Source organism: Tachysurus vachellii, chromosome 11 (assembly GCF_030014155.1).
Source record: "Tachysurus vachellii isolate PV-2020 chromosome 11, HZAU_Pvac_v1, whole genome shotgun sequence".
Lineage (NCBI taxonomy): Eukaryota > Metazoa > Chordata > Actinopteri > Siluriformes > Bagridae > Tachysurus > Tachysurus vachellii.
This window is the reverse complement of record NC_083470.1, coordinates 4,361,357-4,505,535: the sequence shown is the minus strand read 5'-3', so window position 1 is coordinate 4,505,535 and position 144,179 is coordinate 4,361,357. Positions and strand designations below refer to the sequence as shown.

The window sequence follows — 144,179 nt, the reverse complement described above, 5'->3', positions numbered from 1 at the left end:
ATATAGGGAGAATCGAGGGAGATTCCTGGAAGAATCTTGGGAGATTGATAATTGAATTCAGGGAAAATTCTGAGAGATTCCTGGGAGACTCCTGGGATAATAAAGGGAGATTCCTGGGAGATTTCTGGGAGAATTTAGGGACATTCATGGAAGAATGCTGAGAGATACCTGGGAAAATCCAGGAAGAATCCAGGGAGATTCCTGGGAGAATCCAGGGAGATTGATAATTGAATTCAGGGAAAATTCTGAGAGATTCCTGGGAGACTCCTGGGATAATAAAGGGAGATTAATGGGAGATTTTTGGGAGAATTTAGGGACATTCATGGAAGAATTCTGAGAGATTCCTGGGAAAATCCAGGAAGAATCCAGGGAGATTCCTGGGAGAATCCAGGGAGATTCTTGAAAGATTTCTGGGAGAATCCAGGATGTGTTAAAGTTATGTTCCCTTTTTTCTTTTTTAGATTCTGGTTGGTGGGTTGGAGTACTCCCCCGGCACTCTCCACATCTACTCAGACAGCACGTTGACGCTTCCGGCCATCATCGGGATCGGAGCGGGTGGTGGGGTCCTCCTCATCGCCATCATCGCCGTCCTCATCGCCTACAAGAGGAAGACGAGGGACGCGGATCGCACGCTTAAACGCCTTCAGCTCCAGATGGATAACCTGGAGTCCCGGGTAGCTCTGGAGTGCAAGGAAGGTAAGGAGGTTTACAAACCGGTGGTACATACATACTGTACACATATCAGAGAAATATTCACAGGCTACTGTTGGTTTTAAAATATAAATTTAAATCTAAATTATGTTAAGATGATCTGAACATGAAAATTTAAGATACTTTGATAAAATTTACACGTAATATTTTTCTTAAAGGTGCCGTCTGAAAAACTACACAATAAATAACTAAAAAGGTTTAAATAAAAAGTTTTTTTTCCCAATAATTTAAAAAATACTACAGAAAAGCTGAAAAAAAAAATTGATGAGTTTCTTAATTTTGGTGTGAGGGTTTTTTTCTGGACCAGAAATTAGCCCTTTTCCTTTTCCTACAGAGGTGGTATATTGAAAAAATTGAGGGAATGTACCTTGCCGGTCACAATTGATGATAAAAAAAAAAAAATTGATAAATAGAACATTTATAAACCACTTTGTGGATTTATTTTCCTTTAGTTAGCTTAAACTAGCTTGTTAGCACATTTGGTTTTTGTATCTTAATGTTCAATCTTTTGCCTCCTAATAAGGCTGACTTGTATGGATGGTAATAGAAATATAAGTGAAGCAAGATTTTAAATATACTGATGTTCCAGAAATAGGGTATCACTACAGCAGCTAAGTAACTAGCTTATCTTGCTAACAGATTTGGCTCTTAATGTTAGCTCGTTTGCTAACTATGATTGTAGTTAAATTATTCTATGCCGCCTAATGTTAGCTTGCTCGCTAGCTTGAATGTTAGCTAAATGGTTATTAAATAAGTAAATATGGGTAAAAGCTACTAATCCTTTAAATAAGGCTAATAATATATTCAGAGGTTATTCGTCTGTCTTTTAAAAATCTTTTTTTTACGCTCAAACGTTTAGGGTTTGTCGTTCATTTGCTCGTGATACAGTACGAGTTAAGAAAGAAGAAAGAACACCGTCTTGTCAAGGTTTCTGATGTTTATATCCACAGTCTTGACGCCAGGTTCAACAAATATGAATATTTTTCTTCCTTCATCCCTTTTATGCAAAGAATTTACCTCCAAATTCCTCCAGCTGCTTGCTCACAAAAGTGTTCACTAAGTGTAGATCTGAAGCGCGGATTAGCTGCTAGCTGCTCGCTGCTGGAGTGTTAGTGGTTCAGGTAGTTACAGTATCACAGTCACACTGCCAAACTCATGCATAATCGGGAGTTAAAAGCTTTATAATTGGTCATTAATGCTTTAATGTGGGAGAAGAAGCCTGAACCTGTACTTTAGAGTTGATTGCAAAAAAAGAAACTTGCTAATCTGCTTCATCCACTCAGATTCTGTCTGCAAAATTGTCTGAGGATTCACACTCCGCTCTTCACTCTGTGTGTGTGTGTGTGTGTGTGTGTGTGTGTGTGTGTGTGTGTGTGTGTGTGAGAGAGATGTGTGATTGAACTGGGTCATGCCATAATGTGCTCATCTTTTCTAAGCTGGCTTTATTTCTGGGATTTCTGCATTTAGACTTTTAGCAGTTGCAGAAGTTAGAGCTGTTTTGGATCTGGGAGATTTATTTAGTCTTTAAAGTACAGTTTACACATTTTGCACTGAGGGCAATTTCACTCCTCTCACATAAACACACAAGAGGCTTTTTCTCGTCATTTAGAGAAACGTCTCGCACAGAGTTTAGAGGTGGAGTTACGAAGCACTACTTTTTACCCAGGATTATGAAACACTGCTATCCTTGAATAAGAAAAAATCTTTTGCATTATTGGTCATATATTTTTTTTTTTTCCAAAATAACTGGTAATGTTTAACCATTTCTTTCAGGGTATGCAAACTTTTGAGCACAACTTTTAACTGCAGATTTGTCCTTTTTTTTCTTACTGATGCAAAAGCAAGCTGTTTTTTTTTGTTTGTTTGTTTTTTTTTTTTTATCCAATCGTGATTGGTGACGTGCAAATATGTAAATAAGAATCCGAGGTTTAAGAGTGTACACTGTGAAAAGACAGATTATGAAATGCTGGGATTAAATGTTAACCCGGGTTAAGTATGAGCAGTGTGAAACGTCACCAAGATAACCCAGAATTTTCTTTGCCTGGAGTTTTACGGTGCTGGTTTGCTAACTATACCCACTTGACCTTGTCGTCCTCCAGCATTCGCCGAACTGCAGACGGACATCCAAGAGCTGACCAATGACATGGACGGCGTGAAGATCCCGTTCCTGGAATACCGTACCTACACGATGAGGGTGATGTTCCCTGGCATCGAGGAGCATCCGGTTCTAAAGGAGCTCGATGTGAGTAAAAACAAGAATAATAATAATGCCTCTCCCTAGTGTCTGTCTGTCTGTCTGTCTGTCTGTCCATCCCTTGGTGTTGTCTGACACTTATTTATGCAGTGAGTCGGTTGCAAGAACTCATCCTCTTTCCACCACCCCCTCCCTCCTCCCTGTTTTTTCTTTTAATCCTTCACCAGAGGGGAGAAGAAGAGGATAAAAGCCCTAGGATGTGCTTTAAAAAGCTTCCCTAAGCTCCAGTGCTACCTCAGTAGTGTGTTTCAGAGCAAACATCCCGCTTTCTGCTTGCTTTTTAATTAAAACCTTTGACACGTGCCGAAACCAGCAGCCATGCAAAGACCCCACGGAATAGGCGTCTAGTGACGTGCGTTCTGAAAAATTGTTTTGAAAATAGTCAGCAGGAAAGAACGAGCCCTTTCAGGAATTCAGGAATGACATGCATTCAGGAAGCAGTCAAGCGAAAAATAGCGCATTCATTCGTTCCATTGTTCTCAACCGCTTCATTCGTTCCGTTGAATCGTTATTTGTTCTTTGCTTCTCCTATTATTTAATCCAGCTATCTACCTCCCTCCTCCTCCTTCTCTTTCTCTGCAGTCTCCGGCGAACGTCGAGAAGGCCTTGCGTCTCTTCAGCCAGCTGCTCCATAACAAGATGTTCCTCTTGATGTTCATCCACACTCTGGAGGGCCAAAGGTCTTTCTCCATGCGCGACCGAGGCAACGTGGCGTCTCTTCTCATGGCGGCGCTGCAGGGTAGGATGGAGTATGCCACCGTGGTGCTCAAGCAGCTTCTGGCTGACCTCATCGAGAAGAACCTGGAGAACCGGAACCATCCCAAGCTGCTTCTGCGACGGTAAGGAGTCCCATCTCAGAGTAGATGATTCTGCTCAAAGGTTATGTTATGTTAAAGATAAGCTAAATTACAGCGATGACAGTAAATCTGAAAGTTTATGTTTGACAACGCTGCCTCTTTCTTTTGCAGGACAGAATCCGTGGCCGAGAAAATGCTCACCAACTGGTTCACGTTCCTTCTGCATCGCTTCCTCAAGGTTTGCCACGTTTTCTTCTCTAGATTTCTTTCTCCCTTTATCTTTGGATCTATTTTCCATTTCCAAAGCTTGATAAAACACTGAGTACGGGCCTGAGATCTGGCATCTGCAGAGTTGGCTCAGGCTTAGCTTCAGGAATGCTACACTTTCTCCCCAGACTCAAAACAATCCCTCAGCGACCAACTAGGCATTCTTCCAAACCCACTTCCTGTCAGGTGCCCCCTGACCCCCTCAACATACCCCAAAAGCTGCAGCGGCACTGCCCAGACGGACCCCTGTTCGGATTTCTAACATCGGGCCCATTGTGTGCTCCAGGAGAAAAACGCTTCTCAGAATGCAGTGATGGCTGAAGGCCAGGCATGTTTAAGTCCCATTAGTGCAGAGGTTAAAGTCTTCTGGCCTTCTACCCTGGCTATAGGGATAATTACATAGAAATGATTAGGGATCTTCATTCAGTGTAGTTTTTTCTTCATGGTAACACGATGGCTTTGGTCTGCAGATGATGCCAAGAGTTTGTTGCGAAACAGCCAGAAGATGAATTGGTTTCTGTATGAAACAGTAGTTTTTTTACTCCTCTTCCATCAAGACTTTCACTTTCATATTAAACGTCTTGTTTTGAGTTAAAACACATCCATACTTAGATTATATAAGTGTTTATGTATAGTAACACAGACCATACAGATCCTTGGTTACCATAGAAACAGTAACATTGTAGAACAAGCAGCATTCATTTAAACCTTTGATTTGAATTACAGCCTGAACCAGTCAGTGCTGCCGTTCTGGAAAAACAATCGACACCATCTGATCCGGCCAATCAGAATCGAGAATTGCGCCGGAATATCTAATCATTCTTTTGTCAGCACCGTCGCCTTTGTCTGCCTGTCTCAGTTGTTCTCTCCCTCTCCGTCGCTCCCCCGCTCAGGGTCTGTGTGCATGCCTAGCCGAGTGAGCATCAAGATGTCAGGCTGTAATTAATAATGTCAAGCTGATCTAGCCTAAGGACTAAATAACAGCCTTCCTTCAGTATCACTGCTTAGTCATCAATAGCTTTTAAGTGGATAATTGGCGAGTTCCTCGCTCCTCGCAAATGCCATCGAAAAAGGAACGTGATTGGGCATCTACAGTCTCTCTGAGCTCTGGTCGCTCAGCGTGCTCCACTCTTCCCTCCCGTTCTCCCGACTTCTGTACCTTTTACTTACCGTGCCAATTTTTCTAGCTGTGAATTGCATTAGAATGTCTTGACACCATTTGTTTTTTTGTTCCTTCCTAAAAAAGAAGACGACGCATTTAAGTGCCGTTCAATCGAGGTCTCTTGACCCTTTAAGTGTTTTCCTCGGTTGTTGTCGTCACGCATCTTTTGCCTTTCGTTCTGCAGGAATGTGCAGGAGAGCCGCTGTTCATGCTGTACTGCGCTATTAAGCAGCAGATGGAGAAAGGGCCGATCGACGCCATCACCGGAGAGGCGCGCTACTCTCTCAGCGAAGACAAGCTCATCCGACAGCAGATCGACTACAAGCAGCTGGTCAGTGTGTGTGTGTGTGTGTGTGTGTGTGTGTGTGCGCACGCACTCTTACCTCCCATAATGCCTCTCCCGTTTCCCATCATACAATCCCCCCAATCCCCTACCCCCACCACTAACACCACCACCACCACCTTCTCCTCCTCTCTACTCCCCCATCACCCCGGCAGATCCGCTGGGGCCAGGTGTTTGACTTCGGTTCGATATTCGAATACACACCCGAGCAAAAAGGGAGCAAATGATGTATCTTACAACCTGCGCTATAACGGGTCGCCGGATCGATGGGAGTGTTTTCGAGCAGCGCAGTTTACTCCCATTAACATTCAGCCGGTGGAGTCTGAAGGTTAGCTTAAACCCGCTGCTATTCCGGGCTCGGCGCATGCTCCCTTCTACACCGTTATGATAGATGAGTTACTAAGGTTTCAGCTCCTCTACTGCCGCTGAAATATATATGCCTTCCCGAGTGCCGGCACCCATCAGACAGATGAGGACGGGTCGTGTGGTGAATGCAGAGAGGGCAGAAGAAAGAAGAGTGCATGTAGGGCAGAAGGGATGAAGATGCCCGCTTTCTGCAGTACTATCACTGAATTTTATATAAGAAGGAGATTAATCCTAGTAACAGGAAGCAGTCTAACCTGCTAAGGAATAGTAACAGGAGGTGGAGTTACTTTTGCGGTATTTGGCAGACGCGCTTATCCAGGGCGACTTTCATGTTGTCTCGTTTTATACAACTGAGTGATTGAGGGTTAAGGGCCTTGCTCAGGGGCCCAGCAGTGGGAGCTTGGTGTACCAAGCTGGTGATTAAAACCCACAACCTTCCGATCTGTAGACCAACACTTTAATCACTACAGTCTTAATCAGCACATTCCCACATGAATTGAGCATCTAACTGAAATTTTGTGAACACAATGACACAAAACATCAGCTAATATTTTTTTTGTCTTATAGTGATCTACTGACATCACACTGAACTGTTTCTTGTTGTTCATCAGTGTGACTATTGTAGGCCTATATATACATATACATACTCAGCGGCCACTTTATTAGGTACACCTTACTAGTACCGGTGTGGTCTTCTGCTGCTGTAGCCCATCCGCCTAAAGGTTCGACGTGTTGTGCGTTCAGAGATGCTCTTCTGCATACCTCGGTTGTAACGAGTGGTTATTTGAGTTACTGTTGCCTTTCTATCAGCTCGAACCAGTCTGGCCATTCTCCTCTGACCTCTGGCATCAACAAGGCATTTGCGCCCACAGAACTGTCGCTCACTGGATATTTTCTCTTTTTCGGACCATTCTCTGTAAACCCTAGAGATGGTTGTGTGTGAAAATCCCAGTAGATCAGCAGTTTCTGAAATACTCAGACCAGCCCGTCTGGCACCAACAACCATGCCACGTTCAAAGTCACTTAAATCACCTTTCGTCCCCATTCTGACGCTCGGTTAGAACTACAGCAGATCGTCTTGACCATGTCTACATGCCTAAATGCATTGAGTTGCTGCCATGTGATTGGCTGATTAGAAATTTGCGTTAACGTGCAGTTGGACAGGTGTACCTAATAAAGTGGCCGGTGAGTGTATATATACATTATGTGTAACAATTATTCATGACATTCAAGTATGAACATATAATGAACCAATAATAATAGCACCAAACATTAGTCATCGGGGTCCAAGCACTTTTTACAAATGGCCTTTGCTGCCAATTTAATCAATCCATTCCTTTAACATTGTTGTTTTCTTCTCTTCATGACATTTATTCATTCATAAGGAGATTTTAAGTCAAGGTGTCAATTGGTAACCATTGTTTTTTTTTTTGTTTGTTTGTTTTTTGGATTGGAGAAAATCGTAACGACAATTTTGTAACAAAAATTTTAATATTTTCTTGGAAAAACTGAACGCTATGTTGAAGTAGTAGACCCTTAAGGTTTAAAATTACATTTGGGGAAGAAAAGAAACCCACAACCTTCCTGATTAATCATGCTGCCTATTATAGTAGACCAGACTTTTTTCCTTTGGCTTGGGCTCCTAACAAACAGCTCTGCCAGGAAACCCTGCACTTTAAACCACTACTGATTTATTTAAACACACGTGACTCGCACCTTTCAAAAATACTCCAGGTAAAAAGTCTTCACACGAAACCAGCAAAATGGTTTCAAGGATTTTGTTTGATATAGAAAGATCGAGAGAGAAGGAGAAGTTTAGTCATCTCGGTTTAAAGCCGTGGGAGATCAGTAACCGCTCAATCCCGGTCTATTCAGCAAGGATCCGCTTGGTGGAATCGATAAGCAGTGAAGTCATGCAGATGTCTTAGCACTTAGTCCGAAACATGTTCTCCTCAGGGAGCTTCTGGAAAGGTCAAGGTCCACAGAATGGCCTGCAGAAGGAGTCATATTTTTCAGGATTAAGATATTACCAGGGGGGCACTGTGGCTTAGTGGTTAGCATGTTCGCCTCATACCTCCAGGGTCGGGGTTCGATTCCCGCCTCCGCCTTGTGTGTGTGGAGTTTGCATGTTCTCCCCGTGCCTCGGGGGTTTCCTCCGGGTACTCCGGTTTCCTCCCCTGGTTTAAAGACATGCATGGTAGGTTGATTGGCATCTCTGGAAAAATGTCCCTAGTGTGTGATTGCGTGAGTGAATGAGTGTGTGTGTGTGTGTGTGTGTGGCACTCCGTCCAGGGTGTATCCTGCCTTGATGCCCGATGACGCCTGAGATAGGCACAGGCTCCCCGTCACCCGAGGTAGTTCGGATAAGCGGTAGAAGATGAATGAATGAAGATATTACCATTAAAAGCTCGAATAGGTTTAAAGACAATTTATCGGAATTAAACAATATTTGCATAATTCATCGACACTTGTAACTGCGGTGCTGTCACTGAACCTATGAATAAACATCCAGATGAAACATTTGGTAGGTTGACCAAGTCTTCAGAGTGTTTTTTTTTAAATTTGAAACGGTTCTAGGCCTCATTCCAGGAAAGGGTGTGTAAGAAATAAAAAATGCGTAGTGCAAAAATAAGACGATGATGTTGAAGATCTTAATGAAGAACAAGAAGTTTATTCCAGCATAGCAGTGACAAAATACATGACGTACTTTGGGTTCATCGGAGTCAATAAGCATTATATACAGTTTTCCCTTTTGGTAATTTAAATGAAGTTCCGCTTTGAATGTGTATTGAGTGTAAGAACTGAATGTCACCCGAATGGCTGGGCTACACCTTGTTGTCTAGCTGATTGTCTTTAAATGTTGTCTTGGTATTGTTACAATTGTTATCAACCAAGTGGTCACTTTAAATGGTAATCGCAGTCACGTAGACCCTTTGTTCGTGGTGATGCTTAATGTCCTGCTGCCGCTCCCATATTTATAATTGAATCAAGATCAAGGTGATACATAAAACAAAGACAGGGGTAAAGACTTGTAAGTAGTCTTAGCCACATAAAGTCCATCTGTGCAACCTGGTGCAAACAGTGCAGGACAAAAGACAGTGCAGGACAAAAGACAGTGCAGGACAAAAGACAGTGCAGGACAAAAGACAGTGCAGGACAAAAGACAGTGCAGACACAAAGTTACAAGACAATACAAAAGGTACAAAAAATGCAATACACAAAAGACAATAAACAGTAACAGAAACAGCGCCGACCGATCAGTGTATATACTGTATGTGAATACTGAATGTTCAAACAATATTTCGTGCAGTAACATTAGAATGAACACAGTTTATTAGAGTCCTAAACGTATTACCTTATGATACTTAAACCTTTTTAGGAATGAGCTCTTTTAGATGTGCACCTTGGAGTGGAATTTGGGTGCAATTTCTGTAATTTCTTACAGGTTCTTTCCAGTCCCCCTGTCTGTGATCTCAGCCACCCTAAAACTAAAAGTAGAATTTTTACTTTCATAAATATACAATCAAAATTAGGTTAAAATGCAGGACGTGTCGATGGGAAAGAAAACTATTTATCAGTTTGATCCAAGAGCGATTTTTTTACTTTGCTTTTACGCGCGTGCGTTGTAGTCTTTCAAAAGTGCATCATCAGCTGTCTGCTTTATTCGAACGGAGAAGCACAGGGACGCACAGCGTGCACGCGCAGTCAGAGCTGCAGGCGTTTATCTATAACGTTAATCGGCGGAAAGCCGCAAAGACGGCAACCGAAAGCAGTGAAATTTCACTATTCTTATTACCACAAACAAAATATTAATGCAAACAATCCATTCAATACTAAATAAAAATAACATTTATTGATTTGGTCTTTGTCTTGTGAATATTTTTTATTAATGACTGCATTCATTGGACACACTGTTTGTAGAGAATGCACACATACATGAAATGATCTGATTCAAGACTGGCATCATTACATCATGCATAACAATTTGGTGTCCACTTTTGCCATTTTAAATAATCCCATAACTTTTGGCTTACTATGTAGTCATATAATATATAATATAAAACTCTTCTTGTTTTAAATTCTCACTGAGGGATAAAACCCCCTAAAGATAAAATCCTAGAACCGCCCCTGGTCCAAATACTATTCAAAGAGTTTTCCAGCATGGGACAGTCATCAGATTAGAGGGTTTCTTTGTAACATGACCAGAGTCTGGTGAAGGAACGATTGTTTATCGCTGCTAAAACATAAACGATAACTTAATTCATGAACGTTCCACAACATTAAAGGTAACTATATACGGATACGTCCTTTCATTAATAAATAAAAACAAAGTTAGCACGGACAAGTTGCTGTGGAAGAAGAGGAATACAATTACAGTCCATTTCTCACAATGTGATATTGCCTCTCTCTCTCTCTCTCTCTCTCTCTCTCTCTCTCTCTCTCTCTCTCTCTCTCTCTCTCTCTCTCTCTCTCTCTCTCTCTCTCTCTCTCTCTCTCGAGCTGCCATCTCTCCTTAAGCTCAGGCCAAATTCCATTAAGGATGTTGCTGGTGATTAGGATTGTCAAGCACCTTGATATATTTACACAGCGAGGGTGTTCACACAAGGCCGTCGGTGTATGTAAATTCCTGTAAAGGCCCTGGGTGCAGTGCTAATCGGGTCATTAGTACAATACAGTTGGCACTTGCGTCTTGCTTTTCAGTTTGCTTCTTGGTCATTAGTGAAAGGTTCGAACAGTCCTCTAGCTCCCCAGTGTGTCCCTTTCTAATCTAATCACTTATGTATAGTGTTTATTATTATTATTCATTCATTCATTCATTCACTCATCTTCTACCGCTTATCCGAACTACCTCGGGTCACGGGGAGCCTGTGCCAATCTCAGGCGTCATCGGGCATCAAGGCAGGATACACCCTGGACGGAGTGCCAACCCATCGCAGGGCACACACACACACACACACACTCTCATTCACTCACGCAATCACACACTACGGACAATTTTCCAGAGATGCCAATCAACCTACCATGCATGTCTTTGGACCGGGGGGGGGAAACCGGAGTACCCGGAGGAAACCCCTGAGGCACGGGGAGAACATGCAAACTCCACGCACACAAGGCGGAGGTGGGAATCGAACCCCCAACCCTGGAGGTGTGCTAACCCTGGCGAACGTGCTAACCCCTAAGCCACCGTGCCTCCCTATTCATAAGTTTGCTTTATTTTTTTACTACTAGGGGCAATATATTTAAAGAAAAGTTCTATAAATCAAAAGCACAAATGTTTCGATCTTCACAGTTGATAGAAATGTTGACTGAAAATGTCCCTTAAGTAGATTTCCATTCCGGCGACACAATGGTGCACCTGTGTACTACTGAAAAGAGTTGAAAGCACCTACTGGATACGTCATGATACAGAAATAACACTTTTATTCTGATCATATCTCCATTTCACCTCCATTTAAACCACATATTCTCATTTGTAACTCATTTACAGTGTTTTCTAAAAGCCTTCACGCCTCGAATGCCGCGTGCCGGCAAACCTTATTCAGCGGCGATTTTGAGGTTAACATTTATACCGACGTTTTGATCAATCGCACTGAAATAGTGTGTGGATTGATCGGTGTGGGCCAGGATAAATCAGCCTCCAAATCTGTAGAGACCTTCACCTTTGAGAAGTCTTTATTTAAACCGTGCGTCTTCGGTGTTGCCAAATGCGTTGAGGTCACTTCTTTATTTTTAGTTTGATTTCTATTCTAATTCTTGTTGCACTCTGACTAAAAACCTGTAGTCATCCTCTTCCATCGCTTTCTTTCTGTCCCCCAGACTCTGATGTGTATTCCTCCAGAGGGAGACGCAGGTACGGAGGTCCCCGTAAAGGTGCTGAACTGTGACACAGTGACTCAGGTGAAAGATAAGCTGCTGGATGCGGTGTATAAAGGGATCCCGTACTCACAGAGACCACAGGCTGATGACATGGACCTCGGTACGAGCACATCACGTCTTCTCTACGTTTATTCATGCATTGTTCGAAACCTTTAACAATCATAAAATGATTAACATTCCATACATGTTATGTTTTGGTAGGTTCGTTTTGTTTTTTTTAACGTAGAGCCGGTCAAATCGCAGCTTTAACACATAGTTCGTAACAGTATGTAGTAATCTTGAAATGTAGCCATGGCAACAAGAATAAATAACAATTGAAGCCTATGGTTACTCTTTGCTATCATCACAGCTATAGGTTTAACCGCATACTGTAGAAAGTCATTATTATTAAGCCAGAGTGTTCAGTAATGTTAACTGAAAGCGACAAGAGCAAAGTAAAATCCCTCCTGCTGAGATGTAACATAACAGCCATCATATGATGTGGTCTTGTTGATTTGTGGAGATATGGGAGCCGAAGATTAGCCCAACATTTCATCATTTCCGTTTGCTATTTTCGAATCACTCGCTTATGATTTATATTTCTTTAATCTTTTAAGCTTGAGAACACCCACTTTTGGGTCTTAGGCCACGTTCACACTGCAGGTAAAAGTGGCCCAAATCTGATATTTTTGGGGTCAAGTGACCAGGTCAGACTTCATCAGGAGTAGTGTGAACACTCAAATCTAGCCCAGATCTGATTTTTTTCAAATCAGATTCAGACCACTTCCATATCTTCGCTGTCGGGCGGAAACCTCGTATGTCCAAATTTTGTCAATTTCATATTTTTTCACATATCGATGCTATTGGTCAGTCCCCACTTGGGTCTGTTATTTTTACAAGTTATTAACCAATCTAAAGTTTTGAAAATAACTTGAGAGCAAATCTCATAACTCCATTGGACACTTCAACTGTCCACCTCTTCCTCACTCCGCGGGAGAGATTCGCAGCATATTTCTCCTTAATAAGAGTCGCAACGAATCAACACGTCTTCTGAGGTAAATGTCTTCAAAACACTGGGCTAGCCAACTTTAGTGCAACGGCGTGCTGAGTGTGACGTCATTGTTATTGTTCGTTTGCGCATGCGGGTCGGTTCGAAACAGCAAACAGTTCACACTGGTATCTGATATAGGCCACATTTTAAAAGGTAATGTGAACAGACAAACAAAAAAAATCAGATCTGAGCAAAATATTGAGCATTAAGACTTGCAGTGTGAACGTGGCTTTAATGTCACACAGATTCGGCACCTGTTACTTTCAGACATTACTTTAGGATTAGGTTTGGCTTATGGTTTATAGCTTACTTGTACAAGAACCCTAATAAGTCAACAGATCCATTCTTAGCATAAACGACCGTTTACTGATTAGCTTTCGATCAGAGTTCACCGACTCTCGTTCTCCTTTTGTTTCATCAGAATGGAGACAAGGACGACTCACCAGAATCATCCTTCAAGACGAAGATGTCACCACGAAGATCGAGAGTGACTGGAAGCGTCTGAACACGCTGGCGCATTACCAGGTTGGACAACTTTGAGTCTCTGACAAACATGTGACAGATACAGATGTCTCTTGTATTAGTTACTGACTCTTGTCTCTTTTTTTTTTTTTTTTTTTTTTTTTTTGTTCCGCCCTCCCTTTTTTTGTGCAGGTGACAGATGGCTCAGTGGTGGCTCTGGTTCAGAAGCAAGTGTCTGCGTATAACATCGCCAACTCGTTCACATTTACGCGCTCGCTCAGTAGATACGGTACGATATTGTCTCTCTCTCTCTCTCTCTCTCTCTCTCTCTCTCCTCTTCTTTTCTCTTCTCTTCTCTCATCAACTTCCAGCAAGACACACATTCTTGTCTTTTCCTTTTACCCATCATATGCTGTCTTGGCAAAGAAATTGCCTCTTTTCACTGATCCAGCTCCAGTTCTATTGATCTAAATTCTCAGAAAAACAGTGCAGTTCGTCTGCGAATCAGTGTGACAAGGTCAATTCATTCATCTCAAAGTCCTGATCACTGCCACGTTACTGAATTTATCGCTGTTCCGTTTCGTTCAGTTTTAGTCCCAAAGAGACGGTTAAAGGAGTCTCAAAGACCTGATATTATCACTTGCAAATGGCTGCTGACAGCTGAACTAAAGCATCGGTTGGAAAGAAGTCGTTAAAACTCTTTACAATAAGAAAGATTGTTGTACGTTGTTCTTTCTATCGACATTTTAATACTCAGTACGACAAATCTCTGTTCTCTCTCTGCTGAACCTTAAAAAAGGACAACGACTCCAGACAGTAATTTTCTTCACTGAAGGTACATTGTGTACCAGGATATGATCTGTCATTATCTGACATTGTGTGGGTTTTATGTGCCTTTCCGATACAGAGAGTTTGCTCAGGACTTCGAGCAGTCCGGACAGCCTGCGCTCTCGAGCGCCCATGATCACCCCTGACCAGGAGACTGGCACCAAGCTGTGGCACCTGGTGAAAAACCATGAGCACGCAGACCAGCGCGAAGGCGACCGCAGCAGCAAGATGGTGTCTGAGATTTACCTCACCCGTCTTTTGGCCACAAAGGTATTCACACATCCATTCATCTACCTGTCCATCTAACCAACCGTGTATTTTTCCATCTATCTATCCCTCCATCCATATGTCTCTCTATCTTTTCTAATCCATCTATCTATTCAGCATTTGCCTGTCTATCTATACAACCCTTTATTTGTCCATCCATCCATCCATAAACATATATTTTACAAACATATATCTAAACTCTCCATCCTATATTTATTCAGTGACAGATCCGTGCAGTTATCCGTCTATTTATTTGTCCACCTAACCAACCATTTAGCCGTCTATCCATCCGAACATTCAACAGTTTTTAGCAACTGTGCATACATGCATCAATCCATAGATACAGCCATCAATCTATCCATCCAGCTATTTATCCAGCATCTATCCTTGCATCCATCTATCTGTGCAGCCAAAAAAAAAACCTAATCGTGCAAATACTTGTCCAACCATCATACCATCTATCGAATTAATCATCCTTCCATCTGTTCAGTCATTCATTTATTCATTCATTCATCTATCCAACCATCAGCCTACTGTATATCTCTATTTAACCAGCCAACAAACCTGCCATTCTTATCTTCATCCATCCATCTATCCATCCATCCATCCATTTATCCATCTGCCCACCGAGTCATCCATTCATTCTCCTATCATTTCATTCCTCAATCCTGACCATCAATGACTCCTAGTGATATCTCAGCATTGCATGTTTTAGCAAGCTCATGCCCATAAAACTGAGTCACTTCTATATAAACCTGGTCTGATTTGTTCCAGAGCGTTATTGAAGCTAATCATAAATCAAAGTTAAAATTAAAAGGACAGTAAAGGCTTTAAATTGTGTTCACTGAGCAGAAGTATTTATGGTATATAGGCTGTATTCACTGCATGATGCTGAATTAAGCTGCATTATATGTGAACAATGTGTCTTCCTCAATGCACTCAGCGAGCGTAACTGAGAAGCAGCACTAAGAGGAACGACTCCTCATAAAGGCCCGATACGCTGGTCAAAGACGGGGTGCATGTTGAACGGAGCATAAAATTCTAACCGCCTGCTGTATTTGCCGCACGGTCAGGGCACACTGCAGAAGTTTGTGGATGATTTATTCGAGACGGTGTTCAGTACGGCTCACCGCGGCAGCGCCCTTCCGCTGGCCATCAAGTACATGTTCGACTTTCTGGATGAGCAGGCAGACAAGAGACAGATCAGTGACCCAGATGTGCGTCACACCTGGAAGAGCAACTGGTGAGCCAACACACAAACACACACACAAATACGGATAAATTTACAGTACGTTATTTCACATGATGCGGTATTTATTCATTGAATGTACATCTCTCTCTCTCTCTCTCTCTCTCTCTCTCTCTCTCTCTCTCTCTCGCTCGCTCGCTTTCTCTCTCTCTCAGCTTGCCTTTACGGTTCTGGGTGAACGTGATTAAGAATCCGCAGTTTGTGTTCGATATCCACAAGAGCAGCATCACGGACGCATGTTTGTCGGTGGTGGCTCAGACCTTCATGGACTCGTGCTCAACATCGGAGCACCGTCTAGGCAAAGACTCGCCATCCAATAAGCTGCTGTATGCTAAAGATATCCCCAATTACAAGAGCTGGGTGGAAAGGTATGAGATCATTAAAACCCTTTTGCTTTGTTAGGATTTGAGTAACTTTTCCTAGCCGTCTGTGTCAGAAAATTGTTTAACGTAAAGACGTATTTTGGCCAAATGTACTTGAGCTGGAACTAAAAGAAGAGTGTTGATAACAAGTAAAGAAAGCATTCAGCCAATTTAGTCTAAATCACACCACTAAATATGCGTTATCACGTATACAAACTTTAACTGTATTATCATCCAGATCTCTTTGGACCACATTTAGATGACCCTTTCCGGCATTTGGCAGACGCTCTTATCCAGAGCAACTTACATTATCTCATTTGTTTTATTCGCTTATTTATTTTTATACAACTGAGGGTTAAGGGCCTTGCTCAGGGGCCCAACAGTGGCAGCTCGGTGGACCTGGGATCAAACTCACAACCTTCCGATAGGTAGCCCAACACCTTAACCACTAGGCTACCACATGACCACGTTCTCTACTTGAGTTTGATGAGATAATATCAATATCCTGTTATTGATACTAATCTCAAAGTGGCCGCTGTTACCATCCTTTTGGCCATTCTAATAGATAACGTATCATACAACGTACATCGATTAAGTATGGGTAAGATCTCAACTGCCTTTCAAAGTAACTGTTGTATGGAAGTTTTATTTACTTGGTGAAAAAAATAACTTCAGACACCAAACATACTTTAAATGTTGGACTACATTTCATTCATTCATTCATTCATTCATCTTCTACCGCTTATCCGAACTACCTCGGGTCACGGGGAGCCTGTGCCTATCTCAGGCGTCATTGGGCATCAAGGCAGGATACACCCTGGACGCTGTGCCAACCCATCGCAGGGCACACACACACTCATTCACTCACGCACTCACACACTACGGACAATTTTTCCAGAGATGCCAATCAACCTACCATGCATGTCTTTGGACCGGGGAGGAAACCGGAGTACCCGGAGGAAACCCCCGAGGCACGGGGGGAACATGCAAACTCCACACACAGAAGGCGGAGGCGGGAATCGAACCCCCAACCCTGGAGGTGTGAGGCGAACGTGCTAACCACTAAGCCACCGTGCCCCCCTCAATTTAATTCAATTCAATTCAATTTAATTACCTTCCTACAAAGATCATGTTGGATAGCTGGCTGAATATGATTCATTAGACAGTGACTGATCGTGTTGTTGCTGTTAAAATGACCACGATGAGCCATACAGAGGGTCCTATGTTTGAGATGCATGAAAAAGGAAATGCAGTTCTGTAGGCACCAGGACATCTGTAGTAGAAAAATTTCTAAATGGTTTTGCAGGCCGCCACATGCCTTGTTTGATTACCAAACATACCGTTGCATATTGTTATGGAATGAAACTTGTTCCTTTGTAAACACCCTCACAGTCAGCAGTGGCAGTGAGGCTGTGTTTGATTTCGGCATGCTGGCAAATTCACATTGATTGCCGGGAATAAGGAGAGCATTGATCGTGTGTGTGTGTGTGTGTGTGTGTGTGTGTGTTTTCAGGTACTACAGAGACATTAGCAAGATGCCGAGTATCAGCGATCAAGACATGGACGCCTATCTGGTGGAGCAGTCCCGTCTCCATGGCAGCGAATTCAACACACTGAGCGCGCTCAATGAGCTCTATTTTTACATCAACAAGTACAAAGAGGAGGTGGGTTCAGCTCACAGCGTTCCCACAGGATCCATTCACACCCATTTCACACTGATCCCAGACCTGCTTTATTCCATTAACAGTTTTAATTCTCTCTGAAATGTCAAATGTTTTTTTTGTTCTTTATGCAGTTATAGTCAGTGATAAACTCCTGTTTATTCCTGTGTAACAGAAAGACTGAGTCATGTGATCGTTTGGTTAAATGTGTTCATTTACTTCATTTGCTGATGTCTGGATCATTAACTATGGATCCCTGCATTCATTCATCCATCTATTTAGCCTTTTATTAATCCAACTGTCTATTCATCCCTCAAGTACTCCATCCATCAGTTCTTTAAATAGTTCATTCGTCGTCTATCAGTCCATCCTTCAGATAGTTAGTCCATAAATATATCCATCCAGCTCTCAAAATATTAGTCCATTTATCCTTCAAATGCTCAAATAGTTAGACTTTCCATCCTTTCTTCAAATATTTAGTCCAACTATCCATCCAGCTATAAGTCCGTTTATCCACCCACCCATCTACTGTATAAGTCCCTCCATCCATCCATCCATCCCTCATATAAGTTAATCCATCCATTCATTCATCTCTCATATTGTAAGTTCATCCATCCATCCATCCATCCATCCATCCCTCATAAGTCCATCCATCTATCTCTTTATATCACAAGTCCACCCAACCATCCCTTAAAGTATTGGTCCCTATGTCGCTCATATTGTTAGTCCATCCATCGGTCTATCCCTCAAATATTTTACCCATCCTTCCAGCCCTCAAATAGTTAGTCCACTCATCCATCCCTTAGATATTCAGCCTATGCCTTTATCCCTCAAATGGTCCATCCATCAAATTGTAATTTCATCCATCATTTCCTTAAATACTCAGAATATTCATCCGTCACTCAAGTAGTCCACCCATCCATCTATCCATTCATCCATCAATCCCCCCATGCCACAAATAGTCAGAACAACCATCATATAATCAGTCCATCCCTCCCCCATGAAACAGTAAGTCCATCCATCCCTTTTGAAGTCCATAATATATATCTAATTTTCTAGTTTACAAATATTTGTATGTCTATTTATTTATTCATCCATCCAAATTGATGTACTGCAGTTTTGCAACCATATTTTCTGACCATAATTCTTCAGGTTAAATGTTAAAAGTAGTTTTTTCTGTAGAAGAAGACTTTTCTGTACACATTAGGGCAGCTGGGTAAAGGCTGGGGCATTCTGTGGAATTAATAGCCTGTTATTTTAGTTTATTCACGGAACACGCATTTATCTATCCATCCACTTATCTGCATATCCAACCAACTGTTGTTCCAGCCAGTCTATCTGTTTATCGATCTATCCGTCTATTAAAGATTGTGGTGATTAATAATTCATCGATCCTTGAGATAACAAATACCAGCGTTCCTATAAACAGTGTGCGTTTGCAGTCCTTTATATATAACGCGACTGCATCAAAACAACAAAAATCATCAATATGGCTAATTTTGAGGTCAATTATAAACCGCAGAGGAACAAAAAAAAAAAAAAAAGAACTCCATGTCGGCCAAGCAGCGATGAGTTTTATATATTTTTCCAGATTGCTTAAGAAAGTTGGTTAAGAGAAAAAAAATCCATGAATTGCAAATTCCATTTTCCGTAAGATCGGGTCGGTTTTGATGTGCGTGTCTTTTCAAACGGTCCGTGACAAGAAAGCTGACTACAGAATATTGAATTAGAACATGTGTGTGTGTGTGTGTCTCTGTGTGTGTGTGTATACATGTGTGCCTATCAGTTAATGGCTTCTCTTTCGCCCTCTCATCATGCAGATCTTGACAGCACTGGACAGAGACGGGTACTGCCGCAAACACAAACTGAGACACAAACTGGAACAAGCCATTAACCTGATGTCTGGCAGCAGCTGATGGAGCAGGAGGAGAGGAAGAGAAGGGGGAAGAAGAGGAGGGTGGGAAGGATGGAAAAAGGAAGGGAAGAAGGGAGGGGATGAAGAGGGAAAGGGGTTGGCTGGAAGGCTCTGAGGAACTGACCGGCACAGAAACATCCATAGCTTGTGATGGAAAGAAGAGAGACTAAACACACTGGACAATCACCACCCAAGCAACCACAGCACACGGATGCCCAATATTTCACTATTTCTCTGGACCAGAACCTGCACAGCCAAAACGCCGCAACTCCTCTCCATATTCTCTCTCTCTCTCTCTGTCTCTCTCCCTCTCTCTCTCTCTACTCTTTATATCTCACTGTGTGTTATTCTCAGTCTCAAGATAGAAGTTTCATCTTTGCCCTGTTCTCCGTTTGGGTTCTGTCTTTCTGATACTCTCTCTCTGTCTCTCTCTCTCTCTCACTCTCTCTCTCCCCCCTCTTTCTCTTTCTCTCTCCCCCTCTTCCTTTCACCGTCTCGTTGAGAAGGCAAACTGCCAAAAAAGAAAAAAAAAAAAAACTTTTGGAATCGGACAACTGTGGATCACTAAGATACATTCCAATAAGAAACGGTGACATGTGCCGTTGCCGTATAAGCTGTGCTGAATCGTAGAAGCCAGTGCCATGAAGGGGGAAACAAAGAAGCCGGAAGCAAAACGATGCAATTTAAAACAGTGACATTTGTAAGCTCTGAGAGAGGCCCGGTGGTCCGAGGAAATCTGAAAATTCAATTCAAGCGCTCACTTCTTAAAACATGAAAAAAGTGGGCATGGAATACAGGAACCACATCCTCTTTTCAAACAATCCTCGATTGCCATAGGCCAAAATAAAAAAAAAAATAAAAAAAAATAGCGCCTTTTCTCACATCCCTATAATCTGTCGTGATTCTGGGGCCAAATGGACCTGAGCGGTGCCAATCAGCGCCCTTCAGAGCTTGCCTTTCTGTTAACGTCTGGACATACCCCTGAACCCCGACTCGAACATGGCCTCAAGCTGGCCACTTCTGCCCTAATGGGGTTTTTTCCCTTGATATTGTAACCCCTACCCCATACCCCCCACCCCATTACCCCGACCTCCACCCAATCCTCGGTTCCTGAAATTTTTTTGTATTATACCACTGTGTTACTGTGAGGGTTGGAGTGTTTTAACTCAGATCTGTGGTCCTTCCCTGAAGGGAAAGGGTTTCAAGTGTCATACTTTGATAACAGGCATCCTGACCTAATAGATCCATCCATCCAAGAGCAATAAGTCGAGTTTAAAAACGGAAGCCATGAGTCAAAATTTCAGCGTCCCATTCCAAACCACGAAAAATTCCCATCGATTTACGTTTTTGTTTCCATTGTCGCTGTTTCTGAAAATTCTGAAAAGCGTATCTTGTGTAAGCGTTACACCAAGCACAAAAAGAAAACACTGTCACACTGTTTATCTTTCGATCATTCGATCAGTTGATTGATTTTAAAAGGCATTTTGGCGTTTGAGTTTCCGCCGCAGATAGTTGCAAGTCTCGGATATTCGTCTCAGATTTTCTATCAAAGCGCCTCGGTTCGTCCCTTGGAAACGCTGCGCTTCAAAATCCTGTCTTTATTCTACAAACGACACGGCCTTAAATCATCCGTCCTTTTTCATTTTCCTTGACCCTAGCGTCTCAAGGAAAACACGAGGTACTCTGGGGGGAAAAAGTCGCAGCAATTGGAAAATAATACCAGCTTTTTTTGTTTGTTTTTTCTTTTGCTACACGATTCTGAGTTTTGCCCTTTGCTTTTTAATGGAGTATTTATTGTGCGTTCTAATTTATTGTGTTATTTATTTTTTCTCCAACGCAAGAATGTACGATACATTATTTCGTTGTACAGTATCGCGATCGATCATATCGTCTCCTCTGTTTTTGCCAACGTGTAAGACTTTCCGTACGTAGACACTTTCTTAAAGTCGTCCGTGAGGATTTATGCAGCTGCGTGAAAGTTTCATGTTTTCATTATAATGTGTACATTTCGAAGGTTAAAAGAAGTCAAAGTAATCCGAGCAGACTAATGGGGGGGAAAAAAAACAGAAACGAAACAAAGCAGAATTCAGTTGGGATTTGGAGTGTAGGAAGTTGTCCTTGGAAATAGCCGCGCTTATTAATTATGCTTTCAGTTGGACTGCGAACGCACAAGGACGTCTGGGTAATAAACCCAAAATGTATGTGCTTCACTGGCCTTTAGCGGAATTGAAATCTTCAAACATTTGCATAAATTATTAAGATTTCCTGGTTCAATTCGGACAAATCCTCCTTCGCTTTAAAACTTTCTCAATTCGGCGTATCATCCAGCAGCTGCTCAGTAGTTGGTGTTAATTCCCTATAAACTTATGGTTTCGAATAATCTTGGTGCTTCTCTACAACAAACACACCAGTAACTGACCGAAAAAAGTACTTCATGTAATCCAGTCTTTTTTCCAGCTTGGAAAAATTTGTTCAGGACGTTTTCATTTTCGTCATGATTCCGAATCACTTTAAAACTTCACGTCATCGGGGTGAGGTGAAGTGAGGTGTTTCGTACCAGAATTTGGAGCTTGTTAACATTTAAAAAGCAGCCACAGAGATAATTAAGTCATATCCTTTTGAACATTTGTTTGTATTTTTCCGTGGGGTTGGAAGGAAGAGGAGGTAGAGGAGGATAAGGAGGAGAAACGGGGGACGGCTAATGTGGAATCTGGGTCTGATGCAACAGGAGAAGAAACAACTTGCGTGCTCGAGTGACGAAGGTGCCAGGTCAGCAGAGAAACCACTCAGTAAAATTAAATCCAATCATAAATCTACACCAAAAAAATTAAATATATAGAAATAAATATATCTATATATCAAGATCAGTTTGATTGACCACATCTCAAGGTTTACATCCGAATTCCTGAACTGTGAGTAAAAGCCAAACGTACTGTCGGGAAGGGCCTCCTTCTCCGCATACGCACTGCCTGTAAGACTAACAGCCATCAGGGCGATTAATTTTTTTTGTTTGTTTCTCTCTCACACTTTTTTTTTGCTTTTTTTTTTTTTTTTTTCTGCTTAATAGAGAGTTTCTTGTTAAACGCTCCTCTGGCCGTACGGTCCGAAGTCGTCTCTTTTCTCTTTTTCGTTTTTTGCAGCAAAGCCGTTCTAACATGCTTCAAGTGTGTAAAGTGAAAAAGAAGAAGAAGGAAAAAAAAACGCTAAAATACTATACAAAGCACCTGTACTCGTGAGGAGAAGAGGAGTGAGTGAGGGGGGAAAAATTGTGTTTTTCTGTAGAATCGCTAGAAGAAAAAAAAAAAATGTGTTTTTTGATCCATAACCTACATTTCAGTCAGTGTTCTAGTTATAAAAGACGTTAAAAAAAAAAAACACACACACACATTTTGTCTCAGTTGACTTGATTCTAATTTATTTGTCTTTTTTTTGTCTGTTTTTCCCAAATGTTATAATCAATTATATGGTTGAGACTTGTTTACAGTTTCTAAAGATAAAAGGAGTTTATTAACATTAACAATGTGTCTGGAGAGGAAGTAGCTTTGTGTCTGACTGGCTGATTGACTGAGGAATGAATGACTGCTTTGCCTAGTCCTTAATTCTATATAAATATATAAATATATTTTGTATAATTATTCGTTCCGAATGGTTTCTTTTTAAATTATTATTTTTTAGTCACGTCTCTGTTTTTGTCATTTTCATCCTTTTCATTTTTTTTTTTTTTTTTTTTTTTTTTAAGTTAGTTCACAGGAATTGTAGGAATGAGTCTGTTCAAACGCTGGCTGCAATGAAGTGTTTTGTATATATTTGCACTTTTTTTTACTCGACGCGCAACGGTTTTTGAAAGATCGGACTCTTGACGACATTCAAATGACGAGCATGGTGTTCATTTATTTTCTGTTTTGCTAATTAAAAGATATGTGGATGATGCTGTATATTTCTTGAATGTTTCTTTGTATATGTTGTCATCTGCAAGGACTATTTTCTCTCAAAAGATTGATGTTTTCATTCAAAATAAAGACAAGTGGCTCAGTGAAAACCACCGGGTGATCGGACGTGAGATCAGATTGAATAATCAGACTGTATGTGTGTGTGTGTGTTCACTTGCAGCATGTTTGATGTAAAGGTCTTAAATGTTTAAGGTTTTTTTTTTTATCATTAATTATAACAGGAAAACATAACGGGTAACAATTTACATTTATATTTGTATTACGTAAAATGTATTACTTTTTACATTTTATTACTTATTATTTATATTATTCAACACCAACATTAGACTGCAGTATGGAACTTTAAACTTATATGCTAAAAGGTGCAGCGTCAATTAGCTGCAGGTCATTTTAACGAAGATTAAAAATGCTTTGTACATTCTTGTATACATAGTAAAAAAAAAAAAGAAAAGAAAAAGAAATACTGTGCTGACGGAAAAAATATAACTAGGCTAGTAGTATTTAATGCTTAACCAAACAAAAAACATAAATAAAAAATATATATATATATATATAAATAAATACAAAAATAAATAAATGAATACATAATGTTTACTGCTTAGCCAAACAAACAAGCAAACAAATAAATAAATAAATAAATAAATGTACCTAGACTGGTCATGTTTACTGCTTAGCCACCAAACAAACAAAGAAACAAACAAATATAAAAATAAATAAATAAATAAATGTGCCTAGTCTGGTAGTGTTTACTGCTTAGCCAAATAAATAAATAGATAAATAAATGGAATTAGTTTGGTTGTGTTTACTGCTTAGCCAAAAAAAAAAACACCCAGGCTGGTAGTGTTTCATTATAAAAAAGAAAGAAAGAAAGAAAGAGATGTTTGGTGTAGTTCTTCTCAGTGATGCTTCAGTGATCGTGTAAGATCGTGTTTCGAACATCAAGTCTTTTATTATGGTTATTGTCATACAGCTGGTACACAGTAAAAGAAGGGATCACCGTGCTGCATAAAATACAGACCTACAAGAGACAAAACTAAATAAATTGCACATAACTGCACAAACTGAACAAACTGTAAAACAGTCCAGTGCAATAATACAGCACAGTGCAGCTTTGCCCAGTACAGTAGAATGTCAGCAGAGCTAGCATGTTTTTCTTCAGAAATTACCAATAATTACAGATAATATAGTTGAATGAGACTATAGAATAGCTAAAGAGGTTTCATGAAACATCAAGAGGCCCAAAAGTGTCTGCTCTAAATCATCTAGTGATGAAATGAGAGCAGCAGAGATTGACTCCTAACACTTTTCTCCAGGGAGCGTTTAGTCGCAGGATTGCAGCACGATGACTACACACTGCGGAGAAGTGCGTCTGCTCAAGTTTCCTCGCATTGACAACTTTCTTCATTACTACACTAATATAAATATAAAGAGAGGTCACTGGGGAACATTTTAATTGGCTGAATAAACTAACGCAAATGAAGCAAAGTGCTCAGGTACACAGACACGGAGGAAAGTTTTTGAACACCTGGAGATCACCTTATTATGGTGTTTGCTACAGACAAAACAAAAAGGTAGAAAATGTCAATCAAAGGAACGTTTTTGGTTTGTCTACGTAAACATTATGCAGCTGGTTGCGCTTTTACCCTAACACTCATAAGATTTAAACACAATATATTTAGCATAACCACATATCCCAAAGTGTCTTGTTGGCCTTATACAGTACATCAGTAGTTTATCTTAGGAATACACTGTGGATGGGAAGGTGCAGAATCATATGTATGTGAGGTGTGGCAATAAAAATGTAGTAAATAAGCATAGACCGTTTCATATGGTAATGCATATGAAATGGGAACGCTAGATGAAATTCATTATATAAATGTGCTAAGTTCACACATTTTCTAAGATGAATTTTTATTTATGGCTATAACAGGGTTGTTTCATCTATAAATTGATTTAATAGTTCAGCAAAAAGGGGGGCACGGTGGCTTAGTGGTTAGCACGTTTGCCTCACACCTTCAGGGTTGGGGGTTCGATTCCCGCCTCCGCCTTGTGTGTGTGGAGTTTACATGTTCTCCCCGTGCCTCGGGGGTTTCCTCCGGGTACTCCGGTTTCCTCCTCGGTCCAAAGACATGCATTGTTGGTTGATTGGCATCTCTGGAAAATTGTCCGTAGTGTGTGAGTGAATGAGAGTGTGTGTGTGCCCTGTGATGGGTTGGCACTACGTCCAGGGTGTATCCTGCCTTGATGCCCGATGACGCCTGAGATAGGCACAGGCTCCTTGTGACCCGAGGTAGTTCGGATAAGTGGTAGAAAATTAGTGAGTGAGAGAGTGAGTTAAGCAAAAAGGCAGAGCATCAGGCTTTAGGACCCTGAGGACTATATACAAGTCAGTTTTAGGAACTTGGCTTGTTTTAAAACTACCTGTTAAAAATACTTATAAGTAATTAAGAAATGTAATCATACAGGGTGTGTGTGTGTGTGTGTGTGTGTGTGTGTGTGTGTGTGGAGTTTGCATGTTTTCCCATGGTATTGTCAGTGGATTGGCATCTCTGAATTGTCTGTAGTGTGTGAATAAGTGTGTGTGTGTGTGTGTGTGTGTGTGTGTGTATGCTCTTTGATGGGTTGGTGTCCTCTGCAGCCATGTATAGAATTCCAAAGGTACATAAGACGGATGGATGGATGGATGCATGATGAGGCATTTGGGGGTGGCACAGAAGTAGCTTTTTTGCCTCATAGCTCCAGGGTCTGAGGTTCAATCCTGTTCTTAGGTTACTGTCTGCCCAGAGTTATTTACCTTAGGTAGTTCCAAGTGGTTTTCCTCCAGGTTCTTCAGGTTCCTCTTGCTATCCAAACACATTGCATGTGGATTTGAATAGGAGAATGAGTGTGTCTGCTGGTCTGCAATAGACTGGTGTCCCAAGCAGGGTTCATCTGGTGTTTCCAAGTTTCACCATGACCTTGTCAAACACTGAAGATGTTTTTTTTTTTTTTTTCCAAATCTGCTTTTGTTGAGCTTGGGTTTATTTTGAACATGTTGACTGGTTTTGTTCCTCATACCTTAAAACCCTAAGCAGCAAACATGTATAGTGTATTATTTAATACAGTTTTCTCTGTTATACATTAGATTTTAAAAGGACTCATGTTTCCAGCTGTGACCATTTTACATTTATCACTGATAATTACATTTTCAATGCTTGATGGCCAATTTTCTTCCTTTTTTTTTTTCTTATTTCTTTTTTTGGAGATAAATTAGTCATCACCAGATTGAGGAAGTTTGATGCACCAAACCTGGGCTCTGTACTGAACCCTTGCAGCACTTAGCATTTAACTTTGATGGCTCTTCTTGAGAAGCACTCGGCCGCTCCGTAAAAGCCTTTGATCACTATGATTTTGAATGAATGCAAGAGAAAGCCTACTAGTATTCAAAGTAACATCAAATTACTGTATTTTGCTCTTAACATTATGAACAAAATTGTCTGACAACCTTTTTTCCACATAATGGCTGATTCAGAGGGGGGAAAAGGGATGTGTGATGAGTTCTTTTTTTTTTTTACATGTATAAAACCTAGTTGAGCCTAAAACACTTTTTGACGGGACCAAAACGGCACCTGGGACCGTGCGCCATTATGTGGTCTGATTGCATAAATGCAGCATGAAACATCACCTCTCAATTAGGAAATATGGATCTCTGTTGTACATGAAGATGCTCCATGATTTGTACACTAACATATAGTGCAATTTATTTCGTTTCTCGCTGTCTGTTTTTTTACTGGCTGATATTTTAGGTTGTCACCATGAATATTTATTGAACAGAGAGGTGTAACATCTGAAGGGGATAAACAAAAGTGGCACACCACTGACAAAAAGGAAGGGTTGAAGAAAAAGATGGGGAGAAAAACAAGCAGGCAAGGAGGCAGCCTGCCTCTGGGGGTGAACAAAACCTATAAATAAGTAATGTGTTATAAGGAGGGAGGGATGATCATTAGCCTGACTCTCTCTATCCTGCAGCGATGACGTGTGTGTGTGTGTGTGTGTGTGTGTGTGTGTGTGTGTGTGTGGCAAAGTGGGGAATGACTACACACACTAAGTTTCACAAACGCGTCCGTCACAAGCCTGACTCAACCAGTGAGCCCTTGAACTCCAGCAACATGAAAGAAGAGCTAACATTTTCCATTACTCACTAACGTCAGCGGTACATGTTAGTGGTGTGTTGGGTTTTTGCTTGAAGACATCTTTTAACTGCGATGCCAAAGCCGCAGCAAGAGCATCTCACTTTGGAGTCTGAACCTTTGGAACAAATACAAAACCAAAAAATAACTTCATAAAATATTCAACAGCACAAACTAGAACTAGAAGGAAAAAAAATGATGAGCAGACAATGTTGATGTGTCAGATTTGTCATCGTTCGGTTTTGAGGCATCAGGTGTGAAGTTTGCATTTGACATCGCATTGCTTCTCGAGTCAAACATCAGGATACCTCAGAATCATTTGTAGGAAAAATGATTATGCACACATCAGGGAAAAATAAACAAAATATGGCCTCTGCTATACAGATGTAAACATCCATTACCATTAAATATTGATTTGGCTTCTTCCATCATTAAAGAAATGAGAAAATAATTTCTCGTGTTCTTATTATTTTGCCTATATTTTTAGTAGCACTTTATTTATTTCCATTATTTATGGCATGTTACTTTATTTTCCCATTGTGGATATTTTTTGTAATATTTAAATATTTATAATCCCTTATTATTTAGTTGTTTTTATTATTTCATTTATTTTTATTTTCTGATTATTCTAATGTATTTTGATTTAATGTTTATTTGCATTTATTTTCTGATCAATAATTGTTTTTTTTTCTATTTCATTTTGATTACTCATTAAGGATAAAGATGGCATGTCAGAGTATCCAAAAGGGTTCTTTCAGATAGTCTGGAATGATATATCTAGTAATCTACCATAACTACACTGACAAATGAATCTTTAAATTCAAAATTATAACATGGTTCTAATTTCTTTTATAAACTGTTTTATAGCTTAGCAAAAACCTTGTACAGTGAAGCAACTGGCCTTAGGGCCCTGAGGACTACTTTGAGATGCAATATATTATGTCACCACTGCTGTTTCTCATCTCATGCTCTGCATGCATGCTGCATGCTGAAGCACAATGCAAGTAATTTTTTTCCTAAGGGCCCATTTGACAAATGACCCCTGCTCTTCATGTCTGGTCCACTTATGTAGAGCCAGTTTCAAATAGTGCTGAGCGTTCATGATGAATGGGGTCTGCGAATCCGGACATGGCGCTCGATCATCAAAAGCCTAATCTAATCCCAATCCAGAGGCGTCAGACTTTGCTTTGAGAGCCACTTTGCAAAATTAAAAGCTGCCTCCTGTTCTGCCCATCATAAATGCCTTGCTCGATCCCTCAGACTGCATGTGTCAGCTTTCAGATTTTTTGCATGTCATCGATTTAGGTGGAGTTTTACAGGCCTCACCCACCCCTCTCCTTAGGATTCTTGCTCGATTGATTTTTTTGATTAGTCCCATCTGGCAGGGAAGGAGGACTCATGTCCTGAAGGGCTACAGTCTAAAGAGACGTGTGGGATTTTTCTATTCTAGCAGATTTCTAGCAAATTTCAGCTAATGAGTTAAACTCTGAGGTCTAACAATTCACCAGGACCCAATTGTTCCAGGTAAACCTAAACATAATATTTTACAACAACCTTAAATCTCGGGGGGGCACGGTGGCTTAGTGGTTAGCACGTTCGCCTCACACCTCCAGGGTTGGGGGTTCGATTCCTGCCTCCGCCTTGTGTGTGTGGAGTTTGCATGTTCTCCCCGTGCCTCTGGGGTTTCCTCCGGGTACTCCGGTTTCCTCCCCCGGTCCAAAAGGGACCCCCGGTCCAAAAGGCATGGTAGGTTGATTGGCATCTCTGGAAAATTGTCCATAGTGTGTGATTGTGTGAGTGAATGAGTGTGTGTGTGCCCTGCGATGGGTTGGCACTCCGTCCAGGGTGTATCCTGCCTTAATGCCCGATGACGCCTGAGATAGGCACAGGCTCCCCGTGACCCGAGGTAGTTTGGATAAGCGGTAGAAAATGAGTGAGTGAGTGAGTGAGTGAGTGAGAACCTTAAATCTCTATACCCAGACAATACAAATTATTTCAATGACAGTCAAAAGGCATGGTAGTGCAAAAGGTAAAGCTGCTGCCTTACAGCACCAGGACCCAGTTTGACCCTGAGCTCAGGTGACGCAGGGTCACATGTTTTTACTGTGTCCTCATTAGTTTCCATTGAGTCCTCCAGTTTTCCACCACCTCCCAAAAACACACTTCTATGTAGGTAGATTGTCTCCTCTAAATTGCCCCTAGTTTGTGAATGTACATGAATATTTGTTTATTCTATTCTATTTTATTTTTCATACATTTTTGGATCCCTAGATGTTCCCAAAACAGTTATGAGATATCATCTCTACACATCATCTCTAAAATGAATCTGCCCAGGGTCTGAAATCAGGGAATAGCAGGAGCTGATCAAGGGGAACCGTTACAAGGTGTCCATATCACCTCAAGAGGCCTCTCTTGATTTGGAGGCACAGCAGGTCTGTTCTGAGTGCCTATCATGGAGAGCATGTCCAGATACCCTGCAGAGAAACATCTCTGCCTCCCATAATCATGGTCACTACCCACAGCCTGTGCCTATAGTTGATGATAGGGGAATAGATTGAATAAATAACAGAGAACTTTTTCTAAAACCTAAATGTTGGATTTGATTCATTTTCAAAAAATGAACCATGGTTTTGGACTTGGTCTTGGAAATTCTCATTTTGTGCTATCATGGGAAAATAATCAACATCAGGTCACAATTATGACCCTAACAGTTACCTGGAGTTGTTTAATTTTTCTTAAATAACAGCTATTTGGCACCAATTACAGATTTAATTTATTAAAACTATCATACTTTTTTCTACAGAGAAACATACATTTCAAATAAAATCATCCCTGAAAGGGTTACTGAGGAATTTCACAGGAGGTCAGCGCTCAAATATCAGAAACATGATCTTCAGGGACAAGAACGGTGGCCTTTAGCAGCTCTCCATATTCTTATTACAATCAGGAAGAAGGTTTCATCGAATTCTGTAATTGTATTTTAAAAAGTCACCTGCCACAGGTCTTCTCAATCAGTCTCAATACATCCTGAGAAAGCCACAGAGGCCGGTCGCACTTAATTCATAAAATGGCCTTCAGAAATAATTACAGAGAATAGACGCAGGACAAATGAGTAGCTGGCGCCGGCATCTGTGACTTTCTTCTCGTCTGGAGCACCCCACTGCTTTTGCTCTCGCGCTGTACCTTAATTAACAATGACTATTTGTGCTTAGATGTGTAATATACTATTCAAACAGATGTCAGGATGAATGCTCCAAGAAACAGATACAACACTTAAAAGAAAAGTAAGCTAATCGTTCTGGGATGATACAGTATGCCTTCAGTTGGAATGTGAGCACAGTTTAGACTCTTGTGGCTTCAAGGAGAAAATTTTACTATTGTGCAATCTATTACTTATTGAGAATATAACTAATCAGTGCATTGGGCAGTTTGCCAATCATAAGCCCACATGTTTATAGCCTTACACAAACATATTGACAGGTTTTATTGATGCTTAAAAGATGCTATGTCAGTCTTAGATTCTACATCCTTCTGACTCAGTCGGTCTGTTGTCCAGATGAAAAACTGCAGAAATCTGAAATAGGAATTGTAAGTAAATTATTTTGGGATCCTCACCCATAATTTTCTATAATGGCAAATTATAGGCTTATAATAACACGTTCATTCTAATATACTAGCTGTTTTCATGTTATTTTTATGCTACATGTGACATTTTATGGAATTGCTATAATAGAATGATTTTATGAAGCAAAGGATCCTTAACTAACCAAAGAACCCATTAAGAACCATTGATAAATGCTAATGATTCCATCTATCCATACATACATACATACATCTAATCTGGTGGTTTGGCTTAATTTGTTCCTTTAGAATAAAACATCAATGCAAATCAATACCATGTTCTTCTGATTGATCATCTTCGTCCTGCGAGGAAATATTTCTTTCCTGGAGGGTGTGGTCTCTTTCAGAATGACTCCACCTCCAATCAAAGGACATGGGAACTTTCTAAATAATAATAATGAGATATGATTTAAATTATAGTGCAATACCATGCCCTTCATAGTGACCAGACTGCAACCAAATAGAACAACTATGGGAGATTTTGTGTGACATGTTCTACACTGTTACACACCAACGTCACCAAAACCCCAGCTGAGACTATATTTCCAGGACCAACTATGTTCTTTGCTCCTTTATTGTTCCTGAGATGTTTAGCATCCAGAGATTGTACCAACTCCAGTTGTGTTTTGTTTCTTGAAGATTTGGACCTAAATTGAGATGAGGCCAAACCTGTGAGGATACTAAAGGTATTTAAAAATGTACCAGCTCCAGTTGAATTCCACTTCATGAAGTATTCAGACATTCTAAGAAGAAATGCCAACCACATGTGGTCTATGAGGATAACAACCTCCATCTAAGGGAGTTTTTCCTTGCCACAGTCTCCTCAGTCACCTCAGGCTTGCTCATTGGGTATAAATACAAATACATTTAAATATAACTCTAATATTAATCTTGAATTTTTGTATTATATTAATCTTTGTATAATATTATTTTGTATTATGTTTATGTTCTGGGGGCACGGTGGCTTAGTGGTTAGCACGTTCGCCTCACACCTCCAGGGTTGGGGGTTCGATTCCGATTCGGAATCCGATTCGATTCGGTTCGGTGTGTGTGGAGTTTGCATCTAAATTTGCATGGAAATCTACTTAAGCGACATTTTCAGTCAACATTTCTATCAACTGTGAAGATTGAAACATTTGTGCTTTTGATTTATAGAACTTTTCTTTAAATATATTGCCCCTAGTAGTAAAAAAATAAAGCAAACTTATGAATAGGGAGGCACGGTGGCTTAGTGGTTAGCACGTTCGCCAGGGTTAGCACACCTCCAGGGTTGGGGGTTCTATTCCCACCTCCGCCTTGTGTGTGTGGAGTTTGCATGTTCTCCACGTGCCTCGGGGGTTTCCTCCGGGTACTCCGGTTTCCTCCCCCCGGTCCAAAGACATGCATGGTAGGTTGATTGGCATCTCTGGAAAATTGTCCGTAGTGTGTGATTGCGTGAGTGAATGAGAGTGTGTGTGTGCCCTGCGATGGGTTGGCACTCCGTCCAGGGTGTATCCTGCCTTGATGCCCGATGACGCCTGAGATAGGCACAGGCTCCCCGTGACCTGAGGTAGTTCGGATAAGCGCTAGAAAATGAATGAATGAATGAATGTTTATATTCTATAAAGCTGCTTGGACACAATGTCCATTAGAAACTTGAATTTGAATGTTTAGAACCTATGCTGAGGATTGTTGGGAGCTTGTAGAGGTGTACCACCTTACTAAAATGTTTAAGGTTATCTTTTCCTTATAATCTGTGCTCAGTCTGTATATATGTGATAATATTTTTTCCATTACATTTGCCGAAGGTTATTTGTGTGTTGGAGTCATAAGAAATATTCTCAAAATTAGCTCAGTTTGCTTATTCCCGACTGCATCAGAATCAATCCAATCACCTTGACCTGTAAACCCTGGCATCTGTGTTCATACAGGGAGCTCCTCCAGCTGGATTCGGCCAGTCCTCAGGGTTCGCACGTTGTTATCTCTTAGAGCGCTCTGCATGGAAGACTCAGTGAACTGTGGCGTGAGGTAACTCGGTGCCAGATCTGTTCCCAGCGTGAGCGTTAAGCTGAGTATCAGTGAGTCTACAGGTGCTGTTCAGAGGACTGCGATAACCGCAGCGGATCAGCTGGTCCTCATACAGACGAACGCACCGCCTCAGATGTTTGGTTTGTAAAGTTAGAAACGAATTAAACAAACTTTCCTCACCGAGCTTTGAAGGAAATTTCAAGCTTAACATCACCATCACTGAGGCTTCAGCAGATCTCTTTCTTGATTGTGCTACAGCTGTATTGTATCTTAATCATGGAGCTTAGAGCCATGATGTAAGAAAAAAAAACACTTGATTGTGTGCTGTTGTAGAAAAAAATCCACAACAGGAGAGTGTGATGAAGCAGCGTTGATTATTTTTCCTAGACAGCATTTCCTGAAGTGTTTTATTTCTTTTACTTCATACACATATTTTTTTAGATATTAAAAAAACTGGCCTATCATACTTTTTATCTAATGTTGTGTAATATCCAAAAGACAAAAAGCAGACAGTCATGTAGACAGACAGACATACAGACAGGCAGTTAAATAGAACTGTTATTCCTTCATACGCATCTCTTTTTTTCTACCTCAGTCAGAAAACAGACATTTGTTGTGGAGACTTTACTGTGCTAGTAAACTTACAGTGAAACAAAGTGCTGACACTGGAGACTCCTTCCATAAATGTTGAATAAACCTCTTTTTACAGAAAACCTAAACACCATATCATATATACTCTATATTTTACAGATTTCTTTATTATACAGCTTTCGCTTTTCTTTAAAAAGTTACTATTAGTCTTAATTTATGTGAGCAATTAGCATACATAGTTAATACATAGTTAATTACATAGTTAATGTAAATTGGCTGTTACCAAATTATAATAAATAATACTATATTTTATTGAGCACAGTAATAAAAACTTTTTTTTTATTATTTGTTTTATGCTACATTCACACAAACACACACACACAATTTTATTTCTGTATGTCACCAGTTGCTGTACTATTTAGTCACCAGTAGGCTACCTACTACTGGTTGCCATAGCAATAACGTTTACATGTTACTTATAACTCTGCAAAATTTATCAGGTGTATAATCCTAATTACCAACAGTACTTTTTAAAAATATATATTTTTTTATTTCTGGACCGCCCAACACACACACTCCTCCCTCTCTGTAAAAGCCACAGAAATCAATTATTTTGTCATTTATATTCTTAGTGATGGATATCACAGAATCTCTTTTTTGCTCCAATAAGCTCTGAGAGCATAAAATTGGTAAAGAGATAGTGCTCGTTCATCAATTAGCGTCTTTTTGTGGGGCAGTAGGGAGAAAAAAAATCATTAGCTCTGCACACTTACTTAATGTACCTTCCAGTAAGTGTTCAGTTTCCTCTGTTCCTCAGTGCAGTGACAAACAGGAGAGAGTGGAATTATTCCTACCGTATCACACATTAATATATTCTGACCTTAACAGCACAAAAATACAGCAATAGATCAAAAGCGTGAGTGTAATAAGCCTATGGCCATAAAGCGCTGCTTTCTTTATGATGAATTACATCAGCCCGCCTTTAATTAATAACAAACTTTCTGGCAGCTGCTAGCTAGCCGTGCAATTTACAAATGACTTTAATTACTGCTGTTATGTTGTTCTAAGAGCTCACAATGCTGTGCAGGTTTACATCGGTTACGGTGAGGAATCGGCCGAGGATGCGATACATGAATCTGAAACACAAAAGTGTTTCGTCTTTTGGATTTGATAAACTCTTTGTGGAGGAAATGGAGCTGACTCGTTTCTAACCTGTACACTGAGGAAAAAACACACATCACAGTTAGGAGACATTTCTATATTATCCTTTTCAATACATTGTGTTATTTTCTAGCTAGCATGCTAGGATAACGTTATGGTATGGTACTATGCTGAAAACTCAAAGAGACTTATAATATAATATCCCTTGATCATGGAACTTTGATCATGACAAAACTTTGACAAAACATAATGGGTTGTGCTGTTAAAAGGAAAAATCAACACTACAGAAACGGATGAAGCTGATTATCATGCTGATTAGCATTAGCATGTCCTGAGATCGATTATTCCTTTATGAGTTTATTTTAATATTATATTTTTAATTTTCTGTGTTTTAGGGTGCTAAATTTTGGGGTTCTGTATTTTAGAAGAGAGAGAGAAAGAGAGACAGAGAGAGAGAACGAGAGAGAAAGAGAGAGAGCAAAAGAGAGAGAGAGAGAGAGAGAGAGAGAGAGCAACATTTTCCAAACATCTTTTTTTCAGAGTGCACATTTTTTCAGAGTGCACGTTTTTTTTTAGAATTGCAGATTTTAACATTTTTTATTTGCTACGTTACTCTAAATTGTAGGGTTTTATATATATATATATATATATATATATATATATATATATATATATATATATATATATATATATATAGATAGATAGATAGATAGATAGATAGATAGATAGATAGATAGATTTATTTATTTATTTATTTATTTATTTATTTATTTATTTTACAGAATGCTCATTTTTCAGTGCAGTGTTTTTGTTTTATATTTCTACATTTTAACAGCTCACTGGTAGAAACTTGAGTGCAAAACTGTTCATATCAATTGCAGTCCAAAGCCACTGTCATGGTTCCTATTTTTAACTGCGTTGCCGACTTGCACAAGCTTTGAGACCTTTGTGACTGAGGCACTGGTGGCTTTGAGGAAAGATGAATTAGAATATGAAGAGCGCTCTTCAGTCTGTATCTCTTCCACTCCAGTGTCAACTCTACTGAAGGTGATTTGGCCAATTAGCTGTGCTGCTCTGTCATGCCGTGTCTGGATTTGGACTGGAGTGCTGGTAAGATGTTTGTTGTCACCTTAAAGATTAGCTTTCGGCCGCCTTGAAGTTAGCAGGGTGCTAATTGCTGCACACTTTGATGTCACCCTCATCTTCGTGTTCAAACTAGGGCTAATAATTGAAATCATCAAAGGCTCGCCCTTGCTAATCCTCATCAATAACTCTCTCTCTCTCTCTCTCTCTCTCTCTCTCTCTCTCTCTCTCTCTCTCTATCTCTCTCTCGCTCTCTCTCACACCATAGAAAAAAACAAGGGGGTCTTAAATTAATGTGCTTAGCGTTTCCATCGTGACATGACAGATCCTTGCAAATTATCCCCTTTGAATAGGTCACATTTTCACATTTCTTCCTGCCTGCAATTTTTCATTCCCCTCTCTCTCTCCCCCCTACCTATTTTTTTCTATCATTATTCCTCTTTTCATATTTTCCAGAGATTCATTTGTCACTTACACACTGATTTGCGAGCGCAATTCATTCGTTTCCCCGTAAAATCATTAATGCCTTCTCTCCGTTTTTCCTGAGACACAAGGATAACCGAGGATTCAGAAAAAAGTCCTTTGATATTGCAAAATTGCTCCTGAAGATTGAAATAGGCTTCAGCATATCGAGTTCTCTCTATAAGTTAATCTCCATCAGTTCCACTATAAGCATTATCGTGTAAAATCCATGTTCAAACGGTCAAATACATAGATTTTGTAGGCACTTTTGCAAAAATATTAAACAAACGACAATAAACCATAAACAAAACGATTTCTGCTTATTTTGTAGCTTATTCATGTATTATTCATGTATCAAATATTATAGACTCAAATTGTTTCTGATCATATAATTTGTAATGTAAAATATTTTATTACATTAGAAAAAAAATATATAGGAGATTCCATATTTCAAGGCTCTTGATTTGTTTTTTGTTTGTTTGTTTGTTTGTTTGTTTTTAGTGCACATATTTTTAGTTAAGCATAAAAAATATTTTAAGATAAAAAAACCATTGAGATTAAATCTGAGACATTAAATTACGTTATTTTTTTTGTATCTCTGAGTCGTTTTCATGATTGGTTTATTGTTTGTTGTGTCTTTACATTTTGTTGTTTCTTGTATAGTCTTTTCTTGACCAGATATTTATTATAAAATAGATTTAATCTATTATTGGGTTGTATCCTGTTTTTAAAAGATTCTTGTTCTTGTGAATCATTTTAGATGACTCTCTGACTGAGGTGACATTTAATCCTTCCTTTAGTGCTAGATGCTTAAATATAGCAATTTTTTCAAACTTCATAAACACTAATTTTACACGAATTTGACGTGACAGAATTTACTCGAGCAGCCCAAGCACCAAAAATCAGCATAAAACCTCAGGATTCAAATGAGAGCGAATCCATCAGCATGTCGCCTGAACACGTGCTTCAGTCTCAGAGAAAAAGGGATATTTTCCTTCACTGACAGGCTGCGTTTTGCTCTGAAATGATTAATAAGATTGTAACAACTGATTAATAAGTTGTATTTTATAGCATAGAATTAGCCAATACAGCAACCATGATAATGACACATTTAAAAAAATTAATCATTTTTAGTTCAAGTTGTTAAAGCAATTTTTTTACGATTACAAATCAAGTGTTATATATTGAAGACGTTTTTAAGGCATGTGCGCTTCATGATATATGAATTAAGCTGTATAATAAACGTATAAACGTCTCCGTTAGATTTGGCACCAGTGCAAATTGTGGGAAACACGTCGCTGAGTGAGTTTGCGAGACATGCCATGGTGGATGATTTGATGCTGTTGTTTTAAAGAGTTTGACATCTTTTTAAATTTTAGAAACTCTGCACGAGGCATTTCCCGGTCAGGACTTACAAGTTAATTAGCTAAAAACAGCTAGTCAGTGATTTCTCTTCATGTTCCTTTTCATTTATTGTAATAAACTATACAGAATTATTGATTCTGTAGCTTTAGTTTTAGTCAATTAGTCAATATAGCTATAGTTGCTGTTGTCTGATGTAATTTGGCATGAAGAGGCTCAATCAGTTAAGGCTCTGGGCTGTTGATCGGAGGATCAGGGTTCGAGCCCCAGCACTGCCAAGCTGCCACTGTTGGGCCCTTAAGCAAGGTCCTTAACCCTCCAGCACTGTATCATATCTGACCCTGTGCTCTGACACCAACCTCTAAAGTTTGGATATGTGAAGATTGATCTGTGCAGTAATGTATAGGCGACAATATAAAGGCTTCTACTAAGTTGTCTTTACATTAATTAGGTCTTTGACGATTTTCGGATATCTAGAGAAAGTTAATTCCTTCACCCAGTTACAAGAGAAGAAAAGAAAAGTCTTGATGCGTAACTTCTTTGAACTCTGAGAGATGGTGGGACCAGTCAAGCTGATGAAGGTAGAAGATTGGAGGAAGCTGTGATGATGCAGCGTTGAGTGTGATAAGTGCTTTGAGGTAAGTGGGTGCTGGTCAGTTTTTGGCTTTGTAGACAAGTGTGGGCAGCTACAGGAATCCACTGGAGGGGGTGAAGCAGTGGGGTGGTGTCGATCGAGAGGTCGAATGGTGCTCAGAGGTGTTGTAAATGGAAATAGTCATGAGTGTGTCAGATCTGATATATTCATTCATTCATTCATCTTCTACCGCTTATCCGAACTACCTCGGGTCACGGGGAGCCTGTGCCTATCTCAGGCGTCATCGGGCATCAAGGCAGGATACACCCTGGACGGAGTGCCAACCCATCGCAGGGCACACACACACACACACACACTCTCGCAATCACACACTAGGGACAATTTTCCAGAGATGCCAATCAACCTACCATGCATGTCTTTGGACCGGGAGATCTGATATCTGAAATACACATATAAATAGCTGTGTTTGAAATGTACCTTTGTTTGAAATGTCCTTTACAATTACTTATCAGTCAGACAGAAATAGTACCACAATCATATAAACATCCTTAGGGCATTAATCTAGCACTTACACTGATTTAGTTTGTGTTAGCTGAATATTATTATTATTATTATTAGTAGTAGTAGTAGTAGTAGTAGTAGTAGTAGTAGTAGTAGTATCAATGGTATTTTGAATCATGCAGAAAAGGCTTTATATTTTGCATGTAGTTTGGTTCTAATCATCTTGCATCTCAATTATATCCCTTCAAAAAACTTTCACCACATGCTTTCCTACTGGTAATGAAATGCATCTCCAGCTAAGCGGATTGAATCTGATTGCTGTGTCCTGCGTAAAATGAAAATCAGCTCATTATATTTGATCACCATCTTCCTGTAATGTTCTTCATTTCCAGCTTCTGCATCAATTGATTGCTTAAAAGCTTCAACGTTTGCAGTCGGGGAGCACGTGCGTTCTGACGTAAGGTACTGGAAGGAGGCCTAAGTAGATCAGTGTCGAAGTGATTTTTAAAAAATTCTTTAATCTCTGGTGAGTCAGAAGGAAATTAGATTTTTGTATTCATACATAATTTTTGGACTTGATTGGACTTGACAGTTACAGGACAGCAGGATGGTGTAGCGACGCTGCCACACAGCTCTACAGTCTGTGGGTTGATCCTGAGCTCGGGTTACTGTTTGTCAGTGTGTTCTCCTTTTTTTGGCTTCTCCAGTTTTCCACCACTGGAAACACGTAAATGGCCCTAGGTGTTGGAAAGTGTGCATGGTTCACAGAATGGACCATGGATCCATTACTACCTTGAAGATGCACGATCGAGTGGATTTTTTTTACATGCGATCCATGTCACTAAAATCACAGTCCAGTTAAACAGAAACATTGAGTCAAGTTGCTCATATGTTCATATGCTCTGAAGGCTGAGTCGTGTTGCAAGGTACAGTAATAAATTGAATAAGATTTGAGGCAGCAGCCTTAGACTGCATGAAATGTATAAAACACGTCTCAAATCCCCTACCGTGGTTTGAACAATGGGATTTAAAACTGTTTTCTAAGGCATTCGTTTAAGACCCGATTTTTAAGAGTGGCTTGAGCGAACGTCGGATGTAGAATCCGTTCTGGTCTGGATGTCGAGAACAGAAGCTGAGTGGTTCAGCAGAAAAGCCAACACCCAAACCAAAATCTCCTAAAGGCCCACTGGTCGCTTCTGCTGCATATGTGATTGGCTTTGTTCACCCCTCTCTCTCTCTCTCTCTCTCTCTCTCTCTCTCTGTCATTCTCTCTCTCGCAGTCACACACGCCTGCTCTTTAAAATTGCATTTTGCTAATCCTTCATTTGAAAAGGCATTCCTGCACAACCACAACCAATTAGGACAAAAATCAAAGAAATGTATCACCTTTTTCAGCCAGAATATTTTACAGGGAAATGAGACATAATGACTCAGATTTTGTGTAAAAAGTGGCAGAGATATTTTAAAACTCCATTTCCGTGTGCTTCATGAATGTCCCGTCACCCTGTTGTTAGCAGATGTACCCTGGGTTTTTTATTAGGCTGGCAGATATATGAAAGGAGGAGGAACCAAGAACAAATAAGACAGGAACACGACGCAGCTCGTGTTGCTGTGTCCAATGTTTATTTACTCATTTCAGCCTTTTAAATGGTTTGAGTAACCGCCAGAGCTGCTTGATTAACTCAGTCGATGTATTCCTTCTTACTACTGAAACTGCCATTTCTAAATGTCAATCACATGCTTGGCTGCACAGCCCCATTGATCGTGAACAGAAAGCACTACGACACTGTTGATGGACACAGGCTTTGGACTAAACCAGATCGATGAAGGACGAGAATAAAAAAAAAAGGTAAAAAAGAAAAAAGATCCGTTTTCTTTTCCCTCCCTTGTCTGCCTGAACAATAACCAATTACAATCAGCCTGTCTCTCTAAATGAGAACAGTGTGTACACAAATTGCTGGGGAACAATAAAGCACGGCCCTCTTTGCGTGCTAAGGAGTCCATGTCGGCTTCCGTCTCCTGCTCCCTAAAGGCTGCTTCCAGCGCCACCCCAGCATTTCCATAATCACTTTATCCATGCGATGTGATCGGGCTGGTGCACAGAAAAGGAAGACATTACCCCCAATTTGAACCACCCGAGCTCTGGCAGAGTGCAGAGGGCTGTTCTGGGTAGATAAGAGACCCACAGCTTGGCAGACTGAAGACAGTGGGGTGCAGTGAGGGATAGAGTCCTAACTCCTGCTTTTGTACCAGCCTAGTGATTATTGCTTCTGTGAGATTCACCCAGCTTGGGGAGAAAAAAAAAGACATTTCTTTTACATGACAAGGAGGCAGAATTTGATTTTCCTGTATTCAATTACAACCTTTGACTTCTTTCATCTGTCACCAAAATGCTGGGAGGCCATTTTCTATGATTATGCCGAGATGCGGTTTTGCACTACTGCTGTTTTTTTGATGAGTCACCGGATCTTCAGCCTGCATTTCCCCAGTTCACTTCTTTTTTGCTTTAACTCCGACTGTTTTCATAGCAGCAGCCTTCAAAAAAATAAAAATAAAAAAAAATTAAACACTGGCCACTTCCTGAGGTCTGACAGATTTATCCAAGTCTGATCCAACAGAGACTTTAAAAACAGGCCATCGTAGTCTATACCAAGATCCAGAGCAGTGTTAGTCATTCATATAGGCCACAGTCTATATATTATAATTTAAAATGTAATGTTTATTTGAATAGATTGAAGGGAACTCAAGATTCAGGAGGAGGAAAATTGAATGGGGCTTGTGGGCCAGTGCATTATTTGGACCAAATTACCTAACGGCATCCCTGCTTTAAAGCTTATTCACTCAAGGTTTTTTCAAAATTGTCACTTTAATGACTGCAAAATGCTCTTTCATGACTTGAAGATGCAGTATGTAATTTAATTTTTAGTTCTTCTAGATCTGTAATCATATCATTTAATTAATACTTAACGCTGTGATTTGCAATAATGCCATGCAAGAAGAGCAGTTCAGTTAGTTCTGTTTATATTTTTTCTGGCCCAGAAAATACCTGTATCCCCAGTCATAAAACTAAGGCAGTTTTAGTTTCAACAAAACAGACGGAGTTGGCTGAGCAAAGGGAAAAGCTTTTTTTTTCTTGTTCAGATCAACTCACAGGCATCAGACAGAGCTAAAATTACAAACAGCCCCTTTAATATCACACAAGTAGACTTGTAACTTCACCAAGTACTAAAATTAACACCACAACATAACCATTGTTCACAATTGGAAGAAAAAAGAAAAGATCTAGAATGTTTTGTTGGTTTGTGGTTATGGAGAAGCTCTTAAAAGCTCTACAGTATGTAGTGTAGTATATGTATCAGTGAGGCTTTTAGGAAGCTAATTATCTGTAAACATCCAATAAACCATTCAGGAAAAAGTTTTCCTTGTATTGTTAATGGTTTGTAGCCTCCTAAAAGAAGATCTGCATACAACTGTAAAGATTCCTCCAAGAGACACAACCATCAAACTCACACAGGGTCCTAGAATTGAACTAGCAGAAGCTGAGCAGGTCAACTTCGGTTTCTAAAGTTACTTCACGTATATATCTCTGACAAACTAATCTGTGAGCATTTGGTCCTGTCAAAGCATTTCATTTCTCTCCTCCTCCAGAGTAGTGAAGCACTCTACCTTGAAGTGAGCACTGAGTAGACATTCCCTCAAGGATACCTGAGCAGTGTTCCACAGAGGCTCCCTACCGCGTGATCTTGGATAAGTTCCAAAAGCCCATGGAGCACCATTCCAGCAATTTCATAACCGTAATGGATTGTTCCGTCATGTCTCGAACATCTGGCTCTGGAGCTGGGCAGTGAAGCATCGTGTAGGCCGGCTGTTGGGAGTGGAGCTCCACTGCGGCCCATGGGAGGAAAAAGACGGACGTTGGCAGGTGTTGTAGAACCACCTCAGCACAACTGCACGCACCGCTGTCATCGTACGCCAGGAAATGCCTCAAACGAGAACAATTGCGTGACTAAGGCTCTCCATTTCCTCCCTTGTTTTGTAATACTGCCGTCTTAATTAAAATGAGTTATGCCAGATGGGAAGCAGATTGTCGGTATGAAAATGAGACAAGTTAGCAACGTACACAGTTCTGTTAGCAGGGTTTAAGGTTCAGTAACTAACTTGTGTGAATGTGTGATTCTGCCAAATGCATGGCTCTCATGACTGTGCTTTTCTAAAAGCCTTGGCTCGGAGCATCATGACTGGAGCCATGTGGTCTGGATGTCATTTTGTGTTGGAATAGAAATATTTTTCTTTTTTTCATTTTTTTATTTTTAAACCAGACACAATACCTCATTATATCGAGTGATTTATGACACAAATGCAACACAGACATACAAATTTTGGGATTGTTTCACATAATAAGGAGGTCTACAATAGTTCTACTGTTGTTATTATTATGTAGTATAATGATATACTGTAGACAGGAACTTGTTAACCAACAGCCCACAGGAAGAGGGCAGGCTAGGCTTAAGGGGTCTTGACTACGATGGTCCAGGCACAAGGCCCAGAAATTTAAATAAAGCCATGGGGTATTGAAAACAATATCAAGAAATGTTTTTCCTACAGTAGATTTGGCTGTAATGTGAGACTTCTGTAACAGCTGTCTACATTTAAGGGCATCCTTTTTTACAGTTTTTCTTTTCAGGGGAATCTATTTGAGTAAACAGTAAGCACAGCATACTCTTGGGCGAAAAGGAGGTGGAAATGTCAAGGAAAACACAGAAATCTCATTGAACATGACAGGCAACAGTCATATTGTGTCAGTTCCAATATCGTGTTCCAATATCAAGCAATTTACTTTTCGATATGTAAAGAAAATGTAGTGATGGTGACCTCAAAGTTCCACATAGACAGTTAGTTCATTTGGGATGACATTGAAGGCTCAGATTCTCTACCATGCTTAGCTAACTAGCTAATAAACTGAAATAATATGTGGTATAAAATAAGCTTTGCTGTATATTCTGAAAGCTTTGTCTACTATATGTCAATGTAAAATGAGATTCCAATAATGAAATTTGCCTGTATAAAACACAAGCAAGTTTAGCTGGTGGTTAGCGAGAAGCCTAGCAGGCTAGCAGCCCAGTAGCTTACAGGCTAATGGATTTATAGTTACTGAAGTAAATAATCTTAATTGTTTTGGTTTATTTTGAGATGTTTGCCTACTGTTAAATAAATCAGTGTGGATATGATGGTGTAGTTGATCTTTAAGCGCTAAAAGTGAGCTAATCGGCTAGCTATGGTAGCTAAGTATAGCGAGTATAAGAAGAAGAAGAAGCCTTAATATGTTACAGGTACATTTTATAGTTAATATATATTTATAATGCAAGGTCAGGAAGAGTAATTTATTTACTTATTATATTGTTGTTGTTGCTGTTGTTTATTCTCTTTTTTCCTCATTCTATCCTCCTACAAAACATGAAAATTATAGATTTTTATAGGATGCACCAAAGATGCAAATGCCACAGACTCGGGTAAAGTTTTTGCCTTGGCTGTTTGAGCATTAATTTCTCCCATGAATAAAAATGAGAAGAAATACATTAAATAGAGAACTCCAAATATTATTATTATTATATTATCCAGAAATTGCTTCCTTGCAAGCTTGTGAGTGGAATAATGAAGCCACACACCGATTAGACAGGAATTGTTTTCCTCTTGCTTTTTGGTTGCACCAAATTTTACCAAAAAAAAAACAAAACAAATAAACTGCATTTTGTCTGTTAGGTTGATTTTACAAAGCCCGGATAATCAATACAGCCTGAAAGGAGACACAGCATAAGGAATAAGAGAAACAAGACTGCTATTGCTTCGTTCAACTAGTTAAAGGTTAAATAATATCATCTGAACATTATCAGCTGTTTAATATCACCTTCTTTGTAAATGCAGCCCTGAACACTGTACTGGTAGGCTATGTGTTTATATTCTACACAATTTGTCCTCACCTTTAGTATGACCTCAGGGCAACAGTGAAAACGACAGGAGGAATCCAGGGTCAGACGCTACATCACATCAACACTGTGTGATTAAAATCCTCTGCATTAGTTATTTATTTGCTGCATTTATTTGCCCGGGGTCCTGCTACAGACACCACGTGCACTTTTTCAAATCAGGTCACGGCCGTAAATCTGTCCCTATTGGTGGGCAAGCCTCCCGCTTCGGCCAATCCGAGACCTTTTCCACTTTGTAAACTGGAACCTTCTTGACAACACGGCTTAAGTGCTGAAAGTGCTCTTACAGAGCTGCTGTAGCACGGCTTCATCTATAATTGCTTATGGTCCTCTCCAAATTGCTTCCACATGGGTGCTCCAAAATCACAGGAGCTCTACAAGCTTGGCGCAGGAGCTGAGTTATTGCTCTCTATTTGTTCTTGAGTAGCAGTGGTCGATGGCACGTTCTTGGTCTTTTATCTTTCATCTTGGCATTTACAGGAAATGATTTACAGGAAAAGTGCCAAAAAAACAGCAAGCTCCTTTTTAAGGGTTTTAGGGTTAGTCCCATTGTTGGACCCAAATTATCATTGAGCCACTATGTGCTGTTCGCCGGGACGTTTCTGAAAAAAATCTGGAACGCTTTCAGGAATGTGTCTCGTTAGTTTAGCATAAGGTTGGATAGATTGCCACATAAATGGTCCTATTTTACACCCCATTTCACCCCTCACTGGACACCTCACCTGAAGTTTATCATTGTGTTTGACTATAAAGCAAAGATTTATTTTTTCATTTTTTCATTTTTTGTTTTTGAATTAAACAAAACATATTAAATATGAATGGTAATCAGACAGACTTGCCAGATTAGCGGGACACTTTTTTTTAATAAGAAATTCAAAACCAGATTTTTCAAGTACAGACTGTTTGCATTTGTGTGCGTGTGTGTGTGTGTGTTTTAGTCTCTAATTTGGGTAATTGCACTATAATTTAAAGTGATCTCATCAGTCAACATCAATATCCATCCACCCTACACTCTACCTCATGGGGAGCCTTGAGTTTGTCCCAGGACACTGATGGCAATAGGCAGGGAACATCCTGGACATGGTGCCAAGTCATCGCAGGGCACAATCACACACTTTCCTCACCCGCTAACACACTACTGACATTTTAGAGAAGCCTTTCAGCCTACAACGCATGTCCTTGGACTTTGGGAGGACACTGGTGTAGCTGAAAGGATCCTCTAAATCACAGGGTGAACATGCAAACAAACGTACCCATAATCTTCAGGAAATTCAGATGACAAACTTCCTGTTGAACAGTAGTGGAATATTCCATTTTTCATAATCATACGTGCAGGTGAAAAGGGCTGAATGAATGTTTTGGGACACAATTACAATGTGCATTTTAATAAGTTATACTGGATGGTTTGTAGAAAAGCATGTTTCAAACATGAGATGCTAAACTTTTTCATACATTAATGCAAGAATATGATGGATTTTAGAGCGTTTTAATGAACATTTCAAGATAAAGTGTAGTTATAGTCATAGTTATTATTATATAATTAATTGAAACGTTGTTAAAGTCATGTTACCTGTGTTTAAAAACAATTTCCTTTTAATTTACAGACATATATTTGTAAATCGGATACAAATAACAGCCCAGTCATGGAATCATCCACATGATAAAACAGCCCCTGATTTATTCTGAATATTGAGGTGACCTTGGCACACTTATTAAAGCAACTGAGTTAAGACAGATTGCAGTGTGTGCTATTAGGTTTTCCATTTGAACAGCCGTTCATTTGGCTGTCCATTAGAACAGGCTTTTATCAGGTGTGTCATTAGAAAAGCCTAATAAAGATCTTCCTGTAAGCCAATTTTTTTTAATCCTAATGCAGTGCCCACTAGAAGGGCAGGAACACTCCTGGTGTTGATGTGTGGGTTCATCTACTGTGATTATATTCGACTCACGAAGGGTGAGCCTTTTACCAAAAAAACCCCCCAAAAAACACTGCACTGCCATCTGCAGGGCGAATGTATATAGATAATAGATAATGTTTGATTAAAAGAGAAATTATTTTTAGGCAGTTTTATACACATAGGACATCATGCATACATCCACTAGATATCTGTGGAGCTTCAGGTCTGTTGAAGATATCCAGGTTAATGATAGGTACAAGAAATCCTCCCTAGATGGGATGCTAGATGCTCACTTGGAAACCTCTCGCTGCCTCACACAGACAGTTTATAGATACATGAGATTACTGTGGATGGATGCACTTAGATACCATGAAGATGGCTTTGGACTGCAATTGATACAATTAAAATCTCCATCAGTGAGCAGTTAATGATTTCAACAAAATAGACATTATGGTAAAAACTAAAATGAACAAGGGAAATGATTTCTAATCACACTTTCTGGTGTCACCCAGATGACAATGAGTCTGGTTCCTCTCAAGGAAGAGGACGTTTTACCTCACAACTCTGTCTTGCTAATGATGGATACATTTATACATTTAAAAATATCCAGAATTCATATTAGGTGTCTGATCTATTATATTAGATGTCCAATGTTAAAAGCGCTATACATCGATAATTAAATTCAAATGGTAATCACATGGGGGCACGGTGGCTTAGTGGTTAGCACGTTCGCCTCACACCTCCAGGGTTGGGGGTTTGATTCCCGCCTCCACCTTGTGTGTGTGGAGTTTGCATGTTCTCCCCATGCCACGGGGGTTTCCTCCGGGTACTCCGGTTTCCTCCCCCGGTCCAAAGACATGCATGGTAGGTTGATTGGCATCTCTGGAAAATTGTCTGTAGTGTGTGAGTGAATGAGTGTGTGTGTGCCCTGCGATGGGTTGGCACTCCGTCCAGGGTGTATCCTGCCTTGATGCCCGATGACGCCTGAGATAGGCACAGGCTCCCCGTGACCCGAGGTAGTTCGGATAAGCGGTAGAAGATGAGTGAGTGAGTGAGTGAGTGAGTGAGTAGTAATCACAGGCCACCAATCACACCTCCATACACACTCTCATTTACACACTCATTCACCTACCTGCATATTTTTGGACAGTGGGAGGCAATTGGAGAACTTGGAGGAAACCCATTTGGGGAAAGAGCATGCACAGAAACTTTACATTGACAGTAAACTGAGCTTAAGATGAAATCAGGGACCCTGGAGCTGTGAGGCAGCAACGCTGCTTACTGTGCTACTACATCAAGCACTTTCTACAATTATCAACTGTATCATATATCATAAAATATAATAGATCATATTAGTGTTGCATTAGTGCAGAAAATTTAGAACTGTAGAGTCGGGTTTTATTTTATATTTATAGTTTTTCCATTCCAAGAGCTAAGATGATAAACTATAGTCTATAGTCTGTATGATCTTCCTGCTTAGCATCAAGAGCTAAAAACTAGACCTTCTAAGTGAAAAAAAACTAAAAAAGGACAAAATGTTCATTTATAGATTATCTAAAATATCTCAACAACATTAGACCGTTTTTAAAGTTGACTTTGTACTGCAAAAATTAAACAAACTTAAAATATTAGGAATTTATTAGGAATTAAAGAAATTACCATCTGAAACCACCCTTTTCTCCTCTACGACTAAAAAGGCAAAATGACGTCAGAATCTTTTGTCTTATAATTGTTTACAAATCGTTCTACTTGTTATTGTGGTCATTATGGAGATGTCTTTGTGCAGCTTTTAGCTCAAGAAACAGCACAAGTGCTGACTGTATGAACACTTTTCTAACAAAGAGATTTCACAAAACATTATTAAATCAATCCTAGCAGGATTTAATTTAGTTCTTTTGTGATTGTTGCAGCCAGAAATCTCGAAATAATGTTAAATCTGTTAAATGCTTTAGTTAGCATTAAAAAGCGTCAACTTCAGTGTTAATAATCAGTACATAATATTAACAATAATATTAACACATTCTCCTCACACCTCCAGGGTTGGGGGTGTCTCCGCCTCCGCCTTGTGTGTGTGGAGTTTGCATGTTCTCCCCGTGCCTCGGGGGTTTCCTCCGGGTACTCCGGTTTCCTCCCCCGGTCCAAAGACATGCATGGTAGGCTGATTGGCATCTCTGGAAAATTGTCCGTAGTGTGTGAGTGCGTGAGTGAATGAGAGTGTGTGTGTGCCCTGCGATGGGTTGGCACTCCGTCCAGGGTGTATCCTGCCTTGATGCCCAATGACGCCTGAGATAGGCACAGGCTCCCCGTGACCCGAGGTAGTTCGGATAAGCGGTAGAAAATGAGTGAGAGAATGAGTGAGTGAGTAACTTATTAAGACTTGTTTAAGCATGACTTAAGTACGTCATCATCCAGTAATAAATATGAGCACATACACAGTTAATTTTTAATAAACGAATCAAACCATTTCTGGTTGTACAGTGAACTCATAATCAGCCTCAATTAATCACCACAAACATGGATTATTAATTCTATGGTTAACATTTTTCTCATTTTGCTCTTATTAACACTACTGCTGTGATTTAAAGAAACCAATTTTTTGTTTGTACCAATGTATGTTGTATTATCATGTAACAAGTTATTGAATACATACAGACATTCGGCCTTTATAACACGTTCCTAATTATTAGTTTGTTATTTTAAAGTTCTTTTATAAAACAATGCTGAATTCTTTATGACAAAGCCTATGAGGTGACGTTCAGTTTCTTACGCCAAGTACAAAACCGTCAGTTATCATGTTAGTATTGACCATTATTATATGGTCTGTCATTTATTACAAAATTGTTTAAGACATATTTTATACAGTATCAGTCAGTCATAGGATCCAGGAAGTGTATGTTCTGCATCTGGTTTATACATGAGAAGGGAATTTAATACTACTCAAATGAGTTACTAAACTTATTTAGTTTAAATTAAAAAAATATCAATTGATCTGGTTGGAGCTTCATTATCTACATACTGTAGCTACTTTCTTCATTAAAGCTGTTACAATAAAAAAGAAAGTGCAATCCTTCTGGTTGACTGAACTGACATTATACCAGTTAAAGCTTAATTTATATTCACATATTATGTAATGTGAGGTTTTTTAATACATTAATTTATCATTAAAAAAGAACATAAATATTGTAAATTATATATATATATATATATGTATAAATTACATATATATATATATATATATATATATATATATATATATATATATATATATATATATATATATATATATATATATATATATATATGTAATTTATAATATTTATTAGTAACTAAAGAAAAACAAATTACCATTTCTCCACCACGACTAAAAAGCAAGGTGATCAGAAGGTGATCAGAATCTTGTTTATTATAATTGTTTACAAATCTGCTTGGTATTATGGTCAAAGATATATATATATATATATTATATATATATACACACACATACAGTATATATAAACAGCCTTGTGGAAATGAGTGAGATGTTGTTCACAATTGAGTCAACTCTCTGAGTGTTGAGTCAAATACAGTTTATGAATCATTTGAATCATTAATCAAATTTAACAACAAGGTCATTTTGTTCAGTTAGAAAGTGGGATAAGATTTAACAATTTCAGGCCCTTTAAAAAATCCATTTTTCTAGGATTTTGCAATTTTGTGATTGAAAAATGAACTTTTTAATGTTTTTGGAAGTTTAAAAAACTTTTGAAAGTTTGTAAAAATTACAGCAATTTTCTGCAGATGTGGTTTGATGTCATCACAACACGCACAGCTCTCTTCCATTCATGTGCTTCAAACATTAAAAGCATTCTTGGCCACAACGATCATAAAAATGCTGCAAATTCCTGGAGGGAATGATAACTACTCAAAATATCAAAGTTGTTTCAGTTTATTTAAAAAATCAATGCAGTGAGTCATTTGGGAGATAAATCATCTGACTCACTGAACACATCCAGAATGTTCATCGTTATTAGATACTCACATGTGCCGTGTTCATTTATAGAGGAGACATTTAGTAATAAGAGACTTTTATCACAGAGGTGACATTTTATTGCAGACACCCAGAGAAAACAAACAGATATTTTTCCATAGCGTTTGTTCAGTTTCTGGCATTAGTCAGTGCATAAAAGTTTTAAATGGACCATTCTTTCAAAATGTTGTAGGGAAAAATCTGAAAAAGTGGTCTCCAGGGTAAAGGAGGTTCATAAAATGATTATGAAGCACTATAAGCACCAATACAACAATAATTTTTTACTTTTACTTTTTTTTTAAAAGCCAATATATGGGCTAAATGAATTTGAATGGAAAGGAAGTTTCAATTATGTGTTATGTGAGATAAAGAAAAATATTGTGCAGCAGCAACAATGATGAACAGTCACCTCCAGTTTTATGTAAAGCTTATGAATGTATTCTGAAGGCTTCGACCCATTTTTGCATCATATTTACTTTCAGGTGCATTGAACAGATGGAATATCTATCAATTTAGCCACAGCAACTGTAGAAACATTACCTGGCTGATAATGTTTAATAATACAAATAGCAGCATGCTCTTTATACATTACATTTCACAACATGGCGTTAAGCGTACCTGCGGTTTTCTATCCCTAATCCCATACAGTGATGGTGGCGACTAGGCTCCGAAGATGCTCTAATGCGCTTCCATCTGGCGTCTGTACAAGTCCCGCTGGTTCGTATCAGGCAAAGCAGCACATAGAGCCGACATCAGCATTTCAGAACGCAGGGTCTGTTTGACAAATGCTCACTCAGATGTATGCGCGTGTTGATTTCTGGTCCTCTGCCAGTTGGATTTTATGAGGTCTCTAGAGCAAAAAAAAAAAACATTTAAAAAGTAAATGCTTGCATTAACTGTACATGACTAATGGATATCAAATAATTCACCTATTTTTTCCTATTGGAAAGTCTCCATAAAGAAAAATCGACTGAGTCGCTGTAGTGGGTTTCATTTATACTCCGGCTGATTGGACAGAAAAATTCTCAGTAATGCCAAACATTGATTCTAATGTGTAATATACAGTAAAGGTGCTACATACTGGAGCTGGGTTTCTGCTGGAACCAACAAAAAAGTTGCTGAAGTAGGCAGGTTTTATGATAAGCGGGAGAGGGGGTCATATATGAAGATCAAAAGGCCGTGTTCATTAGGACAGAGCATGCTGGGTTCTGAAGTGGCTCATATTTCACCATTATACCATTATACCACTCACTCACTCTCACTCATTTTCTACCGCTTATCTGAACTACCTCGGGTCACGGGGAGCCTGTGCCTATCTCAGGCGTCATCGGGCATCAAGGCAGGATACACCCTGGACGGAGTGCCAACCCATCACAGGGCGCACACACACACTCTCATTCACTCACGCAATCACACACTATGGACAATTTTCCAGAGATGCCAATCAACCTACCATGCATGTCTTTGGACCGCGGTGCCCTCCCCATTATACCACATTAATGTTGAATATTTGAATCTTATTGGTCACAAAGTGTTGAACGAATGATTTGATGAATTTTTCATAAGAACACAGTTCAGATAAGTCTTCCAGTGAATACGATGTTGTTCCTGTAGAATATGGCTTTCAGTGTAAGACGTGTATTTTTCCCCACTGGTGGATAACCTTACTCAGAATTTTAGTATTTTAGTGGCTGTAGATAATAATGAACATTCACTTGGGGAGTCTCAGAGAGCGGAAATAGGTTTAATATTTACTTTGACGATAGAAACATTTGTGGGGACAATAATTACCAATTTTGTTTTTTTAAAACTTTTCTATAAAACTTTTCCTACTAGTATTCTAGGGAAAAACAGAAATACTTATAAAACACTACAAATTCTTAAAGTCCTGAGTGTCTACCTAAGCACCACTGTGGATTGAGACATGGCAAAGACATTAAGTGTCAGGACTCTGCCCGGACTTTGGCCATGTGCCTTTTGTTTATGTTCATTGTTCACGTGTCTGCCCCCCCTTGTCTTTTCCTCCCCGCCTCTGCACACCTGTCCCTCATGTGTCATGATTATTTGTATTATTTAATTGAGCCGCGTTGCCTTGTGCAGCGCGGAATCCTATTGTCTTCTGTTGTCTTCGTCTGGTTTGTCTTTGTCCTGTTTCGTGGTTTTTTTTAGTTAATAAATCCCTGTTTTTTGTTAAGCTGTCCTGCATTTGGGTCCGTTTTTGTCCCGCGTCCGTGACATTAAGTACTGAACAGGGACATGAATTCGTTTTTTTTTTGGCCTCTGGGAAATGAGTTAAAAATTCTATATACACGAATACTTAAAAACAGTTGACTACTTTCTGTTTATTTGGCTAAAGAACTCCGCTTTCTATGGGAATATTTTAACCTGTAAGTGAACATAGCTAACACTAAATAAATAAGTAAGTAAATAAATAAATAACTTGGGTAGTGGACTTTTTTCTTTTGTTTCATGTGTACAAAAAAGCTCTCTCACCTGTTCCTGTGGATGTGTCTCGATCTTCCTCCTCACCAGCATGGGCCTTCTTCCTGAGGTGATGCACCACCATGGTGGCATTAAAAGCTCTCTGAAATACACAGTCAGGAAGACTTTAATACCAAAAGAATGTCAATCAGACAAACATGTTTCATTGTTTATCTTAACATTTGCTTTTGCTGGATAATGATCGATCAGCATGAACTGGTTTAAACTTGGAACATACACCATGTAGCATAAGGAATAGAAAATGTTTGGGCATGCTGTAGGAAAATAATCAATGGCAGGGTGGCATGATTGGTGGCATAATGGCACAAAAGTGATCATTTTCCTACAAGAGCAAGTGGTTTGTTTTCTCCTCTTACACACAGCAGTTTGGCAACGGTAACACTAAGCAACAATGTTTTTTTGGTATTGCATTAAAGAACAGCATGTGTAATTTATATTTATAATTATGTAAGTGAAAGAAGTGAATTATTCTTATCACTTATGTTATGTACCTGGCAGGGGTAATATCATGATCAAGGAGGTGGTTTGCCCAAAGCAAGGCTCACCCATTGCACTCGGGTTGTGCTGACCTTTGCGAATTCCCCAAATGCAGGAATCTCGACTGCATAATTTCTGATAACAGGGAATTGCATTTGCACTCTCCCTCCTTTTTTTCTCAAGTGGTTAAGGCTGTGGGTTGTTGATCAGAAGTTTGGGTGAGATTGAATCCCCAGTGCTGCCAAGCTATATAAATGGAATTGTTGGGCAAATTGAACAGCATTGTTGGGCAATTTGACAAGGCCCTTTAACTCTCTCTGCTCTCGATGGGATATATGAAGAAAAGAATTCCACTGTGCTGTAATGTCTATGTGGCGATAATAAAGTTTTCTATTCCCCAATTTCAATTTCAATTAATAACCGTGTCAGAAACTATTACAATTCCCTGTGAGACCACCAGAGGGTGGTGGCAGGTGTTTCTCTACAGCTTGTTGAATGTCAAGCGCTTTCCAACGTGTTTTGTTTCCTAATGTGTTATCCTATTTATACCTGTCCTTTTGTGTCTGTCTTTGTCAAGTCATTATTCGGTGTTGTGTTCGGTTTTAAGGCTCTTTATTATGTTCATCCATGTTGTGCCTTTTGTTTCAGTGATGCCTTCAGGTGTTAGTGTTTTGTTTATTTCATGCCATTTCCAAATTACTATGTGTTCTTAAGTGTTGTTTTATTCATTCATTCATTCATTTTCTACCGCTTATCTAAACTACCTCGGGTCACGGGGAGCCTGTGCCTATCTCAGGCGTCATCTGGCATCAAGGCAGGATACACCCTGGACGGAGTGCCGGGGAGGAAACCGGAGTACCTGGAGGAAACCCCTGAGGCACGGGGAGAACATGCAAACTCCACACACACAAGGCGGAGGCAGGAATCGAACCCCCAACCCTGGAGGTGTGAGGCGAACGTGCTAACCACTAAGCCACCGTGCCCCCAGTGTTGTTTTAAGTTAATAAAAACAAGTACTGTTTTATACTGGACGTGGGTCTGTTTGGTGGCATTTCTGTGAAATCGTGACAAACTGCTATAAACAGTTTCCTGACTAGCCTCTATGTTTTTTCCCCACAAACTTAACATAGAGTTTGTTCAGCATCATAGTTATATGAGATGAAAGAGAAGCAGCATGAGCTCTTTGCTAGGGATCACGTGTGCTCTGTCTTGTCTGCAATCCCATTGGTAGTCGCTGCACGGAGTTGCTTCGAGTTGCGTACTGTAGTCTGGACACGCCTACATCTAGTCCTCAATGGTTGCCAGGAAGTTGACAGCTTTCGACAGAAATGAATAAACTCTGGTGCGATTCATCGTATGTGTGAACGCAGAATTAGTTCTTTACTAAAGCATAATGTAACAAAGTGCTGATACTGGATACTCCTTCCAAACATACTAAAAAAACATAGAGCAAACTACTACAAAACTTCATTTTGCTGTAAACAGGTTCCTAATCTGTTTATTTGGAGCATCCACTATATGAATCCCTGTGTATGCTGTGTCTACAGCTACAAAAACATATTACAGTAAGTGCATTAATATATAAGCTGGAGCTACTGTCAGAGCTTCTGTAATAGACAATAAATTAACCTCAAATAACGTTTTTTTATTGAATTTTTTTTTTTTCGTGAACATTAGTGTTTTGTGAATCTCATCAGCGTCAGAAGCTCCACTCTAACAACGTCTGATCTACTGTATATTGTACACTAATCTGGTCACTAAACTTTTACATTCTTGCCAGTTATAATCTTGAGGGCTCTCTGTGCTTCCGTGTGTATAAACCTACGTGCGCTGTCTTTCATCAGAGTGACAAACTTTTAAACAAAGTGACAGCATTGAGCTTTTCTGAGCTAGATATAGTCAGCGGATTGGAAACATCCGGTCTCGAATGGTGTTCCGTGGTGTTCATTCTGGAAAATAAATATATATAAATAAAAAATATATATAAAGAACATGAATATATACGAATATGCGAAAGATGAAGGACTAACTGATGAAAAATGAGCTGTGTAACTTCAGACACATTTTGCACTCAGTGGAAGAGCAAAGCCACCAAAACGGTAGATTCTGAAGGGTTGGCACATTGAACATGAACTCCTATACACTGTGGATGAAAATTAAAAGCAAAAAAAAAACAAAAAAACATTTTTTGGGGAGGTTAAGTTCAGTAGATGTGTTTGTGCATATCAGTAACTCGAGGTATCTCACGCTTAATACTTCTAACTCGTCATTTGTGTCTTGTGTGTGATTCCAGACATTGCTGACCTAAAAAACTAGTTAAAAAACATACATCCACTGTAGACAGTTTATACTCTATACTACACTTTCAGTCAAATGCTCTCTTCCTGTGAAGGAAAGTGATACATGGCCACACTAAGGATGAAGAAAACCAGACATTCTTTAGCAGGAAAGAACAAGTCTGGCTGATGATTAAGAAAATACCTAAAGATAAATGGACTGCCTTCTATTTCATAACTACTTCAAATGAGTCTTCCAGAAATGTTGAATGTTTACACAAGATCTGCATGCTGTTATCTACTCTATGCTCTATACGCACACTGATATTGTACATGCACCATGATGTGCCAAAATACAGTGTCTCTGCATTTAAATCCTAGTTATGGAGCAATTAATTCTGATTTGGATGCTACCAAAAATTATCCATCCATCCATCCATCCATCTATTTTCTGTAAAGCTGATCCTAAAACAGGGTTATGGGGAACCTGGAGTCTATCACAGGAAACTCAGAGCACAAGGCAGGAGACAACCTCGGACATGGTGCCTACCCATCACACTACAGACAATTTAGAGATGCTAATCAGCCTACAGCGCATGTCTTTGGAAAGGAGGAGAAAACGAGAATATGGAAGGAACCCCAATGTCCAATGAAAACAAATACATCTAAATGTTTTCAAAAGCTCACAATTGCATTACATCGTTACATGTGTTTTTTTCTTTGACTAGCAATTTTACGTATTGTATTTACCTGCCTTGATTGAACATGTTAGTGTTACTATTTGTTTTGTTGTTGTTTGTTTGATCTGTGGGTTTTATTGTGGAATTGCTGGAATCTGCGGGTTTTATTGAATTATTGAAATGTCTTTTCTTCCTTTTTGTGTTTTTTTTCCTTCTGTGAGTCATGTTTTGTTAATTATTTCCCAGTTTTAACTTGTGATTGTTATCTTGGTTTCAGTTCATGGAGTCTACCAATACATCTGAATCTGAATTTGTTCTGAAACGCCGCCATATCCCTGACCTTAATGTTTGCAATTTATTTTTAGTTATTTTTAATACTAGAATATTGTGTTTTCACAATGATCTGTCATAAAATGTTTTGAAATTTTCACTTTATATCAGCATTTGTCTAATTGCTGTCATTCAATTCGGCTTCCGGTAGAATGGATGAGGAAAATTCCCAACAGTGACGGAGACGTGAGGCTTCAATTACACATCTAGTTACACATCTTTACAGAGTTGAGAAAGCAGCATGGGGAAAGTGCACTCTGAAGTAATTTCATACAAGACAAGAATACATGTGATTCTGCTAGGCTTTCACAGAACATGGAGATCAAGCAATGATGCACAAATGAGCTGAAGTGCTTTCTCACCTTCCAATGGCTTTTGGCAAAATTCTTCTGGATTTGCTCGGACACGGAACCGTAGATGTTTTTTTCCAGAGCTGCTCCACCTGAAATCCTGCCAGAGTACAATGTAAACAAATTTATATAAACATATATTTGTGTTTTATTTAATGAATAAAACTGTAAAAAAAAAAAAAAAAAAATGGTGATGCAGCCCCTATGTTACTGTTGCCATCCAAATGCCACTGTGTACCACATGATCATGACACTTGCACCACATGACAGCTTTGCACCTGATTCATGTTCATTAACTATTATTTGCTTACACTACAGTAGTCCACCAATGATTACATTATTTCATTCATTTATTATTGGGGAAAGTCCTTGAAGGTCGTTCCCTGTTATAATATAATGCTATAATGCTAGCGCTCTTAAAATAAGGCACATTGTTTCAATATAAAATGGGGATGTGGTGGCTCAAGTGTTTAAGGCTCTGGGTTGTACTGTAGATTAGAATGTTCAAGCCCCAGCACTGCCAAGCTGCCACTGTTGGGCAATTGAGCAAGGCCCTTACTGTAACTCTCCCTTCTCCAGGGGCACTGTACCATGGCTGTCCCTGTGCTCTGACCCCAACTTCCAAAGTTGGGATATGCGAAGAAAGAATTGTGCTGTAATTTATATATGGTGTTAATAAAGGCTTCTATGACTCTATAAAATTAAGAAATTTTCTGCGTAGGAAAACTTACAATTCAATGAAACGAGAGACTCCATCCATAATAATCTCTTTAGAGAAAACTCGACAATAACCTGCTCTTCCATCATTGTTGTTCTTTTTAATATTAGGCTTAGTTTAAATGGAGCGTCCTGCACGCTAGTTCTTGTGAATATAGCTGTTCCTATAGAAACAATAATGTATTAAAATAAGAAGCACATTAATATAAGATCATGATTAGTAACAAGACTGACTTTATAAAAAATTAGTACTAACCATTCATATTAAATCATTCAACAGTCCTGTGGTAAAACTGTGGTTATTAAAGCAGGAATTTATATAGCAGCGTTTTAATTTACGGTAAGTAAACCTGTGTCATAAGTGTAGCATGAGAGATAAACAATCGCTCTCTTTTGAAGGCAATGCTTTTAAAATATCTGAATAAACATTTCTCTCTCTCTCCCTCTCTCTCTCTCTCTCTCTCTCTCTCTCTCTCTCTCTCTCTTTTTGAAGGCCAACATCTCTTTCACCAGAGATCGACCACTCTGTTCTTCCATCACTTCACCACCAGCTATTTATAAACTCACCAAAGATGCTGCAAGGCCTGCTCACAATTGAACCTCTTTTTCGGATCTTTCTGCAGTAAGTGGACGATGAAGTCTTTGGCTGGGAGCATTAGGAGGAAAAAACACAGGAGAGAAACACAACAGGATCAATGCCATTTAGCACGCACAGCGGGCGCTCGGCTTAGAGCCGGGAATCACGGAGAGTAATGTTTTTCCATTTATTCAGTCTGAAAGTTTCAAAATGGTATTTTATTCACTTTAAATGTTTTATTTCTTGCTTTCTTTCTTTTTTTTCTGCAAGGAAAATACCTTTAACTTTATTACTCTACGGAGTAGAGTTTCCTATATGAAATCCTGGACATTGACTCGTCTGGATGGATTTTCCCTATCTGACGTTTATTTAGGACAAATTTAATAATCAGCCAAAGAGTCAAAAATGATGGAATACTGCACACATGTTCTTCATTGCAGGGATCAAAATAGGGAATCCAAAACAAAGTAAAATCATTTACTACAAAGAATATAATATACCTATATATATAATTTATACATTATCTCTATTCTCTCTAAGAAGCTACATGAGCTACAATGTCATTAAAAAAGCATAAGGCTACCAGTTTAGCATCATGTTTAAATCATTACACAGTTATCTCCAAAGATTAGTTTAACATTTAGTTTACAGTTCTGCCTTTAAATTCGATCCACTTGTTCTGATGACTCTGACGATTTTGCCGGTTTGTACATACCAAATTATTACACTTTAAAATGTCTTGTGTTTTTTTTTTTTTTTTTTGTAAATTTCTCCATCATACTTTAAATACAGTACGTATATGAAACTGTCAAGTATAATTAAGAACTTGATTCACTTGATATGAATTTAAATTGTATGTCTACATAAAACTACATATACCTATGTAGTGAATTGCTTTTTTGACATTCAACATTATAAAAATAAAATCAATAAGGAAAAAATTGAATAAAGTGAAAAATAAAGAGTGAAAATGCACATTCATTGAAAATCTAAAGTATAGAATTTTATTAAAATGACAATAAAAGTATAATTAACTACTATGGTGGAAAATAATACAAATCACACAGAAAATGATAAATAAATGTGCTATATGTATAGAAATAATAAATAAATAAATAAATAAATAAATAAATAAATAAATAAATAAAATATCCTGTAGAGGTACTGCATGTTGCGTACCAATACACTGTTAAAAAGCTAATGTTGAAAGTAATAATAAAGCATCATGTTTTGGCTGATTGCTTTATTTAGCATTAGATGAATTAGATGAAAATGGTATTATCCATTTTAGATCCTCAAGAAGCTAAGAAAGGGTTAGATCTTAATCTAAACTCTGTATTGCTGTAGATCTCAAGTAGGAAAGAAATCTTCCCGTCAGTCTAAATGGATTCTACTGTCATCATGGCAGGTCTAAGTTGATCAGTGATCCTGTGTTTTGTATATGCAGTACCTGAATGTGAGATATCATCCCAATACGGCGAGTCAAACTCAAACTCTGCCTTTATGATCTGTTTGTAGAGTTGAGTGTCGTTATCATCGTAGAAAGGAGGATATCCACACAGCCTGTAGACATACATAGTACACTGGATGTCAAGAAATTACTGTTATAAGCTGTATGGACAAAGGTATTTGGACAGCTGATTATCACAAACAGATGAACTTCCTGAAGATTGCTTTACAAACCTGTAGTCTTTGTATGTCTGAGGTTATAATCAGCTTCAATCATTTGCGAAGTATTTACACTAGATTTTGAAGCATTATTGATTTATGGGTGAGGAGTTCTGAGGTAAATCGGTGTTATAGTTCATCCCAGACGTAGTAGCTCGGTGTTTATAACGTTTGGAAGGTTGTCTGTTCAAATCCCAGTGCTGCCATTGTTGAGCCCTTGATCAAGGCCCTCAACCCTGAACTACTTAGTTGTATAAATGAGATAAACATACTGTAAGTGTCTCTGGATAATTGTTTAAATGTAAAATCTCAAAAGTGTTCAGCTCTCTGTGCAGGTCAGACAAGTTCTTCCACATCTTTCACATATTATATGTAATTAAACACATTTTATCTGTAATTAACATTTCAATTATCGTCTGAAGTACAATTTCTTTTCTACAAACTATGTGTGTGTGAATTATGCATGTACACTTACATTATAAATGAAATCACTCCCATGGCCCACAAGTCTACTTCTTTGCCATATGTCTTCTCTTGTAGAAGCTCAGGAGCTACACACACACACACACACACACACACACACACGTGTATGCACAGATAAACCTTCTCATATTAGCAAGATATCGTAATAATAAGATTTTGAGTATTTATAAATATGACTACTTTCTAATAGATTGTCATGCTAAGCTGATGTTCTTAGCTGAGTTTCATACAGTACTTAATCATTTATAAAAATTGACTATATACAAAATTAATTTCAGGATAGCTCATGTTAGCAAGCTAACGATTGATATTGATAAATTTCATAAATATGACTTTATACCCCTCTCAGAAATCCTGTAAATTTTGCTTATGTTAGTCATGAATATTAGTAAAGATTATAAATATGCTTTAAAATTCAGGTTAGCTGATGAATAAAGATCCTGTCAGGTTAACTTATGTTAGCAAACCAGCTATCGGCATTTGTAACGTTTATGAATATGACTAGTATATATTTATTATATATTTTCACTCTGGATATTAAAATCCAGACTTAGAAATGAATTCCGGTTAGCAACCTAGCTATCATTATTAGTGAAGTGTTTATGGTTATGGTTTAACATCCTCTCATAAAACCTGTCAGATTAGCTCATCTTATTAGCAAACTAGTTATTGTTATCATTGAAATTTATCAGCATTTATAATTATAATTTAAATGAATCTCAGAAATACTGTCAGATTAGTTTATGTTCATTAGGGGGGGAGGTTTATGAGCATTTACGTGTAGGGAAACAAAATCCTGTCAGAAATCCTTTCAGATTAGCTCATGTTGGCAGGCTAGCTATGATTATCAGTGAAGATTATGAGCATTTTTGAATAGGAGTTAAAAAAATCCTCTCAGAAATCCTGTCAGGTTAGCGCTATAACAAGTTAGCAGTCATTAATCACGGTATTTACTCTAAACATCGCTATTTATGAACAATTCTCAAACAGTCTCACATTAGAAGTACTGAATATGTCTTAAAAATCCTCACAGAAATCCTGTCAATTTAGGTCATGCTAGCAAAAGATAAGAGCATTTATAGCTGTGACTTAACAAGCTAACTCTAGAAATAAAGGAGTGAATATGAATATGTATTTGAATGAGCTTTACTAAAATCATCCTTTTGTAGGTTTATAGAAACTCAGTCCTGGCTGTGTACACAGTACAATACCATCATGCACGACTTTCTCCAAAAACATTGAGCAACAAGATGCTATTAAAATTTTAAATGAAACAAATATTAAATTTCCTGTAATAACTGAAAGATGATGTTACAGCGCTGATGCATCTTGGAAACTCACCCACAAGCCACAAGTTTATATTCTGTAGTTCATATTACCAATAATCAGCTCAGTTTATTTTGAAAATAAACTTACTAGAACAGCGTGTAAGGCAGAGTCAATTAAATGTAATACGGGATGATGAGAATCTCATACCTACATAAGCAGGGGTTCCACAAGCAGTAGACAAGATGCCTTGATCTGCTATTTTAGACAGCCCGAAGTCGCTAAGGACAATCTTGGAATCTTTTAATGGCGTTTCATATAGCAGGTTCTCTGGCTAAGGGGCAACAGGGGAATAAACTATTATTTGTATACAAAGAAATAGACCTCGCGTGAAGCACAAGTGTTATTAGTGTTACACTGAGGTCTCTGTGCACAATAATCAACTGATGGAAATCTTCATTTCACCTTATTCGTCTGAGATTATAAATTGCGTAAACATAATCAGTGTAATAATAATACTGTAGAAATTATGTGTCATGCTGAATTACTTTCAGGTCTCTGTGTACAATGTCAAGCTGATGGAGGTATTTGACAGCTTCCAGGACTTGCTGGATGACGTGGCTGGCATCCTTCTCTGTGTAGCTGCCTCGCTCAAGAATTCGATCCAGCAGCTCACCTCCAGTCACCCTAAGGCAAGAACACACCATGGATGGTTTAAGCAGGATAATGGACTGGATAACGGAATGGCAGAATTAACATGGAAGTTGTACAGCATGATGTTGTCATACCCTAGGTACAAATCAATGGTGTAAATTGTGTAAAAATACGCTAAACCAAGAAGGCTGCACAATATATTTAAAGCCCAGGGGGGTTTAAACTTTTAAACTTGCTGAACTGTGTCAATTGCTATTATTTTATTTAATCTCATTTTTTCATTTAGTGCTGTTCTTCAGAAGTTAAATGATGTCTACATGTTTCACAGAAGACTAAATAATTGTCACCAATCATCCTGTTCAAAGGTTTTTACACCCCCTTGGATCTTAATTTATTGAGTCGTCTTCTTGAGCATCAGTGAACATTTGCACCTATTGTACAGTAATAGTTCAGTACAAATTCTTCAAGGTGTCTAAAGCATGAAAAGATGCATCTTTTCACAACATTTAACAACTGATTAGATATGGAGGGATCAGATATGCAGAAGATACTTTAAAGGCAAAGTAATTGCAGGAGGATTTTTCTGAATAAAACCGTGGGTAGCTTAACTTCTTAATACAAACAAGGTGGGAATCAGTCAAGACCAAATTAAAGAGAAACAATCACTGGAGCCTCCTTCCATACTGGCACTAGAGTAAAATTAAATAAATTACAGAATGCTTAGCCATAACAATGATTAGCTAAATGATGCAAGATTTTAATATGTTTATCATTAAACATTGATTATAAAGCATTAGCTGCAGCGTTAGAAACATAACTGTGTGAATGTGTATAAATGTCAATTTAAAAAAAAAGACACAAAGCTTCTTTCCACGTCTCTTGTATCATTCTGAAGGCAGGACTGTGTGGTTAAAAACAAATCTGTAAATGTGAGAACAGCTACAATAAACATTTTAGATAAGAATCAAGAAAAAAATGTAGTATACTGTAGTTCAGTTTATAGTAAACATTTAAATAAGTTATTACGATCCGTACAAAATCCTGAAGGTGTTAGGTTAGGAGTTAGCTTAGGCCAAAGACCATTAGATTTGGATCAGGTGTTTAGTTTACAGCTACAAGAGAGGATGAGGTGAAAGATCTTGTTTAGTCTCATGGGGATAAAGTGAGACTGTGAAAAAGAAACTGTCTGAAAAACACTTTCTGACGCCAACTTTAAAGTCCCTGCTGGCTTCTAATGATCAATCTTTCCACTTTGGGAGTGGAGATTTCACACAGTGTCTCTATGTGACTGTATCGCTTCAGCAGACAGAAGTAACTCCACAAACAGACCAATTTGTCTTTCTTTTTACACACCGGTTAGTTTTGGCACATTCACATTGGTTTTGATTTTGTTTACCAAAAGGCTACATAAAGCCTGAAGGATTGGAACGAATGACAGAACAAACTGAAATGCAGTGTTAAATTCTTCCACTGAAACTCAACACTGAACTAAGCTGGGTGTTTATTTAACAGGTCTACTCACAGTGCCATTACCAAATACAGTTTTGTAGGCGTCTCGAACGTCTCCTCGAGGGAAATTATGTTGTCATGCTTGATTCTAGAGAGAAAATGAAATGTTGACAGAACATCATATCTTGTTAGTTTCCTTTGCTCTCTATCTGAGTAGCTCACTATATTGTACATCATTACAGTGAATTAGCCATCACTCTGTAGTTCATGGTTTCTAGGGCATCCAAAAATATCTGGATAGCACACTACTTTTTTAGTTTTTTATATTTGGATAATTAACTATGATTTGTCCAAACCTGAAAATGATTTGTAATCATAAAACACACACACACACACACACACACACACACACACACACACAAACACACACAAACACACACAAACACATACTCACCTTCGTAATACAGCAATCTCATTGTCCAGCATGGACTCTTTACCCTTCAGGGCCTTTTTGCGGATGCACTTGACTGCTACAAGCTTGTGTGTATGGCGATGTTGAGCCACTCTCACCTCTGAGAATGAACCTCTGTCACACACACACACACACACACACACACACACACACACAAACACACACACACGTAAACTTTTCGATTCATGGTTGTGTAGAATTAACACTTGTAGTGTTGAGTTCATATAACATTGAATATACTTAAAATTCAGAATTAAATTAAAGGAATTTTCCACCATTTGGCAACTTAATCTCTGTCTTCTACAGTCTACAGCACACATGTAGCATCTGTGAGATTACCACAGAAAATAATTTTCCCCCTACTGAGAACATAAGCTGTTTACTCAAAATGCTAATTATTAGAGGAATAACTGAACGTGAACACAATATTAGAATGGAACAGATACTGCATCGCAAACAAATGCAAATACTGATTTTAGCAGAAGGTGAAGTATGTGTTTTTTAAAGTTTAGATAAATAAAGTAAGCCTCAGAATATTAAAATAAGTTTTACTTAAACTCTATACAAATAGAATAGAATAAAATAATAGTGTATATCTGTACAAAATTCTTTTGCAAACATTTCAATTATTTCTGTCTGAAATGTAACAAACCTACAAATATAGAAATAATATTAAGTAATATATAAAAACATTTGGTAAATATTAGAAAGGCTTCACTGCTTTCTCACTTCTGGAATGTTCTGTGATTTACTATTATAATTTGTGAATAAAAATGTCTTTTGTTTCTAGCAGCAATTGTTTTTTTGGTGTTGCCATGTGTTAAGATTGACTTAAAAATGTCACCATATTTACTTTAGCCGATTGTTTATGTTATTAATGTATTATTGATGATTGTACTTGAGTACTTGTATAATTGGACATAGACAATTAGAATTATTCGGAAAATGTAAGTAACTGTAAAGACTTTGTTTTGCATTAAACAGCTCTGAATTCTCTTTTTCTTATGCATGTCTTATGCATTTTAAATATTATAGTTTATGTATCAAATCATTTAGAAAATCATTTAAACAAAATAATATAATCTATCTTTATCTATATATTTCATCTTTCTTTCTTGGCCTTAGATTTTTATTATTGGCAAGTCAAACAAACTCGTCCTTTACAGTATCTTCTTTTCTCACTTGCAGGGAAATAGGTTGAATTAACACCTAGAAATAAATGCACCTTTTTTTGGTGTCTGTGCACCTGGAAATTTTCTTTATGGCAAGCAAACCTCACCTCAATCATCACCTCAATCATCACCTCACTCATCACACCATTCATCACCTCACTCATCACACCATTCATCACCTCACTCATCACACCACTCATCACTTCACTCATCACTTCACTCATCACCTCACTCATCACTTCACTCATCACCTCACTCATCACACCACTCATCACACCACTCATCACTTCACTCATCACCTCACTCATCACACCACTCATCACACCTCTTATCACACCTCTCATCACACCACTCATCACACCACTCATCACCTCACTCATCACTTCACTTTCTTGTAATTCGATTTTTTTTAAGCAAGTCAAACAAACTCGTCCTTTACAGTATATTCTTTTCTCACTAGCAGGGAAATGTGTTGAATTAACACCTAGCAGTAAATGCACCTTTTTCATCATTCGTGCACCTTGGAATTTTCCTTATGGCAAACAAAACTCACCTTACTCATCACCTCAATCATCACCTCACTCATCACCTCACTCATCACCTCACTCATCACTTCACTTATCACCTCACTCATCACCTCACTCATCACCTCACTCATCACCTCACTCATGACACCACTCATCACCTCACTCATCACTTCACTCATCACTTCACTCATCACTTCACTCATCACCTCACTCATGACACCACTCATCACCTCACTCATCACCTCACTCACCACCTCACTCATCACACAACTCATCACACCACTCATCACACCACTCATGACACCACTCATCACCTCACTCATCACCTCACTCACCGCCTCACTCATCACTTCACTCATCACCTCAATTACCACCTCATTCATCAGTTCACACTCACAGGACACAATAAAAAGATACAATACATTTATTTGACACAAATCAAATATCATCTTCATAGATTTGCTTCATTTGAAATCTATGAACAAAACATTTAACTGAAAATATTGATATAAAGTATTTTGGATTAAAAATAGACAAAGACCACAATGCAAATGACTATTTTATATATATAACCATAAAAAATTTTATAAATCTAGAGTATCTATTGTGTGTGTTTGAATTCTCTTTTTAATTTTTTTTTATGCGTGTGTGTGTGTGTGTATGTCTGGTTGTGTGTGTGTCTGTGTTTAAATCTGGTTGCATGTTTGTGTATGTGTATGTCTGTTTTTTTATGTGTATGTGTGTATGTCTGGGTTTGTGTGTGTGTGTGTTTGTTTGGTTGTGTGTGTGTGTGTGTGTGTGTGTGTGTGTGTGTGTGTGTGTGTGTGTGAGAGACAAATATCCATAATGAACTGTACTGAATATGAGGATCATCATTTTTAACTGTAAGTCAGTAGTAGACACATGCAGTAGAATGACTCACTCTCCCAGTTTCTCCTTCAGCTCATACACAGCATGGATGTCGTCTGCCTTCTTGTGTAGAGGCATTTTCACTTTATCTACACACACACACACATATAATTCTGAACACATTCATTAAAAAATATAAAATCTTGCAACTCTGAGCAATGCTTTTCCCTTCAGCTTACTGTGTCATTTTTCTGGTTTTCTGGCACCTTCACTGTAAAACACTTCTATTAAAATCCACCTGACTGCAATATCTCAGCCTAGAAATGTTTAAATCCTACCTAATTTGTTATTGTTTGGCCTACAGGTGTTCATTCTCTGCTTGCAAATTCTTTTAAGTAACACAGCTAGTGATCATTAATATTAAGAATATTAATTCACCCTGCAGCATGGTCCAGTCATCAGAAATTAATTTACATAATTATTTACATAAGCAAAGCAGAAACACAGCCTGTAAACAACCTAAGATCTATCTCCACATTCACACAGTCTGCTGATCCGTTCTAGAAAGCACAATACTACAACAGAATAAAGGCTAGAAGAATAAAATCAGGGATGAGAGAGATTAGAGATTACCTGCAGATGGCTGCCACTGAACCGTTGATGCGCACTGCCCAGTAACTGGGAAGTAAAAAGTTTTTATGTGGCCACGTCACCAACATCCAACCTGCGCAGAGCTCTTTAATCAAAAATCACATTCACTTCACACAAACGACCTTGACCACCCACGCAGTTAAGAAAAAGAGGAGTGAGAATGAGAATAAAGTATGTGTGTGTGTGTGCGAATGAGCAAGAGAGAGAGAGAGAGAGAGAGAGAGAGAGAGAGAGAGAGATTTTCTTTAGAAAGAAAGAAAAAACAAGAAAAAATATAAATAAGTGGAATAAAGAGACTGAAAAAGAAAGAAATGTCTAAGAAAGAAAGAAAGAAGTAGAAATAGAATCACAGAATATAAAATCACTAACAAAACAAAAAAATGAACCAAAAGAATGAGACAAGAGAGTGAAGTTTGTGTGTTTGCATGCGCATGTGTGTGATTGTGTGTGTGTGTGTGCATGTGTTTGATTGTGTGTCTGTGTGTGTGTGTGCATGTGTGTGTGTGTTTGTGTGTGCATGTGTGCATGTGTGTGTGTGTGTGTGTGAATGTGTGTGTGTGTTTGTGTGTGCATGTGTGTGTGTGTGTGTGTGTGTGTGTGCATGTATGTGATTGTGTGTTCTTTTGTTCTCATGCACAGTAAGGAGAAAGTGGTGTTTGTCAGAGCTGATGTGCTTCTCGTTACAGTGTGATTTTTCACTCTTCTCTGTTCTGTCACTCTCTCAGTGGAGATCAGCAGGAGCTCAGAAGCTCTCGTCTCTGTTCCAGACCTGCGTCTGGTTTGTGTGTGGTGGAAGAAATCCAGCCAACTGAGCGAATGCTCTCTCCATGTACGGGCACGGGGGGATCCGTCGTACACGCTCCGTCTCTTCTTCCTCCCATACTCATCATCCAAACACATAAACGATCCCCACTCAGTCCAAACCGAGAGCACGTTCTCTCACACACTCATCTCCTGAACACATAAACCATTCTCTGTGTAAGTGAAGAGCTGAGAGACTCATGCTCAGTCCAACCTAAACATTTACCAGGTGAAAAACCTCAACTCAAGAGGTCTACTTAGGCTGAGCCTTCATTAACATTCTCTCAAGAATTGAGAGAGAGAGAGAGAGAGAGAGAGAGAGAGAGAGAGAGAGAGAGAGAGAGAGATATGAGGAGATGTGAGGAGATGTGAGGAGATAAAGAAGAAAGAGAATTTAATTGAATTTGATAAAAATCTATTATAATGTATTTTTAATTAAATTAAAAACAAGACAATTACATTAATTCAAAAGTAACGAGAAAAATCCAAGAGAGAGAGAAATGTAAGGAAAGGTGAAGAAGAAAGAGAATGTTAGAAAGAAAGAAAGAAAGAAAGAAAGAAAGAAAGAAAGAAAGAAAGAAAGAAAGAAAGAGAGCACAATCGTTATTAATAATAAAATGCAATACCCAGATGTGGCCAATACACTAAAAACACTAAATTAAGCTATTTTCTTTTACTATAATGTCTTTAATTCAATTAATTCAACAGTAACAAGAAGAATCTGAGAGAGAGAAATGTAAGGAGAGGTGAAGAATAAATAGAATTTTAGAAGGAACGAAAGAGAGAGAGAGAGAGAGAGAGAGAGAGAGAGAGAGAGAGAGAGAGAGAGAGAGAGAGAGATTAATTAAAACAAGACAATTCCATTAATTCAACAGTAACGAGAAAAATCTGAGAGAGAGAAATGGAAAGAAAGAAAGAAAGAAAGAAAGAAAGAAAGAAAGTGTGAGGAGAGAGGTAAATAAGAGTGTTAAAAAGAAAGAAAGAAGGAAAGACAGAGAGAGAGATTAATTAAAACAAGACAATTCCATTAATTCAACAGTAACGAGAAAAATCTGAGAGAGAGAAATGGAAAGAAAGAAAGAAAGAAAGAAAGAAAGAAAGAAAGTGTGAGGAGAGAGGTACACAGAGCGAGAGAGAGCTAGAGAGAGAGATAGAGAGAGAGAGCACTATCATTATTAATAATAAAATGCAATACACAGATGTGACCACTAGAGGGCCAACACACTGAGAAAAAAACACTGAATTAATCAAGCTATTTTCACCGATTAATGTGTTTTTTTTAAGTCTTTTTAAAACACTTAATCTAAAATATATTGTCTGTAATTAAAACAAGACAATTCCATTAATTCAGGAGTAACGAGAAAAATCTGAGAGAAATGTAAGGAAAGGTGAAAGAAAGTAAGAAAGAAAGAAAGAAAGAAAGAAAGAAAGAAAGAAAGAAAGAAAGAAAGAAAGAAAGAAAGAAAGAAAGAAAGAAAGAAAGAAAGTGTGAGGAGAAAGATGAAGAAGAAAGAGTGTGTTAGAAAGAAAGAAAGAAAGAAAGAAACAAGGAAAGAAAGAAAGACAGACAGACGGAAATTAATCTGTTAATCAACCTCAGTTCTGAGGTTCAAAACTACTAAACATTTGAAAATACAACACAAAATTTTAACTTTTTAATTACTAATTTAAATTGTGATTATTTTTAATATTAAATAATGCGAACTGTTTTTTTTTAACCTTGTATCACAGTTTTGGATTTGTCAAAGATTACTAACAACATTGGCTTTTATGCATTGTTTTAAAAGTCTTAAAATAGTCTTTTAATAGTATTGTTTTCACTGATTGACCCTGACATTAAAAAAACATGCATTCTTGCTTGTTAATGGTTTTGTATTTTTACTTTTGACCAAAAGGTGGCGCCATTACCCCACTACACAAAAAAGCTTATTTTCAGGATTTTGTACATAGAGTTCTATGGAGGATATCGGCACACTATTTTGTGTGTGTGTGTGTGTGTGTGTGTGTGTGTGTGTGTGTGTGTGAGAGAGAGAGAGAGAGAGAGAGAGAGAGAGAGAGAGAGAGAGAGAGAGAGAGAAAGAAAGAAAGGAAGGAAGAAAGAAAAAAAGAAAGAAAGAAAAAAGAAAGTGAAAGGAGATAGAGAGAGATTCAGGTGGTTGTGTTAGAAAGAAATAAAGATAGATAGATAGATAGATAGATAGATAGATAGATAGATAGAGAGATAGAGAGATAGATAGATAGATAGATAGATAGATATAGTGAGAAGAGAGATGAAGAAGGAAGAAAGAGATAGGCGATAGAAAGAGAAAACAGAGAGAGAGAGTGAGGAGAAAGACAGAGACTTGAGGAGTCAGAGAGCAATGTGTGTGTATGGGTGTGTGTGTGTGTGAGAGAGCATTCATTATCATTATTAAAAATAAAATACAATACACAGATGTGTCCACTAGTGGGCTACTAAAGTACTATCAGTACTAAACCCATTTACCTAAAAGAACATGTAGGCGAGACGCATGAATACAGTTCCAAAATACAACTTTATTTATACACAAATCATCTAATAAGAACAATATTACAATGGTTACGCCACACTGTTACATATGTCATTAGTCCTCGAGGGACACACACACAGACAACACAAAAACAAGACAAAATACCCGGCTGAGGTCCCCAAGGGAGAGAAGCAATAATTTGCGCACGTAAGTTAACCACGAGTACAACTCACAGCTCCCCGTGCACTCACATCAAACCATCACACCCAGTGTACACGACACACACAGAGAAAACCACCACCTAAACAGAGAGAAGATCCTTCTACCCGTGGGAGCCTCCAGCCACTAAAGCAAAAGAAAGAATAATCAATAAATAAGAGACATACTGCTTCAGTCGATGGAAGACACTTTGATGAAAAGAAATATAAAAATCCCCTCAAAAAGACTTTCACAAATAGGACCATGAATCAGAAACCCAAAAACCCAAAATTTACCTTCCACAGGAAGTAAACAGTTTATACAAACACACCAGTCTGCTCTCAGGGGACAAATTTTGTGCATTTACATTAGCCACCAATTAACTGGAAGTTCAGCAGTCGTTCAGCTAACTACCGGAGCACCCGAAGGAAAACAAGTCACCCAAAGGGGCAAAAGGCAAGCTAGGATTGCACAAACAGATCATGGAATGTTACACACAAGAAATACTTTACAAAACAGCTAATTGCTAACTGCACATACCTGCAGCTTTTGCCAGCCAAACATAGGAACAACCCGAACGTGACACATTCCGGCTATTGCCAATCGGCTTTTAAGTAGGAAGTACACGCTGCTAATTGGTGAACATGACTTTCGATCATTCATACGCTTAATTCCGTTACAATCCACCCCAAGTTTCTGCACCCGCGCCCCGACGGTGGACTAAACCTCCACACTCTGAACTCTTAATTCCAAGGTCAGAAAACAAAGGCACATCTGTTCTAACCACTGTACTCATAATACCTGCTCCTGCTGATCGAGGAAGGTGGTGTATATTTGAGTGCTGCCCAGCAGTACTCCATCCTGTCCTCCGCACCACACTTGACCCTGTCACAGAAGAATTAAATGGAAAATTGATTTCAGACTGCAAGGCTACTTCAAACTCAGGCCCTCCCTGCACCCTACAGGTTTCACCAGATGGCATCTCCTCTGAATCCTGAGGAACACAATCAACCTGCTGTGTCTCGGGCACCAAGATGAACAAATAGTCCTTATCCATCTTTTCTTCACTAGGCTGCGCCAATTCAATTATCGGGCTATCCAACAAGTCAGGAGGACTCCTACAGATCTAAGCCTTCAACAAAGATTGACACATGTTTAACTTGATTCAAATCTGTTATAGGTGCGATAGTATACACCATACTGTACCTCCCTGCCTAGGCCCCTTTATGACCTGGTACACCACTGAACTCCAAAGGTTCTGCATTTTATGCCACCTCTCATACTGTGATTGTGGAGATATACCAGCAGACCTTACTTCAATGGTGCTTCTCGTACATGCAGATCATGCCGAGCCTTCCGACGGCCCGCCATGACGCAATGCACAGTTGCTCATAAATGCACTCAAAAACACCCTGTAAGCAGTCCTGATGCTTCAACACCCACCGGTGTACGCTACCTGCTAAATGTTCTTCGACACTACCCATCAGGAAATCTACTGGAATTCTAGGTTCCTGCCAGAACATCAAAAAATTTAGAAATTCCCAAGTTGGAAAGTCGTGTTATAGGCAAAAAGTACCTGTGGAAGACAAATCTCCAAATTGCTGAACACTCCCCAGAAACTATAAATAAAACATAAATAAATAAAACATACAAAGAAAAACCCAGACAGCAACCCCCTCACAATGGCAGGAAGACGACAATGTTATCACGGAATTAAACAGAGACACTGTTTATTTATTTATGTGTTGCATTATAGCGGCCACAAGTGACAGCATCCTCGCAAAGAGAAGACTAATATTTTTTTAAATCCCCTGCATGAACTAACAATGTGAATGTCTTCAAACAACAATAATAACTAGATTTGTAAAGTTTGTTGCGACAAACTTTGATGTTGGCTTTGACGAGGTAAGTATTCGCAAAGGCCGGTGCTTTTTGGAGGCGAGTGGACATAAGGGTCAGTGTTTCTTTTGGAGGCAAGTGGACAGAAACATAGGGTGCCAAAACATTTGGAGGCAAGTGGAGATAAGCATGTGACGTCATCTGAATACTCCTGAGGAAGTTCCCCTCATTGGGCTGACTGTTTTGATATGTCACATGTTCATGTTGTGCTAATTTTGATTTTGCCGCAGCCCCGCCCCCAAAATATGCAAAATCAAAAAACTGGACATGACATATCAAAACACTCACAACAATGAGGGGAACTTCCTCACGTGTATTCTGATGATGTCACGTGACGTCACGTGATGTCACGTGACATCATCAGAATACACGTGAGGAAGTTCCCCTCATTGTTGTGAGTGTTTTGATATGTCATGTCCAGTTTTTTGATTTTGCATATTTTGGGGGCGGGGCTGCGGCACAACCGAAAGGCCAGTCAGTACACCAATTTAAGCTTGCCGAGTTATAAACCTCCAAAGTTTATAATGGGAGTCTATGGGAAAAAAGGCCAATTTGAGACCCGGTACCGGAAGTACCGGTACTCGGATCACTTAGAAAAGTAATAGCAACAAACATCAGACCAGCGTCTACAACATATCCGAATTTGGTGCATGTGGCTCAAAAGCTCTAGGCCGCATTAAATTTTATACATTTTTGTCTAAGCTGAAATAGGAAAACAGAATGTTGGCTTCTACAAACATAATAACTAAACCCTACTGGACACATCACAAAAGCAGTGCTCCCTGGACAATAAACTGGACTACATCTGACTTGAACGCACTACACGGCGAGAGTATAGAAACTGTTGTGACTTTGTTTTCACTTTGTTCCCCCCCCCACCCCCACCCCCCCATGAGGCACATCAGAACCACCCTCACTGGACCCCCTACAGTTCGCATATCATCCAAACTGCTCCATGGATGATGCCATTGCCACGGCCCTTCATTTAGCCCTCATTCACCTGGAGAATAAAGACACTTAAGTATAAATGCTGTTATACATTTATACTTTAGTTCATCATTCAACATTCAGAGACTTCAGTCAGTCCGGATCTGGAACAGCATCTCCAGCACCACCACACTGAGTACTGGAGCCCCTCAGGGCTGCATGCTCAGCCCACTGCTGTTCAGCTTGCTGACCCACAACTGTGCAGCAATGCACAGATCGAACCATATGATCATATCACTTGACTTGAGAGAGAGAGAGAGAGAGAGAGAGAGAGAGAGAGAGAGAGAGAGAGCATTCATTATCCTTATTAATAATAAAATGCAACAAACAGATGTGACCACTAGATGGCCAACAAGTACTAAAATGTGTGAATATTAAATGTGAATATTTAAATATAGAAGTGCTGTAAAATAAAAAGTTGAATAAAAGATTTCTTCAAGTATCAAGTGCAGTACAGCGCTTTAAGGGATGAATCGTACAAAATGAACTGAGTACACTGAAAAAAACGATTTTGGTAAAAACAAGTAAATGTTATAAATTAATCAAGCTATTTTCATCATTATAATGTGTTTTTTTTAGTCTTTTTAAAATACTTAATCTAAAATTTATTGTCTGTAATAAAAACAAGGCAATTCCAATAATTCAGCAGTAACAAGAAAAAAAATCTGAGAGAAAGAAATAAAAGAAAGAGTTGAAGAAGAAAGAGAGTGCTAGAAAAAAGAAAGAAAGAAAGAAAGAAAGAAAGAAAGAAAGAAAGAAAGAAAGAAGTGTGAGGGGAGAGGTGTGATGGAGAGAGAGGTTATATAAAGAGGAAACAGAGAGTGAGGAGGAAGACAATAGACTTGAGGAGACAGAGAGAAATTTGTGTGTGAGACAGACAGACAGAGAGAGAGTAAAAGTGTTTTTTAAGTCTTTTTAAAATAATTAACTTAATCCAAAATATATTGTCTGTAATAAAAACAAGCCAATTCCATTAATTCAACAGTAACGAGAAAAAAATCTGAAGACATGAATTGCAACACAAAAGTGATCGTTTGTCAGTAGCTCACATTAGCCGCCCTTTAACTTTCCTGAGTGGGAACTATTTTCCTGTGGACTTCGGATTTCAGATTTCTGTAAGGAAACATTTTATAACAATTTTTATATTGTGTTTGTGCTTCAAGCCTTGAACTAGCAGTGTTTTGTGTTGTGTTTGTGGTTGAACAGTGCCCATTAAAATGTGTTAAATTTAAATAATATATAGTATGTATATGTATATGTATATGTATATATGTAAATAATATTGTGTATGTATGCAATATTATTTACATATATACATAAACATACATTATTTAAATTTATATATGTAAATAATATTGTGTATGTATACAATATTATTTACATATATATACATATACATACATTATTTAAATTTATATATGTAAATAATATTGTGTATGTATACACAACAGCTCTTTTTTTACTTTTTAATTACTAATTTAAGTTGTGATGGTATAGAAATACACAGAAAATGACATTTTAATTATTAAGAAAAGCAAACTGTTTTTTTTTGTTTTGTTTTGTTTTTTTTTACCTTGTATCACAGTCTTGGATATTTGGGCTTGGATATCTTGGCTTTTATGCATTGTTGGGTTTTGTGCAGCATCAGATTTAAAAATTTTCTCCCTTAAAGCTATGGTTAAGGCTATTACATTAAAAAACATGCATTCTTGCTAATTCTTGCTGTTAATAGTTAAATAAATAAATAAATAAATAAATAAATAAATAAATTCAGACCTTTTTTTCCATATCCTTTTATCCTTGGTAAAAACAAGTAAATGTTACATAAATTAATCAAGCTATTTCCATTGATTATAATGTGTTTTTTACATTTGATTTGATTATAAATTTTGATTATAAGCTTTGATTATAAAGTCTTTTTTAAATACTTAATACTTAATTCAAAATATATTGTCTGTAATTAAAACAAGACAATTCCATTAATTCAACAGTAACAAGAAAAAAATCTGAAGACATAAATTGCAACAGAAAAGTGATCGTTTATCGCATACTCACATTAGCCGCCCTTTAACTTTCCTGAGTGGGAACTATTTTTTCTGTGGACTTCGGCTTTCAGATTTCAGTAAGGAAACTCTATATAACAATTTTTATGTTCAATTCAATTCAGGTTTATTTGTATAACGCTTTTAACAATTGAAATTGTCTCAAAGCAGCTTTACAGAACATAAACATAGAACAAAAGTTTTTATAAAGAATAATATAAAGATTAATAGAATGTAAAATTCAAGATTAATATTATATAGATTTAGTTCACAATGTGTATGTATTTATCCCCAATGAGCAAGTCTGAGGTGACTCAGGCAGCAGAGGCGAGGAAAAACTCCCTTAGACGGTAAAGGAAGAAACCTTAAGAGGAACCAGACTCAAAGGGGAACCCATCCTCATATGGGTGACACTGGAGGGTGTGATTATAAAAATACAGTCAAACAGATGTTGTATAGATGCAAAAGATCACATGGAGTTCACATCTTTTTAGTATCGCAGAGTCTGACTGGAACTGGTAGATGTCTAGATGCCTCAGGATTCGCTGAGTCGGCCTCGTCTCAGTGGAGGTCCAAAATCTTCACCGCACGGAAGACGATCGGAGCTGGTACAGTTTCTGGTTGCCTCGGGATGGGTAGAAAGAGAGAAGCAGTGAAGAGGGATTAACATATCTGCTGTTCATAATATTTGCAAGTCTGATATAATAGTGCCCAGTATTATGGGATGTAATATGTGTATGCCTGATTAAAGAGATGAGTTTTTAATCTACATTTACAGTAAACTGGGTTTAATGCGTTTAACATTTAAAGTGTGTCTGAGCCCAGAACACTATCAGGAAGACTATTCCAAAGTTTGGGAGCTAAATATGAAAACGCTCTACCACCTTTAGTAGACTTTAATATTCTTGGAACTACCAGAAGTCCTGAGTTTTGTGATGTCAGAGAGCGTGAAGGATTGTAACGTGTTAGAAGACTAGTTAGATACATGGGAGCTAAACCATTAAGAGCCTTATATTAGCCAGTGTAGAGATGATAAAATTGGGGTTATATGATCATACTTTCTTGTCCTAGTGAGAACTCTGGCAGCTGCATTCTGGACTAATTGTAGCCTATTAATTAAAGATGCAGGACAACCACCTAGTAATGCATTACAATAGTCCAGTCTAGAAGTCATGAATGCATGAACTAGCTTTCCGCATCAGATACAGACAGGATGTTTCTCAGCTTGGCAATATTTCTAAGGTGAAAGAAGGCTGTTTTTGTGGTATGGCCGATATGATTTTCAAAAGACAGGTTGCTGTCTAATATAACACTCAGGTCTTTCACTGTCAAGCTACTAGTAACAGTACATCCCTCTAAATGGAAGTTGAATTGTGAGAGTTTCTGTGTACTGAAGGCTGTGGACCGATAAGTAGTATTTCTGTCTTATCGGAGTTTAATAACAGAAAATTACAGCTCATCCAATCTTTTATCTCTCTAAGGCACTAAGTTAATTTGGACAATTCAGCTATTTCATCTGGTTTTGATGAGATATATAACTGTGCATAATCAGTGTAACAGTGGAAATTAATCCCATGTCTTCTAATCATGTTCCCTAATGGAAGCATGTATATCGAGAAGAGCAGGGGTCCAAGAACTGATCCTTGAGGAACCCCATAATTAACTGGCAATAAACTGGAGGATTCACCATTTAATTCTACAAAATGGGATCGATCAGACAGGTAGGATCTAAACCAACTTAAAGCCTGTCCATGAATACCTGTGTAATTTTGTAAATGATCTAGGAGAATGTTGTGATCTATAGTGTCGAGTACAGCACTAAGGTCAAGTAGAACTAATAGTGACATACAGTCTTGGTCCGAAGCTAAGAACAAGTAATTTGTAACTTTAACAAGTGCAGTTTCTGTGCTATGATGGGGCCTGAAACCTGACTGAAACTCTTCAAAGATATTGTTCTCCTGCAAGAATGTTGTGTTTGTGGTTAAAGCATTGAACCAGCAGTGTTTTATGTTGTGTTTGTGGTTGAACAGTGCCCTGTATACCATTAAAATGTGTTCAATTTAAATAATGTATGTATATGTATATATGTAAATAATATTGTGTATGCATACACAACAGCTCTTTTTTTTATCTTTTAATTACTTATTTAAGTTGTGATGTCATTAACTTACACAGAAAATGCCTTATTTTTCATTCATTCATTCATTTTCTACCGCTTATCCGAACTACCTCGGGTCACGGGGAGTCTGTGCCTATTTCAGGTGTCATCGGGCATCAAGGCAGGATACACCCTGGACGGAGTGCCAACCCATCGCAGGGCACACACACACACACACTTTCATTCACTCACGCAGTCACACACTACAGACAATTTTCCAGAGATGCCAATCAACCTACCATGCATGTCTTTGGACCAGGGGAGGAAACCGGAGTACCCGGAGGAATCCCCAGAGGCACGGGGAGAACATGCAAACTCCACACACACAAGGTGGAGGCGGGAATCGAACCCCCAACCCTGGAGGTGTGAGGCGAACGTGCTAACCACTAAGTCACCGTGCCCCCTAGGGCCAACACACTAAGGGGAAAAACACTGAATTAATCAAGCAATTTTAATCGATTATAATGTCTTTTTTTTAATGTTTTTAAAATACTTAACTTAATCTTAAATGTATTGTCTGTAACAGTAACGAGAAAAATCTGAGAGAGAGAAATGTAACTTGGTTTTGGAACTTGGATATTTGTGCTTGGATATCTTGGCTTTTATGCATTGTTAGGTTTTGTGCAGCATCAGATTTAAAATTTTCTCCCTCATGACTGGCATTATAATCACATTTTTTTCATTGCACGGCTATGACATTAAAAAACATGCATTCTTGCTTGTTAATGGTTAAATAAATAAATAAATAAATAGATAGATAAATTAGTCAGACCGTTTATACATATATTAAAATATAATACATTTTAAAAAAACACTTTGTGTTTTTTTACATTGTGATTACTTAACGCATTTTTCCAGAATCGTTTGCGTAAGTTTGGGCTTTAAACACAAAACGTTAATGCATCGTAACATCTGTGTGTTTACAGTAAGTATAAAATTCATTTATTACGTAAATCAGTGAATCAGTTTGAGATCATTTTGGGGTGAATTACATGCTTCCTGAACTAGAGATTGGAATAAGTAAACCATGAACATGAATTAATTATTCATTCATCTTCTACCGCTTATCCGAACTACCTCGGGTCACGGGGAGCCTGTGCCTATCTCAGGCGTCATCGGGCATCAAGGCAGGATACACCCTGGACGGAGTGCCAACCCATCACAGGGCACACACACACACACACTCTCATTCACTCACACACTCACACACTACGGACAATTTTCCAGAGATGCCAATCAACCTACCATGCATGTCTTTGGACCGGGGAGGAAACCGGAGTACCCGGAGGAAACCCCCGAGGCACGGGGAGAACATGCAAACTCCACACACACAAGGTGGAGGCAGGAATCGAACCCCCAACCCTGGAGGTGTGAGGCGAACGTGCTAACCACTAAGCCACCGTGCCCCCCTGAATTAATTATTAGAAACAAACAAAAAAAAGACTATTGTACATTTCTACAAATTCTGCACAATTCTGTCGAAAATTCACAAACGACAAAATTTCAAACGCAAAAAGAGATTTTAGCGGCATCCTGGGGCGTGTATCATTATTGACGTACAATAAATATATATTTTACCACTAGATGGCAGCTGTGTCTTACATTAACCCTAAACCAGCGTTGACTTACATAAGTATCTCTAAGTATGGGGTTTAAGATTAAGATATTAAACCCAGAGCATTTGTTAAATAAATAAATAAATAAAAACATTTTAAAAATTAATCACAGTCTGAACGCGACGGCTGATCTTTCTGCTCACACCACTGGCATGTCCTGGATTGCTGTGGCACACAATATACAGTACAGTACATACTTGTCCTCACACAGCATTAAAAAAACAAACATTACAGGTTCCAGGTGTTCTGGATTTATAAAACAGCACTTGAATTATTAAGAATTCAGCATTTATTTGGTTTGTTCTTGTTTTCTCTTGTCTCCAGTGAGTCAGAGTGATTCAGAGTTTTTGTTGAATTACTACAGTAATAGACTTTGATGGATTGAGAAATTTCCTTTTTACTTCTGAACTTTCCATGACTTTACAGTAGAACAGCATATCAGGATCGTGAAATGATACTCAAACAGTATGTACGCTCTTCGATTCAACGCGGCTTCTTGACTGTGACTTTCGTGGAACACTCGTTCAAAATAAAGAGGAGGAGGCGAGTTTCTCTTACAACCCCACCTTTATTTGTAACTACATTTACAAATAAAGGTGGGGTTGTAAGAGAAACTCCATAGCCCCTAGTTTGGGTACTCAGTGTTCCCCTGGGTTATGCAGTGTTCTGGTTATTGGATGTTTCATTGTTCTGGGTTCAAGAAAAAGATTACAGGCTTTGATGCTACCTTACACTTTCTGCTCTGAGGTCCATGCAGAATCAGCTGTCAGTGCCACATGCAGTCATTGCAAACTGTGAAACACACACGTCCACGATGAGTCACACACACACACACACACACACACACACACACACACACACACACACACACACACACACACACACACACACACACACACACCATTTTTAGACATTGAAGGCTGGGCTCTTCAGGCCTCACTTTAGAGTGAGAGATGTTCTCAAATTTGATTTTTTTGTCATTTATACTCAGGGCTGTTATAGGGATTCATTTACAAATTTCTGACAATGTTTTACAAAAATTCATACATAAATACATAAGAATTTTATTGGCTGAGATTGACAGCTGCCTTAGAAATCTGCGTCTTATCAGTACATTTTTAAATACATTAATATATTATTATTATTATTATTATTATTATTATTATTATTATTATTATTATTATTATTATTATATGTTATTATTATTATTGTTATTAGTATTATTGTTCTTTCACAACACTACAGTAGATAAGGATCAGCATCTAAGTCACAAGTGCTCACAAGCTTCTGTAGACTATTGATTATTTTCTAGTAGAACAAATTAATAGAGCGTTTTGTGAATATTTTGCACACCTGAGTAACGTCATTTGCAGGAATGCACCGAATAACAACACATGTATTAATGTTCGGTAGAATAATGACGTTTTAAATGTCAGCTGACACGCTAATGGATGAAGATGGGCCAGAATTAGGTTAAGCACATTACTTGTGAACATAATGTAAGGAAAATCTTTTCTTACAGTCGAAGCTTAACTTTCTGTGACTGGAGTCTGGTTAATGTTATGTCTTCTAGGAAATTGTTTGGATATTGGCATAGTATGTAATATATAGTGGATCTTTTCCGCTAGTGTGTTAATCAGTTCTGGTTCTTAGATGATAGGAGTGGAATTTGATGAAATGAATGAAATTGGGGCATAGAGGCCTTTATTATCGTCACGTAGACTTTAAGAAAGAGATAGAAAGAGGGAGGAGAGAGAGAGAGTGAGGAGGAAGAGAAAGAGACTTGATGAGTCAGAGAGAAATGTGTGTGTGTGTGTGTGTGTGTGTGTGTGGGTGTGAGAGAGAGAGAGAGAGAGAGAGAGAGAGAGAGAGAGAGAGAGAGCATTCATTATCATTATTAATAATAAAATGCAATACATGTAACCACTAATCAGTACTAAAACCTATTTAACTAAAAGAAAATAATAAACGTTATCTCTAAACATGGCATATGTAATAAGATGAAGTTGAAGTTGGTTTATTCACCCAGAATTGGGTGGCAACAAATCATGTGGCACAATTACACACATTCACACACTACAGACAATTTAGAGATGCCAGTCAGCCTATAGTGCATGTCTTCAGACTAGTGGAGGAAGAAGAATTACTTATTTAATTATGTATTCAATTCATATACAGTGTTTTTATTAATATTAAATGTGGATATTTAAATATAGAATGTTAAAGTGCTGTAAAATGAGATTTTCCCTTATTCTGATGTTTGAACATTGACCTGAGTCTCCATGATTTTATACACTGCATAACTGTCACATGATAAGCTGACTGGATAACAACCGCATGAATATTTAGGTCTACAGGCTTGAACTCATAAAGTTCATAAAGTTCATGGTAATTGTAGTTCAGAAATCTGTCCTGAAAGGATTGTGAAATTTAATTTACATTTACAGCAAAAAGAAAAAGAGCAGTAATCGAAAACCAGTCTAACCTTTGACCACACCACTGCCGAATGCAGTCACGTCCACACAGCTGCTAACTGACCGCCACTGAAATAGAAAGTCGTTTACATTATTTACGACAACGATCTACAACGTGTACTATATCAAAAAGGCTTGGCTCATTTGATAAAGTGATGTCATAACTTACACCTGACCTGCGAAACAGTGCTTGGTTTACCTAGCTGAGCTATAATGTTACCTTTGCTCACCAATAAAATCGTGCTGCATGCTGCTTCCTTGCTTGGCAGGTCACTGATCAGGACAACAGCCTGCGTGTCATCTGACCTGCAGCCAAATTTTATGGAAATGTCTGTCTGAAATTAAGCACAGCACTGTATAATACCCCTACAAGATCTCAAGATCTCCTTTATAATGTCATCACTGTGAGAAGACAAGATTAGCTACAGTATTTCAGAAAAAAAAAACGTCTAACCTTAGCAAGGCAGCTGTAATGTCATGAGGCTAAACTTGGAGACATGTTGAAGCAAAGCATTGGAGGCTCTCCTTCTAGTGTAAGGGCAAAGTGGCAGATTACATCATTACTAGCATTCCAGACATTGTGTAGTGCAGCACAAGGCCTTCTTGGTGGCCTTTATTTTGGGTGACCCTTATGAATGTAAAAGCTTGATCTCCAACAAGTTGAAGGAGATTATGGCCTTCTGCGTGAGGTGAGGTAAAACTTATAAAAGTTTTATAAAGCTTTTCAGGTTATATAAGGTTGTTAGTTTAACCCTTATATCAGAGCACCACTGATAAAACCTTGGAGTAATAAACGTTTCAGTAAACAAAGCTGCTCATGATTACATGATCAGATTCTGCCTCGCTTATATGTTACTTATTAGCGAATACTACACTATCAAATATCAGTGTATGCTAGTCGGCTGTTAATTTAGACGACCTGTGGAACAAATGAATTTCTGACTCGTATAGAGCTGATACAAACAGGGACATTCAAGGTATAATGAAACTACAAGGGGATTAAAAAAAAGCGTCTTTTTTTGTTTTCAGTAAAAAAAAATGCAGTTAGCTAACTGATGGGGTATAAGAGTAGAGTGCACTCGTTTAACAAAATAATTAGTCCGTCATTAGTCATTAGTCCGTCTGTCAGAATATGAATGGAAAAATGCTTTCTCCAGCATGTAAACCTTTGAAGATAAGGTTTTGACTAGACAGGTTTATACTAGATGTTTCCTTGGTTAACATTTGTTTTGTGAGCCAATATTTTGGATGTTTGGACTATTGAGCAGTACAATATCACATGGATGCACAAAATCATGAGATACCATTTCAGTTAGACATTTCAGAACTAATCTCAGAGCTCAAACATTACATACAATTTACATTTACTGGCACTTAGAAATAACTTTGAGTATAGCTGGTTTGAGCATTTGTGGCAGCTTCAGCGGTACTATTTGTTGGTTGGTTGGTTATTTGTTTGTTTGGTTTTACAGTTTGTGCTGTTAATTGTCGTGTCTTTTGCTGCCTTAGTGACCAGGTCACTCTTGTAATATATATTTTATCTCAGTGAGGTTTATCCGGCTTTAAATAAAACTTACTTACCTACTTACTTGAAATACAATATAGAATTTGACTTAACTGACTTAATCTTATATTTGTTTTAAAAAAATCTAATATGCAGAAATATTAGTAGAAGTATATACAGAAATATAAACTGAAGTTGCTCATATTCAAAATATATTGACTTATTTTTAATTTTTCTATGCTTTGGTTAAATGGTTTCATAAGCAAAATCGCCTTACTTAAGTAAAGATTTTTCTACCTGAACTAATATTGTGTTAAACTACACTATTTTGTGTTACCCTATGTTTAGCTCGTAGCATGTGTTAATCATTTGCAGTATAACCCACAAATTCAGAAACGGGAATCATTTGACTGAGGCCTTCGTTGTGATTGGCAGCGTGTGTGTGTGTGTGTGTGTGTGTAAGGTGTAAGACTCTCACACAGAGCTAAGATTTCAGTCTCCTGCCAACAATTTCTCTCAGTCATACACTAAACTTCTTCACCTACTCCTGGCCTTGTCCTTTATCACCAAATACCTACATGTTTGGGTTCAGTCTCTCTGCTGGTATCGGATCACATTTGCAGTTTTTCATGGCCCGTACCATACGTACAATTATGTGAGCATACATTTAAAGTACAGTACAGCCAATTATATTTACTTATTAAATTGAGGGTGCGTTTAATTGAGTATCATTTTCATTCCATTAACTCATTGACCATCTGTTATGGTTCTCACCATTACAGACTTAATAAATCACTAGCATGTTTGTGTTTTGATTCTTAGTGTTGCTTCGTTCACTTGCAGTTTCAGATGTGAACACGTCCAACGTTTGTTGACTCGCAGCTTTGATTTTAAAATTCAAGCTTAGATAAGTGGCTTAGGATTCATTTGGTTATAAATGAGGTCAATATAAAAATAGGCAGGGTTGTGTTTGTTTAGTTATAGTTATACCAATGTTTATAAATGTTGTGCATTTTTTTAACACAATGTCCAGTACTGTTTTTTTTTTTTTTTTAAAAAAAAGAACAATATTGAAAGCATTCATGAAATGACAAAGTTAGACAGATTTTTAAATTCTATATACATCTCTACCAATTTTGAGTCTATACCTACCTCAAATGCGAAAAAATCTTACCTAGTATGGGAAAATATATAAATAAAAAGAGTACAGTTGCAGAAGATGCCAGTAAGAAGGTCTTTTTATAGACTACGCACAGTGATGTACTACGTTGGAGTCAGTTATACGGCCCGAGTTGAACATGTACCACTGAATGCTTTGCACATGACCTGTGAGTCAGAGGCACACTGACTGTGGTATAAGATGTTCCACATACCTGGTAATGAAGTTACAGGACACAAAGTGGTAAGACTAAATAGCAGACTACATTAATAGTATGAAGGGTACCAATCCAATTCCTAGCATCTGTATAGGATATCGGAGGAAATAGAAAACGTTTGATTTGATCCCGTAAGATATAGATAAGATTGGAATGGGGTCTTTTTTTGGTGTGAAATTACAAATGTTTATACACAAAAAGACTTGATTGCGATATTTTTTGTATTAGTTTTTATTAAATTTGCAGTCTGAATGATTTTTGTGTTTTGTTTATGTAATTCATGTTACTAGTTATGTATTGTTTTACTATCTTTTATTTTTAGCTGATTAGTTGATACTCAAGGTTTCCTTATCAGTAAACGCTATTATATTTATCCATACATCTATTTTCTATACCGCTTACCTTCTGGTTTTCTGTTTCTTATTGCTGATAAGCAGATTGCATCTTGGCCTTTATACTGTTGTCGTGTACAATACATTGTACATCTCAAAGTATTGTACATTGTGATACCTTCACCCCTGCCCCGTGGAGGTTATTTTGATGTCCCTGGCTGTAGGTTTTTCAGAGCTCTCACAATGTTGTGAAGAGTGTGTGTCCAATTGAGGATTAAGGGTCTTGCTCAGGGGCCCAGAGGTGGCAGCTTGGTGGACCTGAGACTAGGCTACCACATCCCCAGTAACTGCCCTGACCTTGTTCTTCCATGTTCCAAGTTGTTTAACACTGCGCCTCTCACCCTCAGAGCTATTAGCACTGCTAGACTGGTCCCACCATCTCTCAGGGTAAGAGATAGGTATACAACAAAACTTTTTTCAGATAGTGACGGCTATCTTCAAACGACAGTTGAAGACCTACTTCTTCATGAAATACTTGAACTAGCACTTTCTCCTGTTTGTTTTATGTGTGTATTTTAAAAAAAAAAGGTTCATGGTATCTTAAATCTGTAACCTAGTGAACCAGAGTTAATGTATTCAATGATAGAGACTTACAAGTGCTTTTGTACTGTATGTTGCTCTAAGGCCATCTGCCAAATGCTGTAAATGTAAATGTAATCATTCTGCAAAGTGGATATTCAAGTAGAATTAAATAGACAAAAATACAGGCTTCCTGTCTGTGTAGCTAAGGGCAGTTTGCATAAAAAATTTTTTTTACAAAAAATTAGGAAGCATGAAAGAAATCACTGTAAATCTCAAGGTAAAACTCACGAACACTGCCCAATTTCATGAAAGTGAGAAATGTTTCCTCTGCACTGAAACTTAAGGCTGATGCTTGACGCTGAATGGTCAAGATGGTTGTGCTGTATCCAGTACCTCAGATTGAGTGAGCAACTCCACTTGTGCCAGTTGATGTGTGATGGCACTGTGTGACTATTTGGGGATTTCAGGGTCTTAACAGTATCACGTGACACTAAAGCATCCCCTACATTCCTGTTGATGAAATGGTAACTTTGTACACACTTTGATTTGCTCAGATCAGCAGTTTCATCGTCTCATCTGTTGTTCCGGGAAAGCAACAAGACCAAGTCAGTGGGAGAGCTAAGAATAGATTTTCTTAAGAAGAAACAGTTCTGTCTTGTAACGTCTGTGGGCAAGAGAAATGAGTCCCATCAGTTGTCACCCAAAACACAGATTCGACACGATCAGATATTACTCCAGCATCATGATCAGTTACTCCATAGAGAGGCTCCTGTCAGGGCTCATGATAACCACAGGGGGGTGTCAGAATTTATTCCTCCAGGACACGTCAACATTGATCTACCTGGGGTAGATTTCAGATCCCACAGATCCCGCAAACCTAAACATTAGGTTTATAACCCAAAGAACAGTGGGGCAGAATAATCCTCCGGGGTTAGTGGGAAGAGGCAGTCTACCCTCTCTCCCTTGAGTACAATGCTTTTTTCCGTAATAATTTAATTCTTGCGTTAAGTGTTTTTCTCTATTTTTCTATGGGTTATATTTTTAATGTGTTATGTATTTGTTTATTTGTATAGTGTAGTATTCAGGCGCATACTGTGTGCATACATAATGTGTGTGTGCGTGTGCGTGTGTGTGTGTGTGTGTGTGTGTGTGTATGTGTGTGTGTATTATACATTTTGCAATAGTCCCTAAAGGTCTTCATATCCAAAAAACAATAATATTTCCCGCACCCTCAATGCCATAGTGTAAGACGTTTGCGCGCGTGTTTAGAAATTACATCACAGCACCAAAACGCGCCGTGTTTCTGGCCCATTTGGCTTTCCATACTGATGTCTGCGTCCTCACTCGGGGAGAGGAGGGGAGGAGGGCTCGGTGAACGCAGAGTGACGCGCAAACCCACTTAAAGCTGCGAGCGCCTGCGGACACGGCCATAGAGAACCAGAACGAAGCGAGGAGAAGCAGCACCGCCCATAGACATACACTCACTGCACCGTTACACCTGTTATTTCTGTATTCGCGGATAGATCACAGACAAGACGATGGTGTAGGCGAAAGTAGATTTTTGTCTGCGTAAATTGGTGAATGTAATTCCTTTACATTGACCGGTTGGTGAGCGCGCAAGCGGCGCCCGGTTTTTCCGTCCCGACAACCGCCTCCTCTTCGAGAGATACGTGCCGATGCGATTCTTCAGACTCACCTTCAAGTGTTTCGTGGATTGTTTTTGAAGGTGCCCTTTGAAGTCGGTGATAATTTTTTGTTTCATTTTTCGCGCGATCCTCTTCCACATCTTATTTACGGTTATTTCTGCGGACACTTCCCCAAGAAACCAGACTGAAAAAAAAAAAAATATATATATATATATATAAAAACAAAAATATATACATATATATTAAATAATAACAATCTTGACTTGATAAATATAAAAAAACGGACCCTTTATTAAAAGAACAGTCAGAGGACCAGATCCTGTTAACCCTTTAACAGATTTGAACAGAGAAGAAGGACATCTTGGTGTCAATAAAGGAAACTGACACGAACCATACAGATAAAAAGGAACAAAGAGATTTGGGATTATTTGCAATCCCAGAGGCATTGACTAATTATTATTACATTATTTTTTTTTTTTTTTTTTTTTTTTTTTTTGGTGAACTTGTGTGTTTAGGATGGACAAGAGGAAAACGAGCGCACTTGGCTCTAACTGCAGCGTGGTAGATATGGGGACGGAGAGCTGCGTTCTGGAGAACCCGGAGGAGAGGAAAGGCCACTTCATTCCCATCGGGAACCCCCAGGCCGCGACTGGCTCTAGGATCATCGCAAACGGCGAAAAGAAGCCCGTTCAGCCGGAGAGAGAGACATGGTCCCGGCAGATGGACTTCATCATGTCCTGCGTGGGCTTCGCCGTAGGTCTGGGGAACGTGTGGCGCTTCCCTTACCTTTGCTACAAAAATGGTGGAGGTGAGTAAAAAATCAGTTCATTTCACTGAAGCGTAATGTCCAAGCAGTGATTCCAGTCTACGTCACGTCCTGTCAGGGGAATCCTCTTACGTGAGGTTCATTCATGCCTGAAGACAGTTTAGGTAACATGCGGTGTCTGCTCAGTCGTGTCCCTTCAGTGCTTTAAGTACTTCTGTGTATATCCAGCTTAAAATTCATAAAGGCTTGAAGACTTGAGTCAGGGGTGTTAGAGCAAGGGGATATCCAGCTGCCCTTTAGCTTCCACTTCATGTTCCAGCTGTCACTTAATCTGCTCTGGAAAACAGGTGTAGAGCTATAGATTATGCAGGAAACACAGTTGTGTAAAATGAAGATGCTGGTTGTAGTGTGTAGAGCAAGCCTTTGTTTATTCACATTCATGTTAGTCGAATTAAATAGCTTATAGCATTCATCTAAAAAGTAATTAGTCCAATTATAGTTATTTATGTCTGTACTTTTACTTTTGAGAGTCACAAACAGCTGGAACCAAATTCCTTTTGTGTGTCAACACACTTGGCCAATAAACCTGAATCTGATCAGTCGTTTTTAATGTTCTTAACAATAAGGCGCCAGGAGGAACCAAAAATGGAAATTTGCAGTGATGCCATAGAAGAACCATTTTTGGTTCCCCAAAGGACACTTCTTTTAAATGGTCCTTAAAAGAACCTATTTTTTCTAAGTGCCATAAACAATATTTTTTATAGTCAAAAGAACCTTTTCTACTGCAAATAACTTTTTATTCAATGGAAATGCTCCGTTGGTGATAAAGTCTCTTTATAGAACCACAAACCTGACAAAGAACCATTTAAGAACCTTTATATGTCACAGAAAAAGGTCCGATATATAAATGTTTCCAGGTAAAAGATAAATATATTAAACGTACAAAAGTGTTCCATAGCATCAATGTACCTGCATTTAGTACCCTTTATTTTTTTTAGCCATAGCCCTGTTCAGGGATAGAATTTTGCCATAGCACTAGATTTCAGACCCTCGGAATAAAGGCTTTCTTTAAAGTAGTGTTAAAGCATATTTAAAAGATCTTAGTTTCTAAAATTAATGATACTTTAACTTCTACTGAATGTTTACATACAATAGACTTAAATGGATAAATCGTTAAGGTTATTAGATTTAATTATTCGGCCATGACACAACACAAATCATTAATTTCAACAACAGTAACAAACATCTCACTTTTCAATGTGAATCACAGCCCCGCTGATTAGTTCAAGGCGTTAATGGCTAATCTGTAATTACATCAACAAAAAAAAGCCAAATTACATCAAGGCTGCTGATCTGTTTAAGGAGTTAACGACTAATCAATAAAGCCTCCAGGGTTTCACATTATATATGGAATGTTATAAAAAGTCATATTTGCACATATCAGCAGCGTTAATCCTGTTATTCATGTAAGTGTGTTAGCTCATAAGCAGTATCAACATTGATGAACAATGAAGGACATTACAGAAGATAAAGGTTTGTATGTTTGTCACAGGGGTTTTAAAAGCACATCCGAAGACAATTTATCTAAACCTGAACCTGACTTAATATAGAAAGTTTCAAACAAATGTCAATTTTAGTTGATTTTTTTTTTTTTTTCATTTTTAAAAATTTATGTAATGTCAAGTTTATATTAATGTGCTCGTTGTTTTTTTTTTTTTTTTATTTTTCTAAAGTAACTCATTTACACAGAGTTGTATGTTGGACACGCAACATTATCTATAGCTAATGATATATGAATAAAAAAACGCATGTTGTTATTTAACAAATGACAGCATACTGTATAATCTTTGATGCAGTGAAACTGTCTGTAAGCCGATGTTTTGAGATATTAATCGAAGGAGTCTTAAGTATCTGGGTTTTATAACAGTACGTTTCTCCTTGAGGAAAATCTTCAGGATGGGTGAGTTTACACTTTTGCAGCTTCTCATAAACTTCACAAGCTGTGTTTCTGTACTTGCATAACTATAAATGTGCGTCATTTATCATTCATTGAATGAATAATCACCTATATAAATGATTTCACATCGGATCCTTTTACTTTACAGCATGCCCTGTTGTGTTTTACCATTGCAACCCGATTGTTAATCTATGAGACATTCTTATGAGAAATAGCCTGAAGCAAAAGCTACAGAATGAAGCAAATGTTTGGTTACACACCTCTATCATAAACAACTTCTTACATTATTGCGAAATCTGCAAAAACTTCATAACCAATAGAACCTACACGAGCCAATGCATCTATATATGTAGTCCAGATTAGCAGAGATTTATTCAGTGATAAAACGGATGATATTTGTTTTGATATTGGTAATCTTTTCGAGATTTAAAAAGCCATTTATGAAGGGCATTTTCTATAACATCAGGTATACAGTCCCCTTAAAAGGTATTGGAACATAATTGGTTGTTTTGATTGGTCAGATTAGTCAGTTCTGTTGTTTAAGGTTTGTTTAAGGGTTTGAGAAGGAAAAATTTAAGTGAATGGAAAATGATAGATCAGAATTTTAGTTACATTATTTGCAAAACAATACTTTTACAATTTCCAATATTTGCATGCTGATGAGCAAAATTACATGAACAGATAGTTTTAATGTGAACGAAAGTAAATAACAAACATTATTATACTCGGTTGCATATCCATCGCTTGTAATAACTGCACAATCCGGCATCCACTTTCTTATCACATTTCAACTGTTCCGTTCTTCTTTTGTGATGCTTTTTCATGCTTCTACCACAGCTTTAAAGATGAAACTCTGATCGATTGTCTCATATTCGTCTTTTGATCTTAAACACAACTGACCTTGGTGTATAGCAAAAACAATTGGCCTTGTCGTTTCAATACATTCAGACGGGACTCTACGTTAGACAATGTGGTTTAAACTTAAATATAAACCAGACATGTTTCAGTGCATTGTTTATTGAGTGATTAGAGTTACAATTTTTCCCCCTCAGCATGGAATTAGATTATAATCCAGTCCTGGAGCATTACAAAATTGAACCGTTTCATTTGATTGAATTTATTAGCAAATTTGTTGGGTTTAAATAGGGAATTTCATGTACCAGAAAGGCGAACTCTTTGTATCTCTGAGTCGCAGTCACTGCTATTTCATCCTTTTAAAGGTAACAAAGGTTTAAACGTGCATTAATGTGTGTCACGGCATAAGTTAATCTGAAAAAAAGTATCCTCTTATTCTACTCTTCTCTATCATACCTTCAAGCACATCAGGAACTGAACTTCAGGAAATACTTGTTAATTTGCTGTTGAGTTAAATCAGCCATGTAAACAAGGAACAGAGTAAAACGTACACTACAGATGACCAGGATTTGGAATAGAGCTGAACTAGAAGCCATGTGGTCAATGCGCTGGGCATTGGCTGATTTACCTACACCACATTATTAGCCTGGGATATGATTTTCCTACTCACGTAAGAATGGTTTGGTTTTTTTTATTAGTTTGACTACCAAATTCATTCTAAGTAAAAGGAGTTCAAAGTCCATTATTAAAAGCTTGGCTCCAGTAACGTGACTGACAATAGTCCAATTATTGTTTTCCTGTATTTAATTTGTAACTTTTAGTTACTCTAACTACTTGTTGTTTTGCTTACTGATTTGATTACTATTTTACATAGACCTTGAAAAATGATATCTTGGCCCCATAGACATTTTTATCCTAAATGTCATAGGATCCTGCTCTGGCCTACTTATTAGATCTCTGTATACTTGGTTGGCGATATCCCATGGTGACTGAAAGGTCAAGGCACCAAATGTTGTCCTAGTACTCAGGTTTCCATTCCTTTTAGCATGGAATGGGACGATTTGCTTTCGTTGCCTTCGGGCGCTTTGGATAGATGTGAAGTGATCTGGCTTGGTTTGCCCCCTACAGCGGGCACAAAGGGCACAGAGAGCAAGCTGGTGGGAAAATAGCATGGAGCGCATCAATTCCCCCAAAACAATCAGTGATTCAACAGGGACCTGCCAGATAGAGAAAAGAGAGATGCTTGATAACGTGTACTGAGAATTGTCTAATTTCACTGAAATGTCTCTCCACAAATACTTGCTTTACCCCCAAGGAGGAGTGCTAAGGTTACCGTCATGTGTTTGTCCTTTGACGTACTGTACTCTCCGGACAGAATTTTTAACATGTCCTTCCATCCCAAATGAAGTCTCCCAGGTAGCCTGTTAGTTTAAATAAGACAGCTCTCACACACTACTCTCATTTAGACTGATGAAACTTGTACAGTTTACTTTGTTTGCCAGTAGGGTTCAAGAGCATTACAAGATCGGCCAACAGTTTCGTTTGGTTTTCGAACACTTTTGACAAGATAGCTGTACATCGTTTGTTGCTACTAAAAATGCTTATGGAAAAATCTTAAGTGATTTCTATCACTACTTTAATTCCAGTATTTATTAATGCATCTAGAAAACAAGAACAAGTATGAACTGTTCATGAGTGCCCTTCTCCCCAATTTCTACAACATTCTCAGGTCTGAATTAGATGGACAGTATTACTTGGGCACTCATTGTGTTTTCTGGAGTGTTCAGCAATAGGCTTTCAGATATGACTTATCATAAATAATTTAGGCATTTATTTGAGTTCCATATAAGTATTAGACAAATGCTTGGTTGTGAGTTTGAATCCCAGACCCACTAACCTGCCCCCTGCTGGGCCCTTGAGCAAGGCCCTTAACTGTTAATTGCTCAGATGTATAAATGTACAGTATGTAAGGTGTAGATAAGGGTGTCTGCCAAATGCATGATGGCTAATGTTAATATACAGACTGGTGACAAGACTGTTTGTGGTGTCCCCTTGCTACAAATCAATCCAGAAATCTTTTGACTCATCACATCATGAATCATTTCTACACTGCAGCATGGTCTCTTTCAGGATGATCCTAACCCATGCTCAGGCTCACTAAGGCTATGTCTGCATTTTTCTTCTCTTTGTTTTGTCCTTCCGTACACTCCGAGACGGCGTTTTTCAGGATTAGTGTAGACGTAGCCTAAGTAGTCTAAGTTAACTAAGTTAAGTTTTTAAAATGACGTCAATCCTATCCTATGGCTTTCGCACTCAGCAGATCTCACCGCAATTAACACCATAACACCAACTGAGTGAACATCTTTGGGAAAAGCAGTGTTTGTCTCTCAAGAAACTTCAGAGCTCCAAAAACTTCACCGAATCAGTGCTGAGGATGATTGAAGTCATTCTGGTGATTAGTGGTGGACTGAAACCTTGCTTTATGTTAGACGTTGCTTTAATTTGTCACTCGTATGTGTATATTTAGCAACATTCACCAAAAAAGAGTGGGTGAATTAACCAAGTAAGAACACAGTAAGCATGTTGTGTTGAAAAGTAGATAAGGATTTATCTAGGCTTCAGTGCAAGACCCAGATCTGACTTTGCAACTTCTCTCAAATCCATTATTCTTTCCTTAGTTCTTCTGTAACTGCACCATCCTGTTCAGGGTCACAGGATCTGGGATGAATCTCAGCAACATATGGCACAAAGTAAAGAATTCACCCCAGAAAGGATGTAGTAATATTTACACTTATTTTTCTTCTGAGATAGATCAGTTTTCCAGTCACACATTTGCTAATTTCTGTGTCCTCACATGTTTTTCTTTGGGTTGAATTGAATTCTTCTGCTCCTCAGAGATCCGCCGTTGCCGCCTGTAGCCATAAGCTGTTCTCTGTATTTCTGAATTGAACTCAGCTCTATGAACTGAGGATATTAAGGGGATTAATAACAGCTAATTCTCCTTAATGGATCCATCATAGTTTTAAACAATGGGATGTAAAAGTCAGATTTGAATCGTCATGTCTGCTTCATGTCTCTCTCACGCTCGGATGTGTTTCGATCCCGTGTCAGAGTCCTTTTCCGTGTGCATGTCTAGTTCTTGTGGCTACGGCCTGTTGGAAAAGTTGATTTGCAAATCTTTGGGTGTCTGTATACATCATCTCGGAATTTGTTTGTTAATAGTTTGTGAAGTATTAAAGAGGTTTTGACCTGGGTCAAGTACACACTTTAAAAGGTTACAGTCTTTAATATTTAAGGAAATGTAGAAAAGTTGAACACCACTCTGAAAAGGGGTTCAATCTGGGACTCATTTATGTTTCTCTGAATACTTCAACAAAATACACAAAGCCCTTAAAGGGATTTACACTAAATATAGAAAGTTTTGGGGCTCTTGGTTTGGTTGTACAATAGTTGGGACCTTTGGCTTCATCCCTTTAAAGAAATCTGTTAAAGTCAAAAAAAGACCCTTTTTAAAAAGTGTTCAGTTTTTTTTGCAATACCTTGAAATAAAGGTTTCTTTGGTTTTGTCTGATCTGCATGACCTTATGACATCTGAAAATATTCTAGATTAGACACTAGATCAGAGAGTTACCCAATCAGACAGGGCTCTGATTTGGATAGTTTTAGAGATCTACACTTTTAAGAAAAATATTTTTCCACTTTAAAATCTATAATGTTCTGAATATTATATGTTCCCTTTAGCAACAAATAAAACCTAGGGGTCAGTACATTGTCCTGCCCTCTGTAGGCGATCAAGCAACCTCAAGTGGATGTCAGGCCATATTTTATAGGCGATGTTGTTCTTCAGTATGTACTGAAATCTAATATGTACGTTCAATTAATAAGAAGTGATTTAGGGTCAGACAAGTGCCTGTAAATGCTGCTTACTTCATCGCAAAGACATTAGAGTGCCATGGTCTTATCATTACATTAAAAAGCAGACTTTATACTCAATTCCGCTTTATTCCGCTTTAAGTTTTGTTGCCCATCAGCCCACCCATTTTCTGCACTTATATAACAATCCCATAAATTTCCCAGCCTCTCTGTTGAAAGTTCCATCTCACTGTGTGGTCAGCTGTGAAATGCAGTCAGCTTCACCCTACACTTTAGCCTTGAGGAAGACCGTTCGCTCTTCATCATGGACATCAGTAAATTTACAATCTCTGCAGAGAAAACCATCCGAGTGTCCCTAGATTAGACGCATTTTGTTCAATACACACATACAGGGCTGTGTTTGTGGCCATTCGCAGCCTTACAGTCCACGACTCACTCTGTGCACCTCGGAGCACGTTTCTCTCATTAATACCACAGATTCAGGAACAGTGATTTTTGATTAGCACACATGATAACAGATTATGTTAATTATTACCCTCCAGCACGCCACTGTTGCTATAGTAACAATTCATTTACAGGAACCCGAATATGATAAGCGGATTAAAAAAAAAGTATAATAGGAAATATACTGCATAATTGATGTGAAGTGATTTTTCTGTGAAGTGAGGTGATTGATTATATATATACATTTTGGAAGGAGTTTCCAGTGTCAGCTCTGTGTAAGATGTAAAGATTAAATTTTCTGGTAATGTTTTCTTCTTCTTCTTTTTCTTCTAACGATGGAGGCCTTTCTGGTTTTTTTTTCGATAATGTCTCCTTTATCTCATTAACTTGAAGGCGAAAAAGCAAAGGAACAAACTTTTATAACTGCTATCTGACTTTATAACAGGAAGTATTTTATAAGTATGTTATTTAATTCTTCATTTATGTAAAGCCTGATATCGTCCTTCATGATATTAATATAAAGAGCTGATCTGCAATTATTAGTAATAGCCATGAACTCAACAGGTAAACATTATGTAATATAATATAATGCTCAGCGATAAGATGTGAAAATATATTAGGGAAAAGATATCCCAAACAACACTCGAGTCACCTACCTACGTATTACATTGGTCACAAGAGAGCTAATCAGTAAATTATTTACATTGCTAGTCTAAAAATAACTAATATTATCTATATGAATTGTTGAAAAGTTAGTTGTGTTTTTCAAAGCAAATCAAAACAAAAAATTAATATTTACATACCTGATTTTAATTATTTTAGTGGTTAGGATACAAAAAATGGCATCTTAAACAGCAATTTAAAATATTTGAAATCTAAAAACAATTATTCATTCATTTTCTACCACTTATCCGAACTACCTCGGGTCACGGGGAGCCTGTGCCTATCTCAGGTGTCATTGGGCATCAAGGCAGGATACACCCTGGACGGAGTGCCAACCCATCGCGGGCACACACACACTCTCATTCACTCGCGCAATCACACACTACGGACAATTTTCCAGAGATGCCAATCAACCTACCATGCATGTCTTTGGACCGGGGGAGGAAACCGGAGTACCCGGAGGAAACCCCTGAGGCACGGGGAGAACATGCAAACTCCACACACACAAGGCGGAGGCGGGAATCGAACCCCCATCCCTGGAGGTGTGAGGCGAACGTGCTAACCACTAAGCCACAGTGCCCCCCCCCAAAAAAAGATTATTATTCAACATATTTGACATTTAATTGTTTAATTTTTGACTTTTACTGGCAGATTATTTTGATCCTTATAAGCAATGTTTGAAAGAGGCAAAATAATTATGTTGGCTTTGTAGAAGCCAACATTCTGTTTTCCTATTTAAGCTTAGACAAAAATTTATCAAGAGTAACTCCTCCTAGGGCTTTCGAGCCACATGCACCAAATTCGGATATGTTGTAGACCCTGGTCTGAAGTTTGTTGCTGTTACTTTTCTAAGAGATCCGAGTTCCAGTACTTCCAGTACTGGGTCTCAAATTGGCCCATGGTTTTTTCCCATAGACTCCCATTATAAACTTTGGATGTTTATAACTAGGCAAGCTTTCGAACTATCTACACCAAACTCGGCCAGCTCCTTTAGGGTGATACTCTGAACAAAGTTTTAAATCGGTGTACCGACTGGCCTTTTGCTTGTCCCGCAGCCCCGCCCCCAAAATATGCAAAATCAAAAAACTTTTTACAACATTGACATGTCAAATATCAAAACACTCAGCCCAATGTGGGGAACTTCCTCAAGAGTATTCGGATAACCTCACAGGCTTGTCTCCAGTTGCCTTCAAATGTTTTGGCACCCTAGCTTTCTGTCCACTTGCCTCCAAACGTAACACTGATCCTTATGTCCACTCGCCTCCAAAAAACACCGGCCTTTGCGAATACTTGCTTTGTCAAAGCCGACATCAAAGTTTGTCGCGACGAACTTTACAAATCTAGTTCTGTCTAAAATTTTACAGGTTGAATAAATCTCACCAGCACCACAACAACTGCCAACTGCTGGGCCCTTGAGCGATGCCCTTAACTGCTCAGTTGTATAAATGTAGAAACATTTGCCAAGTATCTGAAATCCACATTACCCTGTCAAACGTGTTTTCAGTTCGCATGCTGCACTACAGCAAGCATGAACAAAAAATATGGGTTTCTTAAAATAAACTCAAGGTATTAACTGTTCCTGATGCATTTAATGATAAAGTACAGTATTTACAACACAAGAGATATTGTGGATGATTGTGGATGGCTATATCTTGTATAGATACACTGCACACTGACGTGAACTCTAGCACTTGAATGCCATCAGTTAGAATAGCATCTGTTAATCTTTTAATCCCTTTTGTGAATATAGTTCAACATGGGATGATTTAGGGACCAGGAGAAGCAGAGATGAACTTTGAACTTTGGTAAAAGCCTTTTTTGAGCGCACGTCTCCAATAAAAAATTATATATATTTCTGTAGTGCATCCAGACTTGACAGACTTGAAGCCTTTAGTTGTCACATATACAGTACAGTACAATGAAATACTTTCTTTACACATCCCAACTTTGGAGGTTGGGGTCAGAACACAGGGTCAGATATGATACAGTGCCCCTGGAGCAGTGAGTGTTAATGGCCTTGCTCAAGGGCCCAACATTGGCAGCTTGGCAGTGCTGGAGCTTGAATCCTGACCTTATAACCAACAACGCAGAGCCTTAACCACTTGTCCACCATTTCCCATATAGGACGTTGTGTTTTATCAGTGTTCCTGTAGTTACTGATTAATTTCTAGCTGTAAGTCGTTCTATAATAGAGTACTAATCTAGATAACATTTCGAAAGCATGCTTTTTGTTACATTTTCTGTTTAAAATAATTACAGAATACATATCTAAGCTCATTTGGCTGAAAGGGACACTGAAAAAAAATGTGAATGTAACCGTTGATCCAGCTGGTGTAAACATTTCTACTCGCACCGTTAGTGATGACATATAACAGGCTCTGTAGCGATAGTGAAAGTTCCCGGGTTAAGTAACCTGAAGTCTGGGGAAGATAATGGCACACATTATCACATCAACATAAGCAGCTACTATAATGTTACCTGGCAATGTTACATGATTATTTACCTTTGTGTTAATGATCTTGTTAGCAGTTACATGGGTGTGTGAAGATCAGATTCTACCTCACATCAGCTCCTCAGCTTTACTTCTCAGCTAAATACAGTCAGAATCGACGTCTTCTTTGGTAGGAAACTGAGTACCTTCACTTTTAGATCCATTTCAGGTAAATTAGGCATGTTACTTAACTAGCAAGTTAACCCTGTTTAATAATTAGTTACTGTAGCACACTGACCTTACTGAGACTTATCTCAGTTACTTATCTGAGATTACTGTATATGTTGGCTGCCAAGACAGAGCAACTTCATTTTATCTGGTGTGGCTCGGTTTGATACAATGAGCAACGTGACATTTTGGAAAATGATTTCTTGCTTGAATTTAAAAAGCAGATGTCATGATCGGTCACTCAGATGTCACGATCGGTCATTCAGGGGTCATGATTGGTCTTTCAGAGGTCATGATTGGTCACTCAGATGTCATGAGTGGTCACAGAGGTCATGATCGGTCACTCAGATGTCACGATTGGTCACTCAGGGGTCATGATTGGTCACTCAGAGGTCATGATTGGTCTTTCAGAGGTCATGATTGGTCTTTTAGAGGTCATGATTGGTCACTCAGATGTCATGATTGGTCTTTTAGAGGTCATGATTGGTCACTCAGATGTCATGATTGGTCTCTCAGATGTCACAATCGGTCACTCAGATGTCATGATTGGTCTTTTAGAGGTCATGAGTGCTCAAAGAGGTCATGATTGGTCACTCAGATGTCATGATTGGTCTCTCAAAGGTCATGAGTGCTCAAAGAGGTCATGATTGGTCACTCAGATGTCACGATCGGTCACTCAGGGGTCATGATTGGTCACTCAGATGTCATGATTGGTCTTTTAGAGGTCATGAGTGCTCAAAGAGGTCATGATTGGTCACTCAGATGTCACGATCGGTCACTCAGGGGTCATGATTGGTCACTCAGATGTCATGATTGGTCTTTTAGAGGTCATGAGTGCTCAAAGAGGTCATGATTGGTCACTCAGATGTCACGATCGGTCACTCAGGGGTCATGATTGGTCACTCAGATGTCATGCGTAGTCACAGAGGTCATGATTGGTCACTCAGATGTCATGATTGGTCTCTCAAAGGTCATGAGTGCTCAAAGAGGTCATGATTGGTCACTCAGATGTCACGATCGGTCACTCAGGGGTCATGATTGGTCACTCAGATGTCATGATTGGTCTTTTAGAGGTCATGATTGGTCACTCAGATGTCATGATTGGTCTCTCAAAGGTCATGAGTGCTCAAAGAGGTCATGATTGGTCACTCAGATGTCACGATCGGTCACTCAGGGGTCATGATTGGTCACTCAGATGTCATGAGTGGTCACAGGGGTCATGATTGGTCACTCAGATGTCATGATTGGTCACAGGGGTCATGATTGGTCACTCAGATGTCATGATTGGTCTTTTAGAGGTCATGATTGGTCACTCAGATGTCACGATCGGTCACTCAGGGGTCATGATTGGTCACTCAGATGTCATGCGTAGTCACAGAGGTCATGATTGGTCACTCAGATGTCATGATTGGTCTCTCAAAGGTCATGAGTGCTCAAAGAGGTCATGATTGGTCACTCAGATGTCATGAGTGGTCACAGGGGTCATGATTGGTCACTCAGATGTCATGATTGGTCTCTCAAAGGTCATGAGTGCTCAAAGAGGTCATGATTGGTCACTCAGATGTCACGATCGGTCACTCAGGGGTCATGATTGGTCACTCAGATGTCATGATTGGTCTTTTAGAGGTCATGATTGGTCACTCAGATGTCATGATTGGTCTCTCAAAGGTCATGAGTGCTCAAAGAGGTCATGATTGGTCACTCAGATGTCACGATCGGTCACTCAGGGGTCATGATTGGTCACTCAGATGTCATGATTGGTCTCTCAAAGGTCATGAGTGCTCAAAGAGGTCATGATTGGTCACTCAGATGTCATGATTGGTCTCTCAAAGGTCATGAGTGCTCAAAGAGGTCATGATTGGTCACTCAGATGTCATGATTGGTCTCTCAAAGGTCATGAGTGCTCAAAGAGGTCATGATTGGTCACTCAGATGTCACGATCGGTCACTCAGGGGTCATGATTGGTCACTCAGATGTCATGATTGGTCTCTCAAAGGTCATGAGTGCTCAAAGAGGTCATGATTGGTCACTCAGATGTCACGATCGGTCACTCAGGGGTCATGATTGGTCACTCAGATGTCATGATTGGTCTTTTAGAGGTCATGAGTGCTCAAAGAGGTCATGATTGGTCACTCAGATGTCACGATCGGTCACTCAGGGGTCATGATTGGTCACTCAGATGTCATGCGTAGTCACAGAGGTCATGATTGGTCACTCAGATGTCATGATTGGTCTCTCAAAGGTCATGAGTGCTCAAAGAGGTCATGATTGGTCACTCAGATGTCACGATCGGTCACTCAGGGGTCATGATTGGTCACTCAGATGTCATGATTGGTCTTTTAGAGGTCATGATTGGTCACTCAGATGTCATGATTGGTCTCTCAAAGGTCATGAGTGCTCAAAGAGGTCATGATTGGTCACTCAGATGTCACGATCGGTCACTCAGGGGTCATGATTGGTCACTCAGATGTCATGAGTGGTCACAGGGGTCATGATTGGTCACTCAGATGTCATGATTGGTCACAGGGGTCATGATTGGTCACACAGATGTCATGATTGGTCTTTTAGAGGTCATGATTGGTCACTCAGATGTCATGATTGGTCTCTCAAAGGTCATGAGTGCTCAAAGAGGTCATGATTGGTCACTCAGATGTCACGATCGGTCACTCAGGGGTCATGATTGGTCACTCAGATGTCATGCGTAGTCACAGAGGTCATGATTGGTCACTCAGATGTCATGATTGGTCTCTCAAAGGTCATGAGTGCTCAAAGAGGTCATGATTGGTCACTCAGATGTCATGAGTGGTCACAGGGGTCATGATTGGTCACTCAGATGTCATGATTGGTCTTTTAGAGGTCATGATTGGTCACTCAGATGTCATGATTGGTCTCTCAAAGGTCATGAGTGCTCAAAGAGGTCATGATTGGTCACTCAGATGTCACGATCGGTCACTCAGGGGTCATGATTGGTCACTCAGATGTCATGATTGGTCTCTCAAAGGTCATGAGTGCTCAAAGAGGTCATGATTGGTCACTCAGATGTCATGATTGGTCTCTCAAAGGTCATGAGTGCTCAAAGAGGTCATGATTGGTCACTCAGATGTCATGATTGGTCTCTCAAAGGTCATGAGTGCTCAAAGAGGTCATGATTGGTCACTCAGATGTCACGATCGGTCACTCAGGGGTCATGATTGGTCACTCAGATGTCATGATTGGTCTCTCAAAGGTCATGAGTGCTCAAAGAGGTCATGATTGGTCACTCAGATCTCATGATTGGTCACTCATTGGTTGATCTGATGCCTACAAACTTTAGATTGTTGATGGCTATACCAAAAACACTGAGACTGTCGAATAAAATATTTTTACAGTTTTGTCGTATCGCTATCGTCCATCGTAACTCAGAGAGTATCTGTATTGTTTTTTTGCCAGAATATTTAACATATAATGTAGCTTCATGATGTGCTATGAAACCCTCTACCATCTCTTATTACCATCGGAAGCAAGCAAACTGATTCACTTGTTGATTGTTTATTTCCCTTGAAAATGACTGAACACAATTGATGTGACATTCCTGTGGTCATACCTGTGATGACGTGTTCGTTTCTTGTTTATGGAGCAGGTCAGGACACGCCTTTCTCAGGAATACAGTTTGCAGCAAGCTTTGACCTGCTCACTCTTGTTCTATTTGTAGTGTGATACAGTACGTGCACAAACGCATGCCGCATTCAATTGACACACCTTTCTGTCGTAATTACTCAAACGCTCTCTAAACCACATGACTCATGGGATCTTGTGACAGCTTCATGTTCGATTATCAGAGTAGAAAGACCAAAGATGCTGATCTCAGCTTGTGGATGTTGTTAACGTGCATAGAAGGGCATTATTTATTATAAACAGACTTTATTATTAGTAATAAGTATTAGTATTTAATCAGACTGAAATACAGCAGGATTTAGATCGCATCGAAGGAAAATTTATTGGTGTTACTGTACATAAAGGTCACTTGATGTGATGTTTAAAGGTAATTGAAGGCAGGATTCAAGAAGCGAAATTTCACACACGGATTTTTAGACGCAGTTTTTATCCGTTTTGAAAACGGTAAATCACACTAGAATAATGAGTTTCATTTATAGTGTGTGGTTGAATCTTTGCTAGGATGAATTACAATTAACTAAAAGCATTTTGTGCTAAACTGTCATCGAATTATCCTCTTCAGCGATAATCCCACAACAGTTTTTTCTTTTTTCCTTTTCTGATTTGTTCGTTGGCCTCCAAACCGTCCAGTCCAGAGAGGACCAGCTGTTGTGATCTGCACCATGAATCCAAGCCAATAGATCACTTTTTTTTTTTTGCCAAGGGACGAGTAATTACAATTCCCTCCAGGACTCCCTGGACTGAACGTGTTGATTGACTGCCAATGTGCATGTGCTGTAAGAGGGGGGACGGAGCCGCAGTGGGTATTTATAGCCTCTTCTCATCACTACAGCTTCTGCTGAGATTGGAGTGCAACTGCGTTTTCGCACCTGTTTCACAGCTTGTTCTCAGTCCTTGTGTATACCGGACTGAATACGGCTGAACCGGACTTGACTGTTCTGTCGCAAACTCTAACGTATCAATCAAAGACTATAGAAAAACCTAAGCATACTAAGTTCATACTAATATGCTGATGCTATTTGCGTCGTTTATATTTCCTGAGCAGCAGATGCCACTCTAATAATAGACAAAGCTTACTGACACTCAAGAAGTGCACCGTCCATGGGAAAGGTCACTCGGGCAACGCAGGTGACATCATGTAAAATTCATGGACTGCTTGTCTTGCTCTCACTGAGGACACGATCATGTTCCTGTGTACACTGCATGTCACAAATGAGCTAATCGCTCTAAAATGCAAATATTATTTACAGATGGCTTCCTTCGTGTGAGTTCGTCTCGTCTCCTGCGTCATAAACGCATAAACGCTCGGCTTTAATGCCTTCGGTAAAATGACTGCGACAGAAGACGCCATTAGCAGCCAGATGGTCAGTGCTGTAGATCACCTTAGTGAGAGAGAGAGAGAGAGAGAGAGAGAGAGAGAGAGATCACACTGTTCTGTCCTCAATTTAGAATTTAGGCTTGAGAATCACTGGAGATTCATGAATTGATTATTTGTCTATTCATTTTCGTTTACTGTCATCCTTCGAGCCGTTACGACACAACCTCTGCAGTATGCAGACGTGTAAGAGAGAGAGAGAGAAAGTGAGAGAGTGTGTGTGTGTGAGCGTGTCACGTTCTCATACATCATCCACTGGCAGTCGTTTCGTTGACATGCTCTTTGTTTGCAAATCAGCTTCACTCTTTCTCTCTCTCTCTCTTTCTCGCTCTCTCTCTCTCTCTCTCTCAGCCCACGCCTGCTTATCTCCCGAGCTGCCTTTGCTCAGTGCAGCAGTCCTAACGTCACACACCGGGGTCCCCGACGTCACACTATGTCATTATTATGACTGCGCAGCACGTTCGCTGCTCTCAGACTCCGTCTCGGCTGCTTATCAAAAGGGCTCTGTTCTAAACAAAAGCGCTTGCTCTTCTGAAAGGCAAAGCCGCCAGCTCATTCACAACCTTCCCTGTTCTCCATAGTGTACGTTACAATCCTTACACGCAGTCTTGATTCCGACCTTGCACTTAGCCAATATGCTGCTGTAGTGCTCCGATTTACGTCGGCCATTTTGAAAAAGAAATACCTTTCTTTATGTAATAGGGAGCAATTTGCAGTTCCCATGAGTTTACAGTGCCGGACAAGGATGTCACTTGACGCAGTTCTCTCTCTCTCTCTCTCTCTCTCTCTCTCTCTCTCTCTCTCTCTCTCTCTCTCTCTCTCTCTCTCTCTCTCTCTCTCTCTCAGCCCCCTTTCTTTGTTGTCATCCCCCTCTCTCACCAGGACCTTCATTCAGTCCAGCTCATCATTTGTTCGTCAGCCTGAATTAGGGCTTCTGTCGTGCAACTGATTGGTCCATGACTTAATCCCACGCCTGTTTTTTTCTCCTCTCTTGCCCCCACCTTTCTTTTTTAAATAAATAAATAAGTAAATAAATATACAGGCTCAGCTTCAGCAGCTGCTGTCACTATCAGATCTCTCTTTGCTGCTGCCTCGTAGCCAGGCTGTGCTGCATCACTGCTCTGACCTGAAACCAAAAGCAGCGAAAATGCACAGCATCGACGGGAAAACGGTGCCCTTGAGCATGGTGCTGTGAAAAGAAAAAAGCATGCATGCTTAAGTTGGGTCATTCACGATCCCGAACTGCACTCTATTCAAGTGTATAATAGAAGTCACTATTATCAGGGTTCCCACGCGTCCTGGAAAACCTGGAAATCCTGGAAAATTAATGACCAATATTCCAGTCCTGGAAAACACATGGAAAATGAGAGAAAACATAAACTGTCCTGGAAAAAATCTTGTTGTCCTGGGAAATTATTATTTTTAAATGTTCTTGATCATTTAAAGAACAGTTTACAACTGGTCGAAACAATTAACGTTAGTAACAGAAAGCGCTCTGTTCAGGGACGCTGAGTTTTGACGGGTTTTTTGTTATGCTGTTTAATCTCGCTGTGACGGATGACGCTGTCTTGTGTTGGCGGTTTCAGGTGCTAGGAATGGTTTAAGTGCTCGAATGTTTTCAGCAAATGGTGACGCGTAAGCAGGTTATATTAACCTTGTTAATCTGAATATCATGTGCAAGGGGAATGCACAGCAAACTAAAGCATGCATGACGGCATTGGCCTGAGAAAGGAAAAGGTATTACTGTAATATGTGCGGTCTTTTTATTTTAGAAATGTTGAAATTTCATTCACATGACAAATTGTCTTTAAAAGTATCGTTAAGTAATAGCCCTAAAGAGTACGTTCTTTTTAAGACTTCTGGAGAGAAGAACATATTACTTTAGGCCGTGAATCTGTGATCCTTGTCTTTTTTTGCTAAATTTGAAATGTCCTGGAAAAGTCCTGGAAAAATGATCTCTGAAAAAGAGTGGGAACCCTGATTATGTAATCACAGCATATTTGCTTTTGTATTTAAAATTGACATCATTTGGGTGCATCAGGTGTTTGTTTTGTTTTGTTTTGTTTTTGCCTTTATAGCTACATGCAAGGGGAGCACGGTGGCTTAGTGGTTAGCACGTTCGCCTCACACCTCCAGGGTTGGGGGTTCGATTCCCGCCTCCGCCTTGTGTGTGTGGAGTTTGCATGTTCTCCCCGTGCCTCGGGGGTTTCCTCCGGGTACTCCGGTTTCCTCCCCCGGTCCAAAGACATGCATGGTAGGTTGATTGGCATCTCTGGAAAATTGTCCGTAGTGTGTGATTGCGTGAGTGAATGAGAGTGTGTGTGTGCCCTGTGATGGGTTGGCACTCCGTCCAGGGTGTATCCTGCCTTGATGCCCGATGACGCCTGAGATAGGCACAGGCTCCCCGTGACCCGAGGTAGTTCGGATAAGCGGTAGAAAATGAGTGAGAGTGAGAGAGTGAGCTACATGCAATAGTGTGGAGCATTGACGATACAATTTAGCCTCAGTGTCTTTCAAAATGATGCTGTTTCCTGACACTGGAGACTCCTTCCATAAATGTTAAATACTCTCCTCCTTACAAAAAGCAACCCTACTGTATAATGATGAGGAATATCAACCTGATTTGTTATTCTGTTACAAGTCTTAGTTTATGTGCCTCATCTGCCAAACAAATCCCTGTGTAAGCTTTCACTATTGAAGAAGGCACTAATGTATTAGAAGGAGTGTATTACTGTAAACCTTGCTGCTGGAACTATTGTCTGAGGTGCTGCTGTTAAAACTTTATTGACCCATTCTGACCAATCAGATTCCAGCAGTCAGCACGCAATTTATTTTTATTAAGAATAAAAGTCTTATAAACTAAGATGATTAAAATATTTCTATTTCTCTCTCTTTTTGCTCTCTCTTTTCTGCACAGGAGTCTTTCTCATTCCCTACGTTTTGTTTATATTCTTCGGTGGAATTCCTATCTTCTTTCTGGAAATTGCTCTGGGACAGTTCATGAAGGCTGGAAGCATCGCTGTGTGGAACATCGCTCCACTCTTTAAGGGTATGTCGTAAAACTTCAAGTTTATACCAGATACTACTTCAGTTGCACACATTTCCCGTTATTTTTACTGTACTCACTGAATAATTCATAGTAGTTCATGAATAATACAAGATGAGTAAATTAATAATAAACTGAAAATGAATAAATATACTTTCTACTTAATGTTTACCGTTATTTTTATATTTAATAGTGGCCAGTGCTCAGGTTCCCATTTAAGTCACAGTTTCTGTTGGGTTTCTTTTACGACGTCACCGTCACCTCTGACTTTATTTATTATGATCCACAAGGCTGTGTGATAGTGATGACATGCTATTAAAATTGGAAATTCAGTATTGTGCAAACAGTAAGAAAATTTCACTAGGAAAATTCACATGCCATGCCTCCTTCATCAGCTCAAAAAAATGTCCACTCCTCTTTCATTAGGATAAACAGCTCAGGCCACACGGGGGGGGGCACGGTGGCTTAGTGGTTAGCACGTTCGCCTCACACCTCCAGGTTTGGGGGTTCGATTCCCGCCTCCGTCTTGTGTGTGTGGAGTTTGCATGTTCTCCCTGTGCCTCGGGGGTTTCCTCCGGGTACTCCGGTTTCCTCCCCCGGTCCAAAGACATGCATGGTAGGTTGATTGGCATCTCTGGAAAATTATCCGTACTGTGTGATTGCGTGAATGAATGAGAGTGTGTGTGTGCCCTGCGATGGGTTGGCACTCCGTTCAGGGTGTATCCTGCCTTGATGCCCAATGACGCCTGAGATAGGCACAGGCTCCCCGTGACCCGAGGTAGTTCGGATAAGCGGTAGAAAATGAATGAATGAACTCAGGCCACACCTCCTTCATCAGCTCAAAAAACACAGACCATGTCTCCTACATTTGTACAAGAAACACATGCCCAGTATTCCTCACTGGAAAATACGGTTACAACACCAGTACACAATCAAACCTGTAATTGACTGGACTATCAAGCATATCAGGATAGAGTCTATTGTGTATTACAAAATTATCTAGTATGATAATGTAATATTGCTTTGCTGTATGACCCAGTCATACTAATAACTGTACCAGTACAGAAATTAGTGTCAGTTCAGCTATGACTCCTATTTTGAATCAGTGTGTTCGTGTTGTAAATGTTGGGACACATGCAGTCGTCAGAACGTGATCGTAAAAACCTCTCGTTGTTCCATTTTTTATACGTTGTTTCTCAGGACTCGGCTATGCTTCCATGGTTATAGTGTTCTTCTGCAACACCTACTACATCATGGTCCTGGCATGGGGTTTCTATTACCTCATCAAATCCTTCACCAACATACTGCCGTGGTCCACCTGCACAAACTACTGGAACACTGAGAACTGCATCGAGTCCTTTCACCAGGACGCCTGTAAGAACGGCTCCATCGGCAACTTCACCTTCCTTAACAAGACCTGCGCGGAGTTAGAGAACTCCACCTCTCCTATCGTCGAGTTCTGGGAGTAAGTTTTATTCCTTTTTACTTTGTATTTCATGTCAGTGTTTGTTTCAGTGCAGATGGTTTTATTTTGCATGCTGCGTCATGGCCTTGGGTGTACGGGGCAGACAAAATACTGTACACCTTACATAAACCAACCAGACATTTACTGTGATTCAGTGTAACGGTGTTGCAAGACCCCAGAAAATACTCCTACACATTTAGGCAGTAGACTGAAAATGAAGATGTTCCACCCTGACAAACTAGGACTCAACACCTCTAGTTTGCAGGAAACAGTCTCTCTTCTGCTTAAATAACCAAATTAATAAACACCAGCTTTTACAATTCTATACAGAACCTAGTTTCCCTACAGGGTTCTAAGTATTTTCTGTCTCTTTTAGGGAACTACACCTGTGCAGAAGAATGTGAAGCCCTTGAGATCTTTAGTTTGTCCTTCTGAGAAAATCCATAAAGATGATACGTGTAGAACTCTAGAAAAGCACGTTTTTCTGTTCGACATAGGAAGAGTTTAGGAACCTTCTGGTTTTTGGTTACAGTTTTAAAGCAGTTAAGGTTCCAGATTCCTGTTCTGTGTAGAAATCTCCCATAGAGAACGTCCTTGTCAGTGAGGGTTCTGAGTAACAATCCCTTTTAGAAAGCCACACTTTACAAAAAAAACAAAGAGGTCAGATCTACTCTTATGAGTTCTGTGGTTCTCAAGTAAATAGGAAGTAGGAAGAACTTCCTACTTCCTATTTACTACTTCCAACTCTACAGACTCTACAACTGAATGTTTTCCTGCCAACACAATAAACATTAAAAAGAGGATAAATCTAGAAGCTTTAAGTGTTTATTTTTCTTTTTAGTTTGTCCCTACTTTAAGTAAAACAGTAGTTTTTTTTAAAAACAGTTTTTTTAGTCACGGTGGCTTAGTGGTTAGCACGTTCGCCTCACACCTCCAGGGTTGGGGGTTCGATTCCCGCCTTCGCCTTGTGTGTGTGGAGTTTGCATGTTCTCCCCATGCCTCGGGGGTTTCCTCCGGGTACTCCGGTTTCCTCCCCCGGTACAAAGACATGCATGGTAGGTTGATTGGCATCTCTGGAAAATTGTCCGTAGTGTGTGATTGCGTGAGTGAATGAGAGTGTGTGTGTGTGCTCTGCGATGGGTTGGCACTCCGTCCAGGGTGTATCCTGCCTTGATGCCCGATGACGCCTGAGATAGGCACAGGCTCACCGTGACCTGAGGTAGTTCAGATAAGCGGTAGAAAATGAGTGAGAGAGAGTTTTTTTTAGTCTTTTGGGGGGAAAAAAGTACAGTTTCTAAAATCGGTCATGTTTCCTTACAAATGTGTGAAAATGTTCCTTAAACAGAATAAACAAAACACTTCTGGGTCTTCTGGATGGATGCCACCCAAAGAGTTGGGTTAAAGGCTGCCTGCGTTTGTTTATGCCATGATGATAAGTAGAAATTCCACAGTCAGATTAAATATCATGACAACCGCAGCTGTATTTAGATCAATTCGATGAACTAGAAAAGAAATGAATGCAGCAGTGTGGGTTCTAACTGAATAAGAAAACACTGACTGACTTTATGTTTTAAAGAGGTTGAAAAAAAAAATACCACGAAGATATTTCACACAATCAATATATATCAAGATATATCAACACAAATTTATTTTACGTGTTTAAATCTGTGATTGTTTTTAGTATTGTTTGATGATATATAACATCACAATACCCATCAGGATCAATGGATCTCATCTCAGATCTACATCCTGATGTCTGTACAGCTGCTTTTTGGCAACCTCAGATGTTAAAACATCTACACAAATAAAATTTTTATTGAATTCAAGCCACCCTGTGACAGAGCATGAGCTAAACATGCGTTAAGCTGGTCTAACTCTCAAGTGTACAATTTTGTATCTTTACTATGTATATGTGGTGTTGGGATCCAACTATGTACCTTTGACTTTTACTTTCCAGGTGAAATGATACATGATAAAGAAAGCTACCACCCCAGTGACAAGAAAACATACAGTACTCTTCTTTTTACTTTAGCTGTTATATTATATGGTATAAGGGAGACATTGGAAAGAAATTGATTAGATGGAGAGTCCAGTTAACAGGCTCTCTGGTGTTAACAGGCAATGTTCTCTGTTCCTCGTTCTGCAGAAATAAGGTGCTGCATATCTCCGCTGGCTTGGACACTCCGGGTCAGATCAACTGGGAGATGGCGCTGTGTCTGATGGCTGTCTGGGTGATGGTATACTTCTCTGTCTGGAAGGGTGTAAAGTTTACAGGAAAGGTACAGACTTCACACACACACACACACACACACACACACACACACACACACACACACACACACACACACATGCATGCATGGTTTAGTGAGGCCTGCTGCAGTTGACTCCAGGTAAGAACAGAGCAGTCACGTGGAGACAGTGACAAGCTGATTAAAAGCAGTGCTCACTGTGCCCTGTTCCCTTTCTCTCTCTCTCTCTCTCTCTCTCTCTCTCTCTCTCTCTCTCTCTCTCTCTCTCTCTTTCTTTTCTTTTGTTTATTTGGGTTGTATTGCAGGCTCAGGTGATTCTGAATGTACTGTATGACGTGAAAATCCTTCCAGGAAAAATGAAACAAACCTTACAAACAGCAACACTGTGAATAAACGAATGAATAAGTCTCATAGCCTTTCACACACATCCTGCTTGCATCACCAAACCATAGCTCAATGTGACGCTCTCCTCTAGCCTTGATTTGCATAGCCCCTCCCAATGCTGGTTCTCCACACCAGGCACACGAGTGAAGCAGAGAGGTCGTTATGGCAACGTCATCTGCCAGAGGGGGAGTGGTTTTGCTCATATCAAGGCGTCCTGTCAGAAATCTGCAACGTGGTTGGTCAGATAGAGGAAGGTTTTCTGCAGTGGGACGTGATCAGGCTCTCGTGCGCATGGCCTCGAGCCAGCATCTCTCTCTCTCTCTCTCTCTCTCTCTCTCTCTTCTGAACAGCGGAGCGTGGTGGGGGCGAGATCACATGAATCCTCATCGTCAGAATGACTGGAGTTTATTTCTGGTGTCTCTTGCAGCCACGCTCCTTCCCCCCCACGCATTTTACAACCACTTGCTTATGTTTCACATACCGCTGGCTTAAACAGCCTCAACAAAGACAGCAGACAGTTAAAAATCTCCAGTTAAGGAATGGAAATTTATATCTTTCTCCTATTTGTCTTTTTAAAATACTCTAAACTAGCAAAGCTCACTGAGCCTATATATTCCCATGCCATGCCATAAGATAGTGTCCCAGTGAGCTAATTGGCTTTTTCCTGAATCTGATTAAGTAATAGGAGGGACTCAAACAAAGCACCAGATTAGCCTACATCTCACAGATCAGGTGGGGTGGAAATAGGGTTTATTTACTGGTTACCAAAGTACTGAGAAGTATTTTATTTTATTTTATTATAGTATAGCAGTCATATGTAATATGATCAAAAGGTATGTGGACATCCATATATGGTTCTTCCAGAAACTGTTAGCACTAATTTGAAATTTTATTAATAAATTTTATTAATATTGAAATATTATCGTACAAAATATCTTTGTACCATTACAATTTCCCTTCACTGGAACCAAGAGAGCTCCATGCAGACATGCTGTGTTAAGTGAAAGAGTAAGAACCAGAGAAGAGCCCTGACTCTTGACTGACTCAACCCCACTGAACACCTTTGGGATGAACTGGAACTGGGGTCTCCTCACCATCCTGACATCAGTGTCTGATTTCACTAATGCTCTTGTAGCTGAATTGAACACAAATCCCCACAGCCACGCTTCAACATCTAGTGGAAAGCCTTCCCAGAAGAGAGAATGGAGCACGTTATAACAGCAAAAGTGGGAATAAAATAAATGGAATCGTTGGAATGTGTCTGATGATCAGGTCATATTTGGCAATACAGTGATGCCTTCGAGATACGAGTGCTTTGACATACGACTTTTTTGAGATACGAGCTGTGATTCGAAAATATTTTTGGCTTGAGATACGAGCAAATTTTTGAGATATGAGCATCCGAGCCGCCGCCGAAACAAAGATCCCCAACAACCACGTGTGCTCTGTTTCCCCGCCTCAGCTTCCCGCGTCTCACTCGGTTAAAGCCGCCTTTCCACTGCACACGACAAATGACGGACGATAAACAGAAAGTCATTCATTTCCTATGGAGAGTCGCAAAGGCGCTGCATGAGGTGCCGACCATCTGCGGATCCGTAATTTTCGGATCCGTTTCGAGCGTTGGATCCGTTAAAAAATGTAACTTGTGCGACTGCACCGCATCTGATATGCCGACCGGACAGGTTTTTATTAAAATGACCGGCAGATGTTAGTGACGAAAGAGTGACAAAAAAAGCAAAAACAAGTGAAGAGAAAAGTGATGAAGAAAATTAAGCAAAATTAATGTAAAGAAAACAGAAATTGTAGCAATTAAGTGCAGTTAAGTTAAGAGAAATCAAGCATCGCGTTAGTTCTGGCAGGCCACATCGTCAAGCGTGCATCAGCTGTTAATCAGCTGTTCACGACGCGCACCAATCCGGTTACGACATCCAAATTACCCGAACATTTAAATTCCCATTCATTGAGCCACTTTCTAGCGCTTCGCTGCTACTGCGTTTTAAACTCCCTCCTCCAACCCGACTTCACCATGCCGGAACCCGTGTTCGTTGTACCAGTTTACGTCATAAATCTCAACATATTTTTCTCTCTCTCTCCCTCTCTCTCTCTCTCTAATTATTTAATTATTTATTTATTCATTTATTATTTTCCTTACCTATTTTTAACTCTATGCATGATTAATGGTTCTGTTATACGGGGGTCTATTCTATTTTCTAGTTGCTGTAAATGAAGTTTAGTTAAGTTCCATTTAAGTGTAAAGTAGCATTAAGAGTGTACAGTAGCGAGTAAGTGAACGAAAGTGAAAGTGTAATTCCTCCTAACTCCTCCGCCTGTTTACTCCTCCCTCAACCTCCGTGGGCATCTTCCGTAAAGTAAAACCGGTTTATTTTTTTAACATTCTCTTTTATTACTGTATGTTTTTATACAATATTTATCATTTATAAATACAGGTACTGTACATCTTTCATATTCAAAACACATAAACAAAACAACTGGAGTGGAATTTTGCGAGCTGGAACGGATTAATGGGATTTCAATTAATTTAAATGGGGAAAATTGCTTTGAGATACAAGCAATTTGAGATACGAGCAAAGTCACGGAACGAATTAAACTCGTATCTCGAGTACACTGTACAGTATATATAAGACATTATTTAGCTTTTGTGTCTTGTCAGTAACTCAAACGCCAGTGTTGTGGCCTGTTACTGTAATGAACGAGAGTTATAATACAGCAATGATTCCTATAGTCCATTAGGAATCCATTAACACAATGGGACAAGGCCATGCATAAAAGCTTCCCGCTTCATGTCCAAACCGATTTATCTGCACTTATGGGTCAGACAGAGCAAATGAAGCCAAGGATGCCAATATTTTTAATCTTAGTCAAAATATGATGAGTATGAATGAGAATAAATGAGTGAATACGTGAAAGTGGAAAATCCTGGGCATTTAATTTCCAGAATATTTAATGATATTAAGCATTTCACCTTAATTAAATTAATTTCACCAGCTTGACAAAGATTTATTTAAAATTAACTAGCTATCGTTTTCCCAGACCAACAAATTCAATGAAGATTAGAATTTGGCATAAATGTGCCGAATCCTATTCTAAAGAAATATAAAATCATGCTGTGTGTGAATAACTACAGACGAATCTGAAACACTAAAGTGTTCCTTGCTTACTGTATGAAAGAATTCGCTTTCACATTCTGATACAAATGCTTTATTTTATGTTCAGTCTTTTTTGATCTATAGAGACTTAGTGAAGACACAATCATATCTTTGTTGATTCATTGTTCCACCTTTACACCGAGTGTCAGAATTCATTAGAAGGCCGCACGGCTCAAAGGCCATCTCTATGGATCACACGAAATAGCAGGAACACAGGGACGATATTACACAGAAGGTGAGAGGGGACCTGGTGGGCTGAGTGTGTGAAGCAGCTGTCCTGAATAGCGTCCCTGTCTCCGGGCTACTTTGTTCCGTTATAGTTGAGTTCATCATCCCTAAGCGTCAATGAGAACTACTCAACCGGAGCTTTCCGTGTCCAAGGACAAGCACGGGTTGTGTGAATCATTTCACCATGGCCATGTGACGCTGCATACCGAGATTTGTATTTGGAGCGAGAGCAGGAGACTGTGAGGGGGCCGTTGCCTGGTGACCTTATAAACAGAGGCGCCACAGCAGAACGTATTAGAGCAAGAAAAGAAAAAGGAAAAAAGTAATTATCATTCAGAACTTTTCCAGATGCATTGTACCAAAGAAATTCAAGGTGCTTCCTGTATACTTTGTCACAGAAGATATTATATCCTCGATTTTTCTGTTGCTGACCTGGTCATTGCAGAAAAAGTAGAACGATCACGATGTTTCAAAGCCAAAGTGTCGTATTTCACCGCTGCTGCCAGCTCTTTTCAGGGTAACTTGTGTTCTCTGAAAGTCCCTAGATGTCACCAGATGATGTCATAAACTCATTTGCATATCAATCATGTAAAATAATATGAATGAAAAATTATATTTTAAATAATAGAAGACATCCTTAGTCATAGCACCACCAAAATAGAGTCAAGCCAGTTATTTACGTATATAGAAAGTATTTCAATATTTTATCAAGAATGCTGAAAAATAAAGAAGTTGTTAGTGGAGAAAAAGACAGGAAAGAAATGATCACAGATGAAAGATACTTGTTTTGCGGTTCAAACATTTATCACATGTATTATGTATTTGCTTGGTAACTTGCATGCATTATGTAAATTTGTTATATTTAGACGATCCCCTGCTTTCAATATCCAATATCCATGTCTTGTGTGTGTTTCAGATTGTCTATTTCACTGCCATGTTCCCTTATGTTGTTCTGATCATTCTCCTGGTGAGAGGTGTGACCCTACCTGGGGCCTACAGCGGTATCATATACTATCTACAACCGGACTGGTCAAAGCTTAAACATGCACAGGTGAGCACTAAAGAAATAGGTTATCTGTAAAAATCTGCTTAGAAAGTCTCTAATCTATGCAGTTTTTCAGTTAGCTTAAACTGCTAACCTGACAAGATTTCTGAGAGAATTCTCATAATTCTCATAAATTGTTTCATAAATCTTCACTGCAAAAGAATCCTCCTAGATACACTGACCAAATTATTAATAAGATCTTTAAGTGTTTATAAGCTGTAGATAGTCAGCTAGGTAGCATGAGCTTGCCATGACAGGATTAATAATTGTTTATAAATGTTCATGATCCTCACTGCTAATTATATTATGTACTGTAGTTTACGGTTGCTAACCTGGCAGGATTACTAAAAGGATTATTAAGTGTTTATAAATATCAATAATCTTCACTGCTAATGCTAGACAGATAACATGCTCTTACCTGACAGGATTACTAAAAGGATTATTAAGTGTTTATAAATATCAATAATCTTCACTGCTAATGCTAGACAGATAACACGATCTTACCTGACAGGATTACTAAAAGGATTTTTTGTCAGGAATGGCTGGAATTATTCCCTACCTGAAGACTAGGGGGACATTCTGGCAGTTTTTGTGTGTTGTGCCATGTGCTTTTGTTTGTGTTTTAGAGACAAGGACTCAGCCAAAAACAGACACAAGACAACTGGTATAAATAAGGAGAAAAATCATTGAAACACAAGGAACAGGTGTGCAGAGGTGGGAACGGATTAAGGGTAGAGTGGGGCAAACACAGGTGATACACAAAACAAAAAGCACATGGCACAAGACACAAAAACTGGCAGAATGTTCCCCTAGTGTCCAGGTAGGGAATAATCCCAGCTATTTCTGGTATTTTTAAGTATTTATAAATGTTCCTTGTCTTGAATGGTAATAGTAGGCAGCTAAATAAGGTGTTAACCTTGACAGGATTACTAAAAGGATCTTTAAGTATTTATAAATGTTCATTGTCTTGAATGGTAATGCTAGTCAACTAAATAAGGTGTTTAATCTTGACAGGATTACTAAAAGAATCTTTAAGTGTTTATAAGTCACTGCTCCAAATCACTGCTATTGCTAGCCAGCTAACACAAGCTAACCTGACAGGATTACTAAGAGGATCTTTAAGTGTTAATAAATCACTGCTAATGTTAGCCAGATAACAGTTGTCATGATATTTCAGAAAACAATGAGTAATAGAAGCCCGCAGCAACTATGCAATATTTGAAGTGAATAAATATTTATTCATTAGTTTTAATTTAGCATTTATTTTTGATGTAGAATATATTTATTCTTTATGATTACCATGATTGCAGTCAAAAAAAGCACTTCTTAAAATTAACACTGCTTCCAAAACTTTCCAAGACCTTCTAACTTTCACCCCATTTAGCATTCAGGTCATTTGTTATCAGACTGATTTCAGTAAACTGATGTCTGGTAAGATTTTTCCCACTGTTGTGATCCATTCTCATTACTCTCTTTCTCTCTCTCTTTCTCTCGCTCTCTCTCTCTCTCTCTCTCTCTCTCTCTTTCTCTCTCTCTCTCTCATATTCAGGTCTGGATCGATGCCGGCACTCAAGTATTTTTTTCTTATGCCATCGGACTTGGAGCCCTGACTGCTCTTGGCAGTTATAACCGATTCAACAACAACTGTTACAGGTAAATTTCCACTTTTATAAAGAAATAGCAATTTTTTTTCTGTCGTCTTTTGTTGGGTCTGTGAAAGCACAGTCTCTTCTTATGTGTTACATGGCTTTTCATTATCAGAATTTGGGTTTTAACAAACTATAAACTTAAAACCTGAAGGACTGTCACATAATAAGAAAGAGCTAAGAAAGAGTTAATTGTTCACTTGAACAATTATTTCATGTGTGGAACATAAATCCACATGTGGGATTATCACAAATCCTATCATCACACTGAATTATAATATTTATAATCACACTACGTGGTGTCATCCAGATAAAGATGGGTTCACTTTTAAGTCTGCTTTCTTTCAAGGTTTCCTTCCCCATTTAATCTCAGGAAGTTTTTCCTTGTCACTGTTGCCAAGGGTTTGATAAAAATAAATAAAAATTTGAAACCTCTTACAGTACATTTTGTATTCCTGTAAAGCTTCTGTGTGAAAGCGTTAGTTGTTAAAAGCGCTTTATAAATAAAATTGACTCGAATTATCTCATCAGAAACATCCATTCAAAAGGAGATAAATGATTAAACATCTTTTTTTTTTGAGTTTGAAGTGTTGACTCTTTCGACACTGACTGACTTTTGTTCACTCTGTTGTCCTCAGGGATACGTTTCTGTTGTCACTGATAAACAGCGGCACCAGTTTCTTTGCTGGCTTTGTGGTATTTTCCATTCTGGGCTTCATGGCTGCTGAGCAGGGTGTGGACATCTCAAAGGTGGCTGAGTCAGGTAAGAATCCAGCAACTGTTTAGTGTTTTCAATGCATGATTTTTAAGTGCGAATAAGCTTTACTCTGGTGTTTTACGGCTGCCTTGTACAGTTGAACCTTTGTCTGAATTAAGATGAAACTGTGTAGTAGAATTTATAGAACTGAAATTGAGAACTTTTTGTGTATTGTGTCAAGGAAAAGTTTACGGTATTGTCCCTGAAATGCATATCTGTAAAATTGTGTACAACTATTTGTGCTGAAGGAAAAGCTAAGTTGGTAACTATTTGCACTATTTTGCATATAAAATATTTTCATATTTCAGATTCATTATTCAGACTTACATATGTGATACGTTCTTAATTATTTTTATAAGGTTTGTTGTATTTGTGTGCAAATTGTTCAATTATTAATGATTGGCAAAATTATCATACTGATATCCCTGTGTGTGTGTGTGTGTGTGTGTGTGTGTGTGTGTGTGTGTGTGTGTGTGTGTGCGTGTGTGTGTGTGTGTGAGTGTGTGAAAGTGTGTGTGTGGGGGGGGTGTGAGTGTGTGAAAGTGTGTGTAAAAGTGACATTAGAAGTTTTTCTGTGAATCAAAATGTGTAAATTGTATATGCAATTGTGTGTGTGTGTGTGTGTGTGTGTGTGTGTGTGTGTGTGTGTGTGTGTGTGTGTGTGTGTTTCATAGGCATAAGTGGATTTTTATGTTTGACTTTATACAGTCAGATATGAGTATTTCCGAAAAAATAAAATGTTGTGTTTTGATGCAAAGAGCAGCACTATCATAGTGTGAAGGTTTGTGTGTGTCTGGACTGAAAAAGTCTCATGTAGTATAGTATAGAATAATGTAGTGTGGTATAGTAAAGTATAGTACAGCACTTTATGGTACAGTATATTATAGTGGTACAGTATAGTATAGTGTAGTGTAGTGTGGTACAGTGTAGTATAGTATACTATAGTATAGTACCGTATAGTGTTGGGTGTACAGTGTGTGGTGTAGTGTATAGTACAGCACACTGAAGTATAGTAGTGCAGTACACTGCAGGGTAGTATAGTGTAGTGTAGTATATCACAGTATAGTTTACTTTAGAATAGTATAGTGTAGTATAGTCCAATAGAGTATAGTGTAGTACAGTGTAGCGCACTATAATATAATAAAATACAGTGTGGTGTAGCCTTTTATAACCTTGAATAAATTTTATTTTATGTAATATATCCTTAGCAGGCTGTGTACAGTATAACATCTTTGTCGATATTCAGAACATAATAGTATATTATAAAATGTGGGAAACATAAAACCAACTGTTCACACGACTATGGCACACGTGGTAACCTTTCAGGCCTACAGTGGATAAGGAGCTTTAGCTAAAGAGACCAAGTCATATTGAGTTTTAGTGAAAGTCACTGATGCATTCATCTACATGGAAATGCCTCTTATCTGGCTTTTGATCATCGGACAAGCAATGTTCTAGAAATCAAATCAGATATGACATGAGCTGATTTTAATTAGCCATTTAAATTAACTTTAGCTAAGGGCATTACAAAGAATGTTGTCTTTTACCAGTTTGGATTATTTTGCTATAGATCCAGTTCTTTGGATGGGTACGTTCTAGGAAAGAAGATACAGAAATATACAAACATCCTTGAGCACCATTGAGTTTTTCTATCAAATGGCCATTCGGGACTTATTGTGAAATATTTGGTGGAAAAATTACTAATGATGGGGAAAATGCACAGTTTTTTACAGGTCAATATTAAAGCTGTTAAGTATTACAAATAAAATAGATTTGCAGATTTCATACATTGTGTTTTACATATTGTGTGTGATTTATGAACAGTAGCAGTCATGATATAAATAATGGCCTTGTGTATTTAACAGAATCCCACATAGGTAGTGATTATGCTAATGATTATTATGTTTTCCCATCATGAATGAAGACTTACTTAAAGTCTGCTTTTTTTTGTTTTGACAAAAAAAAAAAAAAAAAAGCAAAAGCAATTTATGATCTCTGACTTTTCACAGTGCTTGGATTGTTGTGTGCTTCTGTATTCTGCCTCATGAGCTTTGGATAGAAGTGTTTGGATAAAATACTCAAACGTAAATTCCGTATATTCCAGGTTCGATCCTGAGCAAATGATCGGTGTGTTTTAGCGCTTGCAGTCTGTTCTCTCTGTGTGATGTACTGTATGAGCACTGAGTGTTCCAGATCGAGGTTCATGTCTCAGAGTGTCGAACGGTTCATGTGAGATTGTTGCGTCTACGGAAAGGACAGCACGCCCTACATTCGGCACAGAAAAAAGACAGATAGATAGAAAAGGTTGCCCTAGTGTACGTGTCTGCTTGCACATGCATCCCGCTCTAAGTTTTTGGGCATTTCTGTGGCATTGACTTAAATTTTATTAAGCCGTTTTTGATAAAAATGACAGGGCAAATATGCCAGAGATCACCTTGATGATTAAGTAGCAGGCAGTGTGTAAAGTCAAACTAGCAGGCAGCAAAGTAGCAGGCAGTGTGTAAAGGCAAAGTAACACGTAGCATTATAAAATAAGGGGATTCGTATTAAAGTATTTCTGGATAAAAGTGTTGACCGTAGATAAAAGAAAACAGCACGGTAGTGTTGAGTGCTGTTCGAATGCTATTGTTGAGTTTGACGATGAAATTTGGGTTCCAAAATTGAGGCTACTTGATTTAATTACTGTTATTAGCAAATGAAAGTCATAGTAAAAAAAATATGGCAATAATAAAACGTTGCCAAAACACAAAGAGGTTTGAAGGATGTGTAATTTTGCACTTCACAATGTTCACCTTCATTATAATGTTAAAGTGGAAAGCTGCCTGCAGTTGCAGTGCATTGTTCTAACCCGTTTGATTTTAGCGCATTATTATTTATTTATATAGTGTGTGTGAGTGCGCATGTGTGTGTGTGTGTGTGTGTGTATGTGTGTGCGTGAGACAGAGAACGTGTGGTGAGTTTTGTGAAGTATTTTGTGGTATGTGCGTGAGACCTCGTCTGTCCTTGTGGTGACTAACCTGAGTGTGACTGCGAGTCCTACAGTATATTAACATCCTGTGGAGCTGAATGTGCGCGAGGGAGGAAAAATGTCATCATTGTGTAGATCTAAACGCATCCTACGTAAACGTCAGGAGCTTTTCTTTTTCTTTTCTTTTTCCAATTTCAAACAGAATCTTCTTCCAGATCTTTCCTTTATACCTTTGATTCTTTAACCAGTTATCCTTGATTGTCTTCAGGCCCATTCTCTTTCTTGTTATTCATTTTATATTATCTATCATTTTGGCTTTAAGTATTAATTTAAGGATTATTTAACCAGGAGCTTTGCCTCTTGAGATGTGCACATCTCGATTTCAAGAGGGGTCCTGGAGCTGACTGCTGATGCAGGTAAACCTCTGATATCTAATGTCAGCATTTACACCTCTTAATATGTTAGGCCTAGCTACTGCTGTGGGACGCATCTCGGCCTAGCACAGCCGTCCACAGCCTTGGCAGTAGCTTTAGCGCTAGAATAGCTTAGCCTAGCCTAGCCTAGCTAAATGCCAGAAGTAGTGCTGTCCTCTGATATTGTTGTGAAAATTCAAACGTGAACACAAATACGGTGGTGTGAGTCAGTGGTCCTGTTTTTTTTTTTTTTTTTTTTTTTTTTTTGGCATGTTTGTCACACTTTTCATGTTTCAGATCATAAAACAAATTTAAATATTAGTCAAAGATAACACAAGTAAACACAACATGCAGTTTTTAAATGAAAGGGAAAACAAAATCCAAACCGACATGGCAATGTGTGAAAAAGTGCTTGCCCCTAAACTTAGTAACTGGTTGGACCGCCCTTAGCAACAAGAACTGCAATCAAGCGTTTGCGATAACTTGCAATGAGTCTGTTACAGCACTGTGGAGGAATTCTGGAATTTAAGGTTACATCACAGCATCTCAATAGGATTCAGGTCAGGACTTTGGCTAGGCCACTCCATAGTCTTCATTTTGTTGTTCTTCAGCCATTCAGAGGTGGACTTTCTGGTATGTTTTGGATCATTGTCCTTCTGCAGAACCCAAGTTCACTTCAGCTTGAGGTCAGGAACAGATGGCCTCACATTGTCCTTCAGGATTTTTCGGTAGACAGCAGGATTCATGGTTTCATTTATCACAGCAAGTCCTCCAGGACCTGTAGCAGCAAAACAGCCCCAGACCATCACACTACCACCACCATATTTCAGTTGGTATTATGTTCTTTTTCTAAAATGCAGTGTTAATTTTATGCCAGATGTAATGGGACACACACCTTCCAAAAAGTTCACCTTTTGTCTAGTCAGTCCACAGAGTATCTTCCCAAAAGTCTTGGGGATCACCAAGATGTTTTCTGGCAAATCTGAGACAAGCCTTTATGTTCTTTTTGCTCAGCAGCAGTTTTCGTCTTAGAAGTCTGCCATGCAGGCCATTTTTGCCCAGTATCTTTCTTATGGTGTAGTCATGAACACTGAGGTAAGTGAGGACTGCAGTTCTTTGGATGTTGTTGTGGGGTTAGTTGGATGAGTCATCGCTGCGCTCTTGGGGTAATTTTGGTAGGCTGGACACTCCTGAGAAGGTTCATCACTGTTCCACGTTTTCGCCATTCGTGGATATTGGCTCTCGCTCTGATTTGCTGGAGTTTTAAAGGTTTAGAAATGGCTTTATAACCTTTTCCAGACTGATAGATCTCAATTACTTTCTTTCTCATTTGTTCCTGAATTTCTTTGGATCTCAGCATGATGCGTAGCTTTTGAGGATCTTTTGGTCTAATTCACTTTGTCAGTCAGGACTTATTTAATTGATTTCTTGAACAGGTGTGGCAGTAATCAGGCCTGGGTGTGGATAGAGAAATTGAACTCAGTTGCGATAAACCACAGTTTAGTTATGTTTTAACAGGCGGGGCAAACACTTTTTCACACAGGGCCATGTGGGTTTGGATTTTGTTTTCCCTTAATAATAAAAACCTTCATCATGACTAATATTTAAATTTGTTTGATGATCTGAAACATTGAAGTGTGATAAACGTGCAAAAAAATAAAAAAATCAGGAAGGGGCCAACACTTTTTCACACCACTGTAGATCAAATTCCCAATGTAAGCATGCTAACTACTGTGTACTGTACTGGCAAGCTAGTCTAACCTCTCTAAATCCAAACACCATATAAATAACCACATTTTACTGATGTCTAGTGCTAACCACTGAGCGAACCCCTGATAGGAAGCATGTTGAGTTTCAGATAATAAAAGATCCTCAGTGATTTTTAATATTTTTAATCTGTAAGTTCAAATACAGTGCCATTTTGTATTTGTAGATCTTTTCTGTTCAGATTTGTTATCGTGTCAAAACAGCGATAATCAAAAGAAACACGCAGGTTGTTCTTGTAATCTCTGCTTTATGCATCTGTAGGATATGTGTGATTCGCATGGACAAGTTCAGCCATAGCATTTATTACTTTTAACGCTACAATGATTTTCTGCTTTTTCAAATAAAGCAGCAGTCAGATAAAAATTTGATGATTGGAAATCCAAATTCACTGAAGTCGAAAGAAAAAGGGATGCGAAAAATACTTGTTGAAGTGAACTTGCAATTTCGCAAAAATCAAAATAAATTTTGGCCGCCGACAGAAAGAAAGAGGACGAGGCCTCGGTCTCTGCTTGAGAAAAGTCACAAGGTAAAATGTGTTATTTATCAATTATGCTGTTTAGGTGGTGCAATCATGTGCACCAGTATTTGAACTAGGCTTTTTATTAGAATTATTTTCTGCCTGTTAGGATTTGATTTTCTAACATTATGGAAAGCCTTACAGGTTCAATCCATACAGGTTCTCTGAGTGCTTTGTTTTTAGTCTCACTGCACCCTCAGCCGTGTGCAAGTCACTCTGGATAAGAGCGTCTGATGAAGGATTAAAAGAGACAAATGTGAAAGAATGTTTTACCAAAGCTATTCTTATCTTATCCGACCCTTTTTATCCGACAAGGAAGTTCCAGTTATGTATACAGTACTTATCCTAAGGATTTGTAATTAGACCCATACAGTAAGAAGTACTATGTTGGTTGCAACACAAATAAAAAAAAAACATTCCTTCTGACAAAGTAGGAAAGAACAAACAACACAGAACTAGATTAGATCCTCAGCTCTAATCATAAATGTAACCTGACCATCACACCCATATGTATCCAGTCCAGATCAGATTATTCCCTTTTCTTTTCTCTTATCTTAACATGCTCCATTCTCTCTTCTGTGAAGGCTTTCCACTAGATGTTGGAGCACAGCTATGGGGGTTTGTTTTCATTCAGTTCTAAGAGCATTAGAGAGATCAGACACTGATGTTGGGATGGTAAGGAGACTCCAGTTCCAGAAGGTATTCATTGGGGTTGAGTCAGTCAGAGTCAGGGCTCCATGCAGGACTATTGAATTCTTCCACTCCAACCTTAACCTCCACACCATATCTTCATGGAGCTCAGGGGGCTTTGTGCACAGGGGCATTGTTGTGCCAGAACAGTGTTTGTGTCTCTTTGTTCTTAAAGAGAAAGTGTACAGCTACAGCATACAAAAAATTCTGTTTTAAAATTTGTAGCAGTTTCAGAAGGAAACACATATGGATGTGATGGTCGGACTGTACAAACCTGCTGTCATAGAGTTCGAATACTGAATACTGACTAAAAACTCGAAAGCTATTTCATCGACAAGCCTCCGGTAGACTTCTGCAGCTGCCGGTAGACTTCTGTTCTAAATGAGTTTTGAGTAAAACAAGTCGTCTGTTCTTTTATCTATTAAACTATTGTTCATGTTTATCACATATTCACTACAGATGTTGAAGCTAGAGATCAGGTTAAAAAAAAATGCTTTAACAAAATCAAAACAAATTTCTTTAGACCTAATAAACACTGAATTTTAGTAGACGTAAATGAAGAACAAGACTCACGATACTGGTGAGAAAGCATCGAAAAGCCCATTGTGTTTAAATTTAAAGAAGTTTGTATAACCTTTTAGTCTGATACTTATACCACAGTGCAGTTTTGGTCAGGTGTTAATTCATTTCCAGCTACAGTGTAAATCACAGTTTTATATTAATGCTATTAATCAAATACATGATCGTTTCTATGGTTACAGCTAATGTAATCAGATAGTCTAAAACTAATGATAAACAGATCAAAAAATAAGTAGAAAAATTTATTTATCATTCATGGATGAAGTCTCCAGTGTCAGTGCTTTGTAAGAGTCTTCAGGACAGAAGACGTTCCGGTTTTATGCTACATAATAAAGTGATATTCAAGGATATAAAAAAAACCAAGAGAGAAACAGTGGCTGTTTATAGCTGCTAGAATGTAACCATAACTAAAATCAGGTAAAATGAACTAGTTTATTAGTGAAAATTGGCACCGTTAGCAAATTTCTGTGGTATAAGTGGAATGAAACACTTTGGAATGTGCAGTTTTTAAAAAATAATCAACTTCATAGTAGAAAACAGCGAAACCGTTTTGTGTTGTGTGACATCGTCGATTATTTTTTTCTAACTGCACACGCTGAAGAGTTTCGTTCCTGTCTAAATGAGTTTAATGATAAAATTAAACACTAAACGTAATCCCTCTGTGTTAACGCAAGCGCATGTCGGCGCCGTCTCTTTGCCAAAATCTAAACAATTCTCTAGAAAAACACTGCTGTGACTAATCTGTCTGAATGTGAATGTGAACACTGCTGTCGCTAGAGAAAGCCAACTCAACTCAACCCGACCCAGAAAATGACACACAAACTATTCTTACACACACACGTTCATCCAGATGCAACTTCATCTCTCTTTTCCTCTCAGTCTCTTTCCTTCTTGCTCTCTCTGTCTCTGTGAAGTTGGTGTTTGTGTGTAAGTGTGCTGGTGTGTGTCGTGGCCTGCCCATGGCCCATTGTGAAGCATGCGTCTTATGCTGCTCTTCTGCTTGCAGGGCCGGGCCTGGCGTTCATCGCGTACCCTAAAGCCGTGTCCATGATGCCTATGGCACCGGTCTGGGCCGCACTCTTCTTCATCATGCTGCTGTTGCTGGGGCTGGGTAGTCAGGTCAGTCGTTCAGGGTCACAGGGTGAAATGAAACACTTTTAAACACAATTTAAAACTGGCACTTTATTAACACACAAGTGACTTGTACACGGTTTCGGTTTTGACTGAACAATAATCCATCTAAATAATAATTAGATTTTTTTGTAATTGTTTTTTTTTTTTAAGGAATATAGAGAAGTTTATCCCTATTGAGCAAGATGAAATCTCCCTGACACAATATTATGAAGGAAAGGAACTAGACATTTTACTACATTGATTCCCAACCTCTTAGTGGTTGGCACGTTCGCCTCACACCTCCAGGGTCGGGGTTCGATTCCCGTCTCCGCCTTTTGTGTGTGGAGTTTGCATGTTCTCCCCGTGCCTCGGGGGTTTCCTCCGGGTACTCCGGTTTCCTCCCCCGGTCCAAAGACATGCATGGTAGGTTGATTGGAATCTCTGGAAAATTGTCCCTAGTGTGTGATTGCGTGAGTGAATGAGTGTGTGTGTGTGTGTGTGTGTGTGCCCTGTGATGGGTTGGCACTCCGTCCAGGGTGTATCCTGCCTTAATTCCCGATGACGCCTGAGATAGGCACAGGCTCCCCGTGACCAGAGGTAGTTCGGATAAGCGGTAGAAGATGAATGAATGAATGAATGATTCCCAACCTTGCCAGAGAACCACCTGCCCTTGCACATGCCCTTGCACATGAGCTTGGATAGGTCCCCATAAACCACATTTTTAACCATACTGTCTAATTTAATACACCTTTACACTCGCCCAAACTTCCAATCAGCCGGTCATGTGGCACTATCTGCTCTGGAATTAGAGGAAGTATTTTTACAGAATGTTTCACTTTTGGGTTAATTAAGATTCACAGTTTTTCAGCTGAGTCGTGTTTCGAATCTGCCGTATCGTGTTTTTAATTCTGAGCTCAATCACAGCTCATTATCTCATTGAACAAGAGGTAGAAGAAGCCGTTATTTTTCACCTTAATACAGTCTGACAAGAGAATAATTCGATGTGTTGCTTCTCCTCATGCAGTTTGTTGGTGTAGAAGGCTTTGTAACTGGCATCCTGGATCTGCTCCCTTCAAATTTTTACAAGCGAGAATTCACTGTAGCGATCTCCTGCATATTGAGCTTTGTTATTGATCTCTCCATGGTTACACAGGTAAGGGTGTTCACAGGAAGCACACAGGAATATTTTAGCTAACATTTCTAGATATCGCTGTTGTTGAGCTGCTGTAGCTCCTCTTACCACATGCTATTGCAGTCATGGAGGTATTTAACATGCATTTCTGTTATCTAGATTGTGCAAGATGTTTTTTATTAATTGCATCACTTTTTCATTTGTGTGTGTGTGTGTGTGTGTGTGTGTGTGGGGTATTTGTGTAGGGAGGGATGTATGTCTTCCAGCTTTTTGACTATTATTCAGCCAGTGGAATGACCCTGTTGTGGCAGGCATTCTGGGAATGCGTGGTTGTCGCCTGGGTTTACGGTAAGACTCAGAAACACCACATAAACTCTGATATCTTTTATACCACACCCCTGTTTAACCCCTTCCACCCTAGCCGGGGGCAAGCCAGGACAAAAATTATAATTCCTTTTTTAAGCATAAGAAGACGGAATGTATTTACACAAGCAGCATAGCAGAAGTAAGGGAAGAAGCTCAGCTATAAGCCTACAAAGACCATTTCCACCAAAACAACACACAATTCCAGCACAAAGACAAGAAGTATCTTTGAATAACGTCGCTGTCGGGCGGAATCTTCGTATCTCCAAAACCGTTACTTTTCAGGAAATTAAAAAAACGCTGTATCTTATCTGCAATTCACAGGGTTTAGTCTGCGGATTGTCTTATGCTAAATTCCTATCGAGCACCAGAACTAGCGGGGGTCAAGATTTTTTTTTCTTTGAGCCCAGTGTTTTGAAGACATTTACCTCAGAAGACGTGTTGATTCGTTGCGACTCTTCTTGAGGAGAAATAAGCCGCGAAGCTCTCCCACGGAGTGAGGAAGAGGTGGACAGTTGAAGTGTCCAATGGAGTTATGAGATTTGCGCTCAAGCCATTTTCAAGACTTTAGATTGGTTAATAACTTGTAAAAATAACAGACCCACGTGGGGACTGACCAATAGCATCGATATGTGAAAAAATATGAAATTGACCAAATTTGGACATACGAGGTTTCCGCCCGACAGCGACGATAAGTAGAATTATTCAAATACACCTTATAATTTTTGAGATACGCTCATTTTACGCTCATTTAGTTCTGGCTTTAAGAGTTTGATTAATGCACTTGTTCTGAGAAAGTCTTCAGAACGGAGAACATTTTTCACCTGTGTCTTGTTAACTTGTGTAATGAGGGATCAACTGTTTCTAGCTTCCAGTTCCATGGATAGAATAAATGAATAAAAAGAACAATCCATCGTTCATATCAGGTATTTAATATACATGTTGATTGTTTACATATTATAATGAACGGTTGACTGTTAGCAGTTAGAGCTAACAGTATGGATTAAAAGTACAACGTTTCATTCTTTCTTTAAACAATAAATCGTAGTCATTGTAGTTGCCGTGGCGTAAGAGTATTAAATCAGACTTCAGGGTGAACAATTGTGTCTCCTCTGTGTGTGCAGGTGCTGATAAGTTTATGGATGACATTGCCCTTATGATCGGTTACCGGCCTTTCCCTTGGATGAAGTGGTGCTGGTCGTTTCTTACTCCATGTGTTTGCATGGTGAGAGAATCTCCGTCTTTTCCGCATTCGAGTCTACATGAATATTGCAGGACTGACTTTACATCGTACACTGTGAAGTTCATCCAGAAGTGCAGTTCATTCTGAAGAACAATTAGACAAAACTATGATAATATTTGTTCAATTGATCATTTAAGGGGGGGCGCGGTGGCTTAGTGGTTAGCACGTTCGCCTCACACCTCCAGGGTTGGGGGTTCGATTCCCGCCTCCACCTTGTGTGTGTGGAGTCTGCATGTTCTCCCCGTGCCTCGGGGGTTTCCTCCGGGTACTCCGGTTTCCTCCCCCGGTCCAAAGACATGCATGGTAGGTTGATTGGCATCTCTGGAAAATTGTCCGTAGTGTGTGATTGCGTGAGTGAATGAGAGTGTGTGTGTGCCCTGTGATGGGTTGGCACTCCGTCCAGGGTGTATCCTGCCTTGATGCCCGATGACGCCTGAGATAGGCACAGGCTCCCCGTGACCCGAGGTAGTTCGGATAAGCGGTAGAAAATGAATGAATGAATGAATGAATGAATGATCATTTAAGACAGAGTCACATATACATCCAGTCCCGAAAGCTCAGCATGTTAGCACACCTGAACCTGCTTTAACACAACCTGAACCTGAACACCTGAACCTGAACAACACCTGAAGCTCCTCTCAGGCTTGATCATTAGCAGAGGAGTTCAGTCAGGTGTGTAAAGGGCAGGCAGGGATAACACCTAGAATTCTGTGTTCATCAATTATTAAAGCATGTTCATGTACAGAGTGTGTGAGGAGATCACATCTCTCACTCATTAATAGGACACACATACACAAACACACACACACACATACATGCATGTATACCTACACAAACATATACACACGTATATATACACAAACACACGTATACATACACAAACACACACATATACATACACAAACACACACGTATACACACAAACACACACGCACCCACATACACACATGTATACATACACAAACACACATATACATACACAAACACACACGCACGCACATACACACACGTATATACACACAAACACACACGCACCCACATACACACATGTATACATACACAAACACACAGGTATACATACACAAACACATACGCACCCACATACACACATGTATACATACACAAACACACACGTATATACACACAAACACACACGCACCCACATACACACATGTATACATACACAAACACACAGGTATACATACACAAACACATACGCACCCACATACACACATGTATACATACACAAACACACACGTATACATACACAAACACACACGCACCCACATACACACACGTATACACACACAAACACACACGCACCGACATACACACACGTATACACACACAAACACACACGTATACATACACAAACACACACATATACATACACAAACACATACGCACCCACATACACACACATATACATACACAAACACACATGTGCACACATACACAGACATACACACACATGCTCACACATACACACCTGTGAACATACACAATTATATAAACACACACAGTACAGGTCCATGTGATGTTTGAAAATGACTGGTGAAAATCACTGTATTTTCTCTCTCTCTGTCTTCACGTTTTAGGGAATATTTGCGTTCCAACTGGTGAACTACAAGCCTCTAACCTACAACAAGGTGTACGTGTACCCGTGGTGGGGGGAGATGATCGGATGGTTCATGGCTCTCTCCTCTATGCTCTGCATCCCCATCAGCGTCATCTACAAACTCATTACAGCCAAAGGATCTTTCAAACAGGTTCGACCCGCACAAGAGTTCTGCTTTCTGTGAACACAGCCTTCTCTTATCCATTAGAGATAAAGGATCTCCTGGTAAACAGTCCAGCACACTCTAGTGAACACCTCACCATTTCCTGCAGCAGATTCCAGGCTTATCTTACAGTACTATATTGCATCCATGTCATGTTTGTTATTATCACGGTTAAGAATTTCAGCACTTTTCTCTGGTTTGTTACACAAAAGGTTACTATAATGATCTGAACGGCAGTTGTTAAGCTAGTGATGTTATGTTCAGAGGAAGTGATTATGTAAATTAAATTCAAAATCACAGCATTTGAGGGGGGCACGGTGGCTTAGTGGTTAGCACGTTCGCCTCACACCTCCAGGGTCGGGGTTCGATTCCTGCCTCCGCCTTGTGTGTGTGGAGTTTGCAGGTTCTCCCCGTGCCTCGGGGGTTTCCTCCGGGTACTCCGGTTTCCTCCCCCGGTCCAAAGACATGCATGGTAGGTTGATTGGCATCTCTGGAAAATTGTCCGTAGTGTGTGATTGCGTGAGTGAATGAGAGTGTGTGTGTGTGTGTGTGCCCTGCGATGGGTTGGCACTCTGTCCAGGGTGTATCCTGCCTTGATGCCCGATGACGCCTGAGATAGGCACAGGCTCCCCGTGAACCGAGGTAGTTCGGATAAGCGGTAGAAGATGAATGAATGAATGAATCACAGCATTTGGAGGTTTTTAAGACAACTTAAGAAGAAGAAGACAACTTGGAAACTTACAAAGTCGTTTAATTCTACAAAAGAAATACAAAAAAACATACAGTATTATGTGTAAACACACCAGCCGCTGTCCTACGGCTTGTATAATACTGCGAGTGTGTTTAGAGTAAACAGGTTTCATTTCTCAGTACTGGGAAAAGCACTGGAACTCTTGTGTTCATTTTACTGTACATATAAAACATCGCTGGAGTTTTTTTTTAACATGCAGAATGTATAATGCTATTAGAGCTGCAGTGCAGGTCACAAGTTACAGTACAAAGGTTTGTGCGAGTCTCTTGCTACATTCGGTAACCAAATAGCTCATTGGATGCTAAAAAAAGAAGCACTCCACAATAGGCCACGAGTTCCAAAGGACACACGGCGTACGTGAAGCTGTGACTACGATCACGTAGCTTCCGTTTGATAAGTAGTTTAATTTGTTGTGAAGAACATTCACCATAAACGATTCTTCCCACAAAGCAATCTAATATGTTAGCGGTACTTCTTGGTTGTTAGGCAACATAGATAAAAATAGTGGCTTGAGTTTAAGGGTTTTATTGGCTGGCATCATAAAGAGAATTCAATTTAAGTTAAAAAAAAAAAGTCATGTAGCCAAAAAAAAAAAATCTTTATCTGTTAAGTTAATCGCTAATCTTCACAGACGCACCGCTTTAAGTGAGACTTTCGCATAAGTTTTTATTTGGGTCAGCTGTTTCCTACTGACTCTGTGCCATCAGAATGTTTAATTCTAATAAGTGGGCTAATGGCTTTTCATTGATTTGCACTGGAAATAGGACAGAACGACTTTTCGGCTCAGGCACACACATAGAGTGGAAAGCGTGTCAGGTAAAAGCTCTCAGACTGGCTGAGCCTTCAGAGCGGTTTCCCCTTTTTCATACAGAAGAGTCCGTACTGTTAGCTCAGATCGTGCAGGGCTCAAGCTGGAAGTTATACAAGCCGCAGTTTAAAAAGATGAAGGAATGAAGGGTCTTTCCTTAATGCTGATCGTTCCAGATTGGGAACAGGAAAGCGCTAGACTCAGAAACCTCCCCTTCCTGTACAGGATGAACTAGTTACAGATCTGAGCTAAAATAATTAGAAGACACGCAGTTAACATTAAAGGGAAGGTGCAGCTCAGTGTGTAAGGTGTTGGGCTACTGATCCAAAGGTTGTGGGTTTGAATCTCAGGACCACAAAGCTGGGCCCCTGAGGGATGGATGTAAGTCTCTCTGGATAAGTGCTGTAAAAGTAAACTGTATGGTGTGTGTTGTGGCTGGACGTGGAACAAAACCGAGAGATTTTCTTTACTTTCACACGGCAGAGAAAGCAAGAAGTCAGATATGAAGCTTGCAGTTTGTTTATATTGCAGGAAATAAGGCTGGGTGATTTACATATACATGTAATATCTGTGCGTCAGAGACGGAATTCATACACCATAGTGCTGGTATTTCTCGTTTCTAGTGTCCACTTCAAGTTTAAATCCAATATAGAGCGATGAAACTAATTTATGTTATGGTCTTGATCCATAGCGCTGGGAGTTTCTGACCAAACCGGTGTGGGGAGCGCATCATCTGGAGTACATGGCACCTGAAGCGGACGCCAGAAGCCTGTCCTCAATGTCCCCGGGAACTGAAGACAACAAGGTCATCATCTTCGAGAGCGGCATGTAACCTTCAAGATCTGGGGATCCACCGTGGAGCCGAAGACAAGCCAATAATAAAGCTACCTTGATTCTAATTCCAATTGTTTTACACTAACCTGAATAAAAAGTTGTTCTACTATAAACCGATGACACCTACACGTCATCGGGGAACAACTTCCAGGGTTGAAATTGCTGCTTTTTCTATTTCACTCCTCTAACTCTGTACGTTTTTCACAGCACATTATTAGCTTGTCGTCGGTTTTAAGGGATTTAAGCGAGATGCACAGCAGGAGAGGGAGTCTAGCTTGGTGTAGATCTTTCTTACCATCACCTCCTCAGGGCAGAATTCCCACAATCCTCCTCGTTCGGCCTGGCACAGGTAAACACTACTGATCTGTGTGCCGGTTATATGAGGAGGATACCCACAATGGAGGATGTCCAATTAAACCTTCGCCCAGTTAGACGTAGACACACAGTTGGGTCCATGTATTGAAATCTAAGGGCCAAACTAGTTTCTCTCTCATTACATTCTCCCTTCTTTAGTCTAACGTTATATAGTATTACCTAGAATACAGCGTATTTGTGTATATTTAGGTCAGACCAATAACGTATCATAAAATACGACAAAAAAAGTGTTTAAAATTCAAATAGAAAAGAAATAGTTGATCATTTGTTTTGTTTTTTTGTTTTTTGTTTTTTTTTAAATCGACTGACCAGTGAGGTACGAAGATCGTACATGAAACAATTCCTTTTATTGTACAGTCTATAGAGTTAGGATTTGGTTTTTTTTTTGTTGTTTTTTTTTATTGAATGCGTCTGCAGAAAACTCACTTTACGTGCCAAACAGTATACATCCTTCTTCTCTTTGAGAAAAGAAGGTCTCATTGCCATAAAAGATCCAGATCTCACCTGCCGAAATTTAGTTTTTGGTTAAGTATTTGTATTTTATTTTATTTTATTTTTATTTTATTTTTTTTATTTTATTTTTTTTTGATAAAACAGCATCACTTCTGCATTTTGCACATTTTTTTAAAAAAAAAATTTGTTTTAACTAACACTAAATTCAGAACAGGCTTCATTTTCCAGCAGAGACGACAAGAGCGTATTTAACATGCAATGCACGATCTGGAAAATTGGCTCAAACAGCAAAAAATTCTTTTTTTTACAAATGATAAAATCTTAATTCGCAAATATTCTAAAACACTAAAATGTTTCGTACAAATGTTTATCGACACCCTTTAATTTCTAAAATTAGACTTTTATTCTATATAATCTATAGAAAATAATTAAAAAAAAAATTCTTTTAAACACAGATGATTGATCGGTACGCAGACATTTTATCATCTATTCTATCTTGTTTGGCTTTAAACTTAAAGCCTGTTATAACACTCCTGTCGTGTAATAGTACTGAATAACATGAAACCTGTTCAGAAGTAATATACGATCCGAGTTGTCGGGAAAACCGTTGCCAAACTTTGCCTTTTATTGTTCGTTTTAATGTAAGAGCCCATTGGTATCTACATGTATATGGGGATAAACTGCACTGTGGGAATTCTGCCCTCTTTACCTTACTCTAGTATACATTAGAATGTATACAAATCTTTAGAATGTAAAAAAAACAAAAACCAAAAAAAAACACAACAAAAGTAGATGTTAAATTTTAATCGTAATTTGAATCTTTTTGTTTTACATAACGTGAAAGAGATCAGAGATTTATTTTGTGAAGGCTTTTATTTTGCTGATATACATCTGTTTATATATATATATATATATATAAGCATAAATATACATATTGAATATCTGTGAGTTATATTTTAAAAGTTTGCTGCAGGATGAATTTTTGATAGCGATATGACCGAGCAAAGGGAGTTATTAAAGATACGATTGAGTGGCGTTACAGAGAAATATTATACGACACTTCATGCTGTCTAAGTATCAAGCTCGTGTATGTGTGTGTGTGTGTGTGTGTGTGTGTGTGTGTGTGTGTGTGTGTGTGTGTGCGTTTGCGTTATGTGTTAGATTTCAGTATTTTCCAGCTGACCACCCAGGGACCAAACACAACAGATATGAGTCTGATTCAGAAGATACGATTAACTCCTGTTTGATATTCCACTTATAATCACAACTCACATACGCGATCGTCTCATCGTCCCTGTAGCTTTATTCATTATAATAGATCTGAAAAAACATCTCAGAAGATACAGCTGAGTGCAAAAGTTTGTACACCCTCAGATAAGTTAAATAGGTGCTCTTTAATTACACGAGTAATACAAATTTTAAAAAAAAAATTTAAATAAAATAAAAATAAGATGTCTATTGTCTAACCCTAACCCTTACTTAACATCCTATTCCTTGGTGAATTGTATAACTGCCTCCAACCCCTTTTTTAGCAAGGACACACACAGGGAGTGTAAACTTTCGCACTTCACCGTACCACTTTTGATCAAATAATCCGATCTAAGAGTCTCTAGGCTTCTGCACTCTTCTTCCCAAGAACTTTTCATCAAACTGTAACCAGCGAAGCAAATCACACTAATTACACATTTATAGTTTTTTTTTTTTCCCCAAATTTATGTGTGTATTGTAACATATGTAAGACACAAGCGATGGATGAATCAGATTAAAACCAGCCAGCATTCGAAAGCACCTTTAAAGCAGTATTTTCCCGAGAAACTTAGTGAGCTTAGTGAAACTGCCTGTAATGTAGCTCGAAAGTGTATCTGGGCCTAAAGTATTAACCAGGCTGAAAAGTTTTCCCCTTTTTTATTTGACATACAGTCACACACACACACAGTATGGCCACTTTATTAGGAACAGTCACATTCACTGAACCTCATAACCTGCAGCTACATGATCGCCTAATAAAGTGGTCTTTATATTCCAAATAGAAATTAATCTGTTAATCGTCCAAGTTAAGGATCTGGTTCTCCTATTCATTCAAACAGCACCCTGGGATGGTCAGCTGATCAAATTGTTGTGTAGTCATTGTATGTAGAGAAGTAAAGAAACAACATGAACATCACCAAAAAAAAAGGAAAAAAAAGGTGTTTTTGACAGTAGCTTTGTCCCAAAGACTTGCTCACTGCAAATGAACCGCGGTTCGTTCTAGTTAACGTAGTACCGTAATTGAGAAAGTTTTCTTTAATCAATAAATTTTTACTTAATGAACTGATTAATAATTAAATAGATTAAAAAGAATCATTTGGATGATTTCATCTATATTTTTAAATGAACTTAAAAAACTAACTTTTACTCATCTATATATTGAACGTTGATAAAGAACTAAAACTGTAATCAAAATCTAACAACTCAACATATGATCTGTATGTTTTACAAGTTACATTAACCAGCAGTAATTAGTTATTGTTCTCCTTTTTTTTTTTTTTTTAAATAAAAACTATTGTTCTATTAGAAAAGCAATGTTTTATAAAGAGATTTTATTGTGAACTCTTTTCATAAATCAACTCATAGTTCAGACTAGTTTCATAGTTCAGATTCAACACTTTTGGCTAAAATGTTTTAAACCTAAATCCAGATTTGTTCATTTCTTGATATTATAGAGCACATGGTATATAAGCGGTAGCCAGAAACACTAAAGATTTGGGTAAGGTTACTGTCTGAAAGATTCTCTTTTTAACATAGTTAACTTAGTGTTTAACTCTTTCATTGTTGTGCTTTGTGACATGCTGTGAGCTGTAACCACGGTCTTCCATTCGTAAGCTGAAGTAGTAATAACATAACAACTCGTGCTGTAAAAGTCATTTGCTCATGCAGGAGTTGATCACTGATCATTGATGATGTTGATGTATGAAGGGCTTCATGCTTTATACCACTGTGACTGTGTTCTGAAGATCCGCTCACCCATATCGAAGCAACAACCGGCAATAAACAAACTAACTCCATGGCAACATTCTCGTGTCCTGTTTTTTCTCTTGGCTCGTCGTGTGTGTTAGTGAAGTACTGTACCTTGTAGTTAGCAGCTCTCACAATACTACAGGGTGCTCTCATTCATTAATATTCAACAAAACCCCTCAGTACAGATTGATTTTATGAACATCCATTCATCTATCTCTCCATGTTCTGTAGCACTTATCCTACACCCCTGGAGTCTAGGGCTCAAGACACCATGTTGAACAACATGAATGTGGTGCCAATCCATCAAAAGGCACAATCACACAAACTTTAACACAATACGGACAACTTAGAGATGCTGATAAGCCGATCAACCTGTCTTTGGGCTTCGGGACGAAACCGAAGAACCTGGAGGAAACTTCGGGAGCACATGTAAAATCTGCACCCATTAGGCTCATTATTTAGCTACATATAATAATAGTTTTTCATTGATTTATTGATCTGTTTCACTCCAGAACACATTTCTATTCATGTTAATTATCTATAGGTCACTTTTTTTTTTTTTTTATATTTCTTCAATTGGTGCTATCACGCAATAAAGCACCGTACCTTATGGTTAATCACGACTTCAAGAGAAAAAGATCAAGGAGTAGAATTGGCCCAGTCGGAGTTCATATCAAATCCCATAAAAAACCTGCAGAAAGGGGCTGAGCACAGAAGATTTGATAGATCTGGTAGATTTGGGCACAGAGGAGGGGATAGAACAGGGTTTCTGCAGGGTTTAATCAGTCAAATTTAAGACTTTTTAAGACCTTTTTATGACCATTATGATTTGAATTTATGACCTACACGAATTACGATAAATAACTTCAGTCATTAAAATTCCTTTTAAAAGTCTTTATTATTGACTTTCATTGAAAGTAACAAGTTTTATTATTTAAAGAGTAATTCTATTATTTCTTACTTAAGATTAAGAAACTGAAGCCTTCGCCTTCTTTTTCTTGAGTATCAAGAACACAGGAACACTTAACAATTGTAACATTGTAAAGTAACATTGTGTGCAATAGTCTTGATACCGATTGTTAGCGACGGGCTTGAGCCAGCTACTAAACGCACCGTCTTCGAGCCACAGATGGTTAAAGGTACATTTTCCCATTGTGATAGCCAGGATGATTTCACTTAAACTAAGCAGTGACTCAGTATGATACAGTATGTTCGGAGTTCGCGCGGGTTTCTGTGAAAGTCCTTCCGACAAGTCTGTATGCTGCCGCATGGACCTTGTAGTTCTGGAACGCTGTGATACCAGTGTGATACCACCCAGATTCCTCATACAGAACTACAACAGGCGAAACAAATGAACGCCGTTGCCGCCGCGAGCGCATTTTGATTGAAGAACAAATTAATGGACGAGCGTATCAATTTAAGACGTGGCTAAATGTTTTTTATGACCTTGTATGGAAAATCCGGGCGTTTTTATGTCTTTTTATGGCCTTAAATTCTTATTGTTAAATTTATGACTTTTTATGACCCCGTGGGTAGAAACCCTGATAGAAGGTCGATAGAAGTTGGTGGACTCCTACCCAAAAAGAGTGAGGTGTGAATTACAAGCAAATTGTGCTTTAATAAAAGTATTAGTTGAGTTGTATTTCACATTAAATGTGGATCTAATATGATTTATCTTGGTTTCATAATAACCTGCAATTTTACAGGGTTTGGAGTAGAGATTCCTTGTGCCTTGATTTATTTTTTTATTTTTTTTTTTGAGAAAAGAGAAACACACTAATATAAGCAAGCATGACAAATACATTAAAAACAATAATAGTGAATTACTTTCCTTCATCACACAGATGTGCCTGGTGGTTGTGCTTTACACTCAGCCTGATGCAGTTTAAACTGGTTTTCCTGATAAAGGCTGTTTGTAAGAGGAAGGCAGCTGCCATATTAAGCTCAGGCAGTGCCACTGTCATACAGTCTGTAAAGGCTATATTTAGCTTTCTCACTCTGCTCTATTTCTGGAGCAGAGTGGATCTCTGGACAAACAGCTGAAATCCCGAGCTGATGCCGACTCCAACATCTCCGCCGTTCGAACGACACAACAGACGTGCTGTGTGCTGTGGTACGTGCTGTGTGTTGTGGTACATGCACATGTTCACCAGCCATCTCCAGGATCTCACTGAATGCCAGATATTGACAGCACGGTCTTCCAGGTCAAATATGGCTGAGCTCAAGCACATACAGTAGTAACATGTTGTGGCGTTAATACTTTAGTGCATTTAGGACAAAAAAATTATAGGACGTAAACAGAAATTAGAACCGAGGCTAAATATGTATAGCATTTTAATTTTTAAATATTCATGCCAGGTTTTGGGCGCGTTCTGGCAAACGAATCTGGCTGAGTTCTTCTCCAGCATTCCACAGCGATGTGTAAGCCAGACGAAGCGGTTAGGTATGGACTTATTCGCTATCTGAGACACGCTGTGAAGTCACTCAAGGAAAGGAATGTGAGCTGAAAGAGAGAAGGCCATGCATTTGTGATGTGATTTTTGCCAAATCATTTGGTAGTGTTTGGTTTCATCACCAACGTGGCAGCTGTACAGAGGGTTAAGACTTTAGTATGGGATGTGATGGAAAACAGTTAGAAATTATAGTTGAGTGTTGGATTTGGAGAAAAAAGGTTGTTCACAGGTTCTTGGCTTCTGAAATCCCAAATAGATCTGTCCTCTACAGCAGAGATCCTCAAACTAATGCTGTGGGGCCGATTGTTTAACTAATAGAATCATAAGAGAAATTCACAATCATTATTGAAACATTAAGCAACATTATTACTATTGTGCCGGACAAAACTTCGGTGCGTAACTTGTCCTGCAGCTTTTGCCATAGACCCATGAATGACATGTCAAATCGACCTAAAGGAGGAGAGGTGTGCTATGACTTTTCTAAGCGATCTGAGTACCGGTACTTCCGGTACCGGGTCTCAAAATGGCCTTTTTTCCCCATAGACTCCCATTATAAACTTTGGAGGTTTATAACTCGGCAATCTTTCGAACTATCTACACCAAACTCGGCCAGCTCCTTTAGGGTGAGACTTTGAACAAACTTTTAAATTGGTGTACCGACTGGCCTTCCGGTTGTGCCGCAGCCCCGCCCCCAAAATATGCAAAATCAAAAAACTTTTTACAACATGGACATGGGACATATCAAAACACTCAGAACAATGAGGGGAACTTCCTCAAGAGTATTCAGATGACGTCACATGCTCGTCTCGACTGGCCTCCGGGATTTGCCACGTGCAAGCACCATTCACATTTTCTTCAGTAAATGTACATTCTAGTTAAATAGTGTTATTCTGAATCTTTCCTACCATCAGTACACACTGCAGTAGCAGCAATAAAAATGGACAAATTTCTCAGAAATCAACCTCTGACAGTTCCTCCACAACATAATGTGACTCTGACTCAAATGGAACAAGAAGAAAATAAACAGGAAAATATGATGAACTCTAACAGTTCAAGCCTGACCTCAGTCCTTCCAGGATTTCATGGAGTTTTTCTTTTGTGATTGTCGAGGCCTTAGTTTGTGATTTTGGTTGCTGCTTTTTTGCAAAACTTTGGATGCAACTCAAGTTGTTTGTCAGTTTTTTGGCAGAAAATTGTTGAATTGGTGAAACTGCAAGCACAGGAGAGCTTCTCTTAAACGACTACCAGTGAAGCCACATGTAATGCCTTTCTATGAGAGCTGTACTCATGTTCAGTTCACAGCATTTGGTAAGTCAAGGGACTAAGCAAATATTTTAGGGTTCTAGATTTAACTTTAGCTAATATGATTGTCAACCTAACTGTTTGGCAGTGTGACAGTCCAGTCCAGAGAAGGCTGTTGGGAAAGTAAATGTCAGAGGGCAATCTTTAAAGCCATTCTAAAAATACTCATAGAACCATCATGCCTGATGTATTTACTCTCTGTATTGTGTTGCTGAAAACCAAGTACACCCAAAAACACTCGAGTTCTTTAGTCTGTCCCTCGTCAGGGAGATTTTAATGGTTTGATTTGGGAGCTACAGCAAGGCGTTTGTCTGTTTATCATCCAAAAATACTTCAGGATCATGGTTAGGGCTTCATAATAATTCTTCACCTATGAAGTGGTTAAGAAGAGATGAGTCAAGAAATCCTGCTTGGATTTCCAAAGACGGTGCGGTGTGGGTATCACTGTGGCTGAGTAAACCCAGCAAGACCATAGAAAAGGACGTCTCCTTGAGATATCACGTAAATGAAAGGAGTCAGTTTAACAGTCAGTCTCATTTAATATGTCTAAGTTCCTGTCAAATTACATTTCATACATTTTCAATGAACATTTATGGTCCTGACCCCATCTATTTTTACAGTTCAGTTGTCATGCAGTGCTCTAAAAACTGGCCCGGTCATATTTTGAGCACAGGCCTGTGTGACCTCTGTACTGTCCCTTTGACTCAATTCACACAAGCTTGAATATCACTACAGATGCTCAAAATAAGCTTCGAGAAACATTGAGTTTTATGCTTAGTGAACAAGGTGAAATGAAACGTGTCCGACTTTCATCGTCGAACCATTGTGTGGACCATTAATCATTCTGTATGGTGGAATAAGAAATTATATTAAGTTATATTCCAATATTTCCACTATAGAAAGCGTGAAAATGGGTAGCTTGATGGAGGAACGGTCTGCACTTTTGGTTGAGCTTTTTCTTTCCTTCTCTAGTGGATTACATTTATGGCATTTGGCCTCATCCAGAGCGACTTACAGAAGTGCTTTTGAAGCTTCTATCAGCGAATACATCGTTTTCAGTCTAGTTCATTAGGTCTAGGGTTGCAAAATTCTGGGAATTTTCAAGCCTGGAAACTTTCCATGGGAATTAATGGGAATATATGGGAATTAACGGGAATATATGGGAATTAACGGGAATATATGGAAATAAACTGGGAATTTTAAAAAAATGCAGAGTTGCCTATAACAAGGAACTTAAATATAGTTAAAAAAAATCTTAACAGCATAATTTTGTTTAAAACAACAAGATTTAATGCAATTTAAGTTGAATTTGTACCCTGCGTTCCTCACTTGCACACAACACACTGCTTACTGGAGGGCCAATGAGGCCAAACCCCCTGCATGTACTTACATTCTTCCATAACATGCACAGTAACACTTTATTTTAGGGTCATTTAACTAGTTGCTTATTAGCATGAATATTAATAGAATATTGGCTATTTATTAGTACTTATTAAGCACATATTAATGCCTTATTCTGCATTACCTTATTCTACATTTTTAATTGTACCCAATACCTAAACGTAATAACTACTTTACTAACTCTTAATAAGCAGTAAATTAGGAGTGTTACACATACACAGATAATTTGATGACCCTCCCCCACACACTCACTCCCCCGAAATAAAAAAAATAATGTTTATGTTTGTATATAATACAGTTTATATAAATTTCCAATTAATTCCCATAAATTCCTGTAAATTCCCATAAATTCCCGTAAATTTCCATAAATTCCCGTAAAGTTTCCAATTTTGAATATTTCCAAAATTTCCCAGATTAAGTTCCCGTGGAAAGTTTTCGGAAATTTACCGGAAACTTTCCGCCCCTTTGCAACCCTAATGAGGTCACAGACTAAGGATATGATCAGTCTAAAACTCTGGTGAGAAGAAATACAGAAAGAAAAGCACAAGTTATTTATTTAATTTTTTTAAGAACTAGTTTATATACTTCAGGAAGAGGTTGGTCAATAGATGCTGTTTGAGTTCAGCCAGTGACTCAGCTGTTTGGATATCCAGGGGTAGTTTATTCCTCCACCCAGGTGCCACGACAGACAAGAGTCTTGCTGTATTTTAAACCTAACCGTCGTTGTACCCTGAGAGATGGTAGGAGCAGTCGAGCAGTGTTAGAATAAGAGAGAGTGATGCAGTGCAGGATGCGATTACTGCTTTGAGGTAAATGGGTGCTGGACTGCTTTTTGCTTTCTAGGCAACCACCATCAATCCTGCCGGAAACCAGTGGAGGAAGTGTAGCAGTTGGGTGGTGTGGGAGAGCTTAAGAAGGTTGAAAACAAGCCACGCAGCTGCATCCTGGATCCGTTGCAAAGGTCGAATGACAAGGAACAGAACAAGCACCTAAGATCTGATAAGGAAATGAATTCTTTTAAGCCTTTTATTTCATTTGCTCAACTGCATGATGCCTTTAAGCAGAGACATCCAACCTAGAGAGGAGATAATTGAGGGTTTAGACATCTGTGGCAGCTTGGTGATGCTGAGGTTTCAACTTATGACCTTATAATCTACAGCCAGTGACTTTACATTACTTATCTACAGTAGGACAGGAACCTATTCCAAGTGGCTCTCTGGTTTGGGAAATGGCCTTTCGTCCCCAATCTCTGTTTATTTTGGTAGCCATTCACTGACATATTTCCTTACTAAAGGATTTCCTCCATAATCTGCTCAGATATCAGCTGATGTCAAATGAGCAGTACTTAAAAAAAACAAAACAAAACACATGCATTAAAGTAATTAAGTTTAATGCTTAAGATTAAATACTGCTTAAAATTTCATAATGTGTGCAACCTCAATTATTTATTATATTCTCGTGGTTATTAACAAGCCAAGATATGGTCGTAACCTTTCAGCACTTTAGAACAGTTGTGCTGAAGAGCACAGCAACCACCACATATTCATTCTTCATTATAAAACCAGCAGAACAAACTTGTAATCTTAAGAGCAGCAAAGCAAGTCGTGCTTTCAGTGCCGAGTGCAATCAGAGTCTGGCTCGTTGCGTCAAGCGGATCGTTTCTTGGCTTCACTCGACGGTTTATTACACACGAGGCAACACTAACAGCACAGTCACTGTTACTTCCACTGTGTTTGGATAAAGCGCTTTTTCATTCAAGTCCTTCGTCACTGCGTTCGGTTTTTCTGAATTGGCAGCAGCGTCTCCCTTCTTACAGCCATGAACTATGAGGTCATCATTCAACTAATGGAGCCCAGAGCTC

General features: G+C 38.9%; 3 protein-coding genes, 1 long non-coding RNA gene and 1 other non-coding gene across 8 annotated transcripts in view; 3 read left to right on the top strand and 2 right to left on the bottom strand.

Annotated features, from left to right (window-relative positions):
• plxna3 (plexin A3) overlaps positions 1-23,593 on the top strand; it is a 197,180-nt gene extending 173,587 nt beyond the window's left edge. The window contains exons 20-32 of the mRNA XM_060880759.1: positions 462-696; positions 2,811-2,953; positions 3,548-3,804; positions 3,934-4,000; positions 5,376-5,522; positions 11,718-11,877; positions 13,229-13,332; positions 13,462-13,558; positions 14,177-14,367; positions 15,438-15,607; positions 15,769-15,981; positions 17,489-17,639; positions 19,457-23,593. Of these exons, the coding sequence (XP_060736742.1) occupies positions 462-696; positions 2,811-2,953; positions 3,548-3,804; positions 3,934-4,000; positions 5,376-5,522; positions 11,718-11,877; positions 13,229-13,332; positions 13,462-13,558; positions 14,177-14,367; positions 15,438-15,607; positions 15,769-15,981; positions 17,489-17,639; positions 19,457-19,552 (2,031 nt within the window). The 3' untranslated portion in view covers positions 19,553-23,593. The remainder of the gene's footprint in view (positions 1-461; positions 697-2,810; positions 2,954-3,547; positions 3,805-3,933; positions 4,001-5,375; positions 5,523-11,717; positions 11,878-13,228; positions 13,333-13,461; positions 13,559-14,176; positions 14,368-15,437; positions 15,608-15,768; positions 15,982-17,488; positions 17,640-19,456) is intronic.
• Positions 23,594-50,998: 27,405 nt separating this feature from the next.
• On the bottom strand, positions 50,999-68,226 carry pnck (pregnancy up-regulated nonubiquitous CaM kinase). Of its 2 annotated transcripts, none has more exons than XM_060881194.1 (12): positions 68,024-68,226; positions 67,464-67,539; positions 64,825-64,956; positions 64,444-64,518; positions 62,816-62,954; positions 62,478-62,601; positions 60,994-61,069; positions 60,301-60,413; positions 58,841-58,919; positions 57,569-57,656; positions 53,435-53,525; positions 50,999-51,791 (listed from the first exon to the last, which is right to left on the bottom strand). In XM_060881194.1, the coding sequence occupies exons 2-12, from the start codon at positions 67,526-67,528 to the stop codon at positions 51,781-51,783; spliced, it is 993 nt and encodes a 330-aa protein (XP_060737177.1). In that variant the 5' UTR covers positions 67,529-67,539; positions 68,024-68,226; the 3' UTR covers positions 50,999-51,780. The 2 variants fall into 2 exon arrangements, with proteins under 2 accessions (XP_060737177.1, XP_060737176.1); XM_060881193.1 differs by having other exon boundaries at positions 67,464-67,533.
• On the top strand, positions 53,927-54,089 carry LOC132854247 (U1 spliceosomal RNA). The gene has a single exon (XR_009649230.1). It is a non-coding gene; the product is annotated as a U1 spliceosomal RNA (small nuclear RNA).
• An 8,346-nt stretch (positions 68,227-76,572) lies between the features above and the next one.
• On the bottom strand, positions 76,573-83,237 carry LOC132853966 (uncharacterized). 3 transcript variants are annotated; one of them, XR_009649213.1, is made up of 4 exons: positions 83,160-83,237; positions 82,926-83,040; positions 82,717-82,774; positions 76,573-81,023 (listed from the first exon to the last, which is right to left on the bottom strand). It is a non-coding gene; the product is annotated as an uncharacterized LOC132853966 (long non-coding RNA). The 3 variants fall into 3 exon arrangements; XR_009649211.1 differs by having other exon boundaries at positions 82,936-83,040; XR_009649212.1 differs by lacking the exon at positions 83,160-83,237 and having other exon boundaries at positions 82,875-82,944.
• A 4,698-nt stretch (positions 83,238-87,935) lies between these two features.
• Positions 87,936-137,215, top strand: slc6a8 (solute carrier family 6 member 8). The gene is made up of 13 exons (XM_060882057.1): positions 87,936-88,953; positions 107,309-107,440; positions 108,638-108,902; positions 111,049-111,181; positions 115,847-115,981; positions 117,525-117,628; positions 118,260-118,384; positions 126,319-126,431; positions 127,450-127,578; positions 127,803-127,905; positions 129,045-129,145; positions 130,762-130,932; positions 133,195-137,215. The coding sequence occupies exons 1-13, from the start codon at positions 88,662-88,664 to the stop codon at positions 133,333-133,335; spliced, it is 1,944 nt and encodes a 647-aa protein (XP_060738040.1). The 5' UTR covers positions 87,936-88,661; the 3' UTR covers positions 133,336-137,215.
• The last annotated feature ends 6,964 nt before the right edge of the window (positions 137,216-144,179 follow it).

Coding starts and splice junctions, on each gene's coding strand:
- pnck (XM_060881194.1), bottom strand. CDS start 67,528: ATGCCTCTACACAAGAAGGCAGACGACATCCATGCTGTGTATGAGCTG. Junction 64,957..67,463: donor CTGAAGGAGAAACTGGGAGA/GTGAGTCATTCT, acceptor TGTGTGTGACAG/AGGTTCATTCTCAGAGGTGA. Junction 64,519..64,824: donor GAGATTGCTGTATTACGAAG/GTGAGTATGTGT, acceptor TTTTCTCTCTAG/AATCAAGCATGACAACATAA.
- slc6a8 (XM_060882057.1), top strand. CDS start 88,662: ATGGACAAGAGGAAAACGAGCGCACTTGGCTCTAACTGCAGCGTGGTA. Junction 111,182..115,846: donor GTGTAAAGTTTACAGGAAAG/GTACAGACTTCA, acceptor TGTGTGTTTCAG/ATTGTCTATTTCACTGCCAT. Junction 130,933..133,194: donor CCAAAGGATCTTTCAAACAG/GTTCGACCCGCA, acceptor CTTGATCCATAG/CGCTGGGAGTTTCTGACCAA.